At 48.0% G+C, this 144,179-nt stretch overlaps 1 protein-coding gene across 1 annotated transcript; it reads left to right on the forward strand.

The window, feature by feature from the left end:
- Nucleotides 1-8,200: 8,200 nt before the first annotated feature.
- On the forward strand, nucleotides 8,201-107,663 carry LOC139262019 (uncharacterized). Its single transcript, XM_070877183.1, has 15 exons — nucleotides 8,201-8,530; nucleotides 16,817-17,086; nucleotides 18,488-18,841; nucleotides 18,920-19,189; nucleotides 43,876-44,220; nucleotides 46,967-47,239; nucleotides 50,913-51,251; nucleotides 51,330-51,599; nucleotides 60,631-60,738; nucleotides 87,194-87,271; nucleotides 88,076-88,132; nucleotides 96,653-96,730; nucleotides 97,534-97,590; nucleotides 107,131-107,174; nucleotides 107,315-107,663. The coding sequence occupies exons 2-15, from the start codon at nucleotides 17,050-17,052 to the stop codon at nucleotides 107,384-107,386; spliced, it is 2,382 nt and encodes a 793-aa protein (XP_070733284.1). The 5' UTR covers nucleotides 8,201-8,530; nucleotides 16,817-17,049; the 3' UTR covers nucleotides 107,387-107,663.
- Nucleotides 107,664-144,179: the final 36,516 nt, after the last annotated feature.

The raw sequence follows: 144,179 nt of genomic DNA on the forward strand, positions 1-144,179 counted from the left end.
TTCTCTAACTACTGACACCTCCATGGTGGAACCTCTCTCACCATTGACAGATTGCTTCTGTCATCTTAACCACAGCTGTCATCTACTCCAGCAGCACCGGTGCCCTTGACAAAACCTCACAATGGTCCTCAGAATCCCACCACGATCAGCCCAACAGCAACATCACCAGGCATACCAGCAGCACCAGACACACCAGCATCACCAGGCACACCAACATCACCAATAATATCACCAACATATTCTGCGATCACATGATGCTGCACAGGACACACGGCATCAGCACCTGAGCACATTGCTGCCCGGGAGGCTAGGGATAGTCACACCATGGTACTTCACTTGACACTCTACACCCTGACTGCCAAATGATGAGCCAGGTTGGCACCACCGCACACCAGCACCATAAAGCATCCCTGCAATGTCCAAGCCATTCCTTTCACACTCAACACCCATGCGGGGGAACCGTTATGTCTCACCATTCACTACAATTCAAGAAACCACTTCTAAAGGTGCACACAAATCTGTCAAAGAAGGCAAAGTGTTCAAAATAAAGATTTCAATGTTTGACAACACATTAGCAGAAAGTCTACATGAACATTGGCTAAAGGACTCAAGTCCCTACGCTAATGTGTTGTTAGTTGGTACGATTGGACAAGTATGAGGGTGTGTGTGAGGGTTGCGAGTGAGATTGGGATGTTATAATGTAAATAGAGACAGGGGGATAGGTGGTGGTGCAAGGTAAGTTGGTGTGAGTAAGGATATGCAGGAGTAGGGTAGGGAAGGTACTGAAGCTGTATGATCAGCCATGATCATATTGAATGGTGGTGCAGGCTCGAAGGGCCGAATGGCCGACTCCTGCATCTATTTTCTATGTTTCTATGTTTCTATACTGTCGGCTCTTTTAGCCTCACATAAACTTCTGGACGCATATGCAACCGGTTGCAGTTTGCCTGCTTGCTGTAACGTACAACTGACCCCGTATGAAGATGCATCACAAGCGAGTACTAAACGTTTACACAGGTCATACAATAACTTGTTAGAACATAGCACGATTCTGGCCTTATTAAAGGCTGTCTCTTGAGATTTACCCCAAACCCAGTCGTCACCCTTGCGGAGCAACCCCGGAAGAAATTTAACAAAATAGTTGAGGAGTCCCAGGAAAGAACGCAGCTCCGTCATATTCTGTGGCCTGGGTGCATTCTTGATGGCCTCCATTTTGGAGTCCGTGGGTCTGATGCCATCCGCTGCAATCTTTCTCCCCATAAATTCGACCTCTGGCGCCAGGAAAACACACTCGGTGCGTTTCAGCCCGCGTCCCACTCTGTCCAGTCGCTTTAGAACCTCTTCCAGGTTGTGCAAGTGTTCGGTGGTGTTGCGACCAGTGATCAGGATGTCTGAAACACCAAGGTACGCGGAGTTGATTTCAGCACACTCTCCATGTTCCTCTGGAAGATGGCCGCAGCTGAGCGAATCCCAAAAGGGCATCTGTGGTATATGAACAAGCCTTTGTGCGTGTTGATGCACGTCAATCTTTTCGAAGGTTCAGCCAGCTCCTGTGTCACAGAAACATAGAAACATAGGAAATAGATGCAGGAGTAGGCCATTCGGCCCTTCAAGCCTGCACCACCATTCGATAAGATCATGGCTGATCATTCACTCAGTACCTCTTTCCTGCTTTCTCTCGATACCCCTTGATCCCCTTAGCCGTAAGAGCCATATCGAACTCCCTCTTGAATATATCCAATGAACTGGTCTCTGCAGTAGGGAATTCCACAGGTTAACAACTCTCTGAGTGAAGAAGTTTCTCCTCAACTCAGTCCTAAATGGCCTACCCCTTATCCTAAGACTGTGTTCCCTGGTTCTGGACTTACCCAACATCAGGAACATTCTTCCTGCATCTAACCTTTCCAGTCCCATCAGAATCTTATATATTTCTGTGAGATCCCCTCTCATCCTTCTAAACTCCAGTGAATACAGGCCCAGTCGATCCAGTCTCTCCTCATATGTCAGTCCTGCCATCCTGCGATTCAGTCTGGTGAACCTTCGCTGCACTCCCTCAATAGCAAGAATGTCCTTCCTCAGATTAGGAGACCAAAACTGAACACAATATTCCAGCTAAGGCCTCACCAAGGCCCTGTACAACTGCAGTAAGACCTTCCCTGCTCCGATACTTAAATCCCCTAGCTATGAAGGCCAACATACCATTTGCCTTCTTCACCGCCTGCTGTACCTGCATGCCAACTTTCAATGACTGATGAACCATGACACCCAGGTCTCGTTTCACCTCCCATTTTCCTAATCTGCCGCCATTCAGAAAATATTCTGCCTTCATGTTTTTGCCCCCAATGTGGATAACCTCACATTTATCCACATTATACTGCATCTGCCATGCATTTGCCCACTCACCTAACCTGTCCAAGTCACCCTGCAGCCTCTTAGCGTCCTCCTCACAGCTCACACCGCCACCCAGTTTAGTGTCATCTGCAAACTTGGAGATATTACACTCAATTCCTTCATCTAAATCATTAATGTACATTGTAAATAGCTGGGGTCCCAACACTGAGCCCTGCGGCACCCCGCTAGTCACTGCCTGCCATTATGAAAAGGACACGTTTATCCCGACTCTCTGCTTCCTGTCTGCCAACCAGTTCTCTATCCACGTCAGTAGATTACCCCCAATACCATGTGCTTTAATTTTGCACACCAATCTCTTGTGTGGGACCTTGTCAAAAACATTTTGAAAGTGCAAGTACACCACATCCACTGGTTCTCCGTAGTAACTCTACTGGTTATATCCTCAAAAAATTCCAGAAGATTTGTCAAGCATGATTTCCCTTTCATAAATCCATGCTGACTTGGACTGATTCTGTCACTGCTTTCCAAATGCGCTGCTATTTCATCTTTAATAAGTGATTCCAACATTTTCCCCACTACTGATGTCAGGCTAACCGATCTATACTCTCTCCCTCCCTTTTTAAAAAGTGGTGTTACATTAGCTACCCTCCAGTCCATAGGAACTGATCCAGAGTAAATAGACTGTTGGAAAATGATCACCAATGCATCCACTATTTCTATGGCCACTTCCTTAAGTACTCTGGGATGCAGACTATCAGGCCCCGGGGATCTATCGTCCTTCAATCCCATCAATTTCCCTAACATAATTTCCCACCCAATAAGGATATCCTTCAGTTCCTCCTTCTCACTAGACCCTCGGTCCCCTAGTACTTCTGGAAGGTTATTTGTGTCTTCCTTTGTGAAGACAGAACCAAAGTATTTGTTCAACTGGTCTGCTATTTCTTTGTTCCCCATTTTAAATTCACCTGAATCTGACTGCCAGGGACCTACCTTTGTCTTCACTAATCTTTTTCTCTTCACATATCTATCGAAGCTTTTGCAGTCAGTTTTTATGTTCCCGGCAAGCTTCCTCTCATTCTCTATTTCCCCCCTCCCAATTAAACCCTTTGACCTTCTTTGCTGAATTCTAAATTTCTCCCAGTCCTCAGGTTTGCTGCTTTTTCTGGCCAATTTATATGCCTCTTCCTTGGATTTAACACTATCCTTAATTTCCCTTGTTCGCCACGGTTGAGCCACCTTCCCTGTTTTATTTTTACTCCAGACAGCGATGTACAATTGTTGAAGTTCATCCATGTGTTCTTTAAATATTTGCCATTGCCTATCCACCGTCAACCCTTTAAGTATCATTTGCCAGTCTATTCTAGCCAATTCGCGCCTCATACCATCGAGGTTACCTTTCCTTAAGTTCAGGACCCTAGTCTCTGAATTAACTGTATCACTCTCCATCTTAATAAAGAATTCTACAATATTATGGTCACTCTTCCCCAAGGGGCCTGGCATAACAACATTGCTAATTAGTCCTTTCTCATTTCACATCACCCAGACTAGGATGGCCAGCCCTCTAGTTGGTTCCCCGACATATTGGTCGAGAAAACCATCCCTAATACACTCCAGGAAATCCTCCTCCATCATATTGCTACCACTTTGTTTAGCCCAATCTATATGTAGATTAAAGTCGCCCATGTCAAGTAAGCAAAAGTTAGATCCAGCTTGGTGAACGACTTCCCCCCTGCTAGTGTTGCGGACAGGTCATCTGCTTTGGGTAGTGGGTATTGGTCCTGTAACACGACTCGGTTGATCGTTACCTTGTAGTCCCCGCAGATTCTGACTGTCCCATCACTTTTCAACACCGGAACAATTGGACTGGCCCACTCGTTGAACTCAACTGGCGATATGATCCCCTCTCGTTGAAGTCTGTCCAGCTCCATCTCGGCTTTCTCTCCCATCGTGTATGGAACCGCTCGGGCCTTGTGATGAACAGGTCGTGCATCATTGACTAAATGGATCTGCATTTTGGCGCCTATGAGGTTGCTGATGCCTGGCTTGAATAACGATGTGAATTTGTTTCGCATTTGTGCACACGAGGCGTCATCCTCCGAAGACCGTGCTTTGATGTCATCCCAGTTCCATTGGATCTTTCCTCGCCAGCTTCTGCCGAACAGCATTGGGCCTTTGCCTGGCACAATCCATCGTGATAAAACATGCACAGTTCCATCGTACAATACCTTCACTGCAGCACCGCCAATGACTGCTATGAGCTCAATGGTGCAAGTGTTCAGTTTGGTGTGAATCGGGCTTAGTTTTGGCCTTCGTGCCTTGTTGCCCAACAGTTTTTCAAAAGCCTTCTGGCTCATAATTGACTGACTCGCCCCCTGTCCAATTCCATGGAAACTGCAATGCCGTTTAATTTGACTTTCAACTTTATCGGAGGGTTTTGGTGGTGAAGGTGTGAACCCTATACATTTCCTCTTCAGCCTTGGGTTGAGTTGCCTGTCTTACTCGTTCAGCGTGATTCGCGCTGGATCGGACATCTTCTGCCGACTCGGCCACGTGGTGAGTCGTAGCATGTCTGCACATTCGTTGGAGGTGCCCCATTGTTCCGCAGCCTTTGCACATGTAGTGCTTGAATCAACATTGATGGGCTCGATGATTACCCCCGCAGCGCCAACATGGTGCTAATGGATTCGCATTCACGCCCCACAGCGGACTCTGAGTCATCCTAGGTCTGGCCTCTGCAGGCGTGTCGGCCCTGTCAGGTACAGTCTGCCTGCTGAAGGCGTTATTTTATACACAGTACTTGCCGGTGAGCTTCGATGCTGCAAAGATATCTGTTTAGTTTTACCGTTCGTGGACATGAAAGCCTGGGCGATCGTGATGGCCTTGCTCAGATCTAGTGATTCGGCAGACAGCAGTTTGCGAAGAATGGCCTCGTGGCTGATTCCAAGCACGAAAAAGTTCCGCAACATTTCCCCCAAAAATCCAGCAAATACGCACGGTCCCACAAGGTGTCTTAGGTCGGCGACATAGCTCACCACATCTTGGCCCTCGGAGCAATGGTGCATACCTGGCCATTAAGATGCTCTCATTCGGCTTGAGGTGTTCCCAAAACAGCGTGCACATCTCTGCATATGTCTTCCCCATTGGTTTTGTCAGTGCTAGCAGATTTTTGATGAGGCCATATATCGTGGACCCACAAGTGGTGAGGAGAATCGCTCTGCGCTTGACCACGGTCTCTTCCATATCCAGCTCATTGGCCGCAAAGTATTGGTCAAGACCCGCAATGAAAGCTTCCCAATCATCACTCTCAACAAATCTCTCAAGAATACCAATGACAGCTATAACCACATGAAAGTTCGTGATCTGTTACGCGTCGCCAATTATTATGTTCAGGATAACTCCACAAGACTGCAAGCTCAAACTGTTGTGACCTTGGTCTCTTTAATGTAACTCCAGAGTGAGTAAGCCGCATGGTAGACTGCCTTTTATACCTGCTTGCCTGGGATGTAAAGATGACCCTTGAGTCTCCCACATGTGCGCCACCGGTGGCAAGTCTTACACACTGGTAAAGTTTATATACATAACAGCTTCCGTCTGTGCTGCAATGGAATGTGCCACATCACCCATGACATGCGTCTTGACATCTGGATCCACATGATCTCTCTGAGAGTCCACCAACATCTACAGAAGGAAATTATGGACTGCATGGGGTGTGCAGAGCTCTGTGCAATGTTGGACTCCTCCACATTCCTTACGTGGCCGAGAGGCTCTTGGGCAACCTTGCCATTGCACATATCATCTCAAAATGCATACCATCACTCTTCTTGTGAGCACCTTCCCATCGAGGTCCTCATCTGAGTCCTGTGCAGCAGAACTCACACACGACGTTTCCCTTCTCATTTCAACATGAAAAATCTCATTCCAATCCAGCTTCAGTGACCCCCAACCAATTTTTTCCGAGTAAGGCAGGCTTGTCTCCTGCCACTACTAATAGAGGCAAGCTCTGAAATTGATCCTTGTATTTCACCGGTACGGTGATACGACCTCCACAGGAATGTTCTCTCCTGAGTAGCCTCACAGCTCTATCTTGGATTTCTCCATTGGCAAATCACGCAATTTGTCAAGGTATAGCAGCTCCAGTACTACAGTCACGTATGCACCAGTGTCGATTTCAATGGGCATCTTGGTTCCTGAAACAGCTATGTGGACGATGATACTTTTCGAATCACTATTAGTTAACTTGTGCTCCTGATAATGTGTAGCTCTAAAACCTCCTCGTCATGTTCTTTTTCTTCCATGCTATGTAGCCTCTGGGGATTTTTACTTATAGCTTTGAAAGCTGGTTTACCCTTCAGTCGGCATGCCTTCGCAGATAAAACATCCAGCTTTCACAAATGGACAACTTTGATCAATGTGTTGCCCCAGACACCGATAGCAGGACTTCAATGCTCTGTTACCATTGCCAATTTCTGAGACCTTGGGGCCCAATTGCCTTTTACTTTTAATCTGCAGGCGATTAACCTCGGTTGTCTGATGACTGGAAATAGTATGAAATCAGTAATATTGATTGGCCATGTCCATTGATATAGCTGTCTGACAAGCTAAATCAAAAGTCAAGTTAGGAGTTGTCAATAACTTTCTTCTGATCACATCATTTTTCTTCCCACAAACAAAGTGGTCACGCAATGCTCGGTCTTGAAAGTTTCCAAAATTACAGTGAATAGATAGCTTTTTTAATGCTACAATGTACTCACTGTTATTTTCTTTGGTTAACTGATCTTGTATTCCGAAATGATAACTTTCAGCAATTTCCAGGGGCTCAGGACTGTAGTGCTGTCTGCTTAAGAGTTGTGTCCTTTGGCTTGAAAGGCACAAGCACATTTTTCAGGGTTTCAAGCACCTCGGGCCCTGCTTCACTTAAGAAAATAGCCCTTTTTCGTTCTAACACCACCTGGTTATGGTTTTCATCATTGGAGACTTCGATGATATTATTTGCAGTGAAAAACATTTCTAGCCGCTCCACATACGCTCTGAAACTTTCACAGTTGCGTGGAAACTCCCCCAAATGCTCTATTATTTCCATAGGGGCGACCATCTGGACTCTGGCAGTTCGGACAAGTGTGCTTGTAGTTACCTTGGATTTGTAGCTGTTAATCAAAACAGAGAAGCTTTCAAAGTCTGTCTGTTGGTTAGCTGAATCCTCCACCAACAAAAATTGCAGCTTGTTATCTGCTTTATTCCATCTTCATCGCCATTATTATATCTTTAATACAACTCACAAACACACACACAACCTTAAGATGGCAGAACGCTCCATAACTCCAGTCAGTTGACCTGTTCCTTTCTTTATTATAAACAACTTTGGCACATTTACAAAATAAATATTGTGCAATTTTTGAAACTAAGCAGTGCCATAGGAGTCCACCAGATGGGGCTATATATATTACACAATATTACAGGGCGAAATGGTCTCCTGCTCTGTGGATTTCTATGTTTTTATAACCGTATCCTGCCCCAATTTGACTCCCGCAAGCTCCTGTCCAACCTGATAATGCCCCCTGTAGACCAGGAGTCGCAAGGAGACTTATTTCCTGAAATCTGGAATTAACCATGTCCTCTCTTTATATTTTGATAGAAACATCTGTGATGACGTCTGTTCAGATAACTCTAGTAATACATACACTGAATGTTTTTCTCTATAATAATGACTTCAGTGAAGGAAACATGATCAGTTAAATATAAAAATATGACTGTAAATAAATTAACTATATAAATAATTACAAACATGGATTTAAGGAATTGTGTTTTGACATGAAAATGCTTACATTGTTCCTCTTTCTAACAGGAAATGCAAATCATATTTACTTTTTGGATAAGAATGATGAATTTCAATTAAAAGGACCAGACAATCCTGGGGATGGCCCTGTTGTCTGGAAATGGAAACCACACTCAGGACAAGAATTCCAGCGGTTGGTTACTTTACAGAAATGGAGTTCGGGCTGGTGGGCCGCAAAATGGAGCGATCACTTTCCATACAGAGACTTGTTAGGACAGGATCCTGGTGGTACCATTAATCTGAGAATTAGAAATCCCACATTTAAATTTGCGGGATCGTTTATCTTGACTCAAACACAGCCGAGTAATACAATCTTGAAACAATATGAAATATTTGGGATCAAAGGTGAGTGGGACAAAATTTAGAAAAAGGTTAATTAAAACGATTCTCCATAAATAATTTCATATGTAATGATGAGAGATTGCCAGGATCATGTGAGATTTAGATCACCCAGTTCAGAGAGCAGCTCTCATTAAAACAACCAGGGGAAAGATTTTGTTCATTGTTTCTCCTGAAATGGTAAACATGAGTAAAAATGTTTCGATAATTCTACTTCAAATAGCAAACCGAGGAATCTGCCCCTCAGAGAGTATTATGGTCTGTACACTGGTGCACACTCTGTAAGGTGTTCTGAATTCTGTTACTATACCAATAGGTCACTTGTAGTAATAGGCCTCAGCACTGTGAGACAGGTATATGATTGGCCAGTATCACGGCTCCTGATTGCTGTCCAGTGAACCTGTTAGATGTGTCACTTGATGGAGATTGCAGAGGATGTCGAGTGTCCCCGTGGAACTTGTGCTCTTTAGTATTCTTTAGTGTAAATAAACCAATGATTTAACAACTCCAGGAAAGCAGGGTGTTATATGGAAGAGAAATATAGATATGCTGGTGGGAAATTTTAAAACAAGTGGGTTTGGGTCGGCTGGGAGTTTACAGAGTTAAATATCTGAATTCCGGCCCCAATCCTCCTCCAACCTGCTCACTTCCAGTTTTAATGGCGATGGGGTGGGGGATAGGCAGCCAACTGGATACAGTGGCATAATGGTTATGTTACTGGACTAGTAATCCAGAGTCCTGGACTCATGATCCTGAGACAAGAGTTCAAATCCCACCATCCTTTTAACTGCCCTCTGTAATGGCTGAGCAAGCTTCTCAGTTGTATTCAAGAAGTTTGGCTCACCACCACTTACTTGAGGGCAATTAAGAATGGGCAATAAATGCTAACCATGGCAGCGACGTCCACATCACTTGAATGAATACATTTTTTAAAAATCGTTTGCAGGAGGTGGGTTGGCACTTTAAATATGATAATGAGGTTGGGTGCCTCATAGTGATCCACCATTGTGAATGGGGGGATTACCCAGGCCTCGGGGAATCCGCCAGCAAAAGAGTGACGAGGAATCCTGGATGCAGGAGGTAAGTGCCTTTCCACTCACTTGTTGGATGCAGCGTTTCTGCCTCACCAACCACCCCCGATCGGACACTTCCCCGGCACTTCCGATCTCCCCCCAAACATCTCTTCCCGAGGCCATCAACAATCCCTGCATGAGGCCTCCGAGCCCACCTTCAACCTTCCGACCTCCCCTCCGGCCTTCTGTCGCTCCTCCGGTATCCAGTCCAGGCTCTGGTCGTCTGACTTCCCCCCCGACCCCACCTCCAGCCTTCATATCCTCTTCCGTTCTCCAATAGCCTCTCTGACTTTCTGACTGCCCCCGGTCTCCGATGCCTCCACTAATTCCTCCCTCCTCTCTGCAGCCTGGTGCCGCAGGCCTACACGTTCGACAGCCTCTTCTTCTGGCTGGCTGTGAGCAGGGAACAGAGATTCAAAATGTTAATCGGGCACTGCCAGTAAATTCATCCCCCATACTCTCTACCTACCTCCAAATTCAAATTTCAGCCAATGGTTCAACTCAAAATGATTTTAAAACTGTTATGTTATGTAAACCTGTAAATACCATGTCTAACCACCAGAGGGCTTATCCCCTGGAGTCCCAAGTGATCCCACAACCCTTGGGAGCACAGGTACTTAAGGAGGCCTCACGGGCTGGAAAGGCATTCTGAGATCTGTAATAAAGGATTATGGTCACACCTTACTTTGAGCTTGCAGTAGCTAGTCTGACTCTTTATTCAAAACATAACAACTGGCGACGAGATACAGATGACGAACCCCACCACAACAATGTAGAGACCCATGGGCATCGTGGAGAAATTTCCGGAGGGAGATGAATGGGAAACTTTGGAGGATGATTCGACCAATACGTTGTGGCCAACGAGCTGGAAGAAGAAGCGAACGCTGCTAAACGAAGGGCAATCCTCCTGACCGTTTGCGGGGCACCAACATATGTCCTCATGAAAAATCTGCACGCTCCAGTGAAACCCACAGACAAGTTGCATGATGAGTTATGCACACTGGTCCGGGAGCATCTTAACCCGAAGGAAAGCATGCTGATGGCGAGGTACAAGAGGTCTGAAGGCCAGGAAGTGGCGAACTACGTCGCTGAGCTAAGGCGCCTTGCAGGACATTGCGAATTGGAAGGACACGTGGAGCACATGTTCAGGGAATTCTTTGTACTTGGCACTGGCCATGAAGTAATCCTTCGCAAACTTTTGACTGTAGTGACCGCAACCTTGAGTAAAGCCAAAGCGATAGCCCAGGCGTTTATCGCCACCAGTGACAATACCCGCTATCAAAGGCAGACGACCTATTTGCGATGCTGGCGGGAGAGAAAATGTTCACAAAGCTGGATTTGACCTCGGCCTACATGACGCAGGAGCTGGAGGAATCATCGAAAGGCCTAACCTGCAGCAACATGCATAAAGGTCTCTTCATTTACAACAAATGCCCGTTTGCGATTCGATCGGCCGTGGCGATATTCCAGAGCAACATGGAAAGCTTGCTGAAGTCTGTCCCGCGCACCGTGGTCTTCCAGGATGACATCTTGGTTACAGGTCGGGACACCATCGAGCACCTGCAGAAGCTGGAGGAGGTTCTTAGTCGGCTTAATCATGTGGGGCTCAGGCTAAAATGCTCAAAGTGCATTTTCCTGGCGTCTGAAGTGGAGTTCCTGGGGAGAAGAATCGTGGTGGACAGCTTCAGGCTCACTGATTCAAAGACGGAGGAAATCAAGAACACAACGAGACCACAGAACGTGACGGAGCTGGGGTCGTTTCTAGGACTCCTGAACTATTTTGGTAACTTCTTACCGGGTCTTAGCACATTGTTTGAACCCCTGCATTCATTACTGCGTAAAGGAGATGAATGGGCATGGGGTAAAAGCCAAGAGAATGCCTTTGAGAAAGCTAGGAAGCTGTTGTGTTCAAACAAATTGCTTGTGCTTCACGATCCATGTAAGCGTTTGGTACTAGCATGTGATGCGTCATCATACGGGGTTGGTTGTGTATTGCAACAAGCTAATGAATTGAGGAAATTGAAACTGGTTGCTTATGCATCCAGAAGTCTGTCTAAGACTGAGAGGGCCTACAGTATGATCGAAAAAGAAGCTTTAGCGTGTGTTTACAGGGTAAAGAAAATGCATCAATATCTGGTCGGGCTCAAATTTGAATTGGAAACCTACCATAAGCCGCTTATATCCCTCTTTTCTGAAAGCAAGGGGATAAACATGAATGCATCGGCCCGCATCCAGAGATGGGTGCTCACGTTGTCTGCATACAACGATGCTATCTGCCACAGGCCAGGCACAGAAAACTGTGCTGATGCTCTCAGTCGGCTGCTAATGCCCACCACCGGGGTGGGGATGACACAGGCTGCAGATTTAGTTATGGTAATGGAAGCATTCGAGAGTGAGCAATCACCTGTTACCGCCTGACAGATTAGAACTTTTACGAGCCAGGAGCCCCTACTGTCCTTAGTAATAAACTGTGTGCTTCACGGGAGTTGGTCTAGTGTCCCGTTAAAGATGCAAGAAGAAATAAAGCCATATCAGCGGCGTAGAGATGAAATGTCTATACAGGCAGACTGCCTCCTGTGGGGTAATTGGGTAGTGGTGCAAAAAAAGGGCAGGAACACCTTCGTTAGTGATCTCCACAGCACCCAACCAGGCATCGTTATGGTGAAAGCGATTGCCAGATTTTACGTGTGGTGGCCCGGTATCGATGCAGACTTAGAGTCCTGCGTGTACAAATGTAATACATGTTCACAGTTAAGCAATGCACCCAGAGAGGCACCACTATGTTTAAGGTCCTGGCCCTCCAAACCGTGGTCCAGGGTCCATGTCGACTATGCAGGACCATTCTTGGGAAAAATGTTCTTAGTGATTGTAGATGCGTACTCCAAATGGATTGAATGTGTGATAATGTCGGCAAGCACGTCCGCTGCCACCATTGAAAGCTTATGAGCCATGTTTGCCATGCACGGTCTGCCCGATGTCCTTGTAAGTGACAATGAGCAGGGCTCTACCAGTGCCGAGTTCAAGGAGTTTATGACCCGCAATGGGATCAAACATATCACATCTGCCCCGTTTAAACCAGCGTCCAATGGTCAGGCAGAATGAACAGTTCAAACAATCAATTGAAAAGGGTAACTAAAGTCTCACTACAGACTCAGTTATCCCGAGTCCTGCTTAGTTATTGCATGAGACGCCACTCGCTCACTGGCGTCCCTTCCGCTGAGCTGTTCATGAAAAGGGCACTCAAGACGGCTCTCGTTAGTCCACCCTGATCGACACGAACAGGTAGAGAGCAGGCGGCTTCAACAGAATACATATCATGATCGCGCAAATGTGTCACGTGAAATTGAGATAAAAAGATCCTGTATTTGAACGATGGACAAGGTCCCAAGTGGCTTCCTGGCACTGTTTTGGCCAAAGAGGGGAGTAGGGTGTTTGTGGTCAAACTCTCAAATGGACTCACCTGCAGGAAACATTTGGACCAAACCAAACTCAGATTTCCGGACTATCCAGAATAACCCACAATAGACTCTACCTTTTTTGACCCTCCAATACACACACAAGTGGCAACCGACCCAGTGGTTGACCACAAGGCAGAACCCATCACCCTCAGCAACCCAGCAGGACTCACCACCCCAGCAGCCCAGCAAGGACAGCTGCGTAACAGCCCAGCGAGGGTCCAGCAAAAGACTCACCAGAACCAGCATTTGCACCGAGACGATTAACCAGGGAAAGGAAGGCCCCAGATCGACTCACATTTTAAATAGTTACACTACTGACTTTGGTGGGGGGGAACGGGGGGAGTGTTATTATGTATGTAAACCTGTAAATACCATGTCTAACCACCAGAGGGCTTATCCCCTGGAGTCCCAAGGGATCCGACAATCCTTTGGGAGCACCTGTATATAAGGAGATCTCACAGGCTGGAGTTGCACTCTGAGATCTGTAATAAAGGACTACGGTCACATTTACTTTGATCTTTCAGTATCTAGTCTGACTCTTTATTCAAGACATAGCAAAAACCTTTAGCATAAATACATCAAAATCTTTAGTTTGTGCCAACCAGGATGTTGCTGCACTTCCTGGTTGGTTAATGTGTTTCACATCTGAATGAGGCTAAAGTCACTGTCAAATGAATTTGCAACAAAATATAATCCAATCCTGAAATGTTGTAGTGGCAAAAATATGGACCATTGTTCCTGAGGTGTTGGCCAAAATGCACCAGAATGAGTTGGCCATAATAGAAAGTCAACTCATTTACATTTTTAGTTGCACTAATGATACATAATGCGTGGTATACAGGAAATGCCAATGGGTCGGGCATCAGTGTGTTGGGTGCCAGCAGCTAAGGGATGCCATCATTTATTTGGCCTTGCATTGGAAATAAAGGGCTGGTTATTGCCAGGGTCAGCAGGCATGATCGGTGGCGGGTAGGATGGGAACATGGTTTTCATCCTCAGCGGTTCGGGACCCTGCTGTGAACCCGCCGCCACACGCCTTTCCCAAATGCCAGTTTTGTCAATGTGGTGGAGAGCGAGGCAATTAAAATCAGCAGTGGCTTGTTTACAGCCACTGATCAATGGGTTTTTTCCCAGCATTTTGGGTTTCGACAGGTTGCCCACCGATTTCCCGCTGTGCCCAGACCTTGTCTGTGAAGCTGAGGCGGGAGGTCAGTGGCCATTGAATCAGATGATGAGTTGACAGCTTCAAGTGTCAAGTCACAGCTCCCAGCTGATTGAGAAATGTTCCCTTAACCACTAGCTTCCCTAAACTGCATTTCCACTACAGATTCACGATGTTTCACATCTTAACACAAGCCTCCATTCAGTCTGACCTCATTACCTTTGCCACCATTGACAGATCGCTTTTGACATCTATACTTCACCTCCATCTATTCCATCAGCATGGGTACCCTTGAAACTCTCTCACCTTGGTCCTCAGAATCCCACCACGATCAGTCCCAACCCCAGCATCACCAGACATACCAGCATCACCAGACACACCAGCATCACCAGACACACCAGCATCACCAGACACACCAGCATCACCAGACATACCAGCATCACCAGACACACCAGCATCACCAGACACACCAGCATCACCAGACACACCAGCATCACCAGCATCACCAGCATCACCAGGCACACCAGCATCACCAGGCACACCAGCATCACCAGACACACCAGCATCACCAGACACACCAGCATCACCAGGCACACCAGCATCACCAGACACACCAGCATCACCACACACGCCAGCATCACCAGGCACACCAGCATCACCAGGCACACCAGCATCACCAGACACACCAGCATCACCAGGCACACCAGCATCACCACACACGCCAGCATCACCAGGCACACCAGCATCACCAGGCACACCAGCATCATCAGACACACCAGCATCACCAGACACACCAGCATCACCAGACACACCAGCATCACCAGGCACACCAGCATCACCAGACACGCCAGCATCACCAGACACACCAGCATCACCAGACACACCAGCATCACCAGGCACACCAGCATCACCAGACACACCAGCATCACCAGACACACCAGCATCACCAGACACACCAACATCACCAGGCACACCAGCATCACCAGACACACCAGCATCACCAGACACACCAGCATCACCACACATGCCAGCATCACCAGACACACCAGCATCACCAGGCACACCAGCATCACCAGACACACCAGCATCACCAGACACGCCAGCATCAACACACACGCCAGCATCACCAGGCACACCAGCATCACCAGACACACCAGCATCACCAGACACACCAGCATCACCAGGCACACCAGCATCACCACACACGCCAGCATCACCAGGCACACCAGCATCACCAGACACACCAGCATCACCAGGCACACCAGCATCACCAGACACACCAGCATCACCACACACGCCAGCATCACCAGGCACACCAGCATCACCAGACACACGAGCATCACCAGACACACCAGTATCACGAGGCACACCAGCATCACCACACACGCCAGCATCACCAGGCACACCAGCATCACCAGGCACACCAGCATCACCAGACACACCAGCATCACCAGACACACCAACATCACCAGACACACCAGCATCACCAGGCACACCAGCATCACCAGACACACCAGCATCACCACACACGCCAGCATCACCAGACACACCAGCATCACCAGACACACCAGCATCACCAGACACACCAGCATCACCAGACACACCAACATCACCAGACACACCAGCATCACCAGACACACCAGCATCACCAGACACACCAACATCACCAGACACACCAGCATCACCAGACACACCAGCATCACCAGACACACCAACATCACCAGACACACCAGCATCACCAGACACACCAACATCACCAGACACACCAGCATCACCAGGCACACCAGCATCACCAGACACACCAGCATCACCACACACGCCAGCATCACCAGACACACCAGCATCACCAGACACACCAGCATCACCAGACACACCAGCATCACCAGACACACCAACATCACCAGACACACCAGCATCACCAGGCACACCAGCATCACCAGACACACCAGCAGCATTATCTTCTTCATCATCATCATAGGCAATCCCTCGAATGAGGATGACTTGCTTCAACACCCCAAGAGATGAATTCATAAATCCAGCAGCACCAATAATCTTCACTGCAATCACAGGATGCTGCACAGGACTCAGGCCATCAGCACCTGACCACATTTCTGCCCGGGAGGTCAGGGATGGCCTCACTGTGGCCAGATTTACTTCACTTGATGCTTTGTACCCTGGCTGCCACATGATGTGCCAAGTTGGCACCACCCCAACCGAACACCATAAAGCATTCCTACAATGCCCAAGCCATTCCATTCACAGTCAGCACCATTCTGGGGGGTACCGTTATGCCTCACCAGTCATTGCAACTCACTAAGCCACCAGTTTTCTGGCCTGGCATTTAAAATAAAGTTCCAGTTGACGATTTGATTCTTACTTGCCATGTTCTAGGTGAGACTGAAAGTCAGGGTGGGCATTTTTAGAACAAGCTTCTCCTGAAATTCCATTCCTCATGGACGCTCAAAGATTGGAACCCTGCTCAAGTACAGTTTGAGAGCCAACTCATTTAAATAACTTCAGGGACAGGTAACGACTTTTGATGTGGATTTTGTGCACATGCCACGACCTACACAAAATCTTATTGATCTGTTTTTCACAGTTGAATCAAGTCCACAGAGAGCTGTGGTGGGCAGTGACGTTACACTCAGCTGTTCCATCTCCAAACTCTCAGATACAGTCAGTCTTCAATGGAAACAGAGGGACTCATCTCAGCAGAACAGGAGGAACACTGATCAGATCCGACTAAATAACACAGTCTATCTGATAGTCAGACATGTTGCAGTGGAGGATCAGGAGTTGTATGCATGTGAAGTGCAGGAAAATGGATCCATTATGCGCACTGGAAAAGCAGCTTTTACTGTGTCCCAATGTAAGTGCAGTTACCTCACAGTAGATATTAAGAGTTACTAATATAAAACTATTACATATAAAGTGGAGTCATACATGTCAACCATCAGCACTTCCTGCTTACAGTCAGCATGTGGGGGCCTGGTGCACATATCAGCATTGAACAAAAAACTGGCCTCTCTCCCCTCAATGCCACTTCTAACCCAGTTCTGCTGCTATTTGAAGTGATTCCAGCTGCTGCATACTCTCGGCTTCAAATAAACATTGAGCTGGGAGCAGGACTAAGGGAAGAGGGAAGGGCAGGGAATCAATGGCCATGAACGGGAGAGGGAAGGATGGAAATGATGGGAATGTAGAGGAGAGATGGTGGGCAGAGGGAAATGACAGGCTGGGAGTGGGGCTTTGGGGGAGGAAGAGGGGAAAAGCTGAGACTGGCACTTTGGAGCAGAAGATAAGAATTTGTATTTGTGTGAAGTGTAGAAAAAGTATTCTGTTATTAAAACAGCATCAAAACTATTGCTGTGGATCAGGGTAAGTCCAGAACTACCTTATAGTAGATATTAAATAGTTATTGAAATAACACTGTTACACACTGTTACAGGGAGCACAGAGACAACATATGCTTTCACTACAGACTGCGACCTTATTTTCTCTTTGGAACATTGGTGTAAATAGAACATTGCTACACAGTGGGCAAATATCAACAACCAGGTGTTGATGGATCAGACAATAAATAGCTAAATGGTTGAAGGTGGACAGAAACATTCTCAAACAGCTCAACATTTACCAAAACACAGAGACAATTATTTTCTAAATATGGTTCACTTTACTCACTGCAAGGGCACAGCATTAAAGTCCAGCACAGAATATCTACTCAGTGTTCACTCGCTGCAGAATACCTAGCCTGTGATCTGCTCTTGCAACCATGGTATTTATGTGGCTGTTCCAGTTTCTGGTCAATGCTGACCCCCAGGGTATTGATGGTGGGAGAATCGATGATGCTAATGTCATTGAATGTTAAGGGGAGGTGGTTAGACTCTCTCTTGTCAGAGATAGTCATTGATTGGCACCAATGTGGTGCAAATGTTACTTACAATTTATCAGCCCAAGCTTGAATGTTGCCTCGGTCTTGCTGCATGTGGTACAGACTGATTCATTATCTGAGGAGTTGCGAGTGGAACTGAACACTGTGCAATCACCAGAGAACATTCCCACTAATGACCTTATGATGGAAGGACAATCATTGATAAAGAAGCTAAAATGGTTGGACCTAGGACACTGCCCTTAGAAACTCAATCAAATGAAGTCATGATGATGAAAATACAAGTATTTTTCTATAATTGTGGCCGGTAATTATTCTGGCTTTTCTCCGCACCTCAGCAATTGTAAAATTCTAACACGCTGTTCTCTGTCTCTATTGCAGATTTATATCGCAAGGGTTACATACTTTATCGGTCAGGCACAGATCACAGTGAACTCCACCTGAATTGCAATGCTTATTATGATTATTACGGTGGCACTAATAACACTGCTGCATGGACCTGGAGGTCACATCATCTTCAAAATCAGAAGGAAAAAATAGCATCTGCTTCAAAATCTAAGCCTATCGATGTAAACAAGACCTACTTTGGGAGTCGACTGGTGCCCACAGTGGAATATTATAATGGTGATAAGTTCAATGTGAGGATTGTCCCTGTACTGTTTGACGATGCAGGAGCTTACACATGTTCTCTAGGATCACATAATTATGTGACGATTAAACTAATCACAGTTAAAGGTAAGAGACAGAATGTTGCCACTGTTTTCAATGATAAAGTCTTTGTTTAAAATCTAAATGATTTTCCTGTTTCCACAGTCACAGCTGAACCATCTGATGCAGTGACTGAGGGAGGCACCGTTACCCTGACCTGCTCTGTCTCTGATGTCACTGAATCAATGAGACTTGTTTGGATCAATAGTGATGGCAAATCTGTTGCAGAGAAAATATTGAATGGACGGAATGGGGAAGAGAAATCACTGAGACTGATTCTTCAGAAAGCTGACAGAGACAGAGGGAACTGGATATGTGCTTTGTTTTATCAAAACCGGCCCCAGGTTTTAGTCCCGTACTATCTGGAGCCCAGTGGTAAGTGACTCAGGGTTTGTTCTTTAATCATATAATCTCGCTAGAAAATTCTTGTCAGTTATTGTTCTTGTTGCCAGGAGTAACCCCTCCTTTATATCCTGTGTGTGAGGCTCTACAGTGATGTAGAGCCTCAGGAAATCGACCCCGAGATAACTCAGCACAGCCTGGGATCGAGCTTGGAACTTTCCTGGTCTGTGTGTCTCAACTACGCTCTTGGTAAACTCACTGAGACACTGACACCATTTTTTTGTGACAACAAAGTGCTGCAGAAGCCGTTTGTTTCGTTTTCAGAACCAGAATCAATCAGAATGCCGAGACAGAATACCCAAAAAATCACAGCAACAAATAATTCCCAGCTGCAAACATTGCAATTGAAAGTCTCCACTCTTCAGGATCAGAGAAACTCTTCTTCTCTGTCTGTCTCCACTGATCCTGGAAACATCTGTGTCACTTCACTTTTTAAAAATTCATTCACAGGATGTGGCCATCACTGGCAAGGCCAGCATTTATTGTTCAATCCTAATTGCCCTTGTGAAGATGATGGTGAGCCGCCTTCTTGAATCGCTGCAGTCCGTGTGGTGATGGTATTCCCACAGTGCTGTCAGGGCGGGAGTTCCAGGATATTGACCCAGTGACGATGAAGGAACGGCGATAGATTTCCAAGTCACAGTGGTGTGTGACTTGGAGGGGAACTTGGAGGTGGTAACATTTCCAAGCACCTGCTGACCTTGTATTCTTGGTGGTAGAGGTCGCAGGTTTGGGAGGTGCTGTCAAAGTTAAATCAAAATTAAATAAACAAAATTCAAAAATTCTAACTTAGGCCAAGTGCATTGTGAGTGCAAAAGCAGGAAACTCGAGGCTGCAAATCCACTGGCCCTCATTATAATATATGTAAATTACCTCTTTGGGAACTCCACAGGCACAGTGTGGGAAGGGGAAAAATGATCAAGGGCATTCATGGGGATTAACTTTGGAGTGGATTTGAAAAGAAAACATTTTCTTCCCCATTTCGCTGTCAAAATTCATTACACTGGGAGTGTAGAATTATCGCATTTGCTCTCACAGTCAGTGAGCATTGGTTGGGAGGTCCCCTTCAGGTCCAAATCAGTTCACTTGTGCAGCCTTCTGTAAGCAGATATAGAAGAGACATTTTCTGGAATTGGGAAAAGCAGAGGCAATGCCACCCTAGAGCCAAGCCTAACTTCCACCGTTTGTGAGTCTGTAAACACGCAGTATGCAGATATCTTGTGTTGGCAGCATGCTCGGTTGCACAGTGTTTCTGTGTATTTGGAAAGTGGGTGAACAGTTGCCAGAGAGCTGTGCATTTTCCCACCTTAGTGTGCCATCAAGCTTGCAATGAAGTGCTGTTAGCCTGTGTTGGAAGATAAGATTGTAAAAGGAGGCAAATTGTGAGCTGACTTACCTTAGCAACCCTTGGGTGATCAGCAAGCGTCTTCCTCATCTACTCCTAAGATCACTAAACAGTGTGTAAGATGGGGGGTAGGAGGGAGCAGAGGAGCCAGAGGCTGCCTTGATTTTCGACCAAAACATCCATGAACTCTTTGGGCTGGAAATAGGCTAGCCTTGCGCCCATTTTTTCGGTGATATTTCGCTGTTTTTGGCGGAGAAATGTGATCAGGTAAATTGACCAAAATCTTGCATGCCGGCAGTTTTGGAATAATGCCGTCGTGCGAGACAAAAAAACACTCTATGGCTTAAAATTGGCTGTTCGGTGCACCCGTATTCTGGGTGAAAAAAGCACTCGAGAAAAGCCTGCGTTGCAGTTCCAGAAACAGGGTTAAGTATGAAGATCTGCAAAAAAGATAAGTTAAAGTTGATATTTTCAATTTTTTTTGCAGTGATTACTTAGTGAAGAGTCTTGTGAATGTTTTGTGATTTTTTATTTTATTGTTTTTTGTGATTTTTTTTTTATTTGTGTTTTTCTCCCTCTGAGGGCCTGTTTTTTTTAGCAGTAATCAGCCTCAGACTAAATTTGGCGAGGATCGCGGTTTCTGCCATGAATCCTCGTGCAACAGCAATTTTTACCGCTGAGCGAATTATTTTGCCAATTTTAAGTCTTTAAAAAATGGCGGTGTGATTCGTGGTTTTTTTGGTGAAAAATGCTGAAGAAATATCGTTCCCACCAAAAGACCAATTTCTGTCCCCAAGCATTAGTTATCAATGATCACAATGGAGGCTGTGGGAAGGGAGGTCTGGAGAGATGGTATGTGGTGGAGGAGGAGAGTTTGTAGTGGGCCAGCCTGACCCTGGAGTGTTCGGGATATTTGGTCACAGGGCGATGTCAGGAAATGGTCCAGAATGTGATCCTCATGAAATGGAGGGTAAGAAAGTCCACTTAAAGTTCTGGATCTTTCCTTTGCCCTGGTTACATAAACAGACTCAGGGCCCAAAATTCCACATTGCTGTTTGTGGCGTTATTTCCGATAAACAGCCGTCTTTTTAGTCCGAAATAACGCCAAAAAATAAGGCCGAAGTTTCGCCAAAATTATTTTTCATTTTAGAGTAGCGCAGAAATAGCTGTTTTTTTAGAATGGAGCTCATTTTTTTCGGCATAAAAATGACACCCGTTCTGCGCATGCCCAAGCCTTTAGGTTTCCACGGTAACGCGAGGCACAATGGGAGTGAATGAGCTGTCTCTCTCCGGTTCCTGGGCATGGGCAGAAGGAAATGTGGGCTAAGGGCTGCTTTTATTTAATTTTGTAGATGGAGTTTCACTCTGTAGCTAACCCGTGCTGTACCTGCCCTGGAAGTGTTTTGATGCTGAAATGTGAACTCCCCATCCGAGCCCCCAGACTCTGTCAACGACTCGCAAATGGCCCGCCAAACCTGCCCCTATCCCTGACCAAATAGTCCACCACACCAGCCCTTATCTTGGCCAAATGGCCCACCACACCTGCCCCTATCACTGGTCAAATAGCCTACTGCACCTGCCCCTATCACTGGTCAAATAGCCCACCGCACCTGCCCCTTTCCCTGGCCAAACGGCCCACCGCACCCGCCCCTATCCTTGACCAAATTGTCCGCCGCACCCGCCCCTTTCCCTGGACAAATGGCCCACCGCACCCATCCCGATCCCTAGCCAAATGGTCCACCACACCCGCCCCTATCTCTGGCCAAATGGTCCACTGCAGTCCTCCCTATCCCTGGCCAATTGGCCCACCGCACCTGCCCCTATCCCTGGCCAAATGGCCCATTACACCCGCCCCTAACCCGGGTCAAATAGCCCACCGCACCCATCCCGATCCCTAGCCAAACGGCCCACCGCACCTGCCCCTATCCCTGGCCAAATGGCCCATTGCACCTGCCCCTAACCCGGGTCAAATAGCCCACCGCACCTGCCCCTATCCCAGGCCAAATGGTCCACCGCATCTGCCCCTATCCCTGGCCAAATGGCCCATTACACCCGCCCCTATCCCAGGCCAAATGGTCCACCGCATCTGCCCCTATCCCTGGCCAAATGGCCCACTGCACCCGCCCCTATCCCTGGCCAAATAGCCCACTGCACCTGCCCCTATCCCGGGCTAAATGGCCCACTGCACCCGCCCCTATCCCCGGCCAAACCGCCAGAGGAATCAGTTGCCTTCAGTCCCTGTTGAGATGTGAATTGGTATAGGAAGGATTAAACTGTATCAACACAACGACATAGCACAACTGATGCCATCAGCTACATACAGAATGATTTTGAAGTGTCAGTGTTTTATCACAGTCAATATTAAGTCCAAAAACTAAAATAACTTTCTTTTATAATGAAGTAAACCAAAGATAATATTGCATCACTACATTCAATAGGAACATAATAAATACAGATCATCACAACAAATCAATCCTAAGCTCCATGGTAATGGCTGAGGACCACCCAGTTAACTCCGCTTTCGATCGGACTCCAACTTGGTAAGGCAAGGTTTTAAAAAGTGGTCCTTAACGCCATCCTTAAAAAAGTCTTATTGGCGAAACTCACAAAAAACGGGCAAAAATGGTGTTATGAGTGGGTTTGACCCTGAGTGACAGCAGAAAAATGATACTTAAAAAAACCAGCCATTATCTGCTAAGTATGGCGTTATACCATTGCCAAAACTAGCAAAATTGGCCCATCAGTCAGCGAGAGTTCGTCATTGAGGAGGAGGCAGAGCGGGTGTTCGGGGAGCCCGACAAGAGGCCCATCAGTCGACAGGAGTTCGTCGTCCAGAAGGAGGCGGAGCGGGTGTCCAGGGAGTCCAGCTGCAGCAGGGAGAGAAGGCAAAAAAGAATGTAGAAAGAAATAGAAGGGTGACGTCACAGCCAAGGGGGTAAGTGATTAGTTGATGATTAGTGAGTAGTTTTTCTTTTTCTTTTCTTTATCAGTAAGTAACCTTTTAGCATTGTTGTTGTCAAATTAAGTTAATCGAAGGGTTTATTCATGGCAAGAGAGATCGGGAACATGTTATGCTCCTCCTGTGCTATGTGGGAAGTCAGGGAAGCTTCCAATGTCCCTGACAACTACATGTGCGGGAAGTGCATCCGCCTGCAGCACCTGACAGACCGCATTGTGACACTGGAGCTGCAGGTGGATTTACTCTGGAGCATTCGCGATGTTGAGGATGTCGTGAATAGCATGTTTAGTGAGTTGGCCACACCGAATGCAAAGGGTACACAGCCAGATAGGGGGTGGTTGACCAATAGGAAGAACAGTGAAAGGAAGGTAGTGCAGGGGTCCCCTGCGGTCATCCCCCTGCAAAACAGATACACCGTTTTGGGTACTGTTGAGGGGAATGACTCATCAGGGGAGAGCAGCAGCAGCCAAGTTCATTGCACCATGGGTGGCTCTGCTGCACAGGAGGGCAGGAAAAAGAGTGGGAGAGCTTTAGTGGTAGGTGATTCTATTGTAAGTGGAATAGATAGATGTTTCTGCGGCCGCAACCGAGCCTCTGTGGTGCAAGGGTCAAGGATGTCTCGCAGCGGATGCAGGACATTTTGAAGACGGAGGGTGAACAGCCAGTTGTCGTGGTGCATATAGGTACCAACGATATAGGAATGAGGTCCTACAAGACGAATCTAGGGAGCTAGGAGCTAAATTAAAAAGTAGGACCTCGAAAGTAGTAATCTCAGGATTGCTACCAGTGCCACGTGCTAGTCAGAGTACAAATCGCAGGATAGCTCAGATGAGGATGTGGCTTGAGGAGTGGTGCAGAAGGGAGGGATTCAAATACCTAGGACATTGGAACCGGTTCTGGGGGAGGTAAGACCAGTACAAACCGGACAGTCTGCACCTGGGCAGGACCGGAACCAATGTCCTCGGGGGAGTGTTTGCTCGTGCTGTTGGAGAGGGGTTAAACTAATATGGCAGGGGGATGGGAAACCTATGCAGGGAGACAGAGGGAAGTAGAATGGGGTCAGAAGCAAAAGTTAGAAAGAAAAAAAGTAAAAGTGGAGGGCAGTGAAACCCAAGGCAAAAAGCAAACAGGGCCGCATTACAGCAAAATTCTATAGGGGCATAATGTGTTAAAAAGACAAGCCTGAAGGCTCTGTGCCTCAATGCGAGGAGTACTCGGAATAAGGTGGACAAATTAACTATGCAGATAGTAGTTAACGGATATGATGTACTTGGCATCACGGAGACATGGCTCCAGGGTGACCAAGGCTGGGAACTCAATGTCCAGGGGTATTCAACATTTAGGAAGGATAGACAGAAAAGAAAAGGAGGTGGGATGGCATTGCCGGTTAAAGTGGAAATTAATGCAATAGTAAGGAAGGACATTAGCCTGGAGGACGTGGAATTGGTATGGGTGGAACTACGAAATAGCAAATGGCAGAAAACGCTAGTGGGAGTTGTGTGCACACCATCAAACAATAGTAGTGAGGTTGGGGACAGCGTCAAACAAGAAATTAGGGATGTGTGCAATAAAGATACAACAGTTATCATGGGCGACTTTAATCTATATATTGATTGGGCTAACCAAACTGGTAGCAATGCGGTGGAGGAGCATTTCCTGGAGTGTATTAGGGATGGTTTTCCAGACCAATATGTCGAGGAACCAACTAGAGGGCTGGCCATCCTAGACTGGATGATGTGTAATGAGAAAGGACTAATTAGTAATCTTGTTGTGCGAGGCCCCTTGGAGAAGAGTGACCATAATATGGTAAAATTCTTTATTAAGATGGAGAGTGACACAGTTAATTCAGAGACTCAGGTCCTGAACTTAAGGAAAGGTAATTTCGATGGTATGAGAAGTGAATTGGCTAGAATAAACTGGCGAGTGATACTTAAAGGGTTGATGGTGGATCGGCAATGGCAAACATTTAAACATCACATGGATGAACTTCAACAATTATATATCCCTGTCTGGAGTAAAAATAAAATGGGGAAGGTGGCTCAACCATGGCTAACAAGGGAAATTAAGGAAAGTGTTAAATCCAAGGAAGAGGCATGTAAATTGGCAAGAAAAAGCAGCAAACCTGAGGACTGGGAGAAATTTAGAATTGAGCAGAGGAGCACAAAGGGTTTAATTAGGAGGGGGAAAATAGCATATGAGAGGAAGTTTGCTGGGAACATAAAAAATCACTGCAAAAGCTTCTGTAGATATGTGAACAGAAAAAGATGAGTGAAAACAAATGTAGGTCCGTTGCAGTCAGATTCAGGTGAATTTTTCATGGGGAACAAAGAAATGGTGGACCTGTTAAACAAATACTTTGGTTCTGTCTTCACGAAGGAAGACACAAATAACCTTCCGGAAATACTAGGGGACCAAGGTTCTAGTGAGAAGGAGGAAATGAAGAAAATCCTTATTAGGCTGGAAATTGTGTTTGGGAAATTGATGGGATTGAAGGCCGATAAATCCCTGGGGCCTGATAGTGTGCATCCCAGAGTACTAGAAATAGTAGATGCATTGGTGATCATTTTCTAACAGTCTATCGAATCTGGATCAGTTCCTATGGACTGGAGGGTAGTTAATATTGCACCACTTTTTAAGAAAGGAGGGAGAGAGAAAATGGGTAATTATAGAACGGTTAGCCTGAGATCAGTAGTGGGGAAAATGTTGGAATCAATTATTAAAGATGAAATAAAAACACATTTGAAAAGCAGTGACGGGATTGGTCCAAGTCAGCATGGATTTATGAATGGGAAATCCTGCTTGACAAATCTTCAAGTATTTTTTGAGGATGTAACTGGTAGAGTGGTCAAGGGAAAACCAGTGGATGTGGTGTATTTGGACTTTTAAAAGGCTTTTGACAAGGTCCCACACAAGAGATTGTTGTCCAAAATTAAAGAACATGGTATTGGGGGTAATGTACTGATCTGGATAGAGAACTGGTTGGCAGATAGGGCACAGAGAGTCGGGATAAACGGGTCCTTTTCAGAATGGCAAGCAGTGACGAATGGGGTGCCGCAGGGCTCAGTGCTGGGATCCAGCTCTTTACAATATACATTAATGATTTAATTGAAGGAATTGAGTATAAAATCTCCAAGTTTGCAGATGACAATAAACTGGGTGGCAGTGTGAACTGTGAGGAGGACGCTAAAAGGCTGCAGGGTGACTTGGACAGGTTAGGTGATGTGGAAACATGCATGGCAAATGCAGTATAATGTGGATAAATGTGAGGTTATCCACATTGGGGGCAAAAACACGAAGGCAGAATATTTTCTGAATGGTGGCAGATTAGGCAAAGGGGAGGTGCAACGAGACCTGGATGTCATGGTTCATCAGTCATTGAAAGTTGGCATGCAGGTACAGCAGGCGGTGAAAAAGGCAAATGGTATGTTGGCCTTCATAGCTATGGGATTTGAGTGTAGGAGCAGGGAGCTGAAAGGATGCAAAATTCACAAGAACCCCCACCAGTGTTTGGGCTCATTCGAAAGGAAATTTAAATTGGGATTATCTACTGAAAAGTTTGAAATCCTAAAGTGTTTATGGAAGAAACTATGAACTTTAATTGAATTTTGGATTTTAAAAGACAAATTCAAGGCTGTGGGCAGGCTCAAAGAACGAACAGGAGACAACTTGATTATTGGAATTGTCTGAGTGTTGGGACAAATTAACTTGTCTGGAGAAATGGGTATTCGAGAATCATTCTCCACAAGAGAAATTAACATTACAAAATAAGAGATAGCCAACCATCAATCTGAATCTCGAAAACCATTTCAGTATATATATCACAAAGAGGCACAATCCAGCCTGTATGCAGAGAAAACTAAGCACAAAAGAACATTGCGATTAGCAAGCTAATATTTCCATCAGCCCACATCAACATCAACCCACCCAAAACATATTAACTTTTAATGAGCCCGCCAAAAATATTACAAAGAAGATTCAAGCCCACCAAATTTAAACAAATAATTCTGAACTGATTTGGCGCCAAGATTAGAACCACTCAAACCGTATAACTGGCCCCCATGTTTAGCAGAAGGTATGACACACTTTGCCATACAACCGAGACCAAGCTGATGTCATCAAGACAAGGAGAGAAACCAACATGACAGTTGTAAACTAACTTCTCCAGCCTCAAAGTCCTGAAGTCCTGAGGAAGGAAGAACATCACCATCGTGGCAGCCACCGACCACAACCAACGTGGTACCAACGGAAAACCAACGCAATTGACCAAACTCGAAATAAAACTCCAATGGAAAAAAAAACGAAGAATCAAAAGTTTTCACTCTACAATCGAATCCTGACCTACCAACGGGTAAAACATTTCCTAAATTACTGTAGAAACCTATTTTTAGCCAAAGGAAATGGGTACTTACCTCACAGATCCAAAATACGTCTTACTGCATCAGCGGACTCAACCCAACTGAAGATTGCGAGGCAAGAAGTCTTCTCCGACTTTCGGGGTATGGCAAGCAGACCCTACCGCATCCAGGGAACCCCAAAACCGTGATCTACCGCTAAATGTCAAAACGGATTAGTAAGCATAGTCCCTGCCTGCCCTGGAGTCCAACCTAGCTAGAATTAGGTATTGGGAGGTGGGAGGTGTAATTCTACTGTAACCCCCTTTGAATGTAATGTGTTGTTCTCTATTAGTCATTCTAAGCTATTTAAAACCCTCTGAGTGTGTAAGGTATTTTTCTTTAATACGTTTAAATAAGTTTGACATTGTACTTTATTATTCGAGTAATTCTAAGTTTATAATTTCTTGACTGTAATAAAATCAAAGTTCTTTTGCATCAAACGAGTGTCCTTTGCACTTTGTCACACCCCCAAATAAATCCAGAGTCTAGAACCCATGGGAGTGGGAGCGATTCGAACCGCTCAAGTTGGTCAGAAGGGAACCTGACCCCCTCATAGAGACCAGCCCTTACAAAATGGCGACCGTGGCAGGACTCTGGCACAAGGGGTGTGATGCGGAGAGTGCTGATTTGGGGCAAAGAACTAAGATGGAAGTGAAGATTTCCTCCGATGTGTATAAGAAAGTGAATGTCACTAAAGAATGGGTGCTTAGTCTATTGCACGCTGAGCGTCCAGCTGACGCTGCAGCCCAGTGGACAGGAAGCAATGATCACAAAGAAGTGGCAGAGAAGGCAATTTGGTTGGTCTGTCTACAGCGACAGGTCCAACTCCCAGTCAGAATGAATGAAACGTTACCAGCAGAGTTATGGGAATGCGCAGAGAACTACCAGGAAAGGGTTATGTCAGAAGAAAGATTATCGGGAGAACTCCGTAAGCTAAAACAGGAAAGGACCCAGTTAATGGAAAGGTTTAAAAACAGTCGGGACTATTTTCAATGTCAGGTTACCGAGGCCAAAAGTAATGAAAAGACACTGAGGGAGGAAAGCACTTGCCTCACCCTAAAAGTAAAAGAGCTCCAGGAAAGATTGAAAGATGTGCAAGCAGCGTATCAAGTATCCAGCACTAATGGGTTTGAATCGGGAGACCACAGTCCCTGCCAGCAACAAATTAAAAGTTTACATCTTGCTCTGTCCAAGGCAAAAGGCAAGGTATGCCTAATAAGCCTGGATATGCCCCAGGTAAGCCTGGAAGAGAAGGAAGAAACTACCTGGTCACCACATAGAAACATAGAAAATAGGTGCAGGAGTAGGTCATCCGGCTCTTCGAGTCTGCACCACCATTCAATAAGATCATGGCTGATCATTCCTTCAGTACCCTGTTCCTGCTTTCTCTCCATACCCCTTGATCCCTTTAGCCGCAAGGGTCATATCCAACTTCCTCTTGAATATATCCAATGAACTGGCATCAACATCTGTCTGCGGTAGGGAATTCCATCGGTTAACAACTCTCTGAGTGAAGAAGTTCCTCCTCATCTCGGTCGTAAATAGCTTACCCCTTATCCTAAGACTATGTCCCGTGATTCTGGACTTCCCCAACATCGGGAACATTCTTCCTGCATCTAAACTATCCAGTCCCGTCAGAATTTATAAGTTTCTATGAGATCCCCTCTCATCCTTCTAAACTCCAGTAAATACAGGCCCATTCGATCCAATCTCTCCTCATATGTCAGTCCTGCCATCCCAGGAATCAATCTGGTGAACCTCTGCTGCACTCCCTCAATAGCAAGAACGTCCGTCCTCAGATTAGGAGACCAAAACTGAACACAATATTCCAGGTGGGGCCTCACCAAGGCCCTGTGCAACTGCAGTAAGGCTTCCATGCTCCTATACTCAAATCCCCTTGCTATGAAGGCCAACATATCATTTGCCTTCTTCACCGCCTGCTGTACCTGCATGCCAACCTTCAATGACTGATGAATCATGACACCCAGATTTCGCTGCACCTCCCCTTTTCCTAATCTGCCGCCATTCAGATAATATTCTGCCTTCATGTTTTTGCCTCCAAAGTGGATAACCTCACATTTATCCACATTTTACTGCATCTGCCATGTATTTGCCCACTTGCCTAACCTGTCCAAATCACCCTGCACCTTTTAGCGTCCTCCTCACAGCTCACACCGCCACCCAGTTTAGTGTCACCTTCAAACTTGGAGATATTACACTCAATTCCATCATCCAAATCATTAATATATATTGTAAAGAGCTGGGGTCCCAGCACTGAGCCCTGCGGCACTCCACTAATCACTGCCTGCCATTCTGAAAAGGACCCATTAATCCCAACTCTCTGCTTCCTGCCTGCCAACCAGTTCTCTATCCACGTCAGTACATTACCACCAGTAGCATATACTTTGATTTTGCACACCAATCTCTTGTGTGGGACCTTGTCAAAAGCCTTTTGAAAGTCCAAATACACCACATCCACTGATTCTCCCCTGTCCACTCTACTAGTTACATCCTCAAAAAATTCCAGAAGATTTGTCAAGCATGATTTCCCCTTCATAAATCCATGCTGACTTGGGACTTGGACCAATCCTATCACTGCTTTCCAAATGTGCTGCTCTTTCATCCTTAATGATTGATTCTAACATTTTCCCCACTATTGATGTCAGATTAACATGTCTATAATTATCCGTTTTCTCTCTCCCTCCCTTTTTAAAAAGTGGTGTTATATTAGCAACCCTCCAGTCCATAGGAACTGATCCAGAGTCGATAGACTGTTGGAAAATTATCACCAATGCATCCACTATTTCTCGGGCCACTTCCCTAAGTACTCTGGGATGTAGACTCTCTGGCCCTGGGGATTTATCGGCCTTCAATCCCATCAATTTTCCGAACACAATTTCCCTCCTGATAAGGATATCCTTCAGTTCCTCCTTCTTACTAGACCTTCGGTCCCCTAGTATTTTCGGGAGGTTATTCGTGTCTTCCTTGGTGAAGACAGGACCAAAGTATTTGTTCATTTGATCTGCTATTTCCTTGTTCCCCATTATGAATTCACCTGATTCTGACTGCAAGGGACCTACATTAGTCTTCACTAATATTTTTCTCTTCACATATCGAAAGAAGCTTTTGCAGTCATTTTTTATGTTTCCAGCAAGCTTCTTCTCGTATTCTATTTTCCCCCTCTTAATTAAACCCTTTGTCCTCCCCTGCTGTATTCTAAATTTCTCCCAGTCCTCCGGCTTGCTACTTTTTCTGGCTAATTTGTATGCCTCTTCCTTGGATTTAACACTATCCTTAATTTCCCTTGTTAGCCACGGTTGAGCCCCATTTTATTTTTACTCCAGACAGGGATATACAATTCTTGAAGTTCATTCATATGATCTTTAAAGGTTTGCCATTGCCTCTCCACCATCAACCCTTTAAGTATCATTTGCCAGTCTAATCTAGCCAATTCGTGCCTTATACCACAAAAGTTACCTTTCCATAAGTTCAGGACCCTTGTTTCTGAATTAACTTTGTCACTCTCCATCTTAATAAATAATTCTACCATATTATGGTCACTCTTCCCCAAGGGGCCTCGCACAACGAGATTGCTAATTAGTCCCTTCTCATTACACATCATCCAGTCTAGGATGGGCAGCTCTCTGGTTGGTTCCTCGACATATTGGTCCAAAAAAACATCCATAATACACTCCAGGAATTCCTCTTCCACCCCATTGGTACCAGTTAGGTTAGCCCAATCAATATGTAGATTAAAGTCTTCCATGGTTACTGCTGTACCTTTACTGCATACATCGCTTATTTCTTGTTTGATGCTGTCCCCAACCTCACGACTACTATTTGGTGGCCTGTACACAACTCCTACTAGCGTTTTCTGCCCTTTGGTACTCCGTAGCTCCACCCATACCGATTCCACATCATCCAAGCTAATGTCCTTCTTTACAATTGCATTAATTTCCTCTTTAACCAGCAACGCCACCCTGCCTCCTTTTCCTTTCTGTCTATCCCTCCGAAATGCTGAATATCCCTGGATGTTGAGTTCCCAGCCTTGGTCACTCTGGAGCCATGTCTCCGTGATGCCAATCATATCATACCTGTTAACTGCTATCTGTGCAGTTAATTTGGCCACCTTATTCCGAATACTCCTTGCATTGAGGCACAGAGCCTTCAGGCTTGTCTTTTTAACACATTTTGACCCTTTAGAATTCTGCTGCAAAGTAGCCCTTTTTGTTTTTTGCCTTGGGTTTCTCTGCCCTCCACTTTTACTATTCTCCTTTCTATCTTTTGCTTCTGTCTCCATTTTATTCCCGTCTGTCTTCCTGCATAGGTTCCCATCCCCCTGCCATATTAGTTTAACTCCTCCAAAACAGCACTAGCAAACACTCACCCGAGGACATCGGTTCCGGTCCTGCCCAGGTGCAGACTGTCCGGTTTGTACTGGTCCCACCTCCCCCAGTACTGGTTCCAATGTCCCAAGAATTTGAATCCCTCCCTTCTGCACCACTGCTCAAGCCACGTATTCATCTGAGCTATCCTGCGATTCCTATTCTGACTAGCACGTGGCACTGGTAGCAATCCTGAGATAACTACTTTTGAGGTCCTACTTTTTAATTTAACTCCTAGCTCCTTAAGTTCATCTCTTGGGACCTCATCCCATTTTTTATATCGTTGGTACCTATATGCACCACGACAACTGGCTGTTCACCCTCCCTTTTCAGAATGTCCTGCACCCGCTCCGAGACATCCTTGACCCTTGCACCAGGGAGGCAACATACCATCCTGGAGTCTCGGTTGCGGCCGCAGAAACGCCTATCTATTCCGCTTACAATCGAATCCCCTATCACTATTGCTCTCCCACTCTTTTTTCTACCCTCCTGTGCAGCAGAGCCTGCCACGGTGCCATGAACTTGGCTGCTGCTGCCCTCCCCTGATGAGTCATCCCACCCAACAGTACCCAAAGCGGTGTATCTGTTTTGCAGGGAGATGCCCGCAGGGGACCCCAGCACTACCTTCCTTGCACTGCTCTTTCTGTTGATCTTCCATTCCCTATCTGGCTGTTATCCCTTTACCTGCGGTAAGACCAACACACTAAATGTGCTACTCACATCATTCTCATCATCATGTATGCTCCAGAGTGAATCCACCCTCAGCTCCAGTTCCGCAACGCGATTCGTCGGGAGCTGGAGGCGGATACACTTCCCGCACACGTAGTCGTCAGGGACACCGGCGAAATCCCTGATTTCCCACATGGTACAGGAGGAGCATAACACGTGTCCGAGCTCTCCTGCCATGACTTAACCCTTAGATTAACTTAACTTGGCAACAACAATGCTAAATGTTACTTTCTGATAAAAAAAAGAAAAAGAAAAACTACTTACCCATCCCAGCCAATCACTTACCCCCTTGGCTGTGACGTCACCTTTTGATTTCTTGCTCCTTCTTTTTGCCTTCTCCCTGCAGCTGCACAATCACGCCTCCTCGAAATTGGGCCTTAAGTAGGCCGCCTCGATCTCCCCGCTCTGCCTCTTGCCGACTCCCGAGCCTCCACGAAGTTGGGCCTTAAGTAGGCCACCTCCATCGTCCTGCTCTGCCTCTCGCTACCTGTGGCACCAGTGGCTACACTGGTTCAGCAGCAGGAGGGGAAAATCAGTTGTGGGGCGGACAGGAATAGTGAACCTCCACCACCTGTGGCACCGAGTTTCAGCTCAGCTTGGCCACAGGGAGGAGAGGAAAGCGAGCTTGAACAGGGAGAGCCAGAACCAGGGCCAATGTGCCTGCTCCGGCATCAGAAGTTTGACCTACCCACCCTTGCCGGGGGTCCGGGGGTCCGGGGCCCCAGGAAAGTCAGTTTGTGGTCCCCCACACTCCCCACCAGCTTATGGCTATGATAAGCCACGTGGGAAAGCTAATTCCAAAGGAAGATCCCTCGGTTCACTTTGTGGAGGTGGAACAGGCAGGGGATATTAAGGATGTGATGATGCAGAAATGGCAAAGCTGCTTCTCCTACCCCTAGACAGCAAACTGTACCAGTCCCTCTCTACTGAGAGAAAAAGAGGACGGAAAACACTTGCTGACGTCCAGAAAGACATTATGGAAGCTGTGGACTGCAATGACGGAAGTCCCTTCTCCAGAGTGGAGAAAATAGTGCAGCTCACAGGGGAAACCCCACAGGCTTTCACAGACCGACTGTGGCCTGTGTACCAAAGTGCCTGTAGTGGGGACATAGACAGGGATAACTTAATCCCGGATGAGTTAGCACACTGGCTCCGAAGCCTAGTAGCTAACAGTTTATCCCGAATAAGAACCAAGGCTGAAGCCTGGTTCGACCCAAGAGATCCCCAAGCCACCGAACAGGAATTGCTTAGGCAACTGACCCTGGCTTCCAGAAACAGCAGAAAGACAGAAGAGCACTCACAAAAGGGGTTCACGAAATCCGACCGAGCCAAGATAAGAGGGAATGGTGCCACGAGGGGGGTAACCCCTCCGATACAAAACATACCTGCTTCGGGTGCTGAAAAATTGGGTACTGGAGAAAGGATTGTAGAAATCCATGGAAAATTAGCGCAGGAAAGAATTTTCCAGCCTTTGCCCAAAAGACCGAGACAGATAAGCCAGTCCCTCCCCACTCATTCGATACCTTTCTAACCAAACTCCGAGCCATGTTAGATGGCCCTGGGAAGGTAGCCACCGCCACCGGTACCGAGATCCCATCTGCCCCGTCCCAACCAAAACCGTGACTAGGACAGGCACAGCCTGTCCACCTGTGTGCCCTCGAGTATGATGCGTGGGGGAGATCGACCATATAGATGGAGGTGGAAAAGGAACTTACCTGCTGGACACCGGTGCTTGAAGCACCCTTGTGTATGCAGCTAACCCTGTCGCCTCACCTCTGTCTAGCGGGGTCCCCTACAGCTTGGTGGGTTTCACAGGCACCGAACAGACTGGCTCATTCTTCATTCCGCTCTCCATTCATTTAGGTACACTCCACACTAAGTGGTCTTGTATCCTGATAAAATGGGAACAGGAAGGGAGAGGGTTCCTGGGGGCTGACTTCATCCTAGGCCATGGGATCCTGGTGGATTTAAGAAACCACTGTCTCTCGGTCAATCTGTATGGGACAGGAGAGTGAGGTGATGGTTATCCAGGGAAAACAGGGAAAAAGGGACGGTGTGCACCATGAAACCAAAGGAGGATGATGACCTTGAATCACTGGTCAGTAACACCCCGATAGAATACCTAGAATATGTGAGGAAAAACCTTGCAGCTTTTGCCACTCACAAACACAACTGTGGCAGAATAAACGGGTTCGAGGTTAGTATAGATGGGGACCCCATGACCCAACCACAGAAACAGTACAAATTCCCCAGGGAGGCGGAGGCAGACATGGAAACAGCCTTGCGTTCGCTGGTTAAACAGGGGGTATTGAGACCAATAGCTACCCATGTGAACTCTCCATTTTGGTCGGTTAAGAAACCGGACAACTCCTGGAGAGCCATGGTGGTCTATCGAGTACTCAACCGTAACATCCCCGCCTGTGCACCCACCGTTGCTGCTGTCGCCGACCTCATTGGAAGTATCCCAGCCTCCGTGACCACCTTCACGGTGCTGGATATTTCCAACGGGTTCTGGTCCATACCTTTAAGAATAGAAGATCAGTACAAGTTTGCTTTTACCTTTAAAAAGCAACAATACTCTAGGAACTGTCCCCCTCAGGGCTTCCACAACAGCCCCAGTATTTTCCATCAGTGTATGGCCAACTGTTTAAAGAAACTCAGCAGACCCCAGCAGCTTGTACCTGCTCCTGTTCACCGATGGGGGGAGGAGCATGGCCCACTGTTGGCTGAGCTGCTGGAGCTGCTGAAAGAAGAAGGATTAAAAGTAAACCCCAAGAAGGCACAGATCGGCCTGAAGGAAGTAAAATTCCTGGGACTGGCTGTGCACGCTGGGAAAGAGCCATTGACAAAGCTAGAAGGGAAGCCGTGCAGAAGTTACCCGTCCCCAACACAGTAACAGGAGTAAGATCTTTTCTAGGGCTAACCGCGTACAGCAGAAATTTTGTTGAGGAATATGCAGCCACCGCAGTCCCTCTGCTCCGACTCCTACACAAGGGAGTGGAGTGGAAATGGGACAAAGGTTGAAAGGCAGCATTTATCCAACTCAAGAAAGACCTGCAGACCGCGCCAGCTCTCGGGGCCATCGATGGGGGTAAAGAGTTTTTCCTGGAGGTAGCAGCCAGTGTGGACAGCCTCAGTTCAGTACTGCTCCAAGAGCGGCACGGCCGGCTGAGACCAGTGGTCTACTCCTCCAGGATACTCACAGAGGTGGAGAAGGGATACTCCAACTCCTCGCCACTCACTGGGCTGTGAAAAGATCACTGATCTTCAGAGGGGGGGGTTCCGCTATCACATTCCTTACCCACCATACGCCCACCCAAATGCTCTCAGACAGAAGAATTAAGGACGGGACAGTGAGCAGTGCCGCATCGCTCGCTGGACCCTGCTCCTCTCCCAAATGAACCGAAGGGTAAAGGGTCTCTGCGAGCCAAGACTAACAGCCAAAATGATTTATCCAGGGACAGCCCACCAGTGTTTCATAGAAGGGAAATTGACATTGACTTTTGGGCTGGGTTACACCCCACAGGCCAAGAGATCTATGTGGATGGTTCCAGCATCTGTGGGTGAACGACTCACAGGCTGCGGAGTTTATGACCCCGAGACAGGCATTGTCCTGGCGATTAAACTCCCCAATTCTATGAGCGCCCAGCATGCTGAACTGTCTGCAGTGGTGTAAGTAGTCACTCACCCTGAAGAATTCCCTACCCGACACACGATTTTCTCAGACAGTATGTTCACATGCAATTCGTATACGGAGTACATGGCTATCTGGTCCCGCCGCAGATACACATCGGCAGACGGGATACCCCTGGCGATTAAGCACCTACTGGAAAAGATCATGAAAGCCGTAAGGGAGGAAGGGAATATCTACATACATAAGGTGAAGGCACATTCTACCACTGAACCCCGTAGCGAGAGAAACCACCAGGCTGACATGTTGGACAAGTAGGGGGCCCGCACGGGCAAGCTCTGAGATCCGTACAACCCAGGACCCATCGCAGCAGTCAGGGGCAGGGTGGGGATGGCAGAGAAGGCAGGGATAGCTTTGCCCCTGGACCTAAAAACGGTTCAGACCCAAGACCCCATCCTCAAAACTGTCCTGGACACGCTAGCTAAAGGGGAAAGGGTAGATGGCCCGTACAGCACTGCAGCAATTGCCATTAAAGAAGGCATGCTGTTCAGGGGGGAGCAATGGGTAGTACCGCAACAACACCGGAGAGAATTCCTCCAGCTGGCCCACGAGGGTCCATGAGCAGGACACCCCGGACCTGAGACCACTTGGCAATGAGTGGAACAGGCAGGGCGGTGGCCAGGACTCAGGGAAGACATCCGCGAGTTCTGTGCTAGCTGTCTGGTGTGCGCGGCCAACAACCCCAATCCCCAGAAAAGAAAGGTGTCGATGGGACATATCAGGAGGTTAGAGGGACCCTGGCAGTCGATCCTGATCGATTACATCGGGCCCCTACCCACTGCCCAAGGAGGTTACAAGTACTGCCTAGTATTGGTGGATGTGTTCACCAAATGGGTGGAAGCCTTCCCATGCCGAACAGCCACGGCCCTGGGAACAGCCAGGATCCTGGTCAGAGAAGTGTTCTCTCGATGGGGACTACCACAATATATGGAGTCCGAGCAAGGGAGTCACTTCACCAGGCAAATGATGCAGGAGACCCTTAAGATGCTCAGCATCAAAGGAAAGTGGCATGTCGCCCACAACCCGCAGTCATCCGGGCCTGTGGAACGTTTAAACCGCACTCTTAAAGACAGGCTGCGCAAAGAAACAGGCGACTCACCCAAAGGGTGGGTAGAGGTCCTACCACTGGTCCTCATGGGGATCCGGGCCAGCCGTCAAAGAGCACGAGGTACTCCCCGTACGAGCTCATGACCGGCAGAGTCATGCGAAACCCCACCCATGTATTAGCCCCAGTACTCAAGGAAGGTCAGCTTAGGGAAGCGAACCGGGACAGCTTTGTCGGGAATTTGTTTGAACACGTTAAACGGATTCACTGGCAGGCAGCTAACAACATGGGAAAACAGCATCGGAGCAACCGACTGCTGCTAGAGCCCCGCAAACACCACGAATGGGAGATAGGGGACCAGGTCATAGTAAGGAACTATGCTAGAGTAGGGGTCTTTGAGGCACTGTACATGAGACTGTACCACATTGTCGACAAGGCAAGCCCCATGGTCTATGCCATAAAATTTCAACCCAGGGGCAGCAGCTAAACGTAAGGGAGAGCCAAAAACTGTAAACCGTACTAAAAACAGGGACCCCCAGCCAACAACCCCTGACTGTGGAAATCCCACAGGGGACGTGGCAGACCCACAGACTGCACCTAGAGGAGCGGTGGTCTGTGTTACTGGAGGAGCTGTCCCCCCAATCATTTGGGACTCGGACGCATCCCCAGAGCCTTAAGAAGGACTTTCCACACACCACGGCCAAAGACACCGTGGTCACCAGCGCTCCAATTTGAATGGTTCAGGCCCGGGAAAGGGACCAGCCACAAAAGGGCACCTAAGTCAGAGACCAGCCCGTGAGCAGGGATACCCAGCTCGGGCAACGTGGGACCCCCAGAAGAGATAACAGTGGACCAGCCACCAAGTGAGAGTCCCCAGCCCGTCGCTCTCGACCAGGCAGAACAATCCCCAGGGGAAAAGTCGAACCAGGCAGCCACCGGCAAAGGAGCGGTGTGCTGTAGCACCAGAGGGGACGTTCCCCCCCGATAGTGTGGGGCTCAAACCCACGTCCAGTCAGGACACTCTGGGTCTGGCGGTGCAGGCCGACCTATTACCGACCTCGCTGGACACCCAGCGGAAGAAGAAGAAAGAAAGAAGGCAGGAATTAACCTGGCCACCTGGAGACGGGTGGCAGATGTACATATATAGTACCATATGAATTTAAGAATGTTTAGTGAATAATTTAGAGTAGTGTAAGATATGTGTAATGATAAGTATATATGTATTAGCAACTGAGGTAAGGAAAAAAATCTACCTGTGCAGATATTGAAAGAGGCACGGGCCTGGTAATACCCGGGAGTAAGAAGAATCTACCGGTATGGCTATTAAGGAAGCACCGCTAAGAGTAAAACGACTGTGAGATAAAAGTTAGCAGCAGACATCAGTCCTCAAGGAACCGAATAAGACAGCCAGCCAATTAAAGACTATGAACCTAAATTGGAACTCGCAGGCATGGAAGAACTCACCGTGTACGCCCACGAGGGAAGATGGCCAGGGTGGCTGGGATCGAATTCTACCCGCTACTCCAGCCAGTAAGGTTTTACCTACGGGGAGGCCTCAGTTCCATGCCCTCGGATATGGATCATCGCTGCCCGAGTCAGTGTTACAGAGGGAAAACGTTTATGTTTGACTTGCAAGGTACAAATTCCCCTGGGAAGATGGTGGTGGCTCAGAAAACTCAGCAACGACGCATGGGACCAGGAATCGGACTGGAAAAGACTCGGTAATGATACGTACCGCACCATCACGGGGGCACGGGGAGGAGTAAAGTGTGTTGGGACAAATGGTGGGAATCCGAACAAGGAATTTACGTTTTTCATGTGGGGATCAGAGAGTATTTGTCCCGCAGGCATTTCGACCGCCTTCGCCAGACAATGGCAAGATGAAGGGGAAGGGATGGGGTGGGATTCTCGCCTACACGGGTGCGCAGTCCCACACTCCCCACTCCCAATTAACGCCACCGAACTAAGAGCACACATTAAGAAACCCCTGCCCACAACCCCGCCAATACGCACAGTAATAGAAAGGTGTTCCGCAGGCACCAAGTGACCAGGGAACGGATTAGTATTGGTACCGACCAAAAAAGTGTTATACCAGGGGATACATTATGCAGTAGCTTCAGTAATTTTGAACCTTACCGAGGTACACCAAATGCATGGTGGCCGAAGGAAACAGAGCTGCTATACCAGGCCCGACTTAGAGACATTTTCGAGAAATGTTATGTTAGAGTTGAAAATGTAGACAAAGCAGACCTATACACCCTAAACGCTAGGGACACCATGGGCTCGGGGAGACCTAGAAGGGGAATCAAAAACGATGTTTTCACTACCTACAATACAGCATCCTCTAATAAATAGCTTAGATGACATCGAACTACAAACACAGATAAACGGTTTAAAGAACCAATTGAGAAAAATCCTGAAACAAGAGAATACAGTAGTAGGTTCAGAACTACACGAGGACCAGGCTATGACTGTCCATTTAAAAGAAATAGTGGCCGAGCTGGAAAAACATGCACAGACAGTGAATGCACTCATACGGCAGGATAGAAACACTTCGGGCCAGGCTGCACAGAATGAGGTGTGCGTACTATATGGGGCATGTTTGTTGGGCGAGGGCCGCAACAATCTGGAGGATTTAAAACAAGGTGTAGTCTCACAAAAACACTTCTATACTCTGTCGCAAAAAACCATTGAGATAGGGAAAAGATTCTCGAGATCACAATTCCGCCTTGGTGGTACCTCTTCAGAAATATCGAAGTCCCAGTTTGGATCCGAATCGCTTCCCTCACTTTAGCTATTTGTCAACTCGCGATTATTCTTTACTTATGGTGTCTCACTTGCCGAGTAAAACGCAGAGGCCGTCATGTCAGGCACCAAAGGGTGCTGTACGCTCCTTGGCCGAACTTGGGAATCGCGCAGGGAGGGGTGACACCATACTACCATGTTTAATTTGTGTTTGATTTTACCTGTTGTAAACCGCAGAATATCGAGTGTTGTAAGAGGGTTACTAAATCTGTAATTGCCTATGTACTTCTATTATTACTTAACTTAAAAGGATGTCTGACTATGGACCTTTATGTTACCTGAGAATGTGTTTGACTATGTGCTTTTATTTTTACTTTATTTAAAGTTGTGTATACCGTTATTTTACCGTGGAAACCGAGTAAAAGAGGGGCATCGTACCCCCTCTATGATGTAACCGAATTATAATGATTGTATTCGCCTGTAGATTGCATTGCATTTCAACGGGGGATGCACATTAATGTTTAGCTAATGTAAATGCAGGGAAGGTTGACTCTTGGGAGCTTACCTTGATTGACACTCAAGAGTGTGGAGTGTCAACAGCGAGGATTGAAAGGATGCAAAATTGACAAGAACCCCCCCAGTGTTTGGGCTCATTCGAAAGGAAATTTAATTTGGGACTATCTAACGAAAAGTTTGAAATCCTAAAGTGTTTATAGAAGAAACTATGAACTTTAATTGAATTTTGGATTTTAAAAGACAAATTCAAGGCTGTGGGTGGGCCCAAAGAACTAACAGGAGACAACTTGATTATTGAATTTGTCAGGGTGTTGGGACTAAGTTAGCTTGTCTGGAGAAATGGGTATTCAAGAATCCTTCTCCACAAGAGACATTAACATTACAAAATAACCCAGAGATAGCTAACCATCAACCAGAAACTGGAAAACCATTTCAGCATAAACATCACAAAGAGGTCCAATCCAGCCTGTATGCAGAAAACTAAGAACAAAAGGACATTGCGATTACCAAACTAATATTTCCATCAGGAAACAATTTTCGAACATCAACCCACCCAAAACATATTAACTTTTAACAAGCCTGCCAAAAATATTACAAAGAAGAGTCAAGCCCACCAAATTTAAACAAAGAATTCTGAACTGATTTGGCGTCAAGATTAGAACCACTCAAACCTTATAACTGGCCCCCTGTTTCAACAGAATGTATGACACACTTTGCCATACAACCAAGACCAAGCTGATGTCATCAAGACAAGGAGAGAAACCAACACGACAGTTGTAAACTAACTTCTCCAGCCTCGAAGTCCTGAAGTCCAGAAGGAAGGAAGAACATCACCATCGCAGCAGCCACCAACCACAACCAACGTGGTACCAACAGAAAACCACCACGATCGACCAAACTCGAAACAATACTCCAATAGAAAAAAACCCGAAGAATCGAAAAGTTACCACTCGACAATCTAATCCTGACCTACTAATGGGTTAAACATTACCTAAAAGACTGTAGAAACCTATTTCTAGCCAAAGGAAACGGGTACTTACCCCACAGATCCAAAACGCGCCTTACCGCATCTGCGGACTCAACCCAACTGAAGATTGCGCAGCAAGAAGTCTTCTCCGATGTTCGGGATATGCAAGCAGACCCTACTGCATCCAGCGAATCCCAAAACCGCGATCTACTGCTAACTGTCAAAAAGGGTTGGTAAGCATAGTCCCTGCCTGCCCTGGAGTCCAACCTAGCTAGAATTATGTATTGGGAGGTGGGAGGTGTAATTCTACTGTAACCCCCTTTGAATGTAATGTGTTGTTCTCTATTCGAGTCAGTATAAGCTATTGTAACCCCCTCTGAGTGTGTAAGGTATTGTTCTTTAATAAGTTTGAATAAGTTTGACATTGTACTTTCTTATTAGAGTAATTATAAGTTTGAAATTTCTTGACTGTAACAAAATCAAAGTTATTTTGCATCAAACCAGTGTCCTTTGCACTTTGTCACATCCCCCAAATAAATCCAGAGTCTCGAACCCAAGGGAGTGGGAGCAATTCGAACCACTCAAGTTGGTCAGAAGGGAACCTGACCCCCTCATAGAGACCACCCCCTTACAGAGGTCTTACTGCAGTTGTACAGGGCCTTAGTGAGGCCTCACCTGGAATATTGTGTTCAGTTTTGGTCTCCTAATCTGAGGAAGGAAGTTCTTGCTATTGAGGGAGTGCAGCGCAGGGTCACCAGACTGATTCCCGGGATGGCAGGACTGACATATGAGGAGAGACTGGATCGACTGGGCCTGTATTCATTGGAGTTTAGAAGGATGAGAGGGGATCTCATAGAAACATATAAAATTCTGATGGGACTGTACAGGTTAGATGCAGGAAGAATGTTCCTGATGTTGGGGAAGTCTGGAACCAGGGGAAATAATCTCAGGATAAGTGCGTAAGCTATTTAGGACTGAGATGAAGAGAAACTTCTTCAATCAGAGAGTTGTTAACCTGTGGAATTCCCTACCACAGAGAGTTGTTGAGGCCAGTTCATTTGATATATTCGAGAGGGAGTTAGATATGGCCCTTATGGCTAAAGGGATCAAGGTGTATGGAGAGAAAGCAGGAAAGGGGTACTGAGGTGAATATTCAGCCTTGATCTTATTGAATGATGGTGCAGACTCGAAGGGCCGAATGGCGTACTCCCGCACCTATTTTCTATGTTTCTATGTTTCTAAATTACATTAACTCCAAAAAACACTCTTCGCCCCTACAAAATGGAGCTAAATGGTGGTGAATTTTGGGCCCTAGATACCTATCGAAAAGGAAAAACTAGACTGTTTAAAAAGTCTGTTCGTTGTTTCCAACAATATTTTTCCTTTCACTTCCTTATCTACATGCTGCTCCTCGGTGACATCATGCACAAATGTATGTTGAGGACATCCAGCTCTCCCTCTCCACTACATCCATCAAACCCATCATTACCAGTGCTGGGAGAGCCTTCAGACACTGTCTGAAAATACCACAGAATCGCTCCACCTTTTCATTTCTCCGTGCTGCTTTAAAAACCTTCTTCAACCCCATTTTTTGATTATTCAGTTGACCTACTCACACATCATTGCTTGTTCTAACCCTCTGAAATCTGTGCTTTCCTCCAATTCTGGCCTCTTGTGTATAGCTGATTTCCATCGTTCTAACACTGGCGACCATGCCTTTAGCTGCCTCGGCCTTAAACTCTGGAATTTGCGATACAGTATCTTACTCTGGTGTGTGTGTGCTGTGTCACTTCTGAGTCATAACTAACAACTTACTGAGAAAAATCAGATCGGATTGGGAAGTTTCAATCTGATTTTAAAATGTTTGTTCTCTTTTCTTGCAGGAAGCCGGAATTATATTTATTTTTTCCATCAGGTAGGTAACTTTGTATTGAAAGGGCCAGACAATCCTGGAAATGGCTCCATTGTCTGGGAGTGGAGACCACACTCAATGCAACAAACCACAAAGCAATTGGGAACTTTTCACAGAGAAGGTCAGCAGTGGGCCGTACAATGGAGCGCTGAGTACAATAATATACCAGGCATTTCTCAGAGGATCCGTGAGGACTGCGGTACCCTTAATCTGAGAATCAGAAACCCCACTTTTGAACTTGCGGGATTGTTCACCTGGACTCAGACACAGCCCAGTAAGCAAATCCTGAAACAGTATGAAGTATTTGGGATCAAAGGTAAGTAGGACCAGGACTGGAAAGGATTGAATAATATGATTATTTGTGAGTAATTCTAGAAATATTCCGAACCTAATGTTGCGATGATGTCATGATCCTCCAGTTCTATCACACAGCCCAGAACAGCCATGTGGGTAAAAATCCTCTGTGCATTGGAAATAGTGGATGCACTAAGGGCGAGTCATTTTGATTGTTAGCATTAACATTTGTTCGTAAAGTTGTCATCCATCCTTCTAAAATTCCTGTGACAACGGCCATGCAGGAGGATGGAGCTGGTGCCGATGGTATGGAATTCGTGGCGATGGCTGAAGACGATGGCTTCGATTTTCCAAATAATTAACTGGATGAAATTATTGCTCATCCAAGACTAGATGTTAGATGATCGATCTGACAGCACAGAGGCGGTGGAGGTTTTGAGAGAGGTGGTGGAGTGGTAGAGCTGAGTGTCCTGAATACACACGTGGTATCTGACCCAATGGCTGGAATTTTCAGTGGGGTCAGTGAGCGCGATCGATGGCGGGTCAGGTGGTAAAGTGAAACCACCGCCACGCGCCTTTCCCAATGTCGCTTTGTCAGCGCTGAGCAGACCCGACACACAGCGGCGGGGGATAGAATTCAGGCTTGTTTAGAAATCATTAAGAATACATTTGAGCTCATCTTTTGATTTTAATTGCTCGCCCATGGGGTCCTTGCTGCTCGAGGATCACGTCAATTAAGCTGAGGCAGGAGATGAATGGCCATTGAAACAGCTGATTACCTGACAGCTTTAAATGTGTAATAAAAGCTCCCACCTCACAGCTGTTCATTTTGCAAGCTCAGAAGCTGGTTGCTTATTGCAGTTGGATGATAGGTGGAGCTTTATGCAGCTTGCAAATGTTTGTAGCAAACTCTCTACCCAGTGTCACCTCATTGGAACAACCTCTCTCACTATTAACAGATTGCTTCTATCATCTGAACTTCACCTGCCATCTATTCCATCAGCATGGGTGCACTTTATACTCTCTCACCTTGGTCCTCAGAATCCCACCACTATCATCCCCAACACCAGCAGCACCAGTGTCATCAGCAGCACCAATAACAACACCAATCAACAGCAATCAACTGATGTTGCACAGGACACAGAGCATCAGAACCGAGCCACATTGCTGCTTGGGACACCAGGGATAGCCTCACCATGGCCAGATTTACTTCACTTGACACTGTGCACCCTGGCTGCCACATGATGTGCCAGGTTTGTACCACCCCACACCAACACCGTAAAGCGTCCCTACAATGCCCAAGCCATTCCTTTCACATTCATCAGCATTGCACAGGGTACTGTTATGTCTCACCAGTCTCTGCAACTCATTAAGCCACTTCCAAAGTTGCACACAGATCTGGAAAAGAATGCAAGGTGTTGAAATAAAGGTGTCAATCTTTGACACCACATTAACATAAACTTTACGTGAACATTGCATAAAACACCCAAGTGCTTCCCTTCTGTGTTGTTAATTGACCTTACCCACTAGGACGTGTATGAATGTGAAATGTGGCTAGTGAGATGGCGTTGTGATAATATGATAGAAGATTGCTGGAGGTGCAAGGTAAGTTGGTGTGGGTAAAGATGTGCAGGTGAGGGTAGGGAAGGCAGAGTGATGGGGATGTGATGAGAGGCATACCGGGATGACGCCAAGTGTGGTTTTGAAATAGCGTTTCATGATCTACTAAGATCATTGAAATGTCTGCGGCTTTGAAATAGCGTTTCATGATCTACTAAGATCATTGAAATGTCTGCGGCAAGGCACCATAATCTTCCTGACCATATTCCTGCTTGTGACCTCCTCTGCAATGTGCAGCTAGGCTGCGTTGATCTTCTGGGGAGGTGTCTTCCACACATGGGAAGGGAAAAGGACCTCCCTGTTTGCTATGACTCCCTCCATAAGCATATAAAGGAAGTCATGGGAGAACCTGGGTGCAGCCCTGTGCTTTTGTGCAGTCATTGTCAGTGTATGCAGCACTTCAATGCTGTAGAACACTCACAGCATAACTGTCCAAATAAATATGTACATGGTCCCTTTAAGGAAACGTGTCATCAAATGACACCACGCTTCTCTATTTGGCCTGCAAAACAAGTTGGATGGGCTTAACAAGCCCCATCAAGGGAAATTCTTTTTACAGAGCGGGATGGAGCCAGCAGCGGGGTCGGAACACGCCACCAATGTCGCCTGTCATGGACCCGCCAAGATCAGCAAAATCACGGCCAAAGTCTTTGGTGATGTTGTCAAGGAACGGAATGTTGGTGAGGAAGATGAAGGGATCAAAGGGAACAAGTGAACATTATCTGGGAAATGTAGATAGTCAGCACTAAGCACGGCTGGTTAGCATTTGTCGGAAAGCAGGAGTAGGCCATTGGGCCTTCGAACCTGTTCCACCACTCAACAATAAAATGGCCAATTTTCAACCTCAACTTGATCTTCCCGCACTATCCCCATATACGTAGATTACCTCCATAGTCAAAAATATAGTGATCTCTGTCTTTAATAAATTCAACGACTGAGCATCTTTGGTGTAGAGAATTCCAAAAAGAAAATTTTGAATGCAGTAGTTACAGAAAGCTTATGGAAATCTATATTACACATCATTTATCTGTTTTCAGTTTCACTACAACAGTGACTACACTCCAAAAGTACTTCATTAGCTGTAAAGCACTTTGTGATGTTCAGTGGTCGTGAAAGGTGTATATAAAGGCAAGTCTTTTTTTCTACAGTTGAAACAGATTCACAGAGGCCTGTAATGGGCAGTGACATCACCCTCAGTTGTACCATCTCCAGACTCTCAGATACAGTCAGTCTTCAGTGGAAACCACAAGACTCATCGCAGCAGGACAGGAGGAACAACACTGATGAGATCCATCTGAATAACACAGTCTATCTGATTGTCAGACACGTTGGAGCAGAAAATCAGAATTTGTATACATGGGAAGTGCAGGAAAATGACTCCAATGTTCTCACTGGAAACACAAATGTTGATGTGGATCAGAGTAAGTGCAAAGCTACCTTGCAGTAGGTATTAAATAGTTACTGATATAAAACTGTTACACGCAAAGTACAGCAAGCACAAGCACCACTGTGGGCTTTTACTGCAGAATGTGTTCTTTGGTTTTGCCCTGGAACATGGAAGTAAATAAAAACTGGTGACATTAAGAGCTGATGTAACTAATCAGGTGAACTGATAAGAACATAAGAAATACAAGCAGGAGTATGCCCCCTAGTTCTAGTCTCCCCTATCAGTGGAAACATCCTCTCTGCATCCACCTTGTCAAGCCCCCTCATAATCTTAAATGTTTCAATAAGATCACCTTTCATTCTTCTGAGTTCCAATAAGCAGAGGCCCAACCTACTCAACCTATCTTCATGAGACAACCCCTTCATCTCTGGAATTTAGCTGGTGAACCTTCTCTGAACTGCCTCCAAAACAAGTATATCCTTTCTTAAATATGGAAATCAAAACTCCACAGTATTCCAAGTGTGGCCTCACCAATGCCCTGTATAACTGTAGCAAGACTTCCCTGCTTTTATATTCCATCTCCTTTGCAATAAAGGCTAAGATTCAATTGGCCTTTCTGATCACTTGCTCTACCTGCATACTATCCTTTTGTGTTTCATGCACAAGTACACCCAGGTCCTGCTGTACTGCAGCACTTTGCAATTTTTCTCCATTTAAATAATAACTTTCTCTTTGATTCTTTCTGCCAAAGTGCATAACCTCACACTTTCCAACATTATACTCCATCTGCCAAATTTGTGCCCACTCACTCAGGCTGTCTATGTCCTTTTGCACATTGTCCTTTTGTGTTCTCCTCACACATTGCTTTTCCTCCCATCTTTGTTTCGTCAGCAAACTTGGTTACAGTACACTTGGTTCCTTCTTCCAAGTCATTAATATAGACTGTAAATGGTTGGGGTCCCAGCACTGATCCCTGCGCACCCCACTAATTACTGATTGCCAAGCTGAGAATGCCTTCTGGAAGTCCAAATACACCACATCCACTGGTTCCCCTTTATCCACCCTGTTCGTTACATCCTCAAAGAATTCCAGCAAATTTGTCAAACATGACTTCCCCTTCATAAATCCATGCTGACTCTGCCTGACCAAATTTTGCTTTTCCCAATGTCCTGCTACTGCTTCTTTAATAATGGACTTCAACATTTTTTCAACCACAGATGTTAGGCTAACTGCTTTTATAGTTTCCTGCTTTTTGTCTGCCTCCTTTTTTAAATAGGGGCGTTACAGTTGCAGTTTTCCAATCTGCTGGGACCTCCCCAGAATCCAGGGAATTTTGGTAAATTACAACCAATGCATCCACTATCCCTGCCACTGCTTCTCTTAAGACACTAGGATGCAAGCCATCAGATCCAGGGGAATTTTCCACCTTTAGTCCCATTATCTTACTGAGTACCACCTCCTTAGTCATTGTGATTGTGTTAAGTTCCTCTCCCCCTATAGCCCTTGACTATCCACTGTTGGGATATTTTTAGTGTCCTCTACTGTGAAGACTGATACAAAATATTTGTTCAGAGTTTCTGCCATCTCCATGTTCCCCATCACTAATTCCCTGGTCTCATCCTCTAAGGGACCAACCTTTTCTTTAGCCACTCTCTTCCTTTTTATATACCTTTAGAAACTCTTGCTATTTGTTTTTTATATTTCGTGCTAGTTTACTTTCCTAGTCAATCTTCCCTTTCTTAATCATTTTTTTAGTCATTCTTTGCTGGCTTTTAAAAGCTTCCCAATCTTCTGTCCTCCCACTAGTTTTGGCCACCTTGTATGCCCTTGATTTTAATTCGATACCGTCCTTTATTTCTTTAATTAGCCACGGATGGCTACCTTTTCTTTTACATCCTTTCCTCCTCACTGGAATCTATTTTTCTTGAGATGGATTAATTTTGATTCACATATATGAATCAAAAAAAACAAAATCCATCAATGGAGAAAAGCAAGTACTGTTCTAGTTTATATTAGAATAGTGAAATAAAAACAATTTATATGCACCCAACATAGATGTTATAATTAGGATCTTTCCTGAGGCATTCTCTTGGGTACAGTGGTACTGGTCACTCACAAAACTGCTCTGAGTGTCTTACATTTAAGGATGATCTCACACTACCCAATATCTGACTATCTGTCTGAGGCTGAACCAGACTGTTCGCAACCTTGGTGTCATATTTGTCCCTGAAATGATCTTATGACCACATATCCACGGCATAACTAAAACCGCCTATTTCCACCTCCTAACATTGCCTCTCTCCACCTCTGCCTCAGCTCATCTGCTGCTGAGACGCTCATCCAAGCCTTTGTTATCTCTAGACTTGACTACTTCAACGGTCTCCTGGTGGACATCCCACATTCTAACCGACATAAACTTGAGGTCATCCAAAACTCAGCTGGTCATGTCCTTACTCGCACCAAGTCCCGGTCACCCATTACCCCTGTGCTCACTGACCTACATTGACTTCTGGTTAAACAATGCCTCAATTTCAAAATGTCATCCTTGTTGTCAAATTCCTGCATGGTCTCATCTCTGTAATCTCCTCCACACCCACAACATCCCGAGATATCAGCACTCCTCTAATTCTGCTCTGTTGAGCATCCCTGATTATGATCACTTAACCATCGGTGGCCTAGTTGTCTAGGCCCAACGCTCTGGAACTCCCTGCCAAATCCTCTCCCCGTCTCTACTGCTCTTTCCTCCTTTAAGGTGCTCCTTAAAACCTACCTCTTTGACCAAGCTTTTGGTCATCTGCCGTAATTTCTTCTTATGTGACTCGGTATCAAATTTTTGTCTTACAACACACCTGTGAAGTGCCTTGGGTCATTTTACCACGTTAAAGGTGCTATATAAATACAAGTTGTGTTGTTGTATATGACAACATAACCTAAGGGTGTAAGACTAAGAACCCCTTGTGATCGGAATGGGATATTTGTGTCTATTGCAAATTTGATTCTACACTCTCTTTGAAGATGGACCATAAAACCCCTTGATGAACCAAGGGCAGTAATGGATTGTTAAACTGCTTATTTCACAGCAAGTGAACAACAGTTCACAGTTATGATCAGATTCACTGAGATCAATCAGTCTCACTTGTCTTTGTGTCTAAGATTAAAATAATGAACACGTTGTACTTTCCCACACCAGTTGGTCAACTACTTAACAAAATCAAATTAACTCCTAACTATCCTCCTGCATACTCATCCTCTGAGCCTGGCCAAGCTTGCCCTTGCAGCTTTCTGTTTCAAGCCTGACTGACGTTGCACCCTTTGGTTGACCTGCCTGTCGACCTATGTCTCCGTCTGTTAACAACCCGAGGGAACCAGAGGTGCCCAACACAATGGGTCTGAGGCATTTATTGATAATTGATTGCAGAGACAGTTTAACAAATTGGTTATTATCTACAGCCCACGGGGAAACAACATCACTTTGATGGGACCATGTTTGGGGCAGATGGACTTTGTACCACAATCCGGCATTTAAACAATAGACAGCCTGGGCCGGCAGCCAGTGTATCCAGTCCCAGCCAATTCCCCTGTCCCAGTGCTGCACTCCCAGCTGGCTTGTGCCAGGAGGGCAATGTTTATCCATGTGGGAATTCAGAACATCTGTATCTCAGCAGCTATAAAAACCTAACACCTTGTTTCCTGTCCCTCTATCGCAGATTTAAACATTAAGAAATACATACTTTATCGGTCAGACACAGATCACAGTGACCTCGACCTGATTTGTGAAGCTTGTTCTCAGTACTATAAAACTACATGGACTTGGAGGTCACGTCATTTTCAGAATCAAGAGAAAGAAATAGCTTCTACTTTCAAATCTCAGCCTATCGATATAAACAGGATCTACTTTGGGAGTCGACTGGTGCCCACAGTGGGAAATTTTAATGGAAAGAACTTCAGTGTGAGGATTGTCCCTGTACTGTTTGACGATGCAGGAGCTTACACATGTTCTCTGCGATCACATAATTATGTGACGATTAAACTAATCACAGTTAAAGGTAAGAGACAGAATGTTGCCATTGTTTTCAATGATAAAATCATTGTTTAAAATCTAAATGATTTTCTTGTTTCCACAGTCACAGCTGAACCATCTGATGCAGTGACTGAGGGAGACACCGTTAACCTGACCTGCTCTGTCTCTGATGTCACTGAATCAATGAGACTTGTTTGGATCAATAGTGATGGCAAATCTGTTGCAGAGAAAATATTGAATGGACGGAATGGGGAAGAGAAATCACTGAGACTGATTCTTCAGAAAGCTGACAGAGACAGAGGGAACTGGATATGTGTTTTGTTTTATCAAAACGCACCCAAGGTTTTAATTCCATATTATCTGAAAGTTAACAGTAAGTGTCTCAGGTTTTTCCCTTTGTAACCTCCATAGAAAGCTCTCGTCACTTACTGCTCCTTTAATTATGAAAACCTTTTTCTCTGGTTGCTCTCCACGTTACTCAGAGTTCAAAATCATAAATGTTCGCAAAAGTCAGAATATACAACACAAAGCAATGGATAGGAGTTGAAGAGGTCTACACATCTTACTAAAACTCATTGGGGTCTATTCCACTCCTGTAAGGAACTTTTTAAATCTTTAATGCCCACCTGCCCACTGTAATAATCATCGGCAGTCCCTCGAAGCGAGGATGACTTGCTTCCACGCCAAAAAAGGATGAGTTCAATGAAGGACCGAATATTCCCGGTCCGGAACGACATCCTGAAGGGTGGAAGATGCCTGTGCATGGATTTTTTTAACATGGGGTGGCCGTTGCACACCACACGGGCTTGACAGAGCTAGGTCTTAGTCCAGTGGCAAGGGTTATCCAAGACGACAGGAGATCAGCTCTGCTGCCCGGACCCAGTGTGCACACATATTGCAGTGTGGGCTGGCCCGTGCTGCCCCTGGGCTCTCGCCTCTTCTGGGCCCCCAACTCATGCCTCTCCTGGGACCTGATCACGTCCCTCTACAATCTCTCGCTGCTCCTTTGCCCCGACCTCGCCACTCCTGCTGTACCTGCCCACGCTCCAATCAGCGACCTGGAACTTGATGATGTCACTCTTCGCTGCCGTCACCATCCTGCACCAGCTTGTGCTGCTCCCTGAAGTGGTATCCCTCCTCACTGCTCCCAAGGCCGCTCGTCACCACTGTTATGGCCCCGACCTGCCTCTGGTGTTCTCACGCAGCTCAGGCCTCCACGCTGCTCCTGAGGCCAAGGCCACTCGCCGCACCTTTTATGATGTAGTGCCAGAAGACTGGGGGATTTTTAATATAATACCTATATTTAAGAAGGGAGATTGAACATGTCCAAAGAATTATCGACCACTCAGCTTAACATCAGTGGTACGAAAAATAATGAAGAAAATAGAAGAACATCTAGAAACAAAAAATATAATTGTTGTGTATGGAGAAAGAGTCAGACTGAGCACTGTGAGCTCAAAATAAAGTGTGACCTTAGTCTTTTATTTCAGGTCTCCAGAGGCCGCTCCAACCTGTGAAGCCTCCTGAAATACCTGTGCTCCCAAAGGATTATGCGATCCCTTGGGACTACAGGGGATGAGCCCTCTGGTGGCTGTACAGTGTAAATAGAAGTCCACATATATAACAACGCTCCCCCCCAAAGTCAATAGTGCAACTATTTACACTGTGAGTCCATCTGGGGCCCTTCTTGCCCTGGTTGATCATCTCGGTGTGAAAGCTGATGTTGTTGAATCATTTGAAGGGCCCTACAGGGCTGCTGTGGATGATGGATTCTGCTTCGTGGTCAACCATGGTGCCGGTTGCCACTGGTGTGTGTGTTGGGGGATCAAAAAATATAGGGTCCAAGGTGGGTTGCTCAGGATAGTCCGTGAATCTGAGTTTGGTTTGGTCCAAGTGTTTCCGGTGAATGAGTTCATTTGAAAGTTTGACCCGAAACACCCTGCTCCCCTCTTTGGCCACGACAGTGCCGGGAAGCCATTTGGGACCTTGTTCATAATTTAATACAAATACAGGATAATTGACTTCAATCTCGCATGACACATTTGCGCTATCATAGTATGCACTTTGTTGAAGCCGCTTGCTCTCTACCTGTTCATGTAGATCAAGGTGAACTAACGAGAGCCTTGTCTTAAGTGCTCGTTTCATGAGCAGTTCAGCAGGTGAGATTCTAGCCTTCAGTTACACTCTTCAAGCCTTGCTTGATGGTTTGCACTGCTCTCTCTGCCTGACCATTGGACGCTGGTTGAAACGGGGCAGATGTGACATGTTTGATCCCGTTACGGGTCATGAATTCTTTGAACTTAGCAGTGGTAAAATATGGCCCGTTGTCACTCACAAGGACATCGAGTAAGCTGTGAGTGGCAAACATGGCCCGCAGGCTTTCAGTAGTGGCAGCGGATGTGCTAGCTGACATTATCTCACATTCAATCCACTTGGAGTACGCGTCTACAACCACAAGGAACATTTTACCAAAGAACGGGCCTGCATATTCGACATGCACCCTAGACCATGGTTTGGTGGGCCAAGACCATAAACTTAGTGGCACCGCCCTGGGTACATTGCTTAACTGCGAGCATGTATTACATCTGTGAACGCAGGACTCTAAGTCTGCATCGATACCGGGCCACCACACGTGGGAACTGGCTATCGCTTTCATCATTATTCTGCCTGGGTGGGTACTGTGAAGGTCATTGATGAAGGTGTCTCTGCCCTTCTTGGGGACCACTACCCGATTGCCCCACAGAAGGCTGTCTGCCTGTATAGACATTTCATCTTTGCGCCACTGGAACGGCTTTATCTCTTCCTGCATTTCCACTAGGATACTGGACCAGCTCCGGTGAAGCACACAGCTTTTGACTAGAGATAATAAGGGATCCTGGCTTGTCCAGGTTTTGATCTGCCGGGCAGTGATGGGTGATTGCTCACTCTCAAATGCTTCTATAACCATGGCTAGATCTGCGGGCTGCGCCATTTCCACCCCCGTGGTGGGCAATGGCAGCATATTGATAGCATCGGCCAGTTTTCTGTTTCTGGCCTGTGGCAGATGGCGTAGTTGTATGCGGAAAACGTGAGTGCCGATGTGTTGGAATTTATCGCTTTACTCTCGGAAAACAGGGTTATAAGGTATTGTATAGGGTATTGTACCCTATACAACTGTATAGGGTATTGGTGAGGCCGCACCTGGAGTACTGCGTGCAGTTTTGGTCACCTTACTTAAGGAACGATATACTAGCTTTGGAGGGGGTACAGAGACGATTCACTAGGCTGATTCCGGAGATGAGGGGGTTACCTTATGATGATAGATTGAGTAGACTGGGTCTTTACTCGTTGGAGTTCAGAAGGATGAGGGGTGATCTTACAGAAACTTTTAAAATAATGAAAGGGATAGACAAGATAGAGGCAGAGAGGTTGTTTCCATTGTTCGGGGAGACTAGAACTAGGGGGCACAGCCTCAAAATACGGGGGAGCCAATTTAAAACCGTGTTGAGAAGGAATTTCTTCTCCCAGAGGGTTGTGAATCTGTGGAATTCTCTGCCCAAGGAAGCAGTTGAGGCTAGCTCATTGAATGTATTCAAGTCACAGATAGATAGATTTTTAACCAATAAGGGAATTAAGGGTTATGGGGAGCGGGCGGGTAAGTGGAGCTGAGTCCACGGCCAGATCAGCCATGATCTTGTTGAATGGCGGAGCAGGCTCGAGGGGCTAGATGGCCTACTCCTGTTCCTAATTCTTCTGTTCTTATGTTCTTCTGTAAGTGGCTATGGTCAGTTTCCAATTCGAATTTTCCCAAACAGGTATTGATGCATTTTCTTTACCACATAGACACACTCGAATGCTTCTTTTTTAATCATGCTGTAGGCTCCCTCAGCTTTAGACAGACTTCTGGATGCATAAGCAACCGGTTGCAGTTTCCCACAATCATTAGCTTGTTGTAATACGCACCCGACACCATATGATGACGTATCACATGCTAGTACCAAACGCAAACATGGATCATACAACACAAGCAATTTGTTTGAGCATAACAATTTTCTCGCTTTTACAAAGGCATTTTCTTGGCTTTTGCCTCAAACCCATTCGCCCCCTTTTCGTAGTAAGACATGTAGTGGTTCGAGCAGGGTGCCGAGACCCGGTAAAAAGTTACCAAAGTAGTTCAAGGGTTCCAGAAATGACTGCAGCTCCATCATGTTCTGTGGACTCGGTGCGTTCTCAATTGCCTCCGTCTTTGCGTTGGTGGGCCTGATGCCATCCGCCCCAATCCTCCTTCCCAGGAACTCCATTTCAGGCACCAGGAAAATGCACTTTGAGTGTTTAACCTGAGCCCCCCGCGGTTGAGTCGACGAAGGACCTCCTCCAGTTTCTGCAGGTGCTCGACTGTGTTCTGACCTGTGACCAAGATGTCATGCTGGAAGACCACGGTGTGCGGGACCGACTTCAGTAAACTTTCCATGCTTCTCTCGAATATCACCACCGCTGATCGGATTCCAAATAGGCATCTGTTATAAACAAAAATACCTTTGTGCGTGTTGATGCAGGTGAGGGCCTTCGATGAATCCTCCAGTTCCTGTGTCATGTAGGCTGAAGTCAGATCCAGCTTTGTTTAAAACTTCCTCCTGCCAGTGAAGCAAAGAGGTCGTCGGCCTTTGGTAGTGGGCTAAGGTTCTGCAGGGAGAAATAATTGATAGTTACTTTGTAATCGCCACAGATTCTGACGGTGTCGTCTCCCTTGAGGACTGGGACACTAGAACTGGCCCACTTGCTGAACTCGATCGGTGAAATGATGCCCTCGCTTTGCAACCGGTCTAGCTCAATCTCTATTCTTTCTCTCATCATCTACGGTACTGCTCTCGCCTTGTGATGGATGGGTTGCGCCCCAGGAATTAGGTTGGTCTGCACTTTTGCTCTTTGGAATTTCCCGACGCCTGATTCGAACAGCGAAGGAAATTTGTTTAAGACCTGGCCACTTGAAGTGTCATCAGCAGACGATAGCATCGGACATCTTCCCGGTTCCAGCATATCTTTCCCAGCCAGCTCCTGCCGAGCAGCGTGGGACCATCACCCGTTCCACCCAGAGTGGTAGCTTGTGCACCGCTCCATCATAGGAGATCTTTACGGTAGCACTGCTGATTACATGATCAGTTATTTTGTGTAAGTTCTTAGTTTTGTGCGAACTGGAGTTAAGACTGGCCTTGAGGCCTTGTTGCACCACAACCTTTTGAAAGTCTTTTTGCCCATGATGGACTGGCTCATGCCCGTGTCCAGCTCCATTGACACTGGGAGTCCATTTAGTTCAACATTCAGCATTATCGGGGGACAATTCGTGGTGAATGTGTGCACCCCATGTACCTCTGCCTCCTCGATCTGAGGCTATGGATCCTCCGTGGATCGGTCCGCCGTCCTTTGCAACATCATGGTTTGCAGGTTTAACAGGCTTTGCAGCTCGCCTGCACACTCGTTGGAAGTGACCCATTGTTCCACAACTCTTGCAAACGTACTCTTTGAATCGGCATGAATGGAAATTATGATCACCCCCGCAGTGCCATCAAGGTATTAATGGCTTTGCATTCTTCATCCTTGATGCTGGACTCTGAGATATCTGCGGACGTGCAGCTGCAGGTATGTGTCACCTGCCCTGTATGTTACAATTCAAAAACAACATCACTTTGTTCACAGTACTTGTAGCAGCACTTGTGTACTGAGAGATTTGCTTCATATTTCACTGGTGGCAATGAACGCCTGGGCTATCATTATGGCCCTATTCAAGGTTGGGGTCTCCACAGTCAAAAGTTTGCGAAGTATGGTTTTGTGGCCAATTGCAAGTATGAAAAAGTCTCTGAGCATGTGCTCCAAATCTCCTTCAAATTCTCAATGCCCTGCAAGGTGTCTTAGCTCGGCAACATAACTCATCACTTCCTGGCCTTCAGACCTTTAGTAGGTGTAGAACTGATACCTCGCCATCAGAACGCTTTCCTTCAGGTTCAAATGCTCTCGGACCAGTGTGCACAAATCATTATATGATTTCTCCGTGGGTTTCGCTGGAGTGAGCAGATTCTTCATGAGGCCATACGTTGGTGCCCCACAGTTGCTGAGGAGGATCGCCCTTCGTTTGGCAGCGCTCTCTTCCCCATCTAGCTCGTTGGCCACGAAGTATTGGTCGAGTCGCTCCACAAATGTTTCCCAATCATCTCCCTCTGAAAATTTCTTCAGGATGCCCACTGTTCTCTGCATCTTTGAGTTCGCTATCTGTATCTTGTCACCAGTTGTAGTGTATGGAGAAAGAGTCAGACTGAACACTGTGAGCTCAAAGTAAAGTGTGACCTTGGTCTTTATTGCAGGTCTCGAGAGTGCCTCTCCAATCTGTGAAGCCTCCTTAAATACCTGTGCTCCCAAGGCATTATGGGATCCCTTGGGACTTCAGGGGATGAGCCCTCTGGTGGCTGTACAGAGTAACTACAAGTCCACATTTTTAACAATAATAATGAATGTCAATTATGATTTCAAAAGGGAAAATCTTGCTTGACCAACCTCACTGAATTTTTTGAAGAGGTAACAAATAGCGTAGACAAGGGTAATGTAATAGATGCAATTGACCTAGATTTTCCAAAGGTCTTTGATAAACTACCACATAATAGACTAATGAATAAGGACAGAGAATGCAGCGTTGGGATGGAAAGCTAGCTGGCTTTGAGACAAAAAGTAAAGATGAGAGGTAAAGGGTAGCTATTCGCAGCGACAGAAGGATCAGTGCTGCGACCACTGTCGTTCGCAATTTATATTAATGATTTAGACTTTGGAATCAAAAACACAATTTATAAATTTGCGGATGACACGAAATTGGGGTGGGGGGGGCGGGGTGCAGGTGGGGAGGGAGATAGTCAATACTGAGGAAGAATGCAAAAAATTACAGGAGGACTTTAATAAACTTGCAGAATGGGCATATAATTGGCAAACTATATTAAGACTAGATACCAGTAACATAGCGGTTTTCTTTTCCATCCAGTGTTGCTATGGTGGGTAATGATGGAAAATGTGGTGCCTTATGTCACTCTGTCCCTGGCACGTATTTGAATGTGACCCACACTTGACCAATGTCACTTCTGGATCGAAATCTTGGAAGTGGCAGCAATTTTCCACAGGAATGATACGATGGGAATGATTAGTCAGAGAATGATTGGTCGGGGAATGATAGAAAAGGCTGTCCAGCTGACATATTGTCCCAGATCCATGTGAAATCAGACTGGGAAATGAGCAGAAATAATTAGTTTGCCATTTACTTTGATAATGTTAACTTTATAGCTCTGGAAGCTACAGCTCCAGGTTTCTTGTTTTGCAGTAAATTTGCCCTGAATTGCACCCAGCAATAGAGTCGGGAATCTGAGTGCACCGGACTCCCACACTCAGTTGCATGCAACTTATATTGGTCAATATTGGACAACTCTCTGAAAATCCATACAACCAATTGCCTACAATTGCTTAAAAACCTGTTATATCTCTAACTTTTTCCAGTTCTGATGAAGGTTCATTGACCTGAAACGTTAACACTGTTTCTCTCTCCACAGATGCTGCCTGACTTGCTGAGTATTTCCAGCATTTTCTGTTTTTATTTCAGGAAATTCTGATGCAGTGCTATTCAGGTACAAAACAGTAGCACAGGATTTGCATCCATTGTTCCTGTGCATGGTGCCCATTTCTCAGGTGCTATTTCTGGTAATGTGTCATGCGACTGGATTAATTAATGATCTCATAGTAAAGGATCCTCTTGGACGAGTGATCACAGCATGGTAGAATTTCAAATTCAGTTTGAGGGTGAGAAAACTCGGTCTCAACCTAGTATCCTGAACTTAAATAAAGGCAATTATAAAGATATAGAGGCATAGTTGGCTGAAGTGGATTGGGAAAATAGATTAAAGGGTAAGACGGTAGTTAAAAAGTGGCAAATATTTAAGGAGATATTTCATAATTTATGAAGAAAGGTTGAGTAGGTTCAGCATATACTCATTTGGAGTTTAGAAGAAGGACAGTTGATCTTATTGAAACATATAAGATTCTGAGGAAGCTTGACAGGGTAGATGCAGATAAGATGATATTCCTCATGGGGGTATCGGGAACAAGGGGGCATAGTTTCAGAATAAGGGGTCGCCCTTTTAAAACGGAAATGTGGAGGAATTTCTTCTCTCAGAGGGTCATGTATCTTTGACATTCTCTACTCCAGGGAGTTGTGGAGGCTGGCTCATTGAATTTAAGGTGAAGATAGACAGATTTTTGAATGATGAGGTAGTCAAGGGTTATGGGCAGTGGGCAGGGAAGTGGAGTTGATGCCAAGATCAGATCAACCATGATCTTATTGAATGGTCGATCAGGTTCAAGGGGCCAAATGGCCTACTCCTGGACCTATTTCTTATGTTCGTATGTATTTCGATGCTAAGTGCAGTCCAATCACCCCTTAAATATTTGAAAATATTTTCCTTTGGTGTCCCATCTTGTGCACAATGTCCTACCTGAGACAGTGCATAAAGTTAGCCTATTTCCAGGACATTCCCAAAGGAGCCCTCCAACCTGCCACAGGGGGGGGGGGGTGCATGAGATGCGTTGTAGCCACTGTATCTTTTCATGCTCCCTGGGGAATGCTCATCCACACTTTTCCCACCTCCTTCTGAAACCTGGACAAAGATCGTATATTTGGTTTGTGGCACATCATGGTCACAATCTCATTCCATGGTCGTGTCTTGCTGCTCTAATATGCATTGTGGGGCCATTAATGAGGAAGCACTGTCATGGATTAATTCTTGCTCAAAATTATGGCCAGGAATATATTGTACAAATTCTCTGTCTGTTTTCTCCTCTTCCCTCTGCTCCTCCCATGTTGGGGTAGATCCTGACTTTGTGCGACAGTGCAAAACGGGTGATAGCGAGTCAGCAGCCTGTTTTACATCTCTCTCCATTTTTATTCCCATCCATTTTACACTATCGCACTGAGTCAGGATCTACCCCACTGAGTGCAGTTCTTGTTCAAGTAGCCGTTATTCAAGTATAAGCCTAGACAATCAGTATCATTCACCTATTGTACAGCGGGAAGCTTCACAGCGCAATCGGATCCTTTACTTACCCGTCATCTGCCCACATCTCCTTCCCAGAAGGAATCACCGGATTGAAACCAGGAACTAGAACTCTGTGTGATTTCCCTCCTGTCCCTAACTGAAGGGCACTGAGGACAGTTGTAGCTCCAATGTTCCTGAGTGAGGTCAGTGAACTTGGATCAGGAATGAAATCTGGGACTTTCTGGCCTGTATGGCTTAATGGTAAATCAGACAGTAGGTTTATCCACTGGGTCATTAACGGAGCTTATTTTTTTTAGATGATAACCTATAAACTAAACGTGAAATCTATGCTTATTCTTCTGACAGATGATTACACTTTTAAACACATGAATGCTGTTATTTTCGGGAGTCTGGCTCTTCTCCCCATCATTATCCTGGCAGTGGTGCTGTGTCTGAGAAAGCGCAAGGTTGCGGGTAAGATATGGAAATTGCTGCAAACTATTTTAGGTTTCACACGTTATAAAATGTGAACGTGGCACATGATTCCAAAAATTAGGAATGACAATTATATCATGTTTTGAAATTAAACACTCTAATTCGCTCAGGTTGGAACATTTCCTGATGTTGACACATTCCACTCTTCTTCTCCCACGAAGGCAGTGACTCACTGTTTGACCCCACCAGCTCCTTTCCTCCTTGCAGCTGCCACCAATTTCCTTGCCCCTGCTTCAGTGGATTGACAATCGCGACAGCGTGGTGTTAGGACAAATGTGGGGGATGAAATATAGAGCGGGAGCTGGCGAGAGGAGGGCGGAGAGCTCGAGCCAGGGGACCTGCACTCAGTGACTGCAGCCTCTCTCCCTTCTCAGTGAGTGGGGGCCTGGTGCTCAGCAGCTGTCCCCGTCATCGCACAGACGGCCAGGAACGTTACACCTGATAGTTTTTAAACCCCGGAGGTTATTTAAGGCAAACCCCTTGAAACCTTTTTGCGGACCCTTGGTTGAGAACCCCTGCTATACAACCTATGCAACAGGGTCACAGTTCAATAGCAACAACAACCTACATTGATGTAGCACCTTTAAAGTAGTTAACCATCCCAAGGCACTTAGCAGGACCGTTACAAAACAAAATTTGGCAATGAGGCACAAAAGGAGATATTAGAACAGATGAAAAAGGTAGGTTTTAAGGAGCCTGTTAAATGGGAGAGGTAGAGAGTTAGAGAGGTTTGGGGATGAATTCCAGACCTCAGGGCCTTGGCAGCCAAGGGCACAGCCGCCATAATGGAGCGATGAAAATCTGGGATGTATAAGAGGACGGAATTGGAGCAGCACAGAGATCTCGGCAGGTGGTGGTGGTTACTGAGATGGAGAGGGACAAGACCATGGAGGGGTTTTAAAACAAGAATGAGGATTTTAAAATCGAGGCATTGCAGGACTGAACATAATTTAGGTTACAATTTAGATGTGTGTTCTGTATATTTTCTCAGTTATCTTTGAGACCAGGGGAAACATAATTTGAGACATTTAGTAAGTAAGTGGATGAAAACAATAGAGCCAACACATGGTCTAGGGGAGTGAATGGGTTTAATGGCTGAATGATCTTCGTGTTCCATACTTTCTGCACTTGTGTTGGTTACATTTGGTAATGAAAATATTTGAAAAGCACAGGGATAAGCCAATATCTTATAATATTCTCTCGAGCTCCATTTATTTTCTAACCATGAAATGTAAGATGTTGAGTTGAATAATGTTGATTATGTCGTAGAGTTCTTCCCCAGATTGCCTTGAAGGAATTTCAGTTTTCTTTCCTTAGAAATGTACCTCGGGTTATTGATCTCGAGATAGAGAGAGGGAGACAAAATTAATTTGAGAATGTTCAGGGGAGTTCAACCTGTACATAAAGCATTGAATGGAGGAAACTTGATTCTCTGAATGACCACTTCTTCTGATTGTGATCGTGGCGGAGGTACGGTAAATATTTGGTGCAGAGGTGCGGTGAGAGAACTTGGCGGAGGTGCGGCGAATATTTGTGGCGGAGGTGCGGCAAATGGGGGTATGGGGCCCACACTGTGATATGTGCGCACACTAGGTCTGTGCAGCAGAGCAGGTCTTCAGTCATCCTGGTTAACCCTTGCCACTAGATAAAGGCCTAGCTCTGTCAAGCCCATGTGGTGGCTGATGTGCAACGGTCACCACACGTTAAAAAAATCCACGCACAGGCATCTTCCATCCCCTGGAGTTCAGAACTGGAATATCGAATCCTTCATTGAAACATCTGCAAACTCATCCCTTTTGGTGTGGAAGCAAGTCGTTCGAGGGACCGCCTATGTTGATGATATTTTTTGTACTTTTTTAAATATTTATGCATAAATGTTAATGGCCCTGATTTTGCTGCACTAATAAAGGTGAGGCTATTCATGCTCGCCATTATTGCTGGTTAAAACTGACAGCAACTTCTAGTGTCCGCACATGAACAGTTAAACGCGGAAATCCAAAGTTGCTGTCAGAGATACCCTGCTCCTCCACAGGGTGCACTGTTGCAGCCTTTGGAATTTGCACAAAGGTCACTGTCGTGTCGTGAACTTATGCTAATTACCTAATATTATCTCACTAAAGACTGATGAAAAGATTAAAGGGCCTAAATTGTGTACTGCCCCGTTTGGGGGCAGTAACAGCCTCGAGGTGGGAGTTCCTGCTCCAGGCGCGGAAGTCACGCCTCATGACCTATATTCGGCTTACCGCCCCTGAGAGCAAAATATCGCACTCCACTTGCGCTGTGGGGTGTGAGTGGGTCGGAAGCGCTACGATGTGGGACGCGTAGCGGTGCCGCGTGGCTAGGGCGTTGTCCATCATTAATGGGGAATGCCAAGCTGTCGACTCTGCGGGCGGGTAACGGGTCCATCCCTGGACCATTAGGGTGCAGGGTGCCTGTGTAAAAAGTCGTTTATGCCCTGCTACCACCGGGGGCACTAACGAGAGGCACAAATTACCCAAATTACCCCCCAATCTTATTTAATCAGGTGAACTGAGATTTAACAACATAGAATGTCACAATTATTGCTGAACAAACCCTCTGGCACCGAGAAAACAATTTTACAAATATAGAGTGTCACACCCTCAGAATAAATTAATGTTACAGATTTTTTTTTTGAATTAACATACTACTTAAAGTTTTTGTGTTTTTCTATCAAAGTTTCTCCATTAATCCCACATGTATGTCCCAATCTGTATTTTGCTTTCTATACAATGATTTAAATGTAAATTATATTTCCTTTTTTTTACTTCCTGCTCTGCTGTCGATGAGGGTTCTTCATTCTGATTGGTTGATCAACCTCCCTGCTGCTTTCCCTCCTCACAGACTCCTCAGATCCCCAGTAGAGGGCGCTGATTTCAAACTGGCTTTGGAAAGGAGGCAGTCTGTGCTCTTAAGCCGCAAAAACTTTGTGGGCAGGCATTTCGAGGTGAACTGCGAGTGTTATTCCTTCACCGCTGACTGCAAAATCTGGGCCATTATTGTATTTACCCAATGACTCAGTGTGTTCATTATGTTGTCTGAGCTGAACAGAAAGAAACACACATTTATGGAGCACTTTTCATGACCTAAGAACACAAGAACACAAGAAATAGGAGCCTGGCCCCTCGAGACTGCTACTCCATTTAATAAGATCATGGCTGATCTGATCATGGACTCAGTTCCACTTCCCTGCCTGCTCCCCATAACCCTTTATTCCTTTATCACTCAAAAATCTCTCTATATATTCAATGACCCAGCCTCTACAGCTCTCTGGGGCAGAGAATTCCACAGATTTACAACTCTCTGAGAGAAAAAATTCCTCATCTCAGTTTTAAATGGGCGGCCCCTTATTCTGAGACTACACCACATAGTTTTAATTTCCCCTCTGAATGAAAATATACTCTCTGCATCCAACTTGTCCAGCCCTCTCATTATCTTATATGTTTCGATAAGATCACCTCTCATTCTTCTGAACACCATTGAGTAGAGACCCAACCTACATAACCTATCTTCATAAGTCAACCCCTTCATCTCCGGAATCAACCTAGTGAACCTTCTCTGAACAGCCTCCAATGCAAATATATCCTTCCTTAGATATGGAGACCAAACTGCACGCAGTACTTTAGATGTGGCCTCACCAATACCCTGCACAGTTGTAGCAGGACATCTCTGCTTTTATACTTCATCCCCCTTGCAATAAAGGCCAACATTCCATTTGCCTTCCTGATTACTTGCTGTACCTGCATACAAACTTTTTGTGTTTCATGCACAAGGATCCCCAGGTCCCTCTGTACTGAAGCACTTTAGAATTTTTCTCCATTTAAGTTATAATCTGCTTTTCTATTTTTTTCTGCCAAAGTGGATAACCTCACATTATACGCCATCTGCCAAGTTTTTGCCCACTCACTTAGCCTGTCTATATCCCTTTGCAGATATTTTGTGTCCTCCTCACAATTTGCTTTCCTACCCATCTTTTTATCATCAGCAAACTTGGCTACATCACACTCAGTCCCTTCATCCAAGTCATTAGTATAGATTGTAAATAGTTGAGGCTCCAGCAAAGATCCCTACGGCAACCCACTAGTCGCTGTTTGTCAACCGGAAAATGGCCCATTTATCCCGACTCTCTGTTTTCTATTCGTTAACCAATCCTCTATCCATATTAATATATTACCCCCAATCCCGTGAGCTTTTATCTTGTGCTGTAACTTTTTCTGTGGCACCTTATCGAATGCCTTCTGGAAATCCAAATACATCATGTCCACTGGTTCTCCCTTATCCACCCTGCTCGTTACATCCTCAAAGAACTCCAGCAAATTTGTTAAACATGATTTCCCATTCATAGCTGATTCTGCTTAATTGACTTATGCTTTTCCAAATGTCCTGCTACTGCTTCTTTAACAAAGGACTCCAGCATTTTACCAACCACAGATGTTAGGCTAACAAATCTATAGTTTCCTGCTTTCTGTCCTATCCTTTTTTAAATAGGGGCATTACATTTGCAGTTTTCCAATCTGCTGGGACCTCCCCAGAATCCAGAGAATTTTGGTAGAATACAACCAATGCATCCACTATCTTTGCAGCCATTTTTTTTAGGACACTAGGATGCAAGCCATCAAGTCCAGGGGACTTGTCTGCTTTTAGTCCTATTATTGTATTGAGTACTTCTTCTTTAGTGATAGTGATTGTTCCTCCCTCCCTATAGTCCCTTGATTATCCACTATTGGGATGTCTTCTACTGTGAAGACCGACACAAAATATTTGTTCAAAGTCTCTGCCATTTCCCTGTTCCCCATTACTAATTCCCACGCTCATACTCTAGGGGACCAACATTTACTTTAGTCACTCTTTTTCTTTTTATATATCTGCAGAAATTCTTACTATCTGTGTTTATATTTTGTGCTAGTTTACTTTCATAATCTATCTTACCTCTTTTTTTTGTCATTTTTTGCTGGCTTTTAAAAGTTTCCCAATCCTCTGGCCTCCCACTAGTCTTGGCCACATTGTATGCCCTTGTTTTCAATTTGATACCATCCCTTATTTCCTTAGTTAGCCACGGATGGATATCCCTTCTCTTACAACCTTTCCTTCTCATTGTGATATATTTTTGTTGAGAGTTATGAAATATCTCCTTAAATGTCGCCACTTCTCATCAACCATCCCACTCTTTAATCTATTATCCCAGTCCACTTTAGCCAACTCTGCCTTCATACCTTTGTAGTCTCCTTTATTTGAGCTGAGGACACTGGTTAGAGATCCAACTTTCTCACCCTCCAACTGAATTTGAAATTCAACCATGTTATGGCCACTCATTCCTAGAGGATCCTTTAGTAGGAGATCGTTTATTAATTCTGTCTCATTACACAGTTCCAGATCTCAGATAGCCTGCTCCCTGGTTGATTCCGCAACATACAGTTCAAGGAAATTATCCCGGATACACTCGATGAACTCTTACTCAAGGCTACCCTGGTCAATTTGCTTTGTCCAATCAATATGAAGGTTAAAATCGCCCATGATTATTGCCGTTCTTTTTTTAGAAGCCTCCATTATTTCTTGATGTACTCTCCATCCAACAATGTAGCTACTGTTAGGGATGTTTAGACTACACCCACCAGTGACGTTTTGCCCTTATTATTCCTTATCTAAAGATGTCTCAAAGCCAATGACTTTTTAGATGTCAGCACTGTCATAAAGTAGGAAATGCGGTAGCCAATTTACACACGTCAAGCTCCTGTAAAAAGCAAAGTATTGATTAAGGAATAAATATTGACCAAGGTAACAGGAGTACTGCCCTGCTCTTTTGCAAATGGTGCCATGGAGTATTTTACGTCTACCTAAGAGGACATATCTTCCAAACGATGATACCTCCAACTGTGCTGCATTCCCTTAATACTGCACTGGAGTGTCAGCCTCTCCCCGGTCGCCAGACTTTCCCCCAGAACCCGCGCGTAGTCACCCCCCAGGACGTTCCAGAACGCCCTGTGGAACTCCACGGTCAGCCCGTCCAGCCCCGGGGATTTTACCCTCGAGAGCCGGTCGAGGGCACCGGTCAGCTCTGCCAGGCTTAGCGGAGCTTCCAAATTTTCGGCGCCCTCCGGGCTGACCTTCGGCAGGTCCTCCCACAAAACCTTACGCGCTTCCTCGCTGGACGGATCCGGAGAGAACAGAGCCCCGTAATATTCACGTGCCCTGTTGTTGATGCCCTCCGGATCCGAGACGAGAGAGCCGTCGTCGGCCAGCAGCGTCAAGAGCTGCTTACGGACACTCTGCCTTTTTTCCAGCGAGTAGAAGAAGGGGGAGCCGCGGTCCAGATCCCGCAGGAACCGGATCCGCGACCTCACGAACGCGCCTCGGGACCCGACGAGCTGCAGATCCTTCAGCGCGGCCTTCTTCGCTTCGTACACCGTCCGCAGGGCCGGGTCCTGGACGACTTGACCGAGACGGGATTCCAGGTCGAGCACCTCTTTTTCTAGGCGCCCGACTCTGGCCGCCCGCCTCTTGGTCGACCCCCTCGCGTACTCTTGACAGAAGACGCGGACGTGAGCCTTGCCCACGTCCCACCATAGCCTCAAGGAGGCGAAGCCCCCCTGCTTCCTTCTCCAGTCGGACCAGAATCGACGGAACGAGTCCTGGAACCGCACGTCCTCCAGCAGTCGGTTGTTAAAGTGCCAGTACGCGGACCCCATCCTCGCGCGGAGCGAAGCGAGCTCCGCCCACACCAGGTGGTGGTCCGAACACGGCACCGGCCGCATAGAGGCCGCCGGGATGCAGGAAACGTACGCCCGAGACACGTAAAGGCGGTCGACTCTGGACCATCCTACTCCAGGCCTCACCAGACTTCCACCAAGTCGAAGGACCCGACCAGGTCCCTCAACTTCTCCAACGCCGTCATGCACTGCGGGGCACCGGAGCAGTCCCTTGCCTCGAGGGTGCAGTTAAAATCCCCCCCGAGGACAATGCAGTCGCCGACGTCGACGGAGCCAAGAAGAGCGGACACCTCTTCAAAGAAGCGCGTTTGCTGTGGGCCGGGCTGAGGGGCGTACACGTTCACGAGATGGAGCGGCACGTCCCCCAGGCGAACCGTTACGTGCAGCAAGCGGCCTGGCATGGGCTCCTCGATCCCCAAGATCTCCGGCTCAAAATGCGGGCCCAGCAAGATGGCCACCCCACTAGAAATGGCGGTGAGGTGGCTCATGCGGACCTCTCCTTGCCATTCCAGGAACCACGTGGCTTCATCTCCCGGAACGGTGTGGGTTTCTTGCAGGAAGCACACCGCATATTTCCCCTCCCGCAGGAGCGAAAAATTGTCAAATCTACGGCGTGTCCCTCTGCCGCCGTTGATGTTGAGGCTGGCTATGGTTATCTTCATGGCAAAAGCATAGTGCAACCTCTACCTTAACCTATTGTGGGGGAGGGAGCGGAGTCTTTTGTTGAACTCCGCTCCCTCCGCAGCCCAGCGAGGAGTCCCTTGAGCTCGCGCAGCTCAAGGTGTTGCTCCTTTGTCAAGGGCCCGCCCGCGGCCAAAGTTTTAGCGGCGGCGCGGACGGACCCCTTGATCAGCTCTGGCTCAGACCATTTTTCCAGGGCCAGTCGGGTTTGGTCGCAGTGACCCCGGCTCTGGGCCAAAAAGTCCCGGAGTTCCTTTGCAGGAATGAGGAGGGCCTCAGCGGCGGCCGCAAGCAGATCCACCGCCTCCCTGGCGGTGGTCTCTAGTTCTTCTCCCGCGTCCCCCACCGAGTCCCCGTCCTCCTCCGGGAGGTGGCCGCCAGCAGCCGGCCCATCGACCGCACAAGGTACGGCAAATGACCCGGCCGCTCCAACCGGCCCTGGCTCTGCCCCGATCCCACCCCCAGGATCGTCGGCAGAGGAGTCCCCACTGGGCTCATTTAAAAATGGTGCTGGGTCAGGAAACGACAGCGGAAGGGGTTCCCCCTCTGCCCCAGGAACCGGGGAACAAGGAGAGACCCGGCCATAGGAAATCCCCAGGCTCCCCAAGTGCTCCAACTCCAAAGTAAGGGGCGAGGGTGGGTGTTCCTCCCCCTCCCCGCTGCTACCCCCCGGCCCAGCATGTACAGTTTCATAAAAAATCTTAATTTCGGTTTATGCCGGGTCGAGCAAATCCCGCGGGAAGTTGGGTATTGGCTGGGCGGGCTCAGGTTTGGCCTTTTTGGCCCCGCCCGCCTCAGTCCCCAGGACGTCCGGCCCGGCGGCAATGCATTCCTCCGCGATCCCCACGCCCCCCACAACAGGCAGATCTTCCATGCCATCCCCGGGAGGCAGAGGCTGGGCAGCCTCGACTGTCTCACCCTCCCCGGGGACAGACTCGTCCCGCCTACGGCGCTGCTTGGGGGCGCTGGTGGGGGACGCGGGACACGCGGCGGGCACCGACTCCTCCGCGGAGGGATGTTGTTCCCCCTCCGCCTCAATGGAGCGGCGCCTCCTTTTGTTGCTGGGGGTGCGCTGAGGCAGGGAGACCTCCATGTCTGCCGAGGCCTCCCGCTCCGCACCCCCCTTTTCCTTTTCTTGCCCGCGCCCGGGCCCCTCCGCGGTATTGGTCAAGGGCTCAGGCACGGCCTCAGGGCACCCCACGCTCGCCGGTGGCTGGGTTGGGCTGAGCGCGGTGGTCAAACTTTCTGGTGCACCGAGGGGACCCGCCTCTAGATGTTTCGCCTTGTTCCGCGCCTTCTTTCCGGTCGGATGCTCTCCCTCCCCCCCGCCGGAGGCCCTGAAAACAAAGGCCTCCGACGATGCCCGCGCACCTACGGCTCCCGGCACGCGGACGCAACTAGGGGGAGGGGTGGCGGCGGCGCCAGCCTTGGCCGCCTTCGGTGGTTTGGCGGCCTTGGAGGCAGGGCAGTTCTTACGAACATGCCCCACCTCCCTACGGGCATGGCACCGCACGCCGTCTGACGTCCAGAAGACGCGGTAGGCAGTCCCCTCGTGCACCACATTAAAGTGCCCTTCCGTCGTGTCCTCCCGCGCCAGCCGGACAAAGAGCTGGCGGCGGAAGGAGAACACGTGGCGCAGGCTGCTCTCCCTGAGGCCGAGCGGTATGGGGTTGATCCCCGACCTTACCTCCCCCAGTTGTTGTAGGTGAAGGAGGAGGAGCTCAACGGGAACAAAGGGCGGGACGTTCGACACGATGACCCTCTGCGCGGTGGCCTCGAGAGGATCCACCGGCAGGAACGTCCCGCCCACCGTGAGCCCCTTTTCGAGGGCCAGGGACACCGCCCGCTCCGACCCCAGGAAGAACACAGCCTTCCCAGACATCTTGGAGGCTGCGACAATGGCCGAGGGGCCGACTACCCCAGCCATCGCCCGCACGCACTCCTCGATGCTCATTGTGGGGTGAGTGTAGCTCTTGACCCCGTGTTTCCTGGTTATAAGTCTGAATGGTGGCAGGGCAGCGGGTGGCGCAGGAGGTGCCGTGGAAGCGGTTGCCACCTGCGCATATGTCCTTGCTGGCCCTGCCACCGGCGTGGATGGGGTAGCCATCACGGGGTCCCTTTAAGGGCTACACCCACCCCAAAGTCACAGGCCTTAATGGTCTTGATTGGCCTCGTTTGATAAGACTGAGCAGAGGAGCTCTTAACGAGGCACACCTCTCCCCTAGTTGACAATGGGAAGGGGCCTTGCTCCTTCCGCTCAGTTGTTTTATTTTTATTTATTTTTTTTTAAATTTGGAGTAAAGGGCTCTCAGAGAGAGAGGGGAGAGACAGAGAGAGATAGAGTAAGGGGGTGTGGGAAAGAGGGAGGCTGCGAGGGCAGGTCTCCCCTCACAGCAATGGGTGGGTGCACTCCCCAGATGGCAAAAAACAAAACAAAGCACAGTCTTTGGGGTGGTCTTCGGGTGGGGGGAGAAGATGTCTTCACCTGGGGCAGCTAGAGCCAACCAGGCACACACTCCCGACGATGTTTAAAGGGTACTTAAAGAATCTTCAGCCTGGTAGCTCCAGCTATCCCAGGCTAGGCAATGGGGGGGGGGGGGTGCTTCATTTGTGTGTGGGGCCTAGTTGTAAGCAAGGCCCCCACACACACTTCCACACACACACACCCCCTGCGATGTTCCGGCCCTCGAGTGGACTTCTTTCCTCCCCCCACCAATACAACAAAGTCTTTTAGGGGGAATGCACCAAAACACACCCACCTTTGGTTGTTGAAATTTCTCCCTCCTTCCACACTGGATGGTGTTCTTTTTCCTCTCTCTCCAACTCTCTGTAGCAGTAATAAGATGGTTGAATTTGCAGCTCTCCTCCTCTCTCTCTAGATGGATTAGAATTGTAGAAAGCCCCTTCCCTCCTTCTCTTCCTGGGCTGTTCTCAGGGCTCTCCAGGCAGGAGCTAAGGTTGGTAGTTGCTCCTCTCACTGCGCAGGACACGCCTCCACTGCTCCACAATTGGCCCTTGTGCATGAAACTCTTTTTGGAGTTTATCTGCAAAACAAAAAACATTAAACCATGCCACCCGACCAGGGTGACACACCAGACATTTACAAGGCCCTTTTTTTTTTTTTCTCCTTTTTTGGTTTTTTTTTTGTGTGTTTTTCTTTTTTTTGTTTTTTTTTGGGCACTAAAATCACAATTTTTCCCCCGTGCCCCCTATAAAAGGGAAGATGGACACTAAAAGCACTGGCAATTAAAACAAATTAAACTTTAAAACGTAAAATCAAATTAAGATTTGGTTGCCGGGCGTGATGATGCACTCCAGTCCCTCCGGTGCCCACCTCTCGCGGAAGGCCGCGAGCGTACCGGTGGACACCGCGTGCTCCATCTCCAAGGACACCCTGGACCGGATGTAAGAGTGGAAGAGAGGCAGGCAGTCAGGTTGAACGACCCCCTCGACCGCCCGCTGCCTGGACCGGCTGATGGCACCCTTGGCCATGCCCAGGAGCAGTCCTACGAGGAGGCCTTCGGACCCACCCGCTCCCCTCCGCATAGGGTGCCCAAAGATCAGGAGAGTGGGACTGAAGTGCAGCCAGAATTTCAGGAGCAGCCCCTTCATATAATGGAACAGGGGCTGCAACCTCGTGCACTCAATAAAAACATGGAACCCGGACTCCTCCAGACCGCAGAAATTGCAGGCGGCCTGGGAGTCCGTGAACCGGCTTAAAAATTTATTGCACGGCACTGCTCCGTGCACCACCCTCCAGGCCAAGTCCCCGACGAATAGTGGGAGGACCCCTGCGTAGAGTGCCCTCCATCGGGGACCCCCGCCTCCTCCGGACGGCAGGATGGTACGCCATGGCGTGTCCGGACAGCAGGCGAGGATGGCAAAGTTGAGAGTGTGCAGGAGCAGCCCGTACAGGAAACCCCTCTGCGCGGAACTGAAGGGCACGGAGGGGATTTCCCTGAGGCGGCTAAAGTTGTGAGGCGCCGGCCCCCGAGGGAGGTTCCGGGGTTTGGCGCCAATGAGAAATTCCATCCGGACGGGGGTCAGTTCAGACGGGATCTCCCCACGTGCTTGAGCCTCCTCGATGCACCTAATGGAGTCAGGGCCCAGAGCTGTTTTTAGCGACTCGATGGCATCGGCCGCCATCCAGCCCGCTCCTCCGCCATCGAGCAGGTCCCTGACCCTGGTCACCTCACCAGCCACAGCCCTCTCTTCCGACTGCCACATAAAACCTCGGTCGTGGAGGTACGGATTCCCGAGCAGCGGCTCCTGCAGGACAGCCGCCACTCCAGCCGGCGGAGAGCTGCGCTTGGTGGAGACTTTGTTCCAGACCCTGATGAGGTCCCTGTAAAAGACGGGCAGCTCCCGGAGGGCGGTCCTGACACCTCCCAAGTTCACAAACAGGAGCTGCATGTCGTAGTTGAGGTCGCGCTGCTGGCGGAAGAAATACGTCGCCAGAGCGCACCACCTTGGAGGGGGCTCGACGTAAAGGTATCTCTGCAGGGTCTGAAGACGGAAAGTTGCGAGCTGGGCGCTGACGCACACCAACGACTGACCGCCCTCCTCAAGCGGGAGACTCAAGACCGCAGCAGAGACCCAGTGCTTCCTGTTGTTCCAGAAGAAGTCCACCAGCTTCTTCTGTATCTTGGCGACAAATGCAGGGGGAGGGGTCAAAGTGACCCGCCGGTACCACAACATTGCGGCCACCAGCTGGTTTATGACTAGCGCTTGACCCCTGTAGGACAGCACTCAGAGCAGTCCTGTCCAGCGCCCTAGGCGAGCGGCGACCTTGGCCTCCAGCTCCTGCCAGTTCGCCGGCCAGGCTCCCTCGTCGGGGCTAAGGGAGACTCCCAGATAGAGGAGATGGGTCGTGCTCTAGGCAAAAGGCCTGAGCTCCTCCGGCAGGGAGTCCACCCGCCACTGACCCACCAGGAGTCCGGAACATTGCTCCCAGTTGATCCTGGCGGAGGACGCGGCCGAGTAAATCTCCTGGCACTCACACATCCTCCGCAGGTCAGCGGGATCCTCTACCGCGAGGAGCACGTCATCGGCGTAAGCCGAGAGGACGACCTCCACGCCCGGCCCTTGCAGAGCCAGTCCCGTCAACCTCGTCCGCAAGAGGCGCAGGAAAGGCTCCACGCAAACGGCGTATAACTGGCCGGACATGGGGCATCCCTGGCGCACCCCTCTCCTAAAGCGAAGGGGCGCCGTCAAGGACCCGTTAACCTTAATCAGACACTCCGCGGCGGCGTACAAAAGTCGGATCCGGGCGACGAAATGCGTCCTGAACCCGAAAGCGCGCAGAGTTCCGAGCAGATAGTCGTGATCCACCTTGTTGAACGCCTTCTCTTGGTCGAGGGATAGGAAGGCGACCGACAGACCAGCCTCCTGGGAACAATGGATGAGGTCCCGGACCAGATGGATGTTATCGTGGATTGTCCGGCCCGGGACCGTGTAGGACTGGTCGGGGTGGATCATGTGGTCCAGCACGGCACCAAGGCGAGCAGACATCGCCCTGGCGAAGATTTTGTAGTCCGTGCTGAGGAGGGAGACCGGGCGCCAGTTCTTAAGGAGGCGGAGATCGCCCTTCTTAGGCAGCAGGACGATGACTGCCCTGCGCCAAGAGAGGGGCATCTCCCCGGTCGCCAGACTTTCCCCCAGGACCCGCGCGTAGTCGCTCCCCAGGACGTCCCAGAACGCCCTGTGGAACTCCACGGTCAGCCCGTCCAGCCCCGGGGATTTTCCCCTCGAGAGCCGGTCGAGGGCACCGGTCAGCTCCGCCAGGCTTAGCGGAGCTTCCAGATTTTCGGCGCCCTCCGGGCTGACCTTCGGCAGGTCCTCCCACAAAACTCTACGTGCTTCCTCGCTGGACGGATCCGGAGAGAACAGAGCCCCGTAATATTCACGGGCCCTGTTGTTGACGCCCTCCGGATCCGAGACGAGAGAGCCGTCGTCGGCCAGCAGCGTCAAGAGCTGCTTACGGACACTCTGCCTTTTTTCCAGCGAGTAGAAGAAGGGGGAGCCGCGGTCCAGATCCCGCAGGAACCGGATCCGCGACCTCACGAACGCGCCTCGGGACCCGACGAGCTGCAGGTCCTTCAGCGCGGCCTTCTTCGCTTCGGACACTGTCCGCAGGGCCGGGTCCTGGACGACTTGACCGAGACGGGCTTCCAGGTCGAGCACCTCTTTTTCTAGGCGCCCGACCCTGGCCGCCCGCCTCTTGGTCGACCCCCTCACGTACTCTTGACAGAAGACGCGGACGTGAGCCTTGCCCACGTCCCACCATAGCCTCAAGGAGGGGAAGCCCCCCTGCTTCCTTCTCCAGTCGGACCAGAATCGACGGAACGAGTCCTGGAACCGCACGTCGTCCAGCAGCCGGTTGTTAAAGTGCCAGTACGCGGACCACGTCCTCGCGCGCAGCGAAGCGAGCTCCGCCCACACCAGGTGGTGGTCCGAAAACGGCACCGGCCGCATGGAGGCCGCCGGGACGCAGGAAACGTACGCCCGAGACACGTAAAGGCGGTCGACTCTAGACCATCCTACTCCAGGCCTCACCCAAGTAAAGGCGCTGGAGTCGGGGTGGAGATTTCGCCAGACGTCCACCAAGTCGAAGGACCCGACCAGGTCCCTCAACTTCTCCATCGCCGTCATGCACTGCGGGGCACCGGAGCGGTCCCTCGCCTCGAGGGTGCAGTTAAAATCCCCCCCGAGGACAATGCAGTCGCCGACGTCGACGGAGCCAAGAAGAGCGGACACCTCTTCAAAGAAGCGCGTCTGCTGCGGGCCGGGCTGAGGGGCGTACACATTCACGAGATGGAGCGGCACGTCCCCCAGGCGAACCGTTACGTGCAGCAAGCGGCCTGGCATGGGCTCCTCGACCCCCAAGATCTCCGGCTGAAAATGCGGGCCCAGCAAGATGGCCACCCCACTAGAAGTGGCGGTGAGGTGGCTCATGCGGACCTCTCCTTGCCATTCCAGGAGCCACATGGCTTCATCTCCCGGAATGGTGTGGGTTTCTTGCAGGAAGCACACCGCATATTTCCCCTCCCGCAGGAGCGAAAAATTGTTAAATCTACGGCGTGCCTCTCTGCTGCCGTTGATGTTGAGGCTGGCTATGGTTATCTTCATGACTAGAGCAGAGTGCAACCTCTACCTAACCTATTGTGGGGAAGGAGTGGAGTCGTTTGTTGACCTCCACTCCTTCAGCAGCCCAGCGAGGAACTTTTTGAGCTGGCGCAGCTCAATGCCCTGAGCCTTTGATAAGGGCCCGCCCGCGGCCATGGTTTTAGCGGCGGCGCGGACGGACGCGACGAGCAGCCCCGGCTCGGACCATCTTTCCAGGGCCAGACGGGCTTGGTCGCGGCGACCCCGGCACTGGACCAAAAAGTCCCGGAGTTCCTCTACGGGAATGAGGAGGGTCTCACTGGCGGCCGCGAGCAGATCCACCGCCTCACTGGCGATGGACTCGAGATCTTCACCCGCGTCCTCCACCGAGTCCCCGTCCCCCTCTGGGAGGTCGCCGCTAGCAGCCGGCCCGTCGACCGCACGAGGTACGGCAAACGGCCCGGCCGCTCCATCTGGCCCTGGCTCTGCCCCGGTCCCACCCCCAGGATCGTCGGCAGAGGAATCCCCACTGGGCTCTTTTAAAATTAGTGCTGGGTCGGGAAGCGACAGCGGAAGGGGTTCCCCCTCTGCCCCAGGAACCGGGGAACATGGAGAGACCTGGTCAAAGTAATGTTCCAGGTCCTCCAATTCCCCCAGCTCCACAGAAGGGGGCGAGGGTTGTTGTTCTTATCCCTCCCCGCCGCCACCCTCCAGCCCAGCGTGTACGGATTCAATAAAATTGGCATTTTCAGTTTCTGCCGAGTCGAGCAAATCCCGGGGGAAGTTGGGTATTGGCTGGGCGGGCTCAGGTTCGGCCTTTTCGGCCCTGCCCGCCTCAGTCCCCGGGACGCTCGACCCGGCGGCTAGGCATTCTTCCGCTGGCCCCACGCCCCCCACGACAGACAGACCTTCCACGCCATCCCCAGGAGGCAGCGGCTGGGTAGCCTCGACTGCCTCACCCTCCCCGGGGACAGATTCCTCGCGCCTACAGCGCAATTTGGGGGCGCTGGTGGGGGACGCGGGACACGCGGCGGGCACCGCCTCCTCCGCGGAGGGATGTTGTTCCCCCTCCGCCTCATTGGGGCGGTGCCTCCTTTTGTTCCTGGGGGTGCGCGGAGGCAGGGAGACCTCCATGTCTGCCGAGGCCTCCCGTTCCGCCCCCCCCTTTTCCTTATCTTGCCCGCGCCCGAGCCCCTCTGCGGTATTGGTCAAGGGCTCGGGCATGGGCTCAGGGCACCCTGTGCTCGCCGGTGACTGGGTTGGGCTGAGCGCGGTGGTCAAACTTTCTGGCGCACTGAGGGGACCCGCCTCTAGATGTCTCGTCTTCTTCCGCGCCTTCTTTTCGATCGGACGCTCTCCCTCCCCCCCGCCGGAGGCCGTGAAAACAAAGGCCCCCGACGATGCCCGCGCACCTACGGCTCCCGGCACGCGGACGCAACTAGGGGGAGGGGTGGCGGCGGCGCCAGCCTTGGCCGCCTTCGGTGGTTTGGCGGCCTTGGAGGCAGGGCAGTTCTTGCGAATGTGCCCCACCTCTCTGCAGGCATGGCACCGCACACCGTCCGACGTCCAGAAGACGCGGTAGGCAGTCCCCTCGTGCACCTCATTAAAATAGCCCTCCGTCGTCTTCTCCCGCGCCAGCCGGACAAAATAGCTGGCAGCGGAAGGAGAACACGTGGCACAGGCTGCTCTCCCTGAGGCCGAGCGGTATGGGGTTGATCCCCGACCTTACCTCCCCCAGTTGGTGTAGGTGAGGGAGGAGGAGCTCAGTGGGAACAAAGGGTGGGACGTTTGACACGATGACCCTCTGTACGGTGGCCTCGAGAAGGTCCACCGGCAGGAACGTCCCGCCCACCGTGAGCCCCTTTTCAAGGGCCAGGGACACCGCCCGCTCCGACCCCAGGAAGAACACGGCCTTCCCAGACATCTTGGAGGCTGCGACAATGGCCGAGGGGCCGACTACCCAAGCCATCGCCCGCACGCACTCCTCAATGCTCATTGTGGGGTGAGTGTAGCTCTTGACCCCGTTTTTTTTTGTTATTAATGTAAAAGGTGGCAGGGCAGCGGGTGGCGCAGGAGGTGCCGTGGATGTGGACACCGCCTGCGCATATGTCTTCGCTGGCCCTGCCACCGGCGTGGATGGGGTCGCCATCACGGGGTCCCTTTAAGGGCTACACCCACCCCAAAGTCACAGGCCTTAATGGTCTTAATTGGCCTCTTATCTAAAGACTGAGCAGAGGAGTTCTTAACGAGGCACACCTCTCCCCTAGTTGGCAATTGGGGAGGGGCCTTGCTCCCTCTGCTCAGTTGTCTCAATTGTTTTCTATTTTTTTTAGATTAGGAGGAAGGGGTCTCAGAGAGAGAGGGGAGAAACAGAGAGTAACAGAGAAAGAGAGATGGGGGTGGGAAGGGGGGGGAACTGCGAGGGCAGGTCTCCCCTCGCAGCTGTGGGTGGGTGCAATCCCCAGATGGCAAAACACAAAATAGTCTTTGGGGTAGTCTTTGGGTGGGGGGAGAAGATGTCTTCACCTGGGGCAGCTAGAGCCACCAGGCACACACTCCTAACGATGTTAAATGTGTGATTAAAGAAATGAAATCTTCAGCCTGGTAGCTCCAGCTATCCCAGGCTAGGCAATTGGGGGGGGGGGGGGTTCAATTGTGTGTGGGGCCTAGTTGTAGGCAAGACCCCCACACACACTTTCCACACACACACACCCCCCGCGATGTTCCGGCCCTCAGTGGTCTTCTTTCCTCCCCCCACCGATATAACAAAGTATTTTGGGGACTGCACCAAAACACACTCACCTGTAGAATGGTAGAGTCTCCCTCCTTCCACACTGGATGTTGTTGTTGGTCTTTCCCCCTCTCTCCAACTCTTTGTAGAAAAGGTAAAGATGTTAAAAGTTTTCTGCTTTTTCCTCCTCTCCCTCTGGGTGAAAGTTGGTGGTGAAGCCCCTTCCTTCCTTCTCTTCCTGGGCTGTTCTCAGGGCTCACCAGGCAGGAGCTGCTCCTCTCACTGCAGCACAGCTCCAACTGTGCAGGACACGCCTCCACTGCTCCACAATTGGCCCTTGTGCATGAAACTCTTTTGAGTTTACCTGAAAATAAACATAAACATTAAACCGTGCCACCCGCCTGGGTGACACAGCAGACATTTACAAGGCCCTTTTTTTTTTTGGTTTTTTTTTTGGGGCGCTAAAATCACATTTTTCCAAGTGCCCCCTATAAAAGGGGAGGGGGAAACTAAAAGCACCGACAATTAAAACAAATTAAACTTTAAAACGTAAAATCAAATTAAAATTTGGTTGCCGGGCGTGATGATGCACTCCAGTCCCTCCGGTGCCCACCACTCGCGGAAGGCCGCGAGCGTACCAGTGGACACCGCGTGCTCCATCTCCAAGGACACCCTGGACCGGATGTAAGAGCGGAAGAGAGGCAGGCAGTCAGGTTGAACGACCCCCTCGACCGCCCGCTGCCTGGACCGGCTGATGGCACCCTTGGCCGTGCCCAGGAGCAGTCCTACGAGGATGCCTTCGAACCTACCCGCTCCCCTCTGCACAGGGTGCCCAAAGATCAGGAGAGTGGGACTGAAGTGCAACCAGAATTTCAGGAGCAGCCCCTTCAAATAATAAAACAGGGGCTGCAACCTTGTGCATTCCATAAAAACATGGAACACGGACTCTTCCAGACCGCAGAAATTGCAGGCGGCCTGGGAGTCCGTGAACCGGCTTAAAAATTTGTTGCACGGCACTGCTCCGTGCACCACGCTCCAGGCCAAGTCCCCGATGAATAGTGGGAGGACCCCTGCGTAGAGTGCCCTCCATCGGGGACCCCCGCCTCCTCCGGACGGCAAGATGGTACGCCATGGCGTGTCCGGACGGCCGGTGAGGATGGCAAAGTTGAGAGTGTGCAGGAGCAGCCCGTACAGGAAACCCCTCCGCGCGGAACTGAAAGGCACGGAGGGGATTTCCCCGAGGCGGCTCAAGTTGTGAGGCGCCGGCCCCCGAGGGAGGTTCCGGGGTTTGGCGCCGATGAGGAATTCTGTCCGGACGGGGGTCAGTTCGGACGGGATCTCCCCACGTGCTTGAGCCTCCTCGATGCACCTAACGGAGTCAGGGCCCAGAGCTGTTTTTAGCGACTCGATGGCATCGGCCGCGTGGCGGACGTTGGCAGAATTTAGGCGCCGCGCCAGCGTGTCTGGCGCCATTCAGCCCGCTCCTCCGCCATCGAGCAGGTCCCTGACCCTGGTCACCTCACCAGCCACAGCCCTCTCTTCCGACCGCCACATAAAACCTCGGTTGTGGAGGTACGGATTCCCGAGCAGCGGCTCCTGCAGGACGGCCGCCACTCCAGCCGGCGGAGAGCTGCGCTTGGTGGAGACTTTGTTCCAGACCCTGATGAGGTCCCTGTAAAAGACAGGCAGCTCCCGGAGGGCGGTCCTGACAGCCCCCAAGTTCACAAACAGGAGCTGCGTGTCGTAGTTGAGGTCGCGCTGCTGGCGGAAGAAATACGTCGCCAGAGCGCACCACCTAGGAGGGGGCTCGACGTAAAGGTATCTCTGCAGGGTCTGAAGACGGAAAGTCGCGAGCTCGGCGCTGACGCACACCAACGACTGACCGCCCTCCTCAAGCGGGAGACTCAAGACCGCAGCAGAGACCCAGTGCTTCCTGTTGTTCCAGAAGAAGTCCACCAGCTTCTTCTGTATCTTGGCGACAAACGCAGGGGGAGGGGTCAAAGTGACCAGCCGGTACCACAACATTGCGGCCACCAGCTGGTTTATGACTAGCGCTCGACCCCTGTAGGACAGCACTCAGAGCAGTCCTGTCCAGCGCCCTAGGCGAGCGGCGACCTTGGCCTCCAGCTCCTGCCAGTTCGCCGGCCAGGCTCCCTCGTCGGGGCTAAGGTAGACTCCCAGATAGAGGAGATGGGTCGTGCTCTAGGCAAAAGGCCTGAGCTCCTCCGGCAGGGAGTCCACCCGCCACTGACCCACCAGGAGTCCGGAACATTTCTCCCAGTTGATCCTGGCGGAGGACGCGGTCGAGTAAATCTCCTGGCACTCACGCATCCTCCGCAGGTCAGCGGGATCCTCTACCGCGAGGAGCACGTCATTGGCGTAAGCCGAGAGGACGACCTCCACGCCCGGCCCTTGCAGAGCCAGTCCCGTCAACCTCGTCCGCAAGAGGCGCAGGAAAGGCTCCACGCAAACGGCGTATAACTGGCCGGACATGGGGCATCCCTGGCGCACCCCTCTCCTAAAGCGAAGGGGCGCCATCAAGGACCCGTTAACCTTAATCAGACACTCCGCGGCGGCGTACAAAAGTCGGATCTGGGCGACGAAATGCGTACCGAACCCGAAAGCGCGCAGAGTTCCGAGCAGATAGTCGTGATCCACCCTGTCGAACGCCTTCTCTTGGTCGAGGGATAGGAAGGCGACCGACAGACCAGCCTCCTGGGAACAATGGATGAGGTCCCGGACCAGATGGATGTTATCGTGGATTGTCCGGCCTGGGACCGTGTAGGACTGGTCGGGGTGCATCATGTGGTCCAGCACGGCACCAAGGCGAGCAGACATCGCCCTGGCGAAGATTTTGTAGTCCGTGCTGAGGATGGAGACCAGGCGCCAGTTCTTAAGGAGGCGGAGATCGCCCTTCTTAGGCAGCAGGACGATGACTGCCCTGCGCCAAGAGAGGGGCATCTCGCCGGTCGCCAGACTTTCCCCCAGGACCCGCGCGTAGTCGTTCCCCAGGACGTCCCAGAACGCCCTGTGGAACTCCACGGTCAGCCCGTCCAGCCCCGGGGATTTTCCCCTCGAGAGCCGGTCGAGGGCACCGGTCAGCTCCGCCAGGCTTAGCGGAGCTTCCAGATTTTCGGCGCCCTCCGGGCTGACCTTCGGCAGGTCCTCCCACAAAACTCTACGCGCTTCCTCGCTGGACGGATCCGGAGAGAACAGAGCCCCGTAATATTCACGGGCCCTGTTGTTGACGCCCTCCGGATCCGAGACGAGAGAGCCGTCGTCGGCCAGCAGCGTCAAGAGCTGCTTACGGACACTCTGCCTTTTTTCCAGCGAGTAGAAGAAGGGGGAGCCGCGGTCCAGATCCCGCAGGAACCGGATCCACGACCTCACGAACGCGCCTCGGGACCCGACGAGCTGCAGGTCCTTCAGCGCGGCCTTCTTCGCTTTGTACACCGTCCGCAGGGCCGGGTCCTGGACGACTTGACCGAGACGGGCTTCCAGGTCGAGCACCTCTTTCTCTAGGCGCCCGACTCTGGCCGCCCGCCTCTTGGTCGACCCCCTCGCGTACTCTTGACAGAAGACGCGGACGTGAGCCTTGCCCACATCCCACCATAGCCTCAAGGAGGGGAAGCCCCCCTGCTTCCTTCTCCAGTCGGACCAGAATCGACGGAACGAGTCCTGGAACCGCACGTCCTCCAGCAACCGGTTGTTAAAGTGCCAGTACGCGGACCCCATCCTCGCGCGGAGCGAAGCGAGCTCCGTCCACACCAGTTGGTGGTCCGAACACGGCACCGGCCACACCAGTTGGTGGTCCGAACACGGCACCGGCCGCATGGAGGCCGCCGGGACGCAGGAAACGTACGCCCGAGACACGTAAAGGCGGTCGACTCGAGACCATCCTACTCCAGGCCTCACCCAAGTAAAGGCGCTGGAGTCGGGGTGGAGATTTCGCCAGACGTCCACCAAGTCGAAGGACCCGACCAGGTCCCTCAACTTCTCCATCGCCGTCATGCACTGCGGGGCACCGGAGCGGTCCCTCGCCTCGAGGGTGCAGTTAAAATCCCCCCAGAGGACAATGCAGTCGCCGACATCGACGGAGCCAAGAAGAGCGGACACCTCTTCAAAGAAGCGCGTTTGCTGCGGGCCGGGCTGAGGGGCATACACGTTCACGAGATGGAGCGGCACGTCCCCCAGGCGAACCGTTACGTGCAGCAAGCGGTCTGGCACGGGCTCCTCGACCCCAAGATCTCCGGCTGAAAATGCGGGCCCAGCAAGATGGCCACCCCACTAGAAATGGCGGTGAGGTGCCTCATGCGGACCTCTCCTTGCCATTCCAGGAGCCACGTGGCTTCGTCTCCCGGCACGGTGTGGGTTTCTTGCAGGAAGCACACCGCATATTTCCCCACCCGCAGGAGTGAAAAATTGTCAAATCTACGGCGTATCCCTCTGCCGCCGTTGATGCTGAGGCTGGCTATGGTTATCTTCATGGCAAAAGCATAGTGCAACCTCTACCTTAACCTATTGTGGGGGAGGGAGAGGAGTCTTTTGTTGAACTCCACTCCCTCCGCAGCCCAGCGAGGAGTCCCTCGAGCTCGCGCAGCTCAAGGTGTTGCTCCTTTGTCAAGGGCCCGCCCGCGGCCAAGGTTTTAGCGGCGGCGCGGACGGACCCCTTGATCAGCTCCGGCTCGGACCATTTTTCCTGGGCCAGTCGGGCTTGGTTGCAGCGACCCCGACTCTGAGCCAAAAAGTCCCGCAGTTCCTTTGCAGGAATGAGGATGGTCTCGGCGGCGGCCGCGAGCAGATCCACCGCCTCGCTGGCGGTGGTCTCTAGATTTTCTCCCGCGTCCCCCACCGAGTCCCCGTCCTCCTCCGGGAGGTGGCCGCCAGCAGCCGGCCCATCGACCGCACAAGGTACGGCAAATGAACCGGCCGCTCCAACCGGCCCTGGCTCTGCCCCGATCCCACCCCCAGGATCGTCGGCAGAGGAGTTCTCACTGGGCTCTTTTAAAAATGGTGCTGGGTCGGGAAATGACAGCGGAAGGGGTTCCCCCTCCGCCCCAGGAACCGGGGAACAAGGAGAGACCCGGCCATAGGAAATCCCCAGTCTCTCCAAGTGCTCCAGCTCCAAAGTAAGGGGCGAGGGTGGGTGTTCCTGCCCCTCCCCGCTGCCACCCCCCGGCCCAGCATCTACAGTGTCATTAAATTTCTTAATTGTTTGTGTTTCTGCCGGGTCGAGCGACTCCCGGGGGAAGTTGATTAATAGGTGGGCGGGCTCAGGTTCGGCCTTTTCGGCCCCGCCCGCCTCAGTCCCCGGGACGCCAGGCCCGGCGGCAATGCATTCCTCCGCGGTCCCCACGCCCCCCACGACAGGCAGATCTTCCACGTCATCCCCGGGAGGCAGAGGCTGGGCAGCCTCGACTGTCTCACCCTCCCCGGGGACAGACTCCTCCCGCCTACGGCGCTGCTTGGGGGCACTGGTGGGGGACGCGGGACACGCGGCGGGCACCGACTCCTCCGCGGAGGGATGTTGCTCCCCCTCCGCCTCAACGGAGCGGCGCCTCCTTTTGTTGCTGGAGGTGCGCTGAGGCAGGGAGACCTCCATGTCTGCCGAGGCCTCCCGCTCCGCCCCCCCCTTTTCCTTTTCTTGCCCGCGCCCGGGCCCCTCTGCGGTGTTGTTCAAGGGCTCGCGCACGGGCTCAGGGCACCCCGCGCTCGCCGGTGACTGGGTTGGGCCGAGCGCGGTGGTCAAACTTTCCGGCGCAATGAGGGGACCCGCCTCTAGATGTCTCGTCTTCTTCCGCGCCTTCTCTTCGATCGGATGCTCTTCCTCCCCCCCGCCGGAGGCCGTGAAAACAAAGGCCCCCGACGATGCCCGCGCACCTACGGCTCCCGGCACGCGGACGCAACTAGGGGGAGGGGTGGGGGCGGCGCCAGCCTTGGCCGCCCTCGGTGGTTTGGCGGCCTTGGAGGCGGGGCAGTTCTTACGAACATGCCCCACCTCCCTACAGGCATGGCACCGCACACCGTCCGACGTCCAGAAGACGCGGTAGGCAGTCCCCTCGTGCACCACATTGAAATTTCCCTCCGTCGTCTCCTCCCGCGCCAGCCGGACAAAGAGCTGGCGGCGGAAGGAGAACACGTGGCGCAGGCTGTTCTCCCTGAGGCCGAGCGGTATGGGGTTGATCCCCGACCTTACCTCCCCCAGTTGGTGTAGGTGAGGGAGGAGGAGCTCAGCGGGAACAAAGGGCGGGACGTTCGACACGATGACCCTCTGCACGGTGGCCTCGAGAGGGTCCACCGGCAGGAACGTCCCGCCCACCGTGAGCCCCTTTTCAAGGGCCAGGGACACCGCCCGCTCCGACCCCAGGAAGAACACGGCCTTCCCAGACATCTTGGAGGCTGCGACAATGGCCGAGGGGCCGACTACCCCAGCCATCGCCCGCACGCACTCCTCGATGCTCATTGTGGAGTGAGTATAGCTCTTGACCCCGTGTTTTTTTGTAATAAGTCTGAATGGTGGCAGGGCAGCGGGTGGCGCAGGAGGTGCCGTGGAAGCGGTTGCCACCTGCGCACATGCCTTTGCTGGCTCTGCCACCGGCGTGGATGGGGTCGCCATCACGGGGTCCCTTTAAGAGCTACACCCACCCCAAAGTCACAGGCCTTAATGGTCTTAATTAGGCCTCGTTTGATTAGATTGAGCAGAGGAGCTCTTAACGAGGCACACCTCTCCCCTAGTTGGCAATTGGGGAGGGGCCTTGCTCCCTCTGCTCAGTTGTCTCAATTGTTTTATATATTTTTTTTAAATTAATTTGGGAGGAAGGGGTCTCAGAGAGAGAGGGGAGAAACAGAGTAACAGAGAAAGAGGGAGAGGGGTGGGAAGGGGGGTGGACTGCAAGGGCAGGTCTCCCCTCGCAGCTGTGGGTGGTTGCAATCCCCAGATGGTAAAACACAAAATAGTCTTTGGGATGGTCTTCGGGTGAGGGGAGAAGATGTCTTCACCTGGGGCAGCTCGAGCCACCAGGCACACACTCCTAATGATGTTTAATGGGTGATTAAAGAAATAAAATCTTCAGCCTGGTAGCTCCAGCTATCCCAGGCTAGGCAATTGGGGGGGGTGGGGGGATTCAATTGTGGGAGGGGCCTAGTTGTAAGCAAGGCCCCCACACACACTTCCACACACACACACCCCCCGCGATGTTCCGGCCCTCAGTGGTCTTCTTTCCTCCCCCCACCGATAGAGCAAAGTCTTTACGGGGAAATGCACCAACACCCACCTGTAGAATGTTGTAGACTCTCCCTCCTTCCACACAGGTTGTTGTTTTTTTCCCCCTCTCTCCAACTCTCTGTAGTTGTAATAAATGTTAAAATTGTTTCTGTGCTCCTCCTCTCCCTCCGGATGTTGAATGGGTAGCAAGCTAGCCCTTTCCTCCTCTTCCTGGGCTGGTCTCAGGGCTCACTCCAGGCCTTCCAGGCAGGAGCTAAGGTTGGTAGCTGCTCCTCTCACTGCAGCACAGCTCCACCTGTGCAGGACACGCCTCCACTGCTCCACAATTGGCCCTTGTGCATGAATCCCAAAAAGTTAATTTGCAGGTGCAGCAGGTAATCAGGAAGGCGAATGAAATGTTGGTCTTCATTGTGAGAGGGATGGAGTACAAAAGCAGGGAGGTCCTGCTGCAACTGTTCAGGGTGTTGGTGAGGCCGCACCTGGAGTACTGTGTGCAGTTTTGTCACCTTACTTAAGGAACTATATACTAGATTTGGAGGGGGTACAGAGACGATTCACGAGGCTGATACCGGAGATGAGGGAGTTACCTTATGATGATAGATTGAGAAGACTGGGTCTTTACTCGTTGGAGTTCAGAAGGATGAGGGGAGATCTTATCGAAACATTTACAATAATGGAAGGGATAGACAAGATAGAGGCAGAGAGTTTGTTTCCACTGGTCTGGGAGACTAGAACTAGGGGGCACAGCCTCAAAATACGGGGAAGCCAATTTAAAACCGAGTTGAGAAGGAATTTCTTCTCCCAGAGGGTTGTGAATCTGTGGAATTCTTTGCCCAAGGAAGCAGTTGAGGCTAGCTCATTGAATGTATTCAAATCACAGATAGATAGATTTTTAACCAATAAGGGAATTAAGGGTTACAGGGAGCGGGCGGGTAAGTGGAGCTGAGTCCATGGCCAGATCAGCCATGATCTTGTTGAATGGCGGAGCAGGCTCGAGGGGCTAGATGGCCTACTCCTGTTCCTAATTCTTATGTTCTTATGTTCTTATGTATGTCATGTTGTGATTTCCATTATTATCATATTTCATATGCATGACATTTTACAACAACAACATCTATTTATAAAGTGCCTTTGATGGAGTGAAATGTCCCCAGACGCTCCACAGGAAAGTTATCAATCAAAATTTGAAACCGAGTGACATAAGGTAGGGTAGATGACAAAAAGCTTGGTCAAAAAGGAAGGTTTTTAGGAGCATCTTGAAGAAGGAAAGAGAGACAGATGATTAGAGATGGAATTACGGGGTTTAAGGTCTTGACAGCTGAAGGCGTGGCTACCAATGGTGGTGTGATTAAAATCGGAGATGCTCAAGTTCCCAGAATTAGAGGAGCGCAGAGATCCCGGAGGGTTGTTGGGCTTATGTAGTCATGCAGGGATTGGAAACAAGGAGGAGAATTGTAAAATCAAGGCATTACTTAACCAGGAGCCAATGCAGCAAATTTTAACATATTTTGATCTTCATTTGGAGACATTCAAACCATTAACATTAATAAAACAAAGCACACATCAATAGGCTGTGCTCATTTAAATCTCACTTATCCTGTTATCGTTTGCTGTGGATCCCAATTCACAGTGTGATTAATAGCTGCATTTTGAGTCCTTAACACTTCCCCTCTAAAAGAGTGCTCATACATTTCCTGATATTTTACCCTACCACCATTAGATGCCTCCAACACATGTCACAAATACATTAGTTTTCCTAAAACTACTCATGACAACAATGCCAGAGATTCAGTATATCATGGATATCTTTTTTTAGACAATGATGTTTTCTCTGAAGGACTGATCCCACTTTCCTGATCATTCCAATATATCTCATTAGCAATGGAGCAGTTTTTTTAGAAATTCCTGATACAGCTTTCTGAAAATCCAACCATGCTAATATCTTAATCAGAAAGATATATTTTCCAGGAGATAACGAGATGCCGGTGCCTGAGACAAGTCGTTTTGCTGAATATGCAACTGTCAATAGAAAGGCAAATGAAGACGGTAAGTAGATGCATCATATTATGTGGCTCTATCTATATATGTATTGTTAACACAGAAACTGTCAGATTTCATTGAGTTAAAATGTTAGTTCGCAGAGCTCTTCAGATATGTAATGATAAATTCTGAGATATTTTAGCAATCTTTAGCAAAATAGATCTTTGTGATCTTATAGCTTCCCAACACTTCACATCCAGGCTCACACATGAAGAATGAACATTTGAGTTATATACTGGAGGGCTATCAGTGCTTGTGGAACCAGAACCCAGTGAGAGTCAGGAGAGGTGGGAGAAAAAGAGAATAAAGAGTAATGTGGAAAAAGATAGGAGTCACAAGCAATATTTTTAACTTACATTGTTTAGTAAATCTGCACCAACAGATACGGTGTTGATTCTCCAATTTATGACTCAACTGGGCAGCACTGTCACTTCAGAGACAGAAAGTTGTGGGTTCAAATCCCATTTCAGGCCTTGAGCATATACTCTAGAATGACACTTCACGGAGAATACTGCATTTTCAAAAGTGTTGTCGTTCAGTTCAGGCATGTTTCGGTGCATGTTAAAGATATCATCGTATCATTTGAAAAAGAGCAGGAAGTTGTGCTGATAAAAGTTCTTCCCTTAACCAACACCACCACAAGCGATGAACTGGTTGTTATCTCATTTCCTGCTTTTGGGACCTTGAACGGTGTTTGTTTACCTGATAACAGTACTTCCACTTTCAAAGTAATTCATTGCTTGCTTTGGGATATTTTCAAGCATGATATGTGTAGATGCAAATTCTTTATTTCTATCTTATTCTCTGCAGGCACAGAAAGAGAAGATATTCAGTACGGATCTATTGCTTTTCAGAAAAAATCATCAGGTAGTAAAATCTTTTAAATAAATCTGTTTTTCATTTTGCATTCTTTAAGGCAAGGAATTTTAGATGTGGATAATAAAACTCATTACCTTTCGGCAACTAATGTCAGCCTCGGGCACTCCGAAGGTAAAGATCCTGATATTCTGTCCTGTCAAAGTCCCCATCGCCAACCCCAGACGATCACCCACTGATGCCCCAGTGGGCCATTTTTCCATTTGCCACTCATATCCAACTTGTGCCCTCTCAGAGTGAAATTGTCAATAATGTTGAATTAGAGAAGGTATTGTGCTGTAGATCTGTTCTTAGTAGGAACTGATTTGAGATTACAGAAATAGAAACAACAAATATTAAAGTGACAACAGTCAGGCACATTATTGTGGTGACTTTGCTATTGGACTAAAAACCGGAAAGTCTTGAGTTCCAAAGCTACCATGGTATGTTGTGAAATTGAATCCAATAATTTTCATAATTTCTCAGCTAGTCCCAAGGAAATTTAGGTTACTGGGTTTACAAATGCCCTTCAGGGAATGTCACCAGCTTTGTGGCTTAAATGGGTCTCTAATCCACACTATATAAGGGTCTAGTTTCGGCTGCCCGCTAGAACGGCGCACATCGGAGAGGCTCACCTAATTTATAGAACAAAAATTGTGGCGAATACTTACCTCACGATTCTCCGATAGCTGTCGGCCCATTTCCACCTCGGCGCTGCGCAGCAGGAGCTGCTGGGGGCGGAGCTACAGCCCTGCGCCGAAAACAGTGCCGGCAGCTGCACACGTGCGCAGTAGCTCCCGGTGTCCTGTCTCCGGGGCGACGACCCGATCCCAGGCCGAAGGGACGTCGCCCCTATGCTGGGCCGAGTGGCCTGCGCATCTTACTTCGGCGGCGGGGCCCACCTGCCCGGCCGCTCGCTGGGTCGGCCCCGCCCAAAGTCCTCCTGGGAGACCGGTGATGGCGTCGTTGGTGGCGGGGCCCGCCCGCCCAGCCTCTCGCTGGGGGCAGGCCCCACCCGAAGAGTCATTGGCGGCCCGGCATCGGCTGCTGCAGGCCCCGCCCGATGTCCTCGGCAGGGCCTGGCTTCGTCGTCGGTGGCAGGGCCCTCTGCCTCTCGCTGGGGGCGGGGTCCACCCGAAGAGTCAGCGGTGGCGGCGGCCCGGTATCGTCATCTTCTTCTCTCCACCCCCCATCTTCTTCTCTCCCCCCGCATCTTCTTCTCTCCACCCCCCATCTTCTTCTCTCCCCCCGCATCTTCTTCTCTCCACCCCCCATCTTCTTCTCTCCCCCCGCATCTTCTTCTCTCCACCCCCCATCTTCTTCTCTCCCCCCGCATCTTCTTCTCTCCACCCCCCATCTTCTTCTCTCCCCCCGCATCTTCTTCTCTCCCCCCGGATCTTCTTCTCTCCACCCCCCCGGATCTTCTTCTCTCCACCCCCCATCTTCTTCTCTCCCCCCGCATCTTCTTCTCTCCACCCCCCCTTCTTCTCTCCCCCCGCATCTTCTTCTTTCTCCCCCCCACTCTGCCCCCCCCCATCTTCTCCCCGGTGCTGCAGTAAGTGAGTAGAAATAATTTTTTATTTATTGAGTGATTTTTAATTTTTTTTTTAATTTGTAATTTTTTAATTATTTTGGATTAATTTATTGGTTTATTTATTTATTTATTTATTTATCACTTATTATTGATGATGGCTCCTTATTTGTAAAAGTGAAGTGTTTAATGTTTTAAACCCCCCTTACGCCCCCCCCGACCCCCATCTTTCGTTCCCGACTGATTTCTAAGTGTAGGCAGGGTTTTTCTGAGCGTACAAAAATCTACACTTACTCCATTCTAAGTTAGTTTGGAGTAAGTTTTCGCTGCCTAAACTTGCAAAACAGGCGTAAGTGGCTGGACATGTCCCCTTTTGAAAAAAAAATCTGTTCTAAAATGAAACTGTTCTAACTCACTAGAACTGGAGCAAACTAAAGGCCGAGTATTGCAATTTCTAAGATACTCCATTCTAAACTAGTTCCTCCAAAAAAATATTAGCAACTCAGGCCGAAACTTGACCCCATATGTATTAACACTTACTGCTCCCTGAAATATACAGTTGGTTCAAGAAGAATGTCCATGGCCTTCATAGGGCAACGAAGGATGGACAATAAATGTGACTCTGATCAGGATCATCCACTGAGAACAAACATATAGGGTTGGAACCTCCACTTTTTTTGCATGCTTAACTCCCACGTTACGCCCATTTTACCACTGAAATGACGTATAACGCCCATATATCGCTCATTTTGGCACAAAATGGAAACTGACGGGCTTTTTTAGGAGACTTATCACCGAGCATTATTTTCCCAATGGGCTTAATGCCGAGAAAAAATATTACCGCCAACCCACTTTTTTGGGGCGGAATCAGCAGAATGGCCGAATTCAACGCCCATAATATCGCCCAGCGTTACTTTCTGCATGGAATTAATGCCAAGATTCAATATTAATGCCCGTCCACTGTTTTATGTCGTAAAGAGCATATTTACCCAAACTAGCGGCCATGGAGTTCGTCCATCGTCAATTTCATCACCTCGCACACATATCGCCCACAATATTGTTCGCTCAAAAAAAGTGGAACTAACTGGGACGAATGCCAGCGGTGTGGCTGGCATTTGTTAAATCCCACTCTTACGTGAGGAGCTGATATCGGAAAGATTTGTCTTAAAGAGCGCTGATGTGAGTGGCAACGCAGACTTCAATGGTGCCCATTAACTTGTTGCCAGTAAAAGTTTACGTTGATTGATAAGTTTCATGGTAAGGAATCACCAGTGTGTAACCATCCAGTTATCTGAGAAAGTGCACAACAAGGTTATTGTGTATGTATAATTTATGTACTATTACATTAGACCACTGAATATACCTGTACACTGTATACACTGTACCTGTACCACTAGAGGGTGCTACTGGTGGAGACCCAAGGGTCACCTGCACACTTTAGGTAACCAAGTATAAAAGGGAGCTCACCTCACTGTATCTTCACTCAGGAGCTGCAATAAATGGACGAAGGTCACAACAGTTCAAGTACCATACCTTACCTCATGGAGTCATTACTAGAGTGCTTACACATATAACAACTGGCAACGAGATTAAGAATTTCCATACATTAAATGGCTAATCTTAGCAACTTTCAATAATTAACTGATGGAGTAGATTGGGATGCCTTTGTGGAAAGGCTCGAACACTTTTTTATTGCAAATGGCCCGGCAGGAGACGACCTGACCTCACTGGCTGATAAGCGCAGAGCTATCCTGCTTAGCAGTTGTGGGCCCACCGTCTATGGTCTCGTCAGGGACCTGCTAGCCCCAGCGAAGACGACAACCAAAACGTACGCGGAGCTCGTAACAATGATACAGGAACAGCTCAAACCGAAAGAGGGCATCCTCACAGCCAGGCACCGGTTCTACACCCACCGAAGGCCAAGAAATCGCAAAATATGCTGCAGACGTCAGATTATTGGCGGCAACATGTGATTTTGGCGACCACCTCAACGAAGCACTGAGGGACATCTTTGTCATTGGAATCGGCCATGAGGGCCTCCTCCACAAGCTGCTCTACGCGGGCACTACGGTCACCCTGCAGAAGGCAATTAAAATGGGCCAGGCGTTCATGATCCCTACCTACGATTCCAAGAGGATGATGACTCACCCAGGACTCTAACCCAGCAAGAACTGTGGCACCTTTCAGAGGCAAGACTGCTACCCCGAGTCCCACAACCCTGACTCCGCCACATGGAGCCAATCGGCCAGCCCCATGCTGGTGCTGTGGAGGAAATCACAGGGCCCATCAGTGCCGCTACAAAGACTATACTTGCAAAAGCTGGAATGCGAAAGGTCATTTTACTCACCGAGTCGCTGAAGAGTTGGCCAATCACCCGGGCTCCAGCGCTGATGCAGACAAAGAGAGAGTCTATGAGGCTGTTCAGCCCCAGGAAGAGGTGTACGGAGTGTATACCTGCTCTACCGAGAGTTCTCTCTGGAAAATGGAAGTCGAAATCAACGGTGTTCCAGTCTCGATGGAGGTCGGCACAGGGGCGAGGCAATCGATGATGAATCAGGCGGCCTTCGAGAAACTCTGGGACAATCGTATCAAACGACCTAAAATGCTCCCGATCCAAGCGAAGCTGTTCACTTACACAAACGACACCATCCCAGTCGTTGGCAGTGTGGAGATCCAGGTGTCCCATGGCAGCACGATGCACAAGTTGACTTTGTGGATCGTTGCTGGTGATGGTCCAATGCTGCTGGGAAGAAGCTGGATGAAACAAATCCAAATCTGTTGGAGCTGGGAAAGCCTCCAGGCCCCGGCGATCGACATCCCACGCGGCCCTAAATTTGGATCCATCACAGCACCTGAAGATCTCACCGTCCGATTCAACTGCGTGACAGTGACACAGACCGCTTAAACCAATGGCGAGATGATCCAACCCAAATGACCAAACCTCACCTTTCGGGCACCATGAGGTGAAGCACCTGAAATCAAGATGACCGCGACGAGGGGCAGCGTTGAGGGAACCACATGTGATGCCGAGCAGCGAACCGGATTGGGGTAAAGATTGCAAGGCCCTCTTAAAGCAGACCGGCAACCCAGCACAATTACAGGGAATGTTCTACTCTTTGCACAGCGATGCCGGTGATACTAATGAAAAAGATGTAATTAACAAATGCAAGTATCTAAATGTACGGTTGAACAGCGATGCCAGTAGGATACATTGAAGTGATGTAATTGACAAATGCGAATTTGTAAAGACAACTAAGTCAGCTGATTGCAGTCGGAATGTATCATGAATGTGAATGATGAAATGATGTGTGATACCGGGTTGTACATGTACGCCGACAAAACTAAGGGCAACATCCCATGGGAAGAACCCAGGTCCAGTGGGCTACCCGATCATGTAGCCTGCGCCTTCGGGACCAATGTGATGCCCAGGCAGTGTGGCCACACACGCAGGGGAAGCATACCCACTGCAGGGCCAGTGATCAATAGACGGCACAGACACCACCACTGGCACCCTGCCCCAGATTGGCCCTACCCCTCTGGTCTTCAGGGCCAGCACCGGGAGCAAGAGGCCAGCACCCTCCAGCCCTCCCGACGGGACTTGGGATGACCAGGCTTCCACCAGTGCTGAAGAGCAGCTGGGAGACCCTACAACCCTCAAAGAAGGACAGGGAGGCCACACATTCCTGTGGCTCTGCCCACCACTAGGCAACGGCAAAGGCCCTGAGACTCAGCTAGGTCAGCAATCCTAGCCCACCCAGCTGGCAGGGGGCAAAATGCCGCCATCAGACAACCTGGACACAGTCCGGTTGCTCTGGAACTAGCGTCCTCACCCACCTGCACCCACACTCCAGGGACAAGACAGTAATACCACTTATGTACCTTACCTGTAATATGTACTTGTTCCACCACTGCAGAACCCAAAAAATTAGATAACCAATCCTAATTTTTATTCTCTGTACATGTACGCCAATGCAGATGTTGAGCCACACATATGATCTATGTATGGGGGGGGCGGGGAGAAATGGATGTATGTCGCCATGGACACACATGGATCACACCCAGAAGCCACACAACCCTCACAAAAACCTCCAACCGTCCACTGCTGACCATTTCCCAATGTCGTGGCAATAAGGACTTGGGGGTCTACAGGGAGAGAGCCATTCCCAAGCACAGATAAAGTGTAAGGGGTTTGGGCATTCAAGTCAAGGCCCAGAGCACACAGTGCCAAGGCCAGTGGCACAAGACTTAGGCGGGGGGAGTGATGTTATCTATGTGTAATGTATGTACTTTTACATTAGACCACTGAATGTACCTTCACACTGAAAACTCTGTACCTGTACCACCAGAGGGTACTACTGGTGGAGAGCCAAGGGTCACCTGCACACTACAGGTAACCAAGTATAAAAGGGAGTTCACCTCACTGTATCTTCACTCAGGAGCTGCAATAAATAGACTAAGGTCACAACAGTTCAAGTACCATACCTTACCTCGTGGAGTCATTACTAGAGTACTTACACATATAACAAAGCTTATTTTTAATAACAAAAGATTAATCACAACATTGGTCTGAAATCATAAGTTTCACAGCCAATAACACCCAACCCCCGCCCACACCCAACTTTTTCCACCATTGACATAAATCACATGTTCAACATGTCCATCAACACAGAATACAAAGGCAAAGCAGGAGCATGGTCCTCAGCCCCCATACATTGCAACAAATTGCATACACCCAGATGGAGATGTACTCACAGATAGAGATATGACACAGCCATCACCTGCGCACATGCACCTCACTTTCCTTCCCCACTCCTTCTTCTCCCCACCTATCCCTTCCCCTCCTCTCTCCACGGCGCCTGGCCGAGGAGCTCCTCAGGTGATGCCTCATTGCGGGGGATGAAGGCAGATGCTGTGGTTGCACAGGTACGGGAGCGGGGGCTGCCGAGGGGGCAACATTCTCTGATGCAGAAGCAGGATCTTAGTCCTTGCTCTCATCTGTTGTTCGCAGTGGTGGGGTGGAACCTGGGGTGGAATGCCACGCTCGGGGACTACTGGGAGGCCTGTGGCAGCAGTGCTCCTGGCTATCGCATCCAGGGACTCCACCATGCACGAACGTACTCGGTCATGGTGGTCAGGTGTTGGGAAATGCCCCCAGCTGGTCACCGTGTATACAGTCCTCTTGGACAACTGTACCATCTCTCCGCTGTTATGTCGCGCTCGTGGAACAGACCTGCTGCATCCAAGAGGCCTTCGCAGCGTTGGCGCCATCCGGGGGACAAGTGGGGTGCCCTGTGGAGAGGTGCTTGAGGCCGGCACCTCAAGAGTGCATGCGGGAATGACCAGAGAATCACTAGATGGTCTTGGGGTGGAATGACTTCTGGAGTGTGGCGATGCAGGTTTTCGAAGTCAGCGCTTTCATCCATTGAGAACAGACCCAGCAGATGGACGGGTGACAATTGGAGCTCCTCAACACCAGATGTAGTAGGATCGTCTGCTGGCTCCTACCCCGCGCCCCCGTGACCTTGCCTGGGGCCGCGCTGCTAGCTGAGCTGAAAGACGCAAATGAGGTTATTAGAGGAGAAGGGGGTGTTATAGTGACAAGGTGAGTCCAGCGCTACACACAGCACATGCACGACAAAAGCACCACTGCTCTCAAAATCATCCCAGACATCACATTTCTTGACCATCAACACATTGTGAATTGCAATGATTTTCATGAAGCCAGCATTATTTCTATGACACTTTTAGAAATCATATATGATTGTTCGGATATGAGTGGGTGTGGCATCTATTGACTTTACATCACGCAATGGTGTAAGCTTTTCTCACGTGGCATCACTTCAGGGTCTGCAGATGTGTCCATGGCTGTCCGGGGGTGCTTCCCCACGAGTGCGAGCACTCACTCCTCCACCTCAGTGACATCGCTGGCAACTGTTGGCCCCTCACTGTTCACCTCTGCTTGGACCTCATCATCGAAAGCTTTTTCTGCAAAAGGTAACAGGACGACATGGTATGAGATCATTGCATGATATCATTGCTAGGTACTGTCACAGAGACTGATACAACAAATAACCGACAGATGTAATCATGATTATTATGATTATTATCATTCTTCACATAAAGACGTACACCGTGACCGCAGGCTTTGAGTAAAACATTCCCGGTAAAAGTGCAAGATCTCACATTTGCTGATAATCACTCATGACTGTTACAAATTAAATTATATAAATACATAAGTACATGTAAATCGATGTAATACTTACTCTTGTGGATCCCACAAGGTCGTTCCATCGTTTGCGGCACTGGTTGCCCTCACGCACCTCGAAGGTCGCCGACGAGACCACCTCTGCTATCTCGGCCCATTTGATATCGCTCGTGATAACGCCCATTTTAAAAACGTAAACTAGGTATCTTGAGAATGGGCAAGAAGCCGGAGGGTTGTTGGGCTTATGTGGTCATGCAGGGATTGGAAACAAGGAGGAGAATTGTAAAATGAAGGCATTACTTAACCAGGAGCCAATGCAACAAATTTTAACATATTTTGATCTTCATTTGGAGACATTCAAACCATTAACATTAATAAAACACAGCACACATCAATCAGCTGTGCTCATTTAAATCTCACTTATCCTGTTATAGTTTGCTGTGGATCCCAATTCACAGTGTGATTAATAGCTGCATTTTGAGTCCTTAACACTTCCCCTCTAAAAGAGTGCTCATACATTTCCTGATATTTTACCCTACCACCATTAGATGCCTCCAACACATGTCACAAATACATTAGTTTTCCTAAAACTACTCATGACAACAATGCCAGAGATTCAGTATATCATGGATATCTTTTTTTAGACAGTGATGTTTTCTCTGAAGGATTGATCCCACTTTCCTGATCATTCCAATATATCTCATTAGCAATGGAGCAGTTTTTTTAGAAATTTCTGATACAGCTTTCTGAAAATCCAACCAAGCTAATATCTTAATCAGAAAGATATATTTTCCAGGAGATAACGAGATGCCGGTGCCTGAGACAAGTCGTTTTGCTGAATATGCAACTGTCAATAGAAAGGCAAATGAAGACGGTAAGTAGATGAATCATGTTATGTGGCTCTATCTGTGTAGGTACTGTTAACACAGAAATTGTCAGATTTAATTGAGTTAAAATGTTAGTTCGCAGAGCTCTTCAGATATGTAATGATAAATTCTGAGATATTTTAGCAATCTTTAGCAAAATAGATTTTTGTGATCTTATAGCTTCCCAACACTTCACATCCAGGCTCACACATGAAGAATGAACATTTGAGTTATATACTGGAGGGCTATCAGTGCTTGTGGAACCAGAACCCAGTGAGAGTCAGGAGAGGTGGGAGAAAAAGAGAATAAAGAATAATGTTGAAAAAGATAGGAGTCACATCAATATTTTTAACTTACATTGTTTAGTAAATCTGCACCAACAGATACGGTGTTGATTCTCCAATTTATGACTCAACTGGGCAGCACTGTCACATCAGAGACAGAAAGTTGTGGGTTCAAATCCCATTTCAGGCCTTGAGCATGTACTCTAGAATGACACTTCACGAAGAGTACTGCATTTTCAAAAGTGTTGTCTTTCAGTTCAGGCATGTTTCGGTGCATGTTAAAGATATCATCGTATCATTTGAAGGAGAGCAGGAAGTTGTGCTGACAAAAATTCTTCCCTTAACCAACACCACCACAAGCGATTAACTGGTTGTTATCTCATTTCCTGCTTTTGGGACCTTGAACGGTGTTTGTTTACCTGATAACAGTACTTCCACTTTCAAAGTAATTCATTGCTTGCTTTGGGATATGTTCAAGCATGATATGTGTAGATGCAAATTCTTTATTTCTATCTTATTCTCTGCAGGCACAGAAAGAGAAGATATTCAGTACGGATCTATTGCTTTTCAGAAAAAATCACCAGGTAGTAAAATCTTTTAAATAAATCTGTTTTTCATTTTGCATTCTTTAAGGCAAGGAATTTTAGAGGTGGATAATAAAACTCATTACCTTTAGGCAACTAATGTCAGCCTCGGGCACTCCGAAGGTAAAGATCCTGATATTCTGGCCTGTCAAAGTCCCCATCGCCAACCCCAGACGATCACCCACTGATGCCCCAGTGGGCCATTTTTCCATTTGCCACTCAAATCCAACTTGTGCCCTCTCAGAGTGAAATTGTCAATAATGTTGAATTAGAGAAAGAATTGTGCTGTAGATCTGTTCTTAGTAGGAACTGATTTGAGATTACAGAAATAGAAACAACAAATATTAAAGTGACAACAGTCAGGCACATTATTGTGGTGACTTTGCTATTGGACTAAAAACCGGAAAGTCTTGAGTTCCAAAGCTACCATGGTATGTTGTGAAATTGAATCCAATAATTTTCATAATTTCTCAGCTAGTCCCAAGGAAATTTAGGTTACTGGGTTTACAAATGCCCTTCAGGGAATGTCACCAGCTTTGTGGCTTAAATGGGTCTCTAATCCACACTATATAAGGGTCTAGTTTCGGCTGCCCGCTAGAACGGCGCACATCGGAGAGGCTCACCTAATTTATAGAACAAAAATTGCGGCGAATACTTACCTCACGATTCTCCGATAGCTGTCGGCCCATTTCCACCTCGGCGCTGCGCAGCAGGAGCTGCTGGGGGCGGAGCTACAGCCCTGCGCCGAAAACAGTGCCGGCAGCTGCACACGTGTGCAGCAGCTCCCGGTGTCCTGTCTCCGGGGCGACGACCCGATCCCAGGCCGAAGGGACGTCGCCCCTATGCTGGGCCGAGTGGCCTGCGCATCTTACTTCGGCGGCAGGGCCCACCTGCCTGGCCGCTCGCTGGGTCGGCCCCGCCCAAAGTCCTCCTGGGAGACCGGCATAGGCGTCGTTGGTGGCGGGGCCCGCCCGCCCAGCCTCTCGCTGGGGGCAGGCCCCACCCGAAGAGTCATCGGCGGCCCGGCATCGGCTGCTGCAGGCCCCGCCCGATGTCCTCGGCAGGGCCTGGCTTCGTCGTCGGTGGCAGGGCCCTCTGCCTCTCGCTGGGGGCGGGGTCCACCCGAAGAGTCAGCGGTGGCGGCGGCCCGGTATCGTCATCTTCTTCTCTCCACCCCCCATCTTCTTCTCTCCCCCCGCATCTTCTTCTCTCCACCCCCCATCTTCTTCTCTTCCCCCCGCATCTTCTTCTCTCCACCCCCCATCTTCTTCTCTCCCCCGGATCTTCTTCTCTCCCCCCGCATCTTCTTCTCTCCACCCCCCATCTTCTTCTCTTCCCCCCGCATCTTCTTCTCTCCACCCCCCATCTTCTTCTCTCCCCCGGATCTTCTTCTCTCCCCCCGCATCTTCTTCTCTCCACCCCCCATCTTCTTCTCTCCCCCCGTATCTTCTACTCTCCACCCCCCATCTTCTTCTCTCCCCCCGGATCTTCTTCTCTCCACCCCCCATCTTCTTCTCTCCACCCCCCATCTTCTTCTCTCCCCCCAGATCTTCTTCTCTCCACCCCCCCGGATCTTCTTCTCTCCACCCCCCATCTTCTTCTCTCCCCCGGATCTTCTTCTCTCCACCCCCCATCCTCTTCTCTCTCCCCGGATCTTCTTCTCTCCACCCCCCATCTTCTTCACTCCCCCTGGATCTTCTTCTCTCCACCCCCCCGGATCTTCTTCTCTCCACCCCCCATCTTCTTCACTCCCCCCAGATCTTCTTCTCTCCACCCCCCCGGATCTTCTTCTCCCCACCCCCCATCTTCTTCTCTCCCCCCGCATCTTCTTCTCTCCCCCCAGATCTTCTTCTCTCCACCCCCCCGGATCTTCTTCTCTCCACCCCCCATCTTCTTCACTCCCCCTGGATCTTCTTCTCTCCACCCCCCCGGATCTTCTTCTCTCCACCCCCCATCTTCTTCTCTCCCCCCGGATCTTCTTCTCTCCACCCCCCATCTTCTTCTCTCCCCCGGATCTTCTTCTCTCCACCCGCATCTTCTTCTTTCTCCCCCCCACTCTGCCCCCCCCCATCTTCTCCCCGGTGCTGCAGTAAGTGAGTAGAAATAATTTTTTATTTATTGAGTGATTTTTAATTTTTTTTTTAATTTGTAATTTTTAAATTATTTTGGATTAATTTATTGGTTTATTTATTTATTTATTTATTTATCACTTATTATTGATGATGGCTCCTTATTTGTAAAAGTGAAGTGTTTAATGTTTTAAACCCCCCTTCCGCCCCGCCACCCCCATCTTTCGTTCCCGACTGATTTCTAAGTGTAGGCAGGGTTTTTCTGAGCGTACAAAAATCTACACTTACTCTACTCTAAGTTAGTTTGGAGTAAGTTTTCGCTGTCTAAACTTGCAAAACAGGCGTAAGTGGCTGGACATGTCCCCTTTTGAAAAAAAAATCTGTTCTAAAATGAAACTGTTCTAACTCACTAGAACTGGAGCAAACTAAAGGCCGAGTATTGCAATTTCTAAGATACTCCATTCTAAACTAATTCCTCCAAAAAAATATTAGCAACTCAGGCCGAAACTTGACCCCATATGTATTAACACTTACTGCTCCCTGAAGTATACAGTTGGTTCAATAAGAATGTCCATAGCCTTCATAGGGCAACGAAGGATGGACAATAAATGTGACTCTGATCAGGATCATCCACTGAGAACAAACATATAGGGCTGGAACCTCCACTTTTTTTGCATGCTTAACTCCCACGTTACACCCATTTTACCACTGAAATGACGTATAACGCCCATATATCGCTCATTTTGGCACAAAATGGAAACTGACGGGCTTTTTTAGGAGACTTATCACCGAGCATTATTTTCCCAATGGGCTTAATGCCGAGAAAAAATATTACCGCCAACCCACTTTTTTGGGGCGGAATCAGCAGAATGGCCGAATTCAACGCCCATAATATCGCCCAGCGTTACTTTCTGCATGGAATTAATGCCAAGATTCAATATTAATGCCCGTCCACTGTTTTATGTCGTAAAGAGCATATTTACCCAAACTAGCTGCCATGGAGTTCGTCCATCGTCAATTTCATCACCTCGCACACATATCGCCCACAATATTGTTCGCTCAAAAAAAGTGGAACTAACTGGGACGAATGCCAGCGGTGTGGCTGGCATTTGTTAAATCCCACTCTTACGTGAGGAGCTGATATCGGAAAGATTTGTCTTAAAGAGCGCTGATGTGAGTGGCAACGCAGACTTCAATGGTGCCCATTATCTTGGTGCCAGTTAAAGTTTACGTTGATTGATAAGTTTCATGGTAAGGAATCACCAGTGTGTAACCATCCAGTTATCTGAGAAAGTGCACAACAAGGGTATTGTGTATGTATAATTTATGTACTATTACATTAGATCACTGAATAGACCTTTACACTGTATACACTGTACCTGTACCACTAGAGGGTGCTACTGGTGGAGACCCAAGGGTCACCTGCATACTGCAGGTAACCAAGTATAAAAGGGAGCTCACCTCACTGTATCTTCGCTCAGGAGCTGCAATAAATGGACTATGGTCACAACAGTTCAAGTACCATACCTTACCTCATGGAGTCATTACTAGAGTGCTTACACATATAACAACTGGCAACGAGATTATGAATTTCCATACATTAAATGGCTAATCTTAGCAACTTTCAATAATTAACTGATGGGGTAGATTGGGAAGCCTTTGTGGAAAGGCTCGAACACTTTTTTATTGCAAATGGCCCAGCAGGAGACGACCTGACCTCACTGGCTTATAAGCGCAGAGCTATCCTGCTTAGCAGTTGTGGGCCCACCGTCTATGGTCTCGTCAGGGACCTGCTAGCCCCAGCGAAGACGACAACCAAAACGTACGCGGAGCTCGTAACAATGATACAGGAACAGCTCAAACCTAAAGAGGGCATCCTCACAGCCAGACACCGGTTCTACACCCACCGAAGGCCAAGAAATCGCAAAATATGCTGCAGACCTCAGATTATTGGCGGCACCATGTGATTTTGGCGACCACCTCAATGAAGCACTGAGGGACATCTTTGTCATTGGAATCGGCCATGAGGGCCTCCTCCACAAGCTGCTCTCCGCGGGCACTACGGTCACCCTGCAGAAGGCAATTAAAATGAGCCAGGCGTTCATGATCCCTACCTGTGATTCCAAGAGGATGATGACTCACGCAGGACTCTAACCCAGCAAGAACTGTGGCACCTTTCAGAGGCAAGACTGCTACCCCGAGTCCCGCAACCCTGACTCCGCCACATGGAGCCAACCAGCCAGCCCCATGCTGGTGCTGTGGAGGAAATCACAGGGCCCATCAGTGCCGCTACAAAGATTATATTTGCAAAAGCTGGAACGCGAAAGGCCATTTTACTCACTGAGTCGATGAAGAGTTGGCCAATCACCCGGGCTCCAGCGCTGATGAAGACAAAGAGAGAGTCTATGAGGCTGTTCAGCCCCAGGAAGAGGTGTACGGAGTGTATACCTGCTCCACCGAGAGTTCTCCCTGGAAAATGGAAGTCGAAATCAACGGTATTCCGGTCTCGATGGAGGTCGGCACAGGGGCGAGGCAATCGATGATGAATCAGGCGGCCTTCGAGAAACTCTGGGACAATTGTATCAAACGACCTAAAATGCTCCCGATCCAAGCGAAGCTGCTCACTTACACAAACGACACCATCCCAGTCGTTGGCAGCGTGGAGATCCAGGTGTCCCATGGCAGCACGATGCACAAGTTGACTTTGTGGATTGTTGCTGGTGATGGTCCAATGCTGCTGGGAAGAAGATGGATGAAACAAATCCAAATCTGTTGGAGCTGGGAAAGCCTCCAGGCCCCGGCGATCGACATCCCACGCGGCCCTAAAATTGGATCCATCACAGCACCTGAAGATCTCACCATCCGATTCGACTGTGTGACAGTGTCACAGAGCGCATAAACCAACGGCGAGATGATCCAACCCAAATGACCAAACCTCACCTTTCGGGCACCATTAGGTGAAGCACCTGAAATCAAGATGACCAGGACCAGACCACGAGGTGCAGCGTTGAGGGAACCACATGTGATGCCGAGCAGCGAACCGGATTGGGGTAAAGATTGCAAGGCCCTCTTAAAGCAGACCGGCAACCCAGCACAATTACAGGGAATGTTCTACTCTTTGCACAGCGATGCAGGTGATACTAATGAAAAAGATGTAATTAACAAATGCAAGTATCTAAATGTACGGTTGAACAGCGATGCCAGTAGGATACATTGAAGTGATGTAATTGACAAGTGCGAATTTGTAAAGACAACTAAGTTAGCTGATTGCAGTCGGAATGTATCATGAATGTGAATGATGAAATGATGTGTGATACCGGGTTCTACATGTACGCTGACAAAACTAAGGGCAACATCCCATGGGAAGAACCCAGGTCCAGTGGGCTACCCGATCATGTAGCCTGCGCCTTCGGGACCAATGTGATGCCCAGGCAGTGTGGCCACACATGCAGGGGAAGCATACCCACTGCAGGGCCAGTGATCAATAGACGGCACAGACACCACCACTGGCACCCTGCCCCAGATTGGCCCTACCCCTCTGGTCTTTATGGCCAGCACCGGGAGCAAGAGGCCAGCACCCTCCAGCCCTCCCGACGGGACCTGGGAGGACCAGGCTTCCACCACTGCTGAAGAGCAGCAGGGAGACCCTGCAACCCTCAAAGGAGGACAGGGAGGCCACACATTCCTGTGGCTCTGCCCACCACTAGGCAACGGCAAAGGCCCTGAGACTCAGCTAGGTGAGCAATCCTAGCCCACCCAGCTGGCAGGGGGCAAAATGCCGCCATCAGACAACCTGGACACAGTCCGGTTGCTCTGGAACTAGCGTCCTCACCCACCTGCACCCACACTCCAGGGACAAGACAGTAATACCACTTATGTACCTTACCTGTAATATGTACTTGTTCCACCACTGCAGAACCCAAAAAATTAGATAACCAATCCTAATTTTTATTCTCTGTACATGTACGCCAATGCAGATGTTGAGCCACACATATGATCTATGTATGGGGGGGGCGGGGAGAAATGGATGTATGTAGCCATGGACACACATGGATCACACCCAGAAGCCACACAACCCTCACTAAAATCTCCAACCGTCCACTGCTGACCATTTCCCAATGTCGTGGCAATAAGGACTTGGGGGTCTACAGGGAGAGAGCCATTCCCAAGCACAGATAAAGTTTAAGGGCTTTGGGCATTCAAGTCGAGGCCCAGAGCACACAGTGCCAAGGCCAGTGGCACAAGACTTAGGTGGGGGGGGAGTGATGTTATGTATGTATAATGTATGTACTTTTACATTAGACCACTGAATGTACCTTCACACTGAAAACTCTGTACCTGTACCACCAGAGGGTACTACTGGTGGAGAGCCAAGGGTCACCTGCACACTACAGGTAACCAAGTATAAAAGGGAGTTCACCTCACTGTATCTTCACTCAGGAGCTGCAATAAATAGACTAAGGTCACAACAGTTCAAGTACCATACCTTACCTCGTGGAGTCATTACTAGAGTACTTACACATATAACAAAGCTTATTTTCAATAACAAAAGATTAATCGCAACATTGGTCTGAAATCATAAGTTTCACAGCCAGTAACACCCAAGCCCCACCCACACCCAACTTTTTCCACCATTGACATAAATCACATGTTCAACATGTCCATCAACACAGAATACAAAGGCAAAGCAGGAGCATGGTCCCCAGCCCCCATACATTGGAACAAATTGCATACACCCAGATGGAGATATACTCACAGATAGAGATATGACACAGCCATCACCTGCGCACATGCACCTCACTTTCCTTCCCCCCTCCTTCTTCTCCCCACTTCTCCCTTCCCCTCCTCTCTCCACGGCGCCTGGCCGAGGAGCTCCTCAGGTGGTGCCTCATTGCGGGGGATGAAGGCAGATGCTGTGGTTGCACATGTACGGGAGCGGGGGCTGCCGAGGGGGCAACATTCTCTGATGCAGAAGCAGGATCTTAGTCCTTGCTCTCATCTGTTGTTCGCAGTGGTGGGGTGGAACCTGGGGTGGAATGCCGCGCTCGGGGACTACTGGGAGGCCTGTGGCAGCAGTGCTCCTGGCTATCGCATCCAGGCACTCCACCATGCACGAACGTACTCGGTCATGGTGGTCAGGTGTTGGGATATGCCCCCAGCTGGTCACCATGTATACAGTCCTCTTGGACAACTGTACCATCTCTCCGCTGTTATGTCACGCTCGTGGAACAGACCTGCTGCATCCAAGAGGCCTTCGCGGGGTTGGCGCCATCCGGGGGACAAGTGGGGTGCCCTGTGGAGAGGTGCTTGAGGCCGGCACCTCCAGAGTGGATGCGGGAATGACCAGAGGATCACTAGATGGTCTTGGGGTGGAATGACTTCTGGAGCGTGGCGATGCAGGTTCTTCGAAGTCAGCGCTTTCATCCATTGAGAACAGACCCAGCAGATGGACGGGTGACAATCGGAGCTCCTCAGCACCAGATGTAGTAGGATCGTCCGCTGGCTCCTACCCCGCACCCCCGTGACCTTGCCTGGGGCCGCGCTGCTGGCTGAGCTGAAAGACGCAAATGAGGTTATTAGAGGAGAAGGGGGTGTTATGGTGACAAGGTGAGTCCAGCGCTACACACAGCACATGCACGACAAAAGCACCACTGCTCTCAAAATCATCCCAGACATCACATTTCTTGACCATCAACACATTGTGCATTGCAATGATTTACATGAAGCCAGCATTATTTCTTTGACACTTTTAGAAATCATATATGATTGTTCGGATATGAGTGGGTGTGGCATCTATTGACTTTACATCACGCAATGGTGTAAGCTTTACTCACGTGGCATCACTTCAGGGTCTGCAGATGTGTCCATGGTTGTCCGGGGGTGCTTCCCCACGAGTGCGAGCACTCGCTCCTCCATGTCAGTGATATCGCTGGCAACTGGTGGCCCCCCACCTGTTCACCTCTGCTTGGACCTCATCATCGAAAGCTTTTTCTGTAAAAGGTAACAGGACGACATGGTATGAGATCATTGCATGATATCATTGCTAGGTACTGTCACAGAGACTGATACAACACATAACCGACAGATGTAATCATGATTATTATGATTATTATCATTCTTCACATAAAGACGTACACCGTGACCGCAGGATTTGAGTAAAACATTCCCGGTAAAAGTGCAAGATCTCACATTTGCTGATAATCACTCATGACTGTTACAAATCAAATTATATAAATACATAAGTACATGTAAATCGATGTAATACTTACTCTTGTGGATCCCACAAGGTCGTTCCATCGTTTGCGGCACTGGTTGCCCTCACGCACCTCGACGGTCGCCGACGAGACCACCTCTGCTATCTCGGCCCATTTTGATATCGCTCGTGATAACGCCCATTTTAAAAACGTAAACTAGGTATCTTGAGAATGGGCAAGAAGCCGGCGATCTGAAAATCCTTGTTTACCACTCACGCCGGAAATAACGCCCATTTTTGGGCAATAAGCCCAAAAGTGGGGGTTTCTAGCCCATAAAATCTTGTACGGTGGCATAAGATCCTTGAAACCAGTGCATTCTCCTGCACAGATAAAAAAGCAATATTGCCGATATTGCAAAGTTCACAATTGGAACATTTTCGAGAAAAAAAGTTGATGCGATAGTTGGTCACTTTGTTGTAACTGTTGTTTCATCTTAAGAGCGCTAACTTCAAATAGAATCTGAACGAGCTAGCAGTGGGTCATGTAATCTCCCAAACATTATGGAAGCCTGAACTGAGCCTTGTGCCTGATGGTCAACAGCCAGGAAGCTCCGAGACCTTTGGCCCATCCCAGGTCCTCTCAGGCATGAGATGTGGTTCGTATTCTGTCCGTTTCCCAGGGAACGGCTCTTCTAGGACCTGGGCCTGTAACAGTAGTTCAATCAGACCAGGCTGATGATCTGGCTAACAGATTAAGACACTCTGAGGCCTTGACAGGCAGATCCCACTTTGTGTCTGCTCCACCTGTGCAGCACCCGGGCAAGGAGGGACCAGGAAAATCAAGCCCCACATCTAATATAGCATAAATTGTAAATGGGGATTATGAAAGATTAGTTGGAAAAGGCAGGAAATGGGATTAGAAGAGGGAATTGTAGGGGAACAGCGAGCACCAGCCGAGCTGCAATGGACCGAATGGCCTCTTGCTGTGCTGTAATTTCTTTCCTTTCTGACGCTGCAGAACCAATGAAACTCTCAAGCTCTGCAGAGTAGTGTAAGGAGCTTTGTTCATTTATGGCCATCCCTGAGGCTCACTGTAAATGCAGGGCTCAGTGTGGATCTGAGTCATACAGAGGACAACTGGGTTCACTGTCAATCAATGTCTTGCTGATTCAGTGAAATGCAGTAAGTTGAGGACATTTATTTACCATTAGTCAGGTTTTATTGTTCGTGCAAACCATCAATGTTATCCTTTAATTGTGATGTTTGCAATTGTCACAGGGTCCAGACATGGTATACAGTGCAATAAACAATCTTCAGATACTGTGAGTATATCGATTCCTATTGGTGAAATCACACAACCTACAATATTAATATCTGCAACAGATTTGTAAAGTTATTACCTGATGTTAAGAAATGCAATAATATGTCACATTATTATAAATGGATAGTTTCTCTCTTGCAGTACCTGGATTCTTCAAAGGAAGATGATTTATCTGTCATCTATGCACAAATATCACAAGCAGACTATACATGAGCTGCACAGGAGAGAGAGGAAGAGCTTGGAATTCGATATGAGGAATAAAACATGGAATATAACATTTAGCCGAAAACAGATATGGAGCTTTCATCCTATGTATCTGCTCTGATTTAACGCAATTATTGCATCACGCTTGCAACATAATGGTTCTTTTAATATTGATTCAACAATCTTTTCACAGCTTCTGCAGAGGCTATGTAAAAAAAAAAAATCAGCTGTTTGTGAAGAATAAATCAGATGTTACATGTAATTTTGTTGCCCACTCAATAAATATCTCAGAAGTGTAATAACTAACAATGATGATTCAACTATGCAACGTATCATTTAAGCTTGAGTTTTCCGTCACCGACTGGGGCAATTTGGGTGAATTCATCCCTCAATAGTCACCAGCATTTAATTACTTCACTCAATGATGCACCTACAGCTGTTGATATTCTTGTGTCAGCCGTGGCTCAGTTGGTAGCACTTTTGCCTTTGAATTATAAGATTGTTGGTTCAAATCCCACCTCAGAGATTTGACCACAAAAATCTAATCTTACACCCCCGTGCAGTACTGAGGGTATACTGCACTCTTGGAGGTGCTGTCTTTTGGATGAGGCCTTAAACTGAGGCTCCATCTGCTCTTTCAGGTGGACGTATAAGATCCCATTGCATTATTTCAAAGATGAGCAGGGAAGTTATTCCTGGTGTCTTGGCCAATATTTATCCCTCATTCAATGTCAGTAAAGCAAATCACCTTCTCGTTATCAAATTGCTATTTATGGGAACTTGCTGTGCCAAAATTGGTTGCTGCATTTCCTACATTACAGCGATGACGACTCTTTAAAAGTGTTAATTGGCTGTAAAGTGCCTTGGGACGTCCTATGGATGTGAAAGACGCGATATAATACAAATCTTTCTTATCATTATTTTTTTCCTTGGTTACCAGTGTGAGTTCCATCTTAGGCAGTCATTTATCAGTCCCCGCGCATTAAACACTCCAAATTATAAATCAACTTCATGCATGCTCTGTGTTATCCATCATATTTGGTAATGCTACAAGTTCTTTTCAGCAGAAACAAATGGCATAATGTGATCAACACAGATACTTAAATACTCGGAATGATGTCCCTTGGAATCAGGCTCATATCCATGGGTGAAAATGATTGACAGCATTGATGCACATATTAGCGTGTGTCGTGGATTCTGGGTCACTGTGCAATTTCCTCATGTTACACTGAGGATGATATAATGAAACTCCACCAGTAAACCATTACACTGACTTAAATTGGGTCTAATGGTGGAGTTTTATTGGCCAGAATTTTGCCGGCAATGAGAGAGCGGATTCGGAGTCGGGTCCGCTGTCACAATAGACCAGATTGCCAGCCGGTCGGCAGCCTTGGGGGCACCAGAGGTAACGCTGCGGGAGCAGGAGGAGAAGCTGTTGCAGCTTATTCTCTGGCTACAATTAGATCGATAAGAATGGAGCCAGGCGAGGGTAGTCCCACCCAGCTGGACAATGGTGAAAAGGTGTTGGAAAAGGATGGAGTGGCCAACCATGTCAACGGTCGCAGACAAGTCAAGAAGGACAAGGTGCGATAGTTTGCCTTTGTCACAATCACAAAGGATGTCATTTGTGACGTTGATGAGAAACCTTTTTGTACTGTGGCAGGGGCGGAAACCTGATTGGAGGGATTCAAACAAGGAGTTGGAGAAAGATATGCATGGATTTGGGAGGCAACAACACATTCAAGCTCTGTATTTTACCAAGTACTGTAAGGGTGGTCCCGGGGGTCAGGTTCACCTCTAACCTACTTGAGCGGTTCGAATCGCTCCCACTCCCTTGGGTTCAAGACTCTGGATTCATTTTGGGGATGTGATAAAGTGCAAAAGACAACTGGTTTGATGCAAAAGAACTTTGATTTTAATTAAGGATGAGAAAATACAATGTCACACTTATAATTACACTAATAAAGAACAGTACATCACACATTCAAAGGGGTTGCAGTGAAAATTCCACCTCCCACCTCCCAAGTACCTAATACTGGCTAGGTTAGACTCCAGGGCAGACAGGGACTACGCTTCCCAATCCTTTCTGGTCAGTTAGCGGTAGTTCATGATTTTGGGGTTCGTTGGATTCTGTAGGTTCTGCTTGCCGTACCCCGAATGTCGGAGAGGACTTCTTACTGCGCAATCTTCAGTTGGGTTGAATCCGCTGATTGCGGTAGGACGCGTTTTGGATTTGTGGGGCAAGTACCCGGTTTTCTTCATTAGAAATAGGTTTCAAAGTCCTTTTAGGTAATGTTTTCACCTGTTGGGAGTCAGGCCTAGATTGTAGAGTAGAAACTTTTGATTCTTCGGTTTCTTCCTTATGAAGTTTTGTTTCAAGGTTGGTCGATCGCGGTGGTTTTTAGTGGTACCACGTTGGCTGTGGTCGGTTGCTGCCGCGATGGTGATGTTCTTTCTTCCTTTTCCATTTCAGGATGTTGAGGCTGGAGAAGTTAGTTTACAACTGTCGCATTGGTTTCTCTCCCTTTTTGATGGCATAGGCGTAGTGTGGCACTAACACTAGCACAAGCAGTGTCTCTCAAAGCAGTAGCATAAGCAGCAGCAAAGCATAGCATAGCATAGCATACCCTTTGTTAAAACAGGGTCCAGTTATACTGTAGGAGCTGTCCTAATCTTCGGCTAAGTCAGTCCAGAATTCTTTGTTTAATTTTGGCAGGCCCAAGAATTCTTCGTCATATTTTGACAGACTCGTTAAAAGTTAATATGTCTTGGGAGGGCTGATCTTCTAAATCTTTTTCTTGATGGAAATATTAGCTTGGTAATCACAATATTCTTTTGTACTTGGTTTTTGCATGCATGCTAGAGCCTTTTGTTTTTAAGCATAGGCTGAAAATGGCTTTCCAGGTCCAGGTTGATGACTGGCCATCTCTGAGTTGATTGTTTCAATGTTAATGTCTCTTGAGGAAAAGGGTTTTTGAGTATCCATTTTACATACAATTTACTTTAGTCTCAATGCCCCAAGCAGTTTCAATAATCAAACTGGCTTCTTTAGTTCTCTAGTCCTGCCTGCAGACTGAATTTGTCTTGTAAAATCCCAAATTCGATTAAAGTTTGTAGTTTCTGCCATAAGCACTTTAGAATTTCAAACTTTCTCGCAGATAGCTCCAAATTAAATTTCCTTTCAAATGAGTCCAAACACTGGGGGCGGGCGGGGACAGGGGGGGTTCCCACGAATGTTGCCCTTTTACAGTACTTACCATTTTTCCAGCTCTTTAACGAGGTTAACGGCGCTCAGGGATCATGTCAGATAAGTAGGTTGGGTTTTAAATGAGTATACATTCTTCTTAATTGTTGACAGCTGCAAAAATGCTATAAAGGTACCATTTCTCAGTTGTTTGCTTTCCAATCTTGGAAGCTGGAGCCTTCAGGATTTGGAATAAACGTTTCAGATTTATGCATGTTGTAAGGGTTTGCAGTGAACTCTCTGTCCAGTGTCACCTCCTTAGAACAACCATTGACAGATTACTCTGTCATTTCAACTTCAGCTTCCATCTCTTCCATCAGCATCAGTGCCCTTGAAAAAAATCCCAACTTGTTCCTCAGAATCCCACCACAAACAGAGCCAACACCCAGTATCATCAGACACACCAGCAGAACCAGGCACTCCAGCATCACCAGACACACCAGCAGAACCAGACACACCAGCATCACCAGACACACCAGCATCACCAGGCACACCAGCATCACCAGACACACCAGCATCACCAGACACACCAGCATCAGCAGACACACCAGCAGAACCAGACACACCAGCATCACCAGGCACACTAGCATCACCAGACACACCAGCATCACCAGACACACCAACATCACCAGGCAAACCAGTATCACCAGGCACACCAGCATCACCAGACACACCAGCAGAACCAGACACACCAGCATCACCAGACACACCAGCAGAACCAGACACACCAGCATCACCAGACACACCAGCATCACCAGGCACACCAGCATCACCAGACACACCAGCATCACCAGACACACCAGCATCAGCAGACACACCAGCAGAACCAGACACACCAGCATCACCAGGCACACTAGCATCACCAGACACACCAGCATCACCAGACACACCAACATCACCAGGCAAACCAGTATCACCAGACGCACCAACATCACCAGGCACACTAGCATCACCAGACACACCAGCATCACCAGACACACCAGCATCACCAGACACACCAACATCACCAGGCACACCAGTATCACCAGACACACCAGCATCACCATACACACCAGCATCACCAGACACACCAACATCACCAGACACACCAACATCACCAGACACACCAGCATCACCCAGACACACCAGCAGAACCAGACACACCAGCATCACCAGGCACACCAGCAGAACCAGGCACACCAGCATCACCAGACACACCAGCAGAACCAGACACACCAGCATCACCAGACACACCAGCATCACCAGACACACCAGCATCACCAGACACACCAGCAGAACCAGACACACCAGCATCACCAGACACACCAGCATCACCAGACACACCAGCAGAACCAGACACACCAGCATCACCAGACACACCAGCATCACCAGGCACACCAGCATCACCAGACACACCAGCATCACCAGACACACCAGCATCAGCAGACACACCAGCAGAACCAGACACACCAGCATCACCAGGCACACCAGCATCACCAGACACACCAGCATCACCAGACACACCAACATCACCAGGCACACCAGTATCACCAGACACACCAGCATCACCAGACACACCAGCATCACCAGACACACCAACATCACCAGACACACCAGCATCACCCAGACACACCAGCAGAACCAGGCACACCAGCATCACCAGACACACCAGCAGAACCAGACACACCAGCATCACCAGACACACCAGCAGAACCAAACACACCAGCATCACCAGACACACCAGCATCACCAGGCACACCAGCATCACCAGACACACCAGCATCACCAGACACACCAGCATCAGCAGACACACCAGCAGAACCAGACACACCAGCATCACCAGGCACACTAGCATCACCAGACACACCAGCATCACCAGACACACCAACATCACCAGGCAAACCAGTATCACCAGACGCACCAACATCACCAGGCACACTAGCATCACCAGACACACCAGCATCACCAGACACACCAGCATCACCAGACACACCAGCATCACCAGACACACCAACATCACCAGGCACACCAGTATCACCAGACACACCAGCATCACCAGACACACCAGCATCACCAGACACACCAACATCACCAGACACACCAACATCACCCAGACACACCAGCAGAACCAGACACACCAGCATCACCAGGCACACCAGCAGAACCAGGCACACCAGCATCACCAGACACACCAGCAGAACCAGACACACGAGCATCACCAGATACACCAGCATCACCAGACACACCAGCATCACCAGACACACCAGCATCACCAGACACACCAGCATCACCAGACACACCAGCAGAACCAGACACACCAGCATCACCAGACACACCAGCATCACCAGACACACCAGCATCACCAGGCACACCAGCATCACCAGACACACCAGCATCACCAGACACACCAGCATCAGCAGACACACCAGCAGAACCAGACACACCAGCATCACCAGGCACACTAGCATCACCAGACACACCAGCATCACCAGACACACCAGCATCACCAGGCAAACCAGTATCACCAGACGCACCAACATCACCAGGCACACTAGCATCACCAGACACACCAGCATCACCAGACACACCAGCATCACCAGACACACCAGCATCACCAGACACACCAACATCACCAGGCACACCAGTATCACCAGACACACCAGCATCACCAGACACACCAGCATCACCAGACACACCAGCATCACCAGACACACCAACATCACCAGACACACCAGCATCACCCAGACACACCAGCAGAACCAGACACACCAGCATCACCAGGCACACCAGCAGAACCAGGCACACCAGCATCACCAGACACACCAGCAGAACCAGACACACGAGCATCACCAGACACACCAGCATCACCAGACACACCAGCATCACCAGACACACCAACATCACCAGGCACACCTGTATCACCAGACACACCAACATCACCAGACACACCAGCATCACCAGACACACCAACATCACCAGGCACACCAGTATCACCAGACACACCAACATCACCAGACACACCAACATCACCAGACACACCAGCAGAACCAGACACACCAGCATCACCAGGCACACCAACATCACCAGACACACCAGCAGAACCAGACACACCAACATCACCAGACACACCAGCATCACCAGACACACCAGCATCACCAGACACACCAGCATCACCAGACACACCAACATCACCAGACACACCAGCAGAACCAGACACACCAGCATCACCAGGCACACCAACATCACCAGACACACCAGCATCACCAGACACACCAACATCACCAGACACACCAGCATCACCAGACACACCAGCATCACCAGACACACCAGCATCACCAGACACACCAACATCACCAGACACACCAGCATCAGCAGACACACCAGCAGAACCAGACACACCAGCATCACCAGGCACACCAGCATCACCAGACACAACAGCATCACCAGACACACCAACATCACCAGGCAAACCAGTATCACCAGACGCACCAACATCACCAGGCACACTAGCATCACCAGACACACCAACATCACCAGACACACCAGCATCACCAGACACACCAGCATCACCAGACACACCAACATCACCAGGCACACCAGTATCACCAGACACACCAGCATCACCAGACACACCAGCATCACCAGACACACCAACATCACCAGACACACCAGCATCACCCAGACACACCAGCAGAACCAGGCACACCAGCATCACCAGACACACCAGCAGAACCAGACACACCAGCATCACCAGACACACCAGCAGAACCAAACACACCAGCATCACCAGACACACCAGCATCACCAGGCACACCAGCATCACCAGACACACCAGCATCACCAGACACACCAGCATCAGCAGACACACCAGCAGAACCAGACACACCAGCATCACCAGGCACACTAGCATCACCAGACACACCAGCATCACCAGACACACCAACATCACCAGGCAAACCAGTATCACCAGACGCACCAACATCACCAGGCACACTAGCATCACCAGACACACCAGCATCACCAGACACACCAGCATCACCAGACACACCAGCATCACCAGACACACCAACATCACCAGGCACACCAGTATCACCAGACACACCAGCATCACCAGACACACCAGCATCACCAGACACACCAACATCACCAGACACACCAACATCACCAGACACACCAACATCACCCAGACACACCAGCAGAACCAGACACACCAGCATCACCAGGCACACCAGCAGAACCAGGCACACCAGCATCACCAGACACACCAGCAGAACCAGACACACGAGCATCACCAGATACACCAGCATCACCAGACACACCAGCATCACCAGACACACCAGCATCACCAGACACACCAGCATCACCAGACACACCAGCAGAACCAGACACACCAGCATCACCAGACACACCAGCATCACCAGACACACCAGCATCACCAGGCACACCAGCATCACCAGACACACCAGCATCACCAGACACACCAGCATCAGCAGACACACCAGCAGAACCAGACACACCAGCATCACCAGGCACACTAGCATCACCAGACACACCAGCATCACCAGGCAAACCAGTATCACCAGACGCACCAACATCACCAGGCACACTAGCATCACCAGACACACCAGCATCACCAGACACACCAGCATCACCAGACACACCAGCATCACCAGACACACCAACATCACCAGGCACACCAGTATCACCAGACACACCAGCATCACCAGACACACCAGCATCACCAGACACACCAGCATCACCAGACACACCAACATCACCAGACACACCAGCATCACCCAGACACACCAGCAGAACCAGACACACCAGCATCACCAGGCACACCAGCAGAACCAGGCACACCAGCATCACCAGACACACCAGCAGAACCAGACACACGAGCATCACCAGACACACCAGCATCACCAGACACACCAGCATCACCAGACACACCAGCATCACCAGACACACCAACATCACCAGGCACACCTGTATCACCAGACACACCAACATCACCAGACACACCAGCATCACCAGACACACCAACATCACCAGGCACACCAGTATCACCAGACACACCAACATCACCAGACACACCAACATCACCAGACACACCAGCAGAACCAGACACACCAGCATCACCAGGCACACCAACATCACCAGACACACCAGCAGAACCAGACACACCAACATCACCAGACACACCAGCAGAACCAGACACACCAGCATCACCAGGCACACCAACATCACCAGACACACCAGCATCACCAGACACACCAACATCACCAGACACACCAGCATCACCAGACACACCAGCATCACCAGACACACCAGCATCACCAGACACACCAACATCACCAGACACACCAACATCACCAGACACACCAACATCACCAGACACACCAGCATCACCAGACACACTAGTAGAACCAGGCACACCAGCAGCACCAGACACACCAGCATCACCAGACACACCAGCATCACCAGACACACCAGCAGCACCAACAACAACACCAACCTTCTCCACAATCACATGATGCTGCACAGGACACAGGGCATCAGCACCAGACCACATTGCTGCCCGGGAGGCCAGGTGTGACTCACAATGGCCAGATTTACTTCACTTGAAGCTGCACACCCTGACTGCCACATGATGCAGCAGGTTATGACCAACTCACACCAGCACCATAAAGCATCCCTGCAATATCCAAGCTATTCTTTTCACACTCATCACCATTGTCGAGGGTACCGTCATATCTCACCATTCACTACAACTCACTAAGCCATTTCCAAAGGTGGACACAAATCTGTCGAAGAGAGCATAATGTTCAAAATAATAATTTCAATGTTTGACAACACATTAACATAAACTTTACATGAACATTGGCTAAAAGATCCAACTCCCTACCATTGTGCATTGTTACTTGGTATGTTTGGACAAAGATGGCTCGTGAGATGGGGATGTGATAATGTCGAGAGAGAGTGGGATGGGTGGAGGTGCAAGGTCAGTTGGTGTGAGTAAGAATGTGCAGGAGTAGGGTAGAGAAAACAGAGTGATGGGGATGTGATGAAAGGCACATCAGGATGAAGTTGAGTGTGGCTTTGTACTAACGTTTTGTGATATACTGAGATCATTGAAGGGTTTGTCCCACTGCAGCCAGGTCCTCCCGATGACATCCCTTCTTGTGCACAACTGTGCAAAGTTCATCCAGGCTGCGTTGGTCTCCTGTGGAGGTGTCTACCACACATGGGAAGGGAAGAGAACCTTTCTGCATGCTCTGACTCCATCCAAAAGCATATGGGAGTCAAGGGAGAGCCTGGGTGCAACTGTGCACTTTTGTCCAGTGCTTGTCAGTGTTTGCAGAACCTCAATACTGTAGAACACTGACAGAACAACTTTCAAAATCAATGTGGACATCAAATTACGTCATCAGACCCTCTTCCTTTTAATTGGATGGGAACTTGCAGAGTGGGCTTAGCAAGCCCCATCAAGGTAAAATCACTTCAACAGAGCGGGATGGAACCAGCAGCGGGCCAGGACCCAACTATGGACATTGCCTGCCTCGCTCCTGACTCTGTAGGTGAAATCACGGCTATTGTGTCAAACTCCAATCCAAGAGGAGGAAATGGCAGAGTGCCCCATTATTTATCCAGCTCTCATCATTCCATTCCCTACCCCCAGAAACACCTTAGTTCCAAATGGAACTATGAGGGACGGATAAATCTTAATTCCATGAATGTGGTGAAAAATTCCACTTAATTGGTAGGTCATAAAGGCCTTACCAGGTGTTACCTGGACGGAAAATCATATGGGGCCTGAAATTCCTGGAGGCTCCTCCCCCTAATGGAGTGCAGGGGGCAGGATTTCCCATTGTCAGCATGGCCCAGCGTTGACCCTGTCCCAAGGGCCTGTGCTATTTACAGCTCCTCGTGGGCATCTGCCCCACAGGGTGGCTGGAAGAATCGGAGGGGCACCTTCCTACTCTCTCGGGGTGCTGGCCCCTACAGCCAAGGGTATATATTATTCTCAATGATCCTCAGATATCTCCTTTTTTAGCTGTAAAAAAACCACTGCCCATTTTTAGTTATAGCAATAGAATTTGGAAAATGCATCAAACACGGGTCAAAAAGTCAAATCTTGTGCCTCTCCTGAAACTTTCATAAACTTCTGATTTTTCTCCTTCAAGACATGAAATAATTTTGTGTGTACTTTGCAACATAAATTACAAGTGTTCACACATTGCAAGCTCACATTCAGCGTGGTTTAGGAGCAGTCGGTCTTTCTGATGGTGTGCCAAATTTTCTTCGAAGCTGTCAGCTTTTTGTCAAGTACAATGTATTTTTGTCTTGACTTCAACATGTTGAGGATGTGGTTAAGAGGTTGACTAAGTCGGATGGCAAATTTGTACCTTCAGAGGAACAAGAGAGAAAAGCTCAGAGAAAAAACAGAACAATATGTATAATATAGAAAGGCAAGAAAGGTTGCAAAGGGGAATGAGAACGATTCAAAGTTCTGCTCCATTCAAGGGTTGGGTTGATGTAAAATCAAGCTTGCCTATCAATGCTGCAAGAATGTTTGCTACTTCTGATAAGAGTTTGTTCCCAAAATCCAGCTCTGTACCATCATGTTTGTCAACATGTTATTCGAGCAGGCTGGTAAAAACTGACTCAGCCTCAAAAACTGACACCTCCAGGTGTGACTTCCTTAACTTCGCTGGATAAATTACATTCCTGATCACCAGAATCATCATTGTTGCTCATCTCTGTAATCTTCCAAATGCACCTGGAGTGGATCAAGGTGGAATCGCAGATTAACATTAGAGCTGTAATCGCCCAAACATGCTAATGAACCCATCCCCGGGATTTGGGGCGGGGTCAGTGTTTATGGTTGGAGGTGGCAAGGAGTCCCGCTCTCTCCCTATTCTGTAGCGGAGCTGGAAGCCCAGAATTTCAACGCTGGCCCATCATGGTATGATACTCCGTTCAGTATTAAACAGCAGATTCTCCGATTTACCATGAGCTCTTCCAGGAGAGTCAATGAGGGCAGAGCATTTGATGTAGTGTATATGGATTTTAGCAAAGCTTGATATGGTCGCATATGGCAGACTGGTCATGAAAGTAAAAGCCGATAGGATCCAGGGCAAAGTGGTAAGTTGGATCAAAAATTGGCTCAGAGGCAGGAAGCAAAATGTATTGTTTGATGGCTGTTTTTTTTGTCTGGAAGACTGTATCCAGTGAGGTTCCACAGGGCTCAGTGCTGGGTCCCTTGCTTTTTGTGGCATATAGCAATGTCTTGGCCGTGTGGTGGCTGGTGTGCAACGGTCACCACACGTTAAAAAGATTCACACACAGGCATCTTCCACCCTTCAAGATTTAGTTCGAGACCTGGAATTTTAGGTCCTTCATTGAAACACCTGTGAACTTTTTGACGTGAAAGCAAGTCATCCTCGATTCGAGGGACTGCCTATGATGATGATGGACTTGAATGTTCGGGGTATGATTAAGAAGTTTGCAGATGACACTAAAATAGGCTGTGTGGTTGATCATGAAGAAGAAAACTGCAAATGGAATTCAATCCGAATAAGTGTGAGGTAATGCATTTGGGGAGGTCAAACAAGACAAGGGAAGACACATTAAATGGTACGACACCGAAAAGTGTAGAGAAACAAAGGGACCTTGGAGTGCAGGTCCATAGATCCCTAAAGGTAGCAGGCCAGGTAGATAATGTGATTAAGAAAGCATATGGAATAGAAACATAGAAAATAGGTGCAGGAGCAGGCCATTCAGCCCTTCTAGCCTGCACCGCCATTCAATGAGTTCATGGCTGAACATGAAACTTCAGTACCCCCTTCCTGCTTTCTTGCCATAACCCTTGATTCCCCGAGTAGTAAGGATTTCATCTAACTCCCTTTTGAATATATTTAGTGAATTGGCCTCAACTACTTTCTGTGGTAGAGAATTCCACAGGTTCACCACTCTCTGGGTGAAGAAGTTTCTCCTCATCTCGGTCCTAAATGGCTTACCCCTTATCCTTAGACTGTGACCTCTGGTTCTGGACTTCCCCAACATTGGGAACATTCTTCCTGCATCTAACCTGTCTAAACCCGTCAGAATTTTAAACATTTCCATGAGGTCCCCTCTCATTCTTCTGAACTCCAGTGAATACAAGCCCAGTTGATCCAGTCTTTCTTGATAAGTCAGTCCCGCCATCCCGGGAATCAGTCTGGTGAATCTTCGCTGCACTCCCTCAATAGCAAGAATGTCCTTCCTCAAGTTAGGAGACCAAAACTGTACACAATACTCCAGGTGTGGCCTCACCAAGGCCCTGTACAACTGTAGCAACACCTCCCTGCCCCTGTATTCAAATCCCCTCGCTATGAAGGCCAACATGCCATTTGCTTTCCTAACCGCCTGCTGTACCTGCATGCTAACCTTCAATGACTGATGTACCATGACACCCAGGTCTCGTTGCACCTTCCCTTTTCCTAATCTGTCACCATTCAGATAATAGTCTGTCTCTCTGTTTTTACCACCAAAGTGGATAACCTCACATTTATCCACATTATACTTCATCTGTCATGCATTTGCCCACTCACCTCACCTATCCAAGTCACTCTGCAGCCTAATAGCATCCTCCTCGCAGCTCCCACTGCCACCCAACTTAGTGTCATCCGCAAATTTGGAGATACTGCATTTAATCCCCTCGTCTAAATCATTAATGTACAATGTAAACAGCTGGGGCCCCAGCACAGAACCTTGCGGCACCCCACTAGTCACTGCCTGCCATTCTGAAAAGTACCCGTTTACTCCTACTCTTTGCTTCCTGTCTGACAACCAGTTCTCAATCCACGTCAGCACACTACCCCCAATCCGATGTGCTTTAACTTTGCACATTAATCTCTTGTGTGGGACCTTGTCGAAAGCCTTCTGAAAGTCCAAATACACCACATCAACTGGCTCTCCCTTGTCCACTCTACTGGAAACATCCTCAAAAAATTCCAGAAGATTTGTCAAGCATGATTTCCCTTTCACAAATCCATGCTGACTTGGACCTATCATGTCACCATTTTCCAGATGCACTGCTATGACATCCTTAATAATTGATTCCATCATTTTACCCACTACTGAGGTCAGGCTGACCGGTCTATAATTTCCTGCTTTCTCTCTCCCTCCTTTTTTAAAAAGTGGGGTTACATTGGCTACCCTCCACTCGATAGGAACTTATCCAGAGTCAATGGAATGTTGGAAAATGACTGTCAATGCATCCGCTATTTCCAAGGCCACCTCCTTAAGTACTCTGGGATGCAGTCCATCAGGCCCTGGGGATTTATCGGCCTTCAATCCCATCAATTTCCCCAACACAATTTCCCGACTAATAAAGATTTCCCTCAGTTCCCCCTCCTTACTAGACTCTCTGACCCCTTTTATATCCGGAAGGTTGTTTGTATCCTCCTTAGTGAATACCGAACCAAAGTACTTGTTCAATTGGTCTGCCATTTCTTTGTTCCTCGTTATGACTTCCCCTGATTCTGACTGCAGGGGACCTACGTTTGTCTTTATTAACCTTCTTCTCTTTACATACCTATAGAAACTTTTGCAATCCGCCTTAATGTTCCCTGCAAGCTTCTTCTCGTACTCCATTTTCCCTGCCCTAATCAAACCCTTTGTCCTCCTCTGCTGAGTTCTAAATTTCTCCCAGTCCCCAGGTTCGCTGCTTTTTCTGGCCAATTTGTATGCCACTTCCTTGGCTTTAATACTATCCCTGATTTCCCTAGATAGCCACGGTTGAGCCACCTTCCCTTTTTTATTTTTACGCCAGACAGGAATGTACAATTGTTGTAATTCATCCATGCAGTCTCTAAATGTCTGCCATTGCCCATCCACAGTCAACCCCCTAAGTATCATTCGCCAATCTATCCTAGCCAATTCACGCCTCATACCTTCAAAGTTACCCTTCTTTAAGTTCTGGACCATGGTCTCTGAATTTACTGTTTCATTCTCCATCCTAATGCAGAATTCCACCATATTATGGTCACTCTTCCCCAAGGGGCCTCGCACAATGAGATTGCTAATTAATCCTCTCTCATTACACAACACCCAGTCTAAGATGGCCTCCCCCCTAGTTGGTTCCTCAACATATTGGTCTGGAAAACCATCCCTTATGCACTCCAGGAAATCCTCCTCCACCGTATTGCTTCCAGTTTGGCTAGCCCAATCTATGTGCATATTAAAGTCACCCATTATAACTGCTACACCTTTATTGCACGCACCCCTAATTTCCTGTTTGATGCCCTCCCCAACATCCCTATTACTGTTTGGAGGTCTGTACACAACTCCTACTAGCGTTTTTTGCCCTTTGGTGTTCTGCAGCTCTACCCATATAGATTCCACATCATCCAATCTAATGTCTTTCCGAACTATTGCATTAATCTCCTCTTTAACCAGCAATGCTACCCCATCTCCTTTTCCTTTTATTCTATCCTTCCTGAATGTTGAATACCCCTGAATGTTGAGTTCCCAGCCCTGATCATCCTGGAGCCACGTCTCCGTAATCCCAATCACATCATATTTGTTAACATCTATTTGCACAATTAATTCATCCACCTTATTGCGGATACTCCTTGCATTAAGACACAAAGCCTTCAGGCTTGTTTTTTTAACACCCTTTGTCCTTTTAGAATTTTGCTGTACAGTGGCCCTTTTTGTTCTTTGCCTTGGGTTTCTCTGCCCTCCACTTTTCCTCATCTCCTTTCTGTCTTTTGCTTTTGCATCCTTTTTGTTTCCCTCTGTCTCCCTGCATTGATTCCCATCCCCCTGCCATATTAGTTTAAATCCTCCCCAACAGCACTAGCAAACACTCCCCCGAGGACATTGGTTCCGGTCCTGCCCAGGTGCAGACCGTCCGGTTTGTACTGGTCCCACCTCCCCCAATGCCCCAGGAATTTGAATCCCTTCCTGCTGCACCACTGCTCAAGCCACGTATTCATCTGCGCTACTTGCCTTTATTAGTTGAAGCATGGAATACAAGAGCAAGGACGTTATGTGTGAACTGTATAAAGCACTGGTTAGGCCGCAGCTGGAGTACTGTGTGCAGTTCTGGTCACCACATTACAGGAAATATGTGATTGCACTGGAAAGGGTGCAGAGGAGATTGACAAGAATGTTGCCTGGACTGTATCATTTTGGCTCTGAGGAAAGATTGGAGATGCTGGGTCTGTTTTCTTTGCAACAGAGGAGGCTAAGGCGAGACCCGATTGAGGTGTACAAAATTATGAGGGGCCTGGATAGGAAGGACCTGTTTACCTTGGCAGAGTGTTCAAAACCAGGGGGCATAGATTTAAAGTAATTGGGGGAGATATAGAGGAGATATGAGGGAAAATGTCTTTACCCAGAAGGTAATAGGAGTTTGGAACTCATTGCCTGAAAGGGTGGTAGAGGCAGAAAGCCTCACCACTTTCAAAAAATACTTGGGTGTGCACTTAGAGTACCATAACCTTCAGGGCTTACAGACCAAGAGCCGAAAAGTGGGATTAGGCTGCATAGCTCTTGGTCGACTGGCGAAGACATGATGGGCCAAAATGGCCTCATTCTGTGCTGTAAATTTCTATGATTCCATGATTTGAAATCCTACAAGTAACATATAAAATGCCAGATCCCAAGACTGACCCCCTTGCTTGATTTTGAGCTACCCTCTCTTGCTTTTTTGAGACAGTTTTGTATTTCAGCTCGAACTTACACACCAATGATGTCTGAACTCTGAGCTGAAAGGGAGGAGGAAGCTCACCTGTCCTGTGGTTACACAAGAGACAACCTCAGTTACTTTGTGCAGTACAATGCCTGAGAACCTCAGGGTGTTGTGTATCGCTGTGTTGGGAGCGTTGCTGCTCAGTCTCTGGACTCCTTCACTAGTCTCTTCCCACAAGGTAGGCAATCTTACTGCACTTCTTTTTAAAGGATTGATTTAAATGTGGTTTCAATAACATCACATTTCCTAAAGATGTTGCACATTTTAGACTAAACAAGGGCATGAAGTGCTTATTTATATGGTTTCACCTCCTTTTTCATTAAACTCCAATAAATGGGTTGAATACAATTCAATAACAGCCATCTGCAATTTTACACATTTTAAGCTTTCCTACTTGTTGACTGGTCAATATCAAATGTTCATCTTCAACTGGATTTGTATTTTCTGGTTTCCCAAGTGATGCCCTGGTTTTGTTTGAGATTTTCATTGTCCTTCAGAGTTCTGCTGGCGATTCAGTTCTTTGACTAATCTGTGATGACCAATTTGGTTGAAAACATTTCCCAGAAAAAGAGAAGGTAAAAGAGTCAAAAACTAAATTGTAAGAGAAGAGATGAATCATTACGGATAAACTTGATTGGCAGCCCTTAGGGCCCAAGTTTCCACAAGAAAAAAAACGGGCGCCCCTCCGAGCTGGGCGCCCGTTTTTCGCGCCTAAAACGGCGCCTAAAAAAATCCTCGGTAGTCTCCACCGACTTACAGGTCCTGTGGCACTCGGCGCAGCCGGCACTAGCTGTGGGGGGGGCGGAGCCAGGTCCCTGCGCTGAAAACAGTGCCGGGATCTCTGCACATGCGCGCTACAGTCGGCATGCAAGTGCAGTAGCTCCAGGCGCCGAACTGTGTGGGAGGGGCCCGAAGCACGCAGCCCCTAGCCCTGGTCCAATGGCCTCACTGGGGCTGCGTGAATGAGGCTCCTCCCACAGCCAGCTCCTGCTCCCCGCCCGACCCGCCGACCAGACCCGACACTCGCTCCCCCCTCCGCCCCCCGCCGACCAGACCCGACCCGACACCCGCTCCTCCATGCCCCGACAGGGACCCGAGGCCCGCTCTCCCCCACCCCCCCGCCCCGACCCGAGGCCCGCTCCCCGACCCCCCCCGACCCGACACCAGCTCCCTCCCCCCGACCCGACACCCGCTCTCCCCGACCCCCCCCTCTCTCTCTCTCTCTCCCTCCCCTCTCTCCCTCCCTCTCTCTCTCTCTCCCCCTCTCTCTCTCTCTCTCTCTCCCTCCCTCCCGTCTCTTTCTCTCTCTCCCTCCCTCGCTCAGCGGCACGAACAGCTGCAGAATTCTCCCTGGCTGAAGCACTTTCACACAGGTAGGAAGATGGTTTATTTATTCTTTTCTTGGCTTATAAATGTTTATTCAGGTTGGATTTATTTGTATAATATTTGTAGAAGTATAAATAAGGATTTATTGTCAAATTTAATGAGTTCCCTTCCCCCCCACCTCGTTCTGGGCGCCTAATTTGTAACCGGCGCCTGATTTTTTAATGTGTAGAACAGGTTTTTTCAGTTCTACAAAAATCTTCACTGGCGCCATTCTACTTTAGTTTGGAGTACATTTTCACTGTGGAAACTTTCAAATCAGGCGTCAGTGGCCGGACATGCCCCCTTTTGAAGAAAAAATTCTGTTCTAAACTAGAACTGTTCTACCTGACTAGAACTGCAGAAAAAAAAATGTGGAGAATTGCGATTTCTAAAATAATCCGTTCTCCACCAGTTGATCCTAAAAATCAGGCGCGAATCATGTGGAAACTTGGGCCCATTGTGTGGGCCTGACGACTACCCCTACTTTTAGTGCAACTCCTCCAGTGAATATGATCTTGGGAAAAGCAGAAACTCTAATTGATCAAAGGATCTGCCTGAAACCCATTACCTTTTAATTGAGCTTCAAAAGCACAGCAATTACACCTTGCAGTCTTAAATCGTCACATTGAGTTATCACAGTCCCCTTTATCGCACAGTAACACAGTGTGTGTGAGATGGTACAATGCTCCTGCCCTTATAAACCAGCCTCTGACCGACTGTGAGCAGCTCCATGTCAGATACACTGCCTTTAAATAATCCTGTTTGGAAATCTGTAAACAGAAGGATTACTGCTTACTTCCAGTCATTTGGATTTTTAAAATGTCGGACAATAATACAATTGTCACAGGCTCGATTAACCTGTCTTGACGTCGGCCCTGTGAGTAACACAAAGCAGTAGATGGTTATCTTAGTGTTACAGTTTTAGATGAACCACGTTTGTGCCTTGGACAGGTCGATGAAGGATGTCGATGTGGTTAATCTAAAACTGTAACACTAAGATAACCATCTACTGCTTCACATTACTCATATGACCAAACTCAGCACCATTGAGAGAAGCCCACCACAATTTAATTATAGGCCGACATTTTAGAGATCGATAAAAAAAATGTGTACTTATGTTTCAGACTTGATACATGTTTTCTTTGTAATTCCAAATATAAAAATTCTTAGTTTCACGTAACTGTCAGACACAATGCTCAAAATAAATAGTGTCAGCTGTGGCTCACTGGTAACACTCTCGTACCTGAGTCAGAAGATTGTGGGTTAAAGTCCCACTCCAGACACTCGAGCACATAATCTCAGCTGATACTTCAGGGCTTTTCTCATGTTGTCCTGGTCAATATTTATTCCTGACTCAAAATCTAAAAAAGATGTTGTGATCATAAGTTTTATGACTATTTGTGGAAATTGCTGTGCATAAATTGGCTGCTACGTTTACTACATTAATAATGTACTTTATTGTTAAGTGTTCTGGGATGTCCTGAGGTAGTGAAATAAACTATATAAATGCTACATGTATGTTTGAGGTAGAGACAATTGCATCTTTAATGAGAAATTGGATAAATATTTGAAGCAGGGTAAGATTTAGGGCTATGAGAGTGAGTGGGGCAGTGGGAGTAGTTTTTGGATTGTTTGAGCAAAGTGCTGGCAGTCACAATGGGACAAATTCTTCTGTGATGTAATCTTCAATGACTCTATAGAAAGGAGGGATGGCGTTGAAGATGATAGTGAGCAATTATCTTTATACCTGTATCTATCAGAGAGAGCCTAATCCTGGAGGTAATCATTTACTTGTTATGATTCTACCTGAGATGCAGAGGAACAAGAAATGCTGCTGAGAGAATAAGCACAAAGACAGAGATCTTTTGGAAGGAATGTTCCTACAACTTCATTCCACTCATTTCCACACACACACACACACACACACACACACACACACACGTACATGTATGTGTGTGCAGACACACATTAGAGAGAAAAATTTGTATTTATACATTGTACTTGACTTTGAATCAGCATTTAACTGTGTGAGACAACAAGGAGCCGAGTAAAACTGATCAATGGGGATCAGGGGGAATACGCTCCAGTGTTTAGAGTCAAACCTGGGACAAAGGAAGATGGTTGTGGTCATTGGAAGCCAATCATTCCGACCTGAGGCCATCACTGCCCACCATTTTGGTAGCTTAGGAGGCCATTTTGTGCCCATAAAATGGGATGCATGGTGGGATTTCTGGACTTTAAGTCCCAGCCTCAGGATAGTCTGCTTTCATCTCCAGGCTGCTGATTTGAATCATACACAATCTCAATACAAAGAATGTAATTGCTCAATACAGAGTGCAGCTACCTGAGGGAACATTACCAAATAGCTCACACAACTGACAAGCAAAATATATTGTTGCACAGGTGCAATCGAATTAAGTTGACTCTGATTGGGCTCAGTGTTAATGATGAACACACCTTTTCTTTTGGTAACTAATTCTTTTAAACCTAATCCTCACCTGTCATTATATTATTTTACATCACATTACTTATTTTTTAATTCATTCATTCACGGGATGTGGCCATTACTGGCAAGGCCAGCATTTATTGCCCATCACTAAATGCCCTTGTGAAGATGGTGCCCTGTAATATCCGTTCATTGCGGGGGGGGGGGGTAAACAGCTGTTAAAGGGTTTTAAAAAAAAATGGACAGCAATGATTTTTTAAAATAAATTATTCTTGAGATATTGGCATTGCTGGTAAAGCTGGCAGTTTTTGCCCATCACCAGCTGCCCTTGAGAAGGTGTTGGTGGGTCTTCGTCTTCAACCTCTGCAGTCCATGTGGTGAAGGTACTCCCACAATTCTTTCAGGTCGAGAGTTCCAGGATCTTGACCCAGCGACAATGAGGGAACGGCGATATATGTCCAGTTAGGATGCCGTGTGATTTGGAGAGGAAGTTGGAGATGATGGTGTTACCATGTTGTGCAGTGCATCCTGTAGATATGACAAACTGCAGCCATGGTGTGCAAGTGGTGAAAGGCAGGAATGTTTAAGGTAGTGGATATGTTGCCAATCAAGCAGACCACTTTGTCCTGGATAGTGTCAAGCTTCTTGCAAATGGAGAGTATTCCATCACATTCCTGACTTGTGCCTGGTAGGTGGTGGAGAGGTTTTGGGGAGTCACTTGATAAAGCATACCCAGCATCTGACCTGTGCTAGTAACCACGGCATTTGTATGGCTGGTATAGTTGAGTTTCTGGTCAATGGCGACCCTCTGGAAGTTGCTGGGAGGTGATTTAGTGATGTTAATGCCATAGAAAGCATGTTATCATACAGATATGATCAATAAATGGAGCAGTAGTAAATAAGAAAATGTTAATTGCTGTTAATTCATGTTGTTATTTTTAACTCCTTGAAAACATTTCAATTTATTTTTCAAATAATTAATTTGTGTTTTAAATGTTTAATTAAATGGTATTTTAATTAATTTTAAACATGTTTCTTTTCATTTAATTGCAATGAATTGATTCAATAATTGTGTAATTGTGTTTTTTTGTGATCCCCATTCATACTTACGGGGATTCCGTATGAAATGTGATCTCCATAAGCATGAATGGGGATTCCCTTCTCTGATTGGTTGGGCCAGCCCATGTGATCCTGGGGGTGTTTGTGAACCGTGTGTGCCCCTGGGATTTGTGGGGCTTTACCCATGCATTCCCGGAGGGGCCCAGGAGCGCGTGTTTCTGTGGATCCTGAGGCAGAAGGCAGGAGCGGATTGTATTTACGGATCGGAGCCATTTCCCTGCGGGAAGCTTCCGACCACATATTGAGGCCCATTGTCATTTATATAAAATTCATAAATTTTATGGTCAGTTTGAATTAATTATGTGTTTAATGAAAGTTTTGCTGGAGAAATCGTTTGCAAGTGCACCTTTTGTCCATTCTTCCGATAATAGGTAATTACATTTTAATTTTAATTTTTACTTCAATTACTTTATTTTCAGTTGGAAATTCTCTGTGGATGGTGGATGAAAGATGGATTATACATGGTTCACTGTATATTATTTTGAATCAATTAATTGCAAATTTTTAAATATTATTGAATAACTTTTATTATAATTATCAAAGAAGGTGGTGGAGAATTTTATTTTCAGTTGGATATTAGGATGAATAACTTTTATTACAGGAAGAGGTGGAATACTTTACTGAAAATGTTTTTGGACATTTTACAGTTCCAAGTTAGAATGAGGAAATAATTTAGCGAGCTGTTTTACCCCCATTCCCTTTCCTCACAGTGTTAAACATATTGAAGAAATGTGCCTCAGTTTTACTTCTGGAGGTTTTCTGGTACTAGATAGATATATATATATATATCTATGTGTATATTTCTTACAGGGAAAGAGACTGAATCTGTGAAATGAGTCGACAATTTTTCTGCAGCAAAATGCCAGCTGGTTTGATGTTCAGTTTGTGTCTGTTTCTACTTCCGTCTGTTCTCACACAAAGTAAGTGTTTTATTTCCACCACTCACAGTCATGTTGTTTTACATTATCATAGTGTTTAATGCATTCACACACCGAGTATTCAGAAAGTAAGTAAGGTCTTTATTTCCTTGTCTCTGCTCCTTTAAACAGGATGTGTAAGTTCACATTACAGATTCTATCAATGGAACAACTTAATAAAATTCAAAATGTTAACATATTTCTCATCGTTCTTCAACTCCTTTTCCCGATCTATCCATTAATCACTCGATCTGTCTATACATCCACTCTTGCATATAGCAAACATCCATCACACAGCTCGATGGCACATTTCAAAGTGTCACACTCACTTTACTGAGCACTCTCTGTATTCCATGATATTTTATATTTCAACAGCCTAAAAGATTGGTGTGGTATAGAATAGTTTCAAAAGCAATAACTATTAAAATGATAATAAATGTTAATAAAATTAGGAATTATTGAGAATCACTTTTTGTTCGAGCATCTGCAACGTATAAAACTTACAGTTGGGTAAAACATCATTTGAAAAGTTTCAAAGGTTTGTCGTTGATCCTCACTTTGGGTGATATTTTGGTTTAGTGTCCAAGAATGTTTAAACATCACTGTGAATACAGTCTGCACAGAGTTATTGTGTTTAAATATCACTGTAAATACAGTGTGCACAGAGTCATTGTGTTTAAACATCACTCGGAATACAGTGTGCACAGAGTCATTAGGCTAGACTTTCCATTTTGCTGTCTATCGCCCAAAAAATGTGCGAAGTTCCAGCGATGTTTGATGTTCTAGGCTTACTGATCGCTGGCTCGTCGCCCATTTTTTGTGTGGCGATTTTTCACTCGGTGATAGGCCAGCGATGTGAAATGGGTGATGATAAAGGTCAGAGATGTGACATGTGCCCAATGAACGGCCAGCGATGTGGAAGGCAAAAGCTTCGCTGGCAACGAGCTTCTGCGCATGAGGTTTTTTTTTCCAATTGACAGCATTTTGCGCATTTTGGGAGGTCAGGGGTCATCCACACATGCGCAGAAGGCTGTTTGAGGTGGGGGAGAGAGAGAGAGAGAGAGAGCGAGAAGGAGGAGAGAGCTAGCATTGGAGTCAGAGATTTAGAAGAAAGTGAGAAAAGCAAATATAAATCAAATTAAAAACGATAATATAGAAACATAGAAACATAGAAAATAGGTGCAGGAGTAGGCCATTTGGTCCTTTGAGCCTGCGCCACCATTCAATAAGATCATGGCTGATGATCACCTCAGTATCCCTTTCCTGCTTTCTCTCCATACCCCTTGATCACTTTAGCCGTAAGGGGCATCTCTAACTCCCTCTTAAATATATCCAATGAACTGGCATCAACAACTCTCTGCGATAGAGAATTCCACAGGTTAATAACTTTCTGAGTGAAGAACTTTCTCCTCATCTCAGTCCTAAATGGCTTACCCCTTGTCCTCAGACTGTGTCCCCTGGTTCTGGACTTACCCAACATCGGGAACATTCTTCCTGCATCTAACCTGTCCAGTCCCATCAGTATTTTATATGTTTCTAAGAGATCCTCTCATTCTTCTAAACTCCAGTGAATATAGGCCCAGTCAATCCAGACTATCCTCATATGTCAGTCCTGCCATCCCGGGAATCAGTCTGGTGAACCTTCGCTGCACTCCCTCAATAGCAAGAACATCCTTCCTCAGATTAGGAGACCAAAATTGAACACAATATTCCAGGTGAGGCCTCACCAAAGCCCTGTACAACTGCAATAAGAGCTCACTGCTCCTATACTCAAGTCCCCTAGCAATGAAGGCCAACATGCCATTTGCCTTCTTCACCCCCTGCTATACCTGCATGCCAACTTTCAATGACTGATGTACCAGGACACCAAGGTTTCATTGCACCTACACTTTTCCTAATCTGTCGCCATTCAGATAATATTCTGCCTTTGTGATTTTGCCCCCAACGTGGATAACCTCACATTTATCCACATTATACTGCATTTGCAAGCTCACCTAACCTATCCAATTCACCCTGCAGCCTCTTAGCATCCTCCTCACAGCTCACACCACTACCCAGCTTAGTGTCATCTGCAAACTTGGAGATATTACACTCAATTCCTTCATCTAAATCATTAATGTATATTGTAAATAGCTGGGGTCCCAGCAGTGAGCCCTGTGGCACCCCTCTAGTCACTGCCTGCCATTCTGAAAAGGACCCGTTTATCTCGACTCTCTGCTTCCTGTTTGCCAACCAGTTCTCTATCTACGTCAATACATTACCCCCAATAACATGTACTTTAATTTTGCACACCAATCTCTTGTGTGGGGTCTTGTCAAAAGCCTTTTGAAAGTCCAAATACAACACATCCACTGGTTCACCCCTGTCTACTCCACGAGTTACATCATCAAAAATTCTAGAAGATTTGTCAAGCTTGATTTCCCTTTCACAAATCCATGCTGACTTGACCGGTCCTGTCACTGCTTTCTAAATGTGCTGCTATTTCATCTTTAACAATTGATTCCAACATTTTCCCCACCACTAATGTCAGGCTAACCGCGCTATAATTCCCCGTTTTCTCTCTTCCTCCTTTCTTAAAAAATGGTGTTACATTACCTACTCTCCAGTCCATAGGAACTGATCCAGAGTCGATTGACTGCTGGAAAATGATCAGCAATGCATCCATTAATTTCTCGGGCCACTTCCTTAAGTACTCTGGGATGCAAACTATCAGGCCTTGGGGATTTATCGGTTTTCAATCCCATCAATTTCCCTAACACAATTTCCTGACTAATAAGGATTTCCTTCAGTTCCTCCTTCTCACCAGACCCTCTGTTCCCTAGTATTTCCAGAAGGTTATTTGTGTCTTCCTTGGAGAAGACAGAACCAAAGTATTTGTTTAATTGGTCTGCCATTTCTTTGTTCCCCCTTATAAATTCACCTGAATCTGACTGCAATGGACCTACATTTGTCTTTACTAATCTTTTTCTCTTCACATATCTATAGAAGCTTTTGCAGTCAGTTTTTATGTTCCCAGCAAGCTTCCTCTCATACTCTATTTCCCCCCTCCTAATTAAACCCTTTGTCCTTTTCTGCTGAATTCTAAATGTCTCCCAGTCCTAAGGTTTGCTGCTTTTTCTGGCCAACACCTGGAATATTGTGTTCAGTTTTGGTCTCCTAATCTGAGCAAGGATATTCTTGCTATTGAGGGAGTGCAGCAAAGGTTCACCAGACTGATTCCAGGGATGGCTGGACTGACATATGAGGAGAGACTGGATCAACTGGGCCTTTATACACTGGAGTTTAGAAGCATGAGAGGGGATCTCATAGAAACGTCTAAGATTCTGATGGGACGGGACAGGTTAGATGCGGGAAGAATGTTCCCGATGTTGGAGAAGTCCAGACCAGGGGACACAGTCTTAGGATAAGGGGTAGGCCATTTAGGACTGAGATGAGGAGAAACTTCTACACTCAGAGAGTTGTTAACCTGTGGAATTCCCTGCCGCAGAGAATTGTTGATGCCAGTTCATTGGATATATTCAAGAGGAAGGAAGTTAGATATGGCCCTTACGGCTAGCGGAATCAAGGGATATGGAAAGAAAGCATGAAAGGGGTACTGCGGGAATGATCAGCCATAATTTTATTGAATGGTGGCTCGAAGGGCCGAATGGCCTACTCCTGCACCTATTTTCTATGTTTCTATATCTCCTTAGATTTAACACTAGCCTTAATTTCCCTTGTCAGCCACAGTTGACCACCTTCCCCATTTTATTTTTCCTCCAGACCGGGATGTACAATTGTTGAGTAGATAATTACGAGCAAAAGGAGATATATTTGAAAAATGTAAATTCAAAATATAAAAACTTATAGAAAATATAAATATTCATCAATATATCAGCATTGTCATCTGAGAGTGTGGAGGAGGCTTACAAAAGGGCTAAGTCCTTCTCAGATGAATCAAACGAGGTCCTCATTCAGTAGGTTTACGCAAGGTGGTGTGAGTTAACCCAGGGTGGCAGTGGGAAACCCCCACCTCGGTTGTACAGGAAAATATGGGACGAGATTTCCGACGTCTCGGCAGCGTCTAACGAGGCGAAGGGTTCCGACCATTGCCGCAAGCCTTGGAACAGCTTGGTTGTGTCAGCAAGAGTAAGTGCAGATTTTACATTGTATTGATGAACATTATAATTATTAAATCTCCTGCATTGAAATATACTTAGTACATAGCAGGATACTTTTGTACATCAGCTCCTGATATTGCAGATCTCGATGGAGATTGTAATAGAGAGAGATATGTTTGTGTCAAAGTTGGCATGCAGGTACAGCAGGCGATAAAGAAGGCAAGTGGTATGTTGGCCTTCATAGCTGGCGGATTTGAGTATAGGAGCAGGGAGATCTTACTGCAGTTGTACAGGGCCTTGGTGAGGCCTCACCTGGAATATTGTGTTCAGTTTTGGTCTCCTAATCTGTGGAAGGACATTCTTGCTATTGAGGGAGTGCAGCGAAGGTTCACCAGACTGATTCCCGGGGTGGCAGGACCGACATATAAGGAGAGATTGGATCAACTGGGCCTTTATTCACTGGAATTTTGAAGGATGAGAGGGGATCTCATCGAAACATATAAAATTCTGACAGGACGGGACAGGTTAGATGCGGGAAGAATGTTCCTGATGTTGGGGAAGTCCAGAACCAGGGGACACAGTCTAATGATAAGGGGTAGGCCATTTAGGTCTGAGATGAGGAGAAACTTCTTCACTCAGAGAGTTGTTAACCTGTGTAATTCCCTCCCGCAGAGAGTTGTTGATGCCAGTTCGTTGGATATATTCAAGAGGGAGTTAGATATGGCCCTTACGGCTAAAGGGATCAAGGGGCATGGAGAGAAAGCAGGAAAAGGGTACTGAGGTGAATGATCAGCCATGATCTTATTGAATGGTGGTGCAGGTTCGAAGGGCCGAATGGCCTACTCTTGCACCTATTTTCTATGTTTCTGTGTTTCTATGTTTCTAACTCCTCATATCCCCGATATGTGTTATAACTGTGAAAATGTCTTTCTATGGTAGTACACATACCATACAGCTTATGCCATGCACTTTGCCAATTTTGCAGAGGAAGATATTGATCAACCAAGCCTAGCAGAGGCGCACGGGAGGGGCCACAGCTGCCTTACAACCACTGACTGATATTGAGGAGCGTGCTGCGGCTCTGGTGGGGAGCCACAGTCGAGTGGCCACCTCCCGTGGTTCTGCCGAATCCACTGATGTGTCACGTGAGTAATGTCTCGAGCAGTGTTAAAGTAATGTCATTTCATTTCATGACAATATACGAATGTACAGTCCTCTTAATCAATCTGTATATCTCAGACTAATAATGCCTCCACAACTCTGTGTTACTCAATTCCGCATAGATGTACTACCATTTGTACTCACATGTGATGCATTGTTATGTAACGTCTCTTGGACTCATTTATTGTAGTAGTGATGCTCCTCCTTCGTATGCCAGCGCAGCGCAATAATGTGTTCCCGTCTGCTCCAATAAACTCAATTGTGTTTTGCAGGGTCCACAACACCCACAACACCAATGTGCAGACCAGAACCACAACCAGCACCATTACAGCTGGTCCTCACCATGGGTGGGGAGGAGGAGGAGGAGGAAGATACCACCGAGCCTGAGGATGAGGAGGAGGAACTGGAATCAGAGGAAGATGCCCCTAGCATCCCTCAGCCTGTGGTAGAATCACCTGTGGGACCTGCGGCCATTTTGTCGGCACCTTCGACGGAAGAAGCAGCGGGAACAAGCGCCGTGCAAGAGTCATCACCAAGGCGAACATTAGTGCCCGCGCAGAACCCGCGAAGTTTGCGTCAGCGAGTAGCGCACACGCCTACCCTGGCCGATCGCATGGATGGCTTGGCTCAACTGTGCAAGGAGACCATCGCAATAAGTCGCGACCATCTCCAGGCGTTTGTGACCTTCAGGGAGGCCTTCTCACTGGTGTTACAACAGACGCTCGAGGAGATGCGTCAGCAGACCGTCGCCACCAATGCCTTGTGGCATACATTGTTGGCGGGACATGGCTCCCCACCTGAACGTGCCACAGACCGCAAAGCCAGCACACAAGTGAGTCAGGAGGAAGCAATTCCTTCTGACTCGGAAGGTGATCCCCATGCTTCGCCTGCCCCTCCTACACCCCCAAAAGGCGACCGGACCAGCAGGAAGTCTTGCTGTTGGCAATTGCATGCCCGTGACGTCTCGGTGCCACCCAGGGACCAAATTGGGCAGGTGGGGCTAGAGTACAGGGAGGGAAACATGGCCGAAGGCGATGTTTGAATAATGTTTGTTCTTTCTGTTAATGGTTTACTGTTGGGATGTTGTTTGGGGAGGTTGGGTGGGAGGATGAGTGGGTGGGTGGGTTGTTGACTTGTTTGGGTTGTTCCTGTGTAGTTGAAATTGAAATTTTGTTTGAGCAAAATTGTTTTATTACATGTTACAATTTACAATTGTTGTGCATTTTCTTATAATAATGTAATAACATATTAACGTAAACAATGGCCGACCAGCCAGGCAAGGATGTAAAGTAACTCAATGTTAACGCAAACACAACCGTTGTTTTGTGATAACCGTAACTGTAACTTTGACTGTCCACAATGAAAGTTCATGTAAAGCGTTCATTTATGAGCTGTTCACGCAACTGTTTTGCAGCCGCGTAACTCCCACAGGGTTTTTCCAGTCTTGCGGGTGGGCGTGGGGGCATGGGTTCATCACCAGGTTGAATGTCCTCCCCGAGGTGCTCATCGGCTTTCTCCTGCTCCTCCTCCTCCTGCTGCACCTCGTCATCTACCTCGGTCCTACTTTTTAATTTAACTCCTAGCTCCCTAAATTCAGCTTGTAGGACCTCTTCCCGCTTCTGACCTATATCGTTGGTACCTACATGTACCATGACAACTGGCTGTTCACCCTCCCTCTCCAGAATGCTTGGCAGCCGCTCCGAGACATCCTTGACCCTTGCACCAGGGAGGCAACATACCATCCTGGAGTCTCGGTTGCGGCCGCAGAAACTCCTATCTATTCCCCTTACAATAGAGTCCCCAATCATTATAGCTCTCCCACTCTTTTTCCCGCCCTTCTGTGCAGCAGAGCCATCCATGGTGCCATGAACCTGACTGCTGGTAAGTCATCTCCCCCAACAGTATCCAAAATGTATATCTGCTTTGGAAGGAGATGACCGCAGGGGACTCCGGCACTACCTTCCTGCTCTTGCCTTGTCTCTTAGTCACCCATTTACTATCTGTCCTAACCCTTACCTGCGGTGTGACCAACTCACTAAATGTGCTATTCACAACATTCTCAGCATCGCGCGTGCTCCAGAGTGAGTCCATCCGCAGCGCCAGTGCCGTCATGCGGTCTGTTAGGAGCTGCAGCTGGACACACTTCCCGTACACACTGGAAGTGTCCCTGATTTCCCACATAGCACAGGAGGAGCATAACATGGGTCCAAGCTCTCCTGCCATGACTTAACCCTTAAATTAATTTACTTACTAAAATTTACTTAAACACCAAACAGCTACTTAGTAGTTCGCTGCCAATTAAACCAATCTAAAAGTCAGTCTAAAAGGGAGTTATACTTACCAGTCGAACAGCCAACCACTTACCAGCTTGGCTGTGACATCACCTCTCGATTTCGCACCCCTCTATGTTTGTCTGCAGCTGGATGGGCTGGTCTCTGGGCCTCCGTCTCCTATTCTCGCACTCCTTATCAGCTGCTCTAGTGTCAGCACTGGTAGGAAAAACAAGACAAAACAGCACCTGCCACCCCCACTTGCCTGAACTCACCCACTGACCAAACTCACGAATCCCACTCTATGCTGTTGCACGCCGTGCTCTGCACGAGCTGCCTCTTTTTAAACTGTATCTAGGTCAGATGACTCACTACTGGTCAGTCGTTTACAGAACTAGTTTTAACTAGCTGCTAATTGCCTCCTACTGGAGAGTTACCTTGTTTTTTTCTGCCTAAATTTGAAAGATTCCCAACTATTTAACTTTTCCCCTTTAAATTAAACTGCTACTTACTTAGAAGCTACTGGCAATTGCCACTAACAATTTACTCCAGCCTCCAAATGGTTTAAAGACAATAACCTTTAAAACTCACCCACTTACCAAACTCACAAATGCCACTCTATGCTGCTGCACTCCATGCTCTGCCAGTGGATGGGCAATGGCAGACCTTTAGAGACCACATGGATGAACTACAACAATTGTACATCCCCGTCTGGCATAAAAATAAAAAAGGGAAGGTGGCTCAACCGTGGCTATCAAGGGAAATCAGGGATAGTATTAAAGACAAGGAACTGGCATTCAAATTGGCCAGTAATAGCAGCGAACCCAGGGACTGGGAGAAATTTAGAACTCAACAGAGGAGGACAAAGGGTTTGATTAGGGCAGGGAAAATAGAGTATGAGAGGAAGCTTGCAGGGAACATTAAGACGGACTGCAAAAGCTTCTATAGATATGTAAAGAGAAAAAGGGTTAGTAAAGACAAATGTAGGTCCCCTGCAGTCAGAATCAGGGGAAGTCATAACGGGGAACAAAGAAATGGCAGACCAATTGAACAGAACAATCGTACTTTGGTTCGGTATTCACTAAGGAGGACACAAACAACCTTCCGGATATAAAAGGGGTCAGAGGGTCTAGTAAGAAGGAGGAACTGAGGGAAATCCTTATTAGTCAGGAAATTGTGTTGGGGAAATTGATGGGATTGAAGACCGATAAATCCCCAGGGCCTGATGGTCTGCATCCCAGAGTACTTAAGGAGGTAGCCTTGGAATTAGCGGATGCATTGACAGTCATTTTCCAACATTCCATAGACTCTGGATCAGTTCCTATGGAGTGGAGGGTAGCCAATGTAACCCCACTTTTTAAAAAAGGAGGGAGAGAGAAAACAGGGATTTATGGACCAATCAGCCTGACATCGGTAGTGGGTAAAATGGTGGAATCAATTATTAAGGATGTTATAGCAGCGCAATTGGAAAGAGATGCCATGATATGTCCAAGTCAGCATGGATTTGTGAAAGGGAAATCATGCTTGACAAATCTTCTGGAATTTTTTGAGGATGTTTCCAGTAGTGTGGACAAGGGAGAACCAGTTGATGTGGTGTACTTGGACTTTCAGAAGGCTTTCGACAAGGTCTCATGCAAGAGATTAATGTGCAAAGTTAAAGCACATAGGATTGGGGGTAGTGTGCTGACGTGGATTGAAAACTGGTTGGCAGACAGGAAGCAAAGAGTAGGAGTAAATGGGTACATTTCAGAATGGCAGGCACTGACTAGTGGGGTACCGCAAGGTTCTGTGCTGGGGCCCCAGCTGTTTACATGTACATTAATGATTTAGACGAGGGGATTAAATGTAGTATCTCCAAATTTGCGGATGACACTAAGTTGGGTGGCAGTGTGAGCTGCGAGGAGGATGCTATGAGGCTGCAGAGTGACTTGGACAGGTTAGGTGAGTGGGAAAATGCATGGCAGATGAAGTATAATGTGGATAAATGTGAGGTTATCCACTTTGGTGGTAAAAACAGAGAGACAGACTATTATCTGAATGGTGACAGATTAGGAAAAGGGGAGGTGCAATGAGACCTGGGTGTCATGGTACATCTGTCATTGAAAGTTGCCATACAGGTACAGCAGGTGGTTAAGAAAGCAAATGGCATGTTGGCCTTCATAGCGAGGGGATTTGAGTACAGGGGCAGGGAGGTGTTGCTACAGTTGTACAGGGCCTTGTTGAGGTCACACCTGGAGTATTGTGTACAGTTTTGGTCTCCTAACTTCTGGAAGGACATTCTTGCTATCGAGGGAGTGCAGCGAAGGTTCACCAGACTGATTCCCGGGATGGCGGGACTGACATATCAAGAAAGATTGGATCAACTGGGCTTGTATTCACTGGAGTTCAGAAGAATGAGAGGGGATCTCATAGAAACGTTAAAATTCTGACGGGTTTAGACAGGTTAGATGCAGGAAGAATGTTCCCAATGTTGAGGAAATCCAGAACCAGGGGTCACAGTCTAAGGATAAGGGGTAAGCCACTTAGGACCGAGATGAGGAGAAACTTCTTCACTCAGAGTGGTGAACCTGTGGAATTCTCTACCATGGAAAGTTGTTGAGGCCAATCCACTAAATATATTCAAAAAGGAGTTAGATGAAGTCCTTACTACTAGGGGGATCAAGGGGTATGGCGAGAAAGCAGGAATGGGGTACTGAAGTTGCATGTTCAGCCATGAACTCATTGAATGGCGGTGCAGGCTCGAAGGGCTGAATGGCCTACTCCTGCACCTATTGTCTATGTTTCTATGTTTCTATGTTTCTTCCACCTCCAATCCTTCTTGAGGTGGACCGGTAGCCCCATCTGGCAAATGTTGTCCTCTCCTTAGAGCTCGGTTATGTAACATGCAACACACCACAAACAACTCAGCGACCTGGTCAGTATGGTACTGTAGGCTGCCTCCTGAGTGGTTCAGGCATCTGAAGCGCTGCTTTATGACTCCAATTGTCTTTTCGATGATGTTGTATGTAGCAATGTGGCTTTCATTGTAACACTTCTCGGCCTCAGTAAACGGGTTATGCAGGGGGGTCGTGAGCCAGCTGGCAAGGCCATATCCTTTATCCACCAGCATCCAACCGTGACCTTTGTGGAACTTTTTAATGTTGCATTACACTGTTTTTTCTGTACCCTTTTTGCCTTAAAACAAAATGGAACCCAGAACCTGCTAGAAACTTCTGCAACAGACAGTCTGTTTGCATAAACATTCTAACCCTAACTGGAACTGCTGATAGCTGATTAATAGCTACCAGACAACATTAAACTGTCTTGCTAAGATAAGTAAAACCCATTGTGCTCCCCTGTATTTTAAATTCACCCCCTAAGAGATACTCAAATTACCAGCCATTATCTCTTCTACAGAACTCATCCATAATATGCAAGAAGCCAAGTACCCAATCAACCACTATGGAAATCATGGGCCATAACTGGCCGGGAAACTGGACAACCCTAAAACAATGATAAGCCGGAAATAGCACATTATCACACCTAATCGAGTCATTGCTGTCTGGCCCACCAGAATCACTTACAAAAGAGATATTTGAGAAAAATGTAAAGACAAGGATCATCAACTGTTTATCTGTTTTCCCTGACTGCAAAGGCAGAACCAATACACAGGATGGAACCATAGCTTGTTTTTTTTACTGTATAAATACATTGTGAAACTTTATCATTTTGGGAGTCACTTAGCCTTTGACTGAGTAAGACTCTTCCTTGCTGCAAGTAAAAATTAAAGGGACATCTACCGGAACTGACTGTGTCTGAGTCGTATATTGAGAGTCGAGCTGTTGACAGTTACTTCTTGGAGGTTCTACCGAGATCGCTTACTCTCTATCCTGTGAGTAAACAGATGCCGGCATAGTGTTTCTTCAGTGAAGGGCTTCACTGGCCAGAATAAGGTGAGCCTTTTGCTCACAAGAGGTCTCTTTACTGTTGAATTGTATATGTAATCTGTTATCCACAGTGGAGGTACTGCGATCTACGAGACTCGACATTTAAGAGCTAAAGTTATTTTTGTAATCATTTCCTTCTCAGCTTGTAGGCAGAAGGGATCTGATCCTGAAAATATCCGATCTGGAATCAGCCCACGAGATTTTCATTCGGAAAAGGTAAAAAAAAAAGGAGTGCTATCGATCGATGATCCTTGTGTGATAGAATCAGGGCCCTTGTGCAATAGGACCATAAATTAAGGTGATCCTTGTGGGACAGGAACAGGATCGTTGTGCGATAGGACCATAAAGGGAATTATCCTTGTTCGATAGGATAATACAAGTCCCTAAAGGAAAGTTCCTTGTGCGATAGGACTGCCTTAGAAGGAACAAGGTCCTTGTGCGATAGGATCTGGGTCCTTGTGTGATAGAACCATAAATTTTATTAAGATAAATTAAGGACTCGGTCTGTAGTGGTGTACAACGCAGACTGAGAATTGACTATTTGCTTAGATAGAATTTAAGGCTCTGATTTGTATACCCGCGTGAATGTTGTTTGTCCTAGTTGTCTTTGTTATACTGTTGTGTTCAATATTTTTATGCGACATTGCAATTAGAAAAATGGGAAGAGTCACGAGGGAAAATAGTGATTCGGAAAAAACAAGGATGGATTGATATATTTCCAGCGACTTGAGGTGTCTACTCTACATGGTCCATGTCTCTGAGCCATACAGGAGGGCGGGTATTACTAGACCATGAGCTCGGTGGCAGTTTTGAGGGCCTGGTCTTTGAACACTCTTTTCCTCAGGCGGCCGAAGGCTGCACTGGCGCACTGGAGGCGGTGTTGGATCTCATCGTCGATGACTGTTTTGTTGGAGGCTCCCGAGATATGGGAAGTGGCCCACATTGTCCAGGGCCACACCGTGGTTCTTGATGACTGGGGGACAGTGCTGTGCGGCAATGGCAGGCTGGTGGAGGACCTTTGTCTTACGGATGTTTAGCATAAGCCCCATGCTTTCATACGCCTCAGTAAATACGTCAACTATTTCCTGGAATTCGGTCTCTGTATGTGCCCAGACGCAGACATCATTCGCATACTGTAGCTCGACGACAGAGGTTGAGGTAGTCTTGGACCTGGCCCAGAGACGGCGCAGGTTGAACAGGTTCCCACTGGTTCTGTAGTTTAGTTCTACTGTGAGGTGGAGCATGACAGCCAACTAACAGCGTTCGCTGCTATTACCGCATTGAAACTGACCATAACTTCAGGATGCCACCGCACGCTGCTCCCTCCAATGGCCCTAGTCTGCTGATGGTCTTGCAGGTCGGGACCACGACAATTTCCGGGCTGGGCTGCCGTTCGCTGCTCCCTCCAATGGCCCCGGCTTGCTGATGGTCTTGCAAGCCAGGACCGCGACGATTTCTGGGCCGGGCCGCCTCACGCCACTGGGCGGCATACCACTGCATGGAGCAGCGTGTGCTGCTGCAGGAGGGCGATGGCTGTGAAGCCACGTCGCTGATTGCAATGCAGGCAGGCACTGCAGGAGGGGTGAAGGAGTGGCATGAGTCCGTAGAGAGAAGTGACCGGAGCCAGTAGAGGCATGAATTTGGGGCCCAGAAGTGGCGAGGGCACAGGGGCAGCACGGGCCAGCCCACACTGTGATATGTGTGCACGCTCAGTCTGTGCAGCAGAGCTGGTCTCCAGTTAGTCTTGGGTAATCCTTGCCCCTGGACCAAGACCTAGCTCTGTCAAGCCCATGTGGTGGCTGGTGTGCAACGGCCACCACACGTTAAAAAAATCCACACACAGGCATCTTCCACCCTTCACGATGTAGTTTGGGATCTGGAATATTAAGTCTTTCATTGAAACACCTGTGAACTCATTCCTTTTTGGCGTGGAAGCAAGTCATCCTCGCTTCGAGGGACTGCCTATGATGATAATGGTGATGATTAACTTCAGAGTGTAGTGCATGTGCATCTTCACGTGGAAATGATCAGGCTGCACCCATTCATTCACTGCTCCAACACTGGCTGCGCTGTGGTCCCTACTCCCCCACTCTCCCACCCATAGCCGGCAATCAGTGTAATCAGTGAAACTGACCAAAACGTGGGCTTTTCCATGGTAATGTCCCTGTTAAATACCCCATTGATGTAAGGCCTTGTTTGATTAGGTGTAACTGGGTTTTAACAGTGTATTGACTGCTAAACAAACAATATGGTCCTGAAAAACTAATTTTAATTTTGTGGAGAGTCAAATTTCTCCATTATGATAAAAATTAAACAAAAGCAAAATACTGCGGATGCTGGAAATCTGAAATAAAACAGAAAATGCTGGAAATACTCAGCAAGTCAGGCAGAATCTGTGGAGAGGGAAACAGAGTTAACGTTTCAGGTCGATGACCTTTGTCAGAATTCTGAAACATTGGGCTGAAAATTCTGGTCGAAGGCTTTCTTCGGATGAACGCCTCTGACCCGAAACAAATCTACGAAAATACCTGGTGGTCCCGGAGAAAGGTCTTCATTCACTGCGCAGCATACAGGAAGATATCTTCCACGTACGTAAGTCAAGATTAGAATCACGTGGGCCTGGACAACCAATCACTATCTAGTATTCTCATTGATAATAATGGTGAGTTCTGTTTGTACGAGCTCCAATTACTCTCAATGAAAATAACCCCCTAAAACAAGAAACACAGCACAATAATTAAAAAAAACACCTCACATATTCAAAATTCATTGATATTAAATGAAATCAAATGTTTTAGAAAAAAAATATTTTTGGAAAATGTTTTTTAATGTTTTATTAATAGGGTTAATAACAAACTTACCTTAATGGACAGGGTTTTTAATATAAAAATGTTTTAAAAGTGTTACACTGATAAAAGTAGGCTATATGCCTGCTCTTGCCAGGTGTAAGAGTTTGAAGGACATTCGTTGGGCAAGAGTAGGGGAAATAGCCCAATCTCTGCCCCGCAGATGTCCTTCCTGCGGGGATGCATAGGATCTGTCTAAAGAAATTTTGACAGATCAGCAAAACCGGTTCTTGGCGCATGCAGGTCGTGCGGCAAGAACCGGCTTTTGCGAGGCCTCACCGGATACGGGCACACGTCATACGGACCCGGCGAGGCCGCAATTTTTGGCCCATTAACTTTGTTTCTTTCTCCACTGTTGCTGCCTGACCGGCTGAGCATTTGCAGTGTTTTCCTTTTCTATGATAAAAATTATAATTTTTTGAAAAACTTGAGAGTCTGTGAGAATTCTGAAATATGATTGGCTGTTTAGACAGCTTGTTGATGTCACAGTCGAGTGCTCGAGGGGATTCCCATTATATTACATTGTAATCACTTGCGCATCGAAAAAGAGAAACTTGTCACAGAAATTACAGGATCTTTGTGGGCAGTTTCTTCAGGGCGAAAGCCTTTGCTTCACCGTCAACTGCAAATTCCGGGTCATGGAATTAGCCCAAGTCCGCTCTTTTTATGTTGCTAATTGTTTGTAGT

Source organism: Pristiophorus japonicus, chromosome 4 (genome assembly GCF_044704955.1).
Source record: "Pristiophorus japonicus isolate sPriJap1 chromosome 4, sPriJap1.hap1, whole genome shotgun sequence".
Lineage (NCBI taxonomy): Eukaryota > Metazoa > Chordata > Chondrichthyes > Pristiophoridae > Pristiophorus > Pristiophorus japonicus.

Excerpts from the sequence above, each read along its gene's own strand:
- LOC139262019 (XM_070877183.1), top strand. The coding sequence starts at position 17,050 with ATGCGCACTGGAAAAGCAGCTTTTACTGTGTCCCAAT. Across the intron at positions 88,133-96,652 it reads TTTTCAGAAAAAATCATCAG|GAGATAACGAGATGCCGGTG; the intron begins GTAGTAAAATCT and ends TATATTTTCCAG. Across the intron at positions 96,731-97,533 it reads TAGAAAGGCAAATGAAGACG|GCACAGAAAGAGAAGATATT; the intron begins GTAAGTAGATGA and ends TATTCTCTGCAG.